The sequence below is a fragment of the Chamaea fasciata genome, unplaced genomic scaffold (assembly GCF_029207755.1).
Source record: "Chamaea fasciata isolate MVZ Bird 193981 ecotype frontalis unplaced genomic scaffold, bChaFas1.0.hap1 SCAF_1, whole genome shotgun sequence".
Classification (NCBI taxonomy): Eukaryota; Metazoa; Chordata; class Aves; order Passeriformes; family Sylviidae; genus Chamaea; species Chamaea fasciata.
In genome coordinates this window covers 35143058-35267965 of record NW_027094086.1, presented here as the reverse complement: position 1 = coordinate 35267965, position 124908 = coordinate 35143058, and the positions used below count along the sequence as shown (strand labels likewise).

Sequence of the window (124908 nt, the reverse complement as noted above, 5' to 3'; positions counted from 1 at the left end):
ATAAAAGTCCTTTCTCCAGAGTCACTAGTTTCTGAGTGAAATGTCAGCTGTCACTCCTGAAGGAGATTGCAACAGGGGAAATCTTGGCTTTTCTCCAGAGAGGTGAAAAAGCAAGACAAGGAGGCTATCAGGTATATCTGGATTAGAGATTTCTGTTTAGTGATATAGTTTGAGATTAGCATACCCTTTGTGAGAAAAGTGTTCATATTTGACTCACTCTGCAAACATCAGGAGCAAACAGAAATTTTAGTGAATCACAAAATAACATTGTCTAGAAATAAAAAGGACTATTGAGGCCCATTTCCTCTCCTCTGACTTGGGTTGAGTGCTCTTTCCCTTTAGCCTTGGTGATCTCAAACTCAGTTACCTACTGAAAAGCAATTACAGCTATTCTGATGTAGCTAAGGGAAAGCAAAAGCATGCCCAGAGCATGATGCACCCCACTGCAATAGAGCACCTTCAGGTTTCTGGAGACATTCACCTTGTTCCCTTGTCTATAAAGGGAGTGCGGGCAACCACCTTTGCCTGGTCACTGAATTCTTAGACAGCAATGTGAGGCGAGAAGAATCCCTCCTCACTGATTGACCATAGCAGAGAGATCACACAGCTCTAAATATGGTCATACAGAGGGGATGATGTTAAACTGAGGGTATGGCTCTTACCCCAGGTATTTTTGAAGATGTCCAACTACAAACATGGAAGGACACACACTAGATGTAGATCAGCTTTCTACCACAGAGCAATATTTCATTACCGCTTTGTCAGAAGGCAGTGAGGGTTTTTTGCATTGCTGAGTTCAGCAAATATTTCCACATCTCACAGTACCCCTTCATGTGATCCCCATCATTCTTGATCCCTGTGATCAGACACATGATCTTGCAGTCTGACTATTTCAGGTGAACTCAGCTCATCGCACCCACTCTGAGATGGCAGCAATCATGTACTGACACATGTGTACCTCACACTTCCATTTCACCTTTTGCTAATCTTGATACAAAGAAATCTATATCTGATAGTTATAAATATTATGGATTCTAGGACAACTGAGAGAAAAAGAAAAGCAAAATTCAGAGTGTCTTACTATGCCTGAAGGTGATAAGTCACTTTAACAACAAAATACATTTGCCTATTATTCCTCAGCAGACTGAATTTGCTAGAATAATCATAGAGAACCTCAATTAAAGTGAGTAATAAAAATCAATCAAAATAAATCAATTAAAAACAAAAAGGTGTGTTGTAGAACAGGATGAAGAATGAAACTGATAAGGATTTCAGCTATCTGCCCTTGCATCTGACCCCAGAAGTCTTCAAAATTCTGTCCTTCACTTTTAATTTCTCTTTCATTTTTCAATCACCTTGCTCCAGGAAGGAAGTCACATGCTCCTGTCACAGAGATTTTCTGTGGTGCACCTCAATCTTACAGCAGACCTCCACCTATAACTTGTATCAGATTTTCCTACAGTCCTGTGAGAGAGAGAGAGGAAAGCATCTTAATTTCCCAAAAATTCCAGTTGGAAAAACAGCATTAGAGGGTGAAGAAATTTATCAGGTATCTGTCCAGAATTTGTGTAAAAAGCAGGAGTGAATCTTGCATTATCTGAGACCAAGTTCATTAGCTCAACCAGAGGACTATTTTCATCCATGAATTCATATTCATACTCTTGATCCTAGATGTCTGGTCACAAGACATAATATTATGGGTTTGGGGATCCCAACAGAAGGAAAAATTCCTCAGGAATATCCTCTTGGTTCCACCATGTCTGGGAGGAGCACAGCCGTTCCCAGCAGCTCACACGCGGGTGGATTTGCAGGGATGGCCTGACCCCCAGTCAAGCAGGGGCAGTGTGCACTGCTCAGGAATCCCAAGCATGGACCTCCTGCCCCAGCCAGAGCCTTCCCTTCACCCAGAGCCCTGCCTGTTCAGGGGGATATTCCCACCAGCGAGGGTAACACAGGGAGGAGCTGCTCTCATACCCTCTTGGACAACACCAGAAAGCACTTCTGGAGGCCTCACAGCATTGCTCTCTTCTTCTGAGCAGGGAAAGGACCTGCAGAAGCTGTGAGAAATGTTCAGGAGGGAAAGTGCTGGGCCTCACTCCTCCTGACAGCCCTCATCCAGGGGTGCATGGGATGCAACAGCTGACCTTTATATTTACCTCACAAGACTTGTCAGCTGCTGTTCTTATTCTCAAACAAGGGCTGGAGAAGGCTTCACGGGCACATGTGTGAGCCCTCTATGCTCTTAATGATAAAGCTGCAGGAACTAATCTCACAGTTCTTGGTAGCAACACGGAAATCCATCAAACAGGCATGACCCAGGAGTGCCAAGCAACTGGTATTCCTGGTTGGTGTCTGGGTACATTTGGCCATGAAAGAAATTTTGCTGGCTAGTTGAATACCTGGGTTTTCTGTCTGTCCTTGCCACAGGCTGAGGCAAGGACAAGGATTTGGGTTTGCATCTGGCATGCATCTGGAACAAGCCACTGTGATAGCCAGGTTCGGTTCAGAGTGGCAGAGATATGGACAGGCACAGACACAATGGACAGCAGTGAGCAAAACAGGGGATGTTGAGCCAGGGGAGGGCACACCACTGGCCACAACCACTGGCCAAAGGGAAGTAGAGGAAACCAGGGTGGACCTTCAGGGAAGGGCAGGGAGGGAATTCCACAGTGCCTCTCCCCAGGATTATCTCTGTCCCAGGAGGTTAGAGCCCAGAATTGACCCTTAACTTGGGGCTGGGAGGGGGGCACAGAGGGGACCCCACAATGCTGTAACCATATTATGGATGGCTGTTGGCAGGCTTGTTCCAGGAAGTTTGTGAAGAACTGTCCACAAAAGGCCAGGTGCAATGAGAGCCTGTCTGCCCAGCCAGGACTTGCCCATGGGAAAGATCACTGGGCCAGCGATGGCTTCAGCCTTCAAACACACCACTGGCACCAGTGACCCTGCCTTGATCTTATCACGTGCAGCACCAGGCCTGTCATCAGCCATCAGTGTCAGCAGGAAGATTTAGTGCATTTTGCTCTGATGTTGTAGCCATGTCACAAGCATGGGGGAACCAGGCAGTCTGGGTAATGGATCTGAGCACTATGAGAAAATTCAAGAGAAATATTTGAGCACAACTGAGCTGTTGTGGCATTTTCCAGAATCCAGGCAGAAGAGATTGGAGCAAACTTCTGGATCTATGTTCTTTTCAATGGCCAACCCACTGTTCTGTTGGAGAAGAAGGTAATGGAATAAATGCTGGAGTTTGAATTTTTAGGAAATGAAACCCTCATTCAATTGCAAAACATCCACCATGTGCGCTTGTTGTGAGCCAGGACTTCCTTCATAATCATAGAATCACAGAATGGATTGGGTTGGAAGGTACCTTTAAAGGTCATCTAGTCCAATCCCCTTGCAATAAGCAGGGACCCCTTCCACTCAATCAGAGCCCCATCCAAACTGATCTTGAAGGTTTCCAGGGAGAGGGCATCTATTGCCTCTCAGGGCAGCCTGTTCCAGTTTTACCAGCTTCATCATAAAAAACTTCGTCCTTGTAACTAAATTAAATCAACCCTCTTTTAATTTAAAACCATTACCCCTCATCCTATTGCAACAGGCCCTGCTAAGAAGTTTTTCCCCATCTTTCTAATCAACCCCCTTTAGGTACTGGAAAGCACCCTGTGGTTTCCCCAGAGCCTTCTCTTCTCCAGGCTGAACATCCCCAACTCTCTCAGCCTTTCCTCATGGGAGGGCTGTTCCAGCTTTTTGATCATCTTAGTGGTCCTCCTCTGGATTCACTCCAACAGGTCCATGTCTTTTCTGTGCTGAGGACCCCAGAGCTGGATGCAGTAATGTAAAACACATGATATATTCACTTGTGAGAGTATATACAACAAGGGAATGAGACTGAAAAATGAAAACTGACCAGAGGGGGAAAGTGATCAGTGAAATTAAAGGACTTCTGTGATAACAAGGGCAACTCCTGCTCCTGGAATCTTGTTATGATTTCAACTTTTGCAAAAAAAAAAAAAAAAAATTAGTTTTCAAGCTTAAAGACATCATCCAGCTATATCATCAGAGTTGAAAATCCCCAAATAAGCACTATAAAAACTGAGAATTAATCTTCTTTAAAAATCTTATGATTTTGAAACAAGTCTCAATATCTGGGGGAAAAGGAGGTGAGGACAGAACAATTTGGAGTACTTGAGATGTTGCAATTGCCTTCTCACTCCTTTCAAGTGAGGAAATATGGGAAGAAATACAAACACACTATCTTGAATGGCTGGGCAACGAGCTATATATAGAACCTGCTCTGTCCTACTTAAGTTATGACTAATGCTAAACAATTAGAAATTCAGATGTCTGAATATTTGAAGTAGCAAACATCTCTAATGCACCATTTGTTGTTCATTAAAAAACAGACGAATCAAAGTCTCTCGAAGCTCCAGCTAGGCTGTACTTAACAGGTGCATGTTGCTGGAAGTGGAGCCCCATGAGATTAATTGCAAGGGATAATGAACAAGATGAGGCATTTCTTGGAAAAAAAGATTGTTGTCTTTGTAATGACCATACTCATGCCAGGGACTGCAAATTCTTTAGGGAAGAAATTTTCCTTTTTGTACCATGCCTGCCTGGTGTCTAGCACAGCAATGTCCTAGTCTGTGACTAGGAATCCTAAGTGCTGCTGCAATTCAAGCAGTACATTATAGTAAATAGTAGTATTAAATTAGCTGGGAACATGAAGTTGGTTTTTGTCAGCATCTCTGGTGTACAAGATCAACAAACAGTTCTCTAAGCCAGAGGCCAATGGTGTTTTATGTGAAAACACATTTTTGTGAGAAGACAATGCTAATACAAAACTACAGTTTACTCATAGGATTTTGGCAGGACTTTTTGTCTGGTCCTCCTAATTCAGGGCTGCAGTGTCTGGAGTAGTTTTGACACAGCCAAGACGAAAGACTGGGTAAAGGAATCAAAGTACAGAATAAAAACGCAAATCTTGCCAGCCAATAAATGAAGAATTTATGAGTCTCCACCAGACAAAATACCGATATTTCTCAGCCATTCCCCACATCACTGTGGGTTGCTGTAATTTCTTAATGAATTGATTCACTGGATGATTTCCTTCTTCTCTCTTCTGCTTTTTCATCATTACAGATGTCATGACAGGGGCTATGGATGGTACTGCCACGCACACATCACCACATATTATTTTGTCAGTTTCATAAGAAAATTTTAGTCTGAAGGTAAATACTGGCTTTATTCGTAACTCCTGATGTTGGAAGAGCAAAGGCATGTAGCAATGAGGTATTTTAGTTGCCTCTTTACTGCTAGGACTTTCCAAGAAGCTTAGAAGCAGGTATATCTTCGGCCTGAGGATGTCATGAAGAACCCTTGTGTTCTATCCTCGTGGATATGAAAATCAAGTAATACAGATTATTAATATTCCTAAGCACTATGTTTTTGACTTCTTCACCAGAATACAGTGGTGCCAGTGGCCTGACATCAGGTCTGATACCAGGCCACTTGATATGAAGCAGATCTCAAACCGCTTTGCAAACACCATCACAGAAGTTAATGAATAGCCATATACGACTGATTTTGTTTAGCACTGAAATGCATTCTGTACTGAGATAGTCCAACACTACCCAAAATCAAGGCCCACAGACTGGGCTAAAACAGCACCAGGACACATTTGAATGCTGGATCCAAGCAAGGCTGCAGGATGGAGGTGTTACAGGCAAGCCTAGCCCAGGTAATGGGCACAGAGATGCTTGGGCTATCCAAGTTTGTTTCACACTGCTCTGACAATTCAGTTACATCTGGAGGCTGGAGGCTGATGGCTCCTCACATTTCTGTGCAAGAGCAAGCACATGGGTTTGGAGCAGCAGAGGCTCAACACTCTGTCACTGTGTGCTGCTGTATGCGCCTTGGGGTCACCAGTAAAACTGAAACTTGGCCAAAACTCTCTGGGTAAATGCCAAGAGCTCTTCAACACCCATCTCTGACATAACCTAGCTCATTGTAAAGGACAGAGAAAGGATGAAGTCTTTGAGTTAGTTACTGAAATGAAGAGTCACAGTTGCCTCTTTACAACAGTTGGCCTCAAGTCTACAGCTCCTCCTAGGATGCTTTCAAACAGGAGAAGATAACTGCTACCAGAGGAGCCAAAGCTTTTTTTAAACTTAAAAAATAACATCGGAACTGTAATCAGTAAATAAAGTCTAATTTTAGGCAATACTTGATTTGATAATGTATCTTTTGAGTCAGCCACATATATGGGCACACAAAGGTTGGGAATGTCCCTATAAGGCTTTTCCAGTTCCTTCAGTGAAAGCTGTGTGAAAAATAATTTTAGAGGAGCCAAATTTGAGGTGTTAACAGTGAGTGCAATTGACCTTTGAGTGTTGCTGTAAAACAGCAGTGTGAATAATAATAATAAACTCCCTCAGGTTGTCTCTCCTCATTTTTCTACGAGTATCTTGTCCCTAGGGAAAACTTAAAAACATTGTGGCTCAACCATACGGCTCATCTGAATCTCCAAGGGATGCCACCTCAGGACAAGGGCTCAGCAATGCCTCTGCCGTGAGATTTGGATTCCAAGGGACCTGGAAACACACCCAGTAAAAGTGTAGTCACAAAAGCACTTGGAGCTTAGTCACAATTGCTCCTAGGCATGAAAGTGAGAAAGGTGTCTCTGCTGCTAGGGGAAGGAATCGGATCCCTGGGTATAGTGTAGGGAGTACATCTCAGTTCCTTGTTTGTCCTATCTGTATTCATGATCCTGAAGGGGAAAAGGAACTGGTTTTGACTCAGGAGGGATGAAATTTTGCATCCTGAGATCTAGGGGTTTGACACTGACTGTAATTAAACTTTTTTTGGCCTCAAAGTGAAAAGCACACACTCTCCTCCTATTTGTCTTGGCAGATCTTTTGGCAGAGCTGTGTGATGGAGGCTGGCTGACTTGTGCAGAATAGCAATGGGAAGGAGATGCCAATAAGAAGAAACTGGTGAACTGGAAAATAAGGACATCAGTAAATGAACTGGCTTCTTCTAAATGGCAACAGGTGATTGAACTGCATCATCATGTCTTTATCATGTCAGCAGGAACAATGCAGTAGGCACATTTCTGTGACTCAAGATAACCCTCCAATTTCACCACTGCAGTGTCTGTGCCTAAAAGGCAAGATTTCTCTCTGGATCCTTTTGCTATTTCTAGTAACAAATAAATCTCGAATTGAAGAAATGATCAAGAAGAAATTGAGAGATTCACAGCCAACAAAACATTTCCAGCAGAGCTCTATTTAGACCCAGGAAACAATCAAGGAGGTTCTCCAGGGAGCAAGGAAAGAAGGTACTTGTCCACTCTGAGACAGTAGGAATTGTGCCACATGGCGGTTTTTTGGTGTTGTAATTGGGTACTGCGTCTCTTGCTGCAGACACATATCCTCCCTCCTTCAGCTGTTTAGTGACATGTGGGGACAAACTTCTAATAAAAGAAGAATAAAAACTTCTAATAATGTCCTACATACCTAGGTAAGGGGTAGGCATCCCAGTTTTGGGCCCTCAAAACAGGTCTTCATTTCAAAAATGAGGTACATGATAATCCCTTAATAAATCCATTAAAGTCAACACCAAGCAGAATCAAATCTGCTGGTGGAAAACAAGGCGTTATCTGACTCTTCTTTTGTAGAGAATGAAAATAAAGTCCAGTTTGGGATCAAGGCCAGATTTTAAATCTTGAACACCATCCTGAAGTGAAACTTTGCCTCTCTACATGACTCTGCTTGAGATAACACACAGAGCTTGAGGCAGAGCTGCCTCATGCTCCAAAGAACGAATGGCATAGCTCAAATATCTTTACACACTATCTGTCAATATGACTGAAGCCACAAGAAATAAGTTTCCCATCTGAATATACTTCCACCACAGCATCCTAGAGGTCCTGTTCAGTTTGATTTCAGTCCTCCAAGGTTTGGACATCAATGATGCCAACTGCAGAGGAGTTGCAGACAACAGTCTCGTGAATCTCTTCATGCCCTTTGACACCTGCTGATAACCTGTCTCTGATCAATAGCAAAAACAAATTTTCTGCTTATCCTTCAGCCTCCAGTTATGGCTAGGGTGTAGTTTGAGACAGACTAAGATGTTTTCAAGAATCTAATCTGAAGCAAATCTTCCAGTGATTTCTCCCTTCTGACAGTAAATGCCGTGGTATCATGATATGTATAACTCCTAGTGGTTTTGGAGAAATAAAGGATTGTTTTGATAGCACAGTTTCAGATAGGGCACATACATATTTTACACTCTAAATAACCTGGCCTTCTCCAATTTAAAAGTACAGCATCAGTATCATGCTCCTCACTACTGAGGACACCAAGCTCAGACTGTCTCTCCCAACTGGATTTTCCCTCAGGAACTAGCAGATGCTTTAGTAACTATATATAAACTATATCCATAAACTAGATGTGCCTTCAATTGTACCATGCTTCTGAGTGCTGAAGAAGTAACAACTTTTACAGTGCTTACCCTATCTCACAAATACAACACGGGTCTGTCATTCACTTGCCAGAGCCTTCCATCAAACATCTCTCTCAGCCTCCTACTCCGTGTCCTAGGGCCTGATCTTGCAGCTCTGGGCTCAGGGGCTCTGATGGCAAGCAGTCTGTGGCTTAGCGACTTGGCAATCCAGAGACAGGTTTTGTGATTAGTACAATAGAATTTTAATAGGATAGTATAGAGTTTTATTTTGTGAACCTGTCTGGACAAAGATTGATTGAGAAGTGCTCTGTCTGTGAGTGACATCTGCATTAAAAATAAACAAGCCCCTTAACGGATCCTAACACGTACATGACTGTGACAGGAAAAAGAGAACTGCAGCTATACAACCCATCTGTAAAACTGGCAGGATCCCTTTTCTCCTATGAAAGATATCTTTGCATCTGACATTGCTGCTCTTACACTGAAAAAGGAAAGAATTGATTTTATCATTGACCGTAGAAGCCCTGATTCTTCCACAACATAAACAATACAGACAGTCGTCCACATCTCAGATTTCCAGTGGAAATATCAGAAATTCCAACAGTGCTTTGTAAGGCTGGCGGGTTATTTGCTTTGGGCCCCTAGCTAAGGAAATAACATCTCTCCAAAAAGAGAAGAATTGAAGGATTTTTATTAAAAAAAAAAAAAAAAAGTCAAGCTTTGTGATTTCCCATTATTCATTTATTTGGCTGGAATCTTCCCATACCTACAAGTGGGAGCCAAGAGGTGGTGCTAGAACTCAGCTGTCTTGTACCCAGCAAACATCTATTCCATCTGGTTTTCAGGTAAAAGATGGCTGCAGTCCTTGTGCTTTACTCTCTCTCAGCTCTCTGATCAAGCCTATTTTCTAGTTTTAAGGGCTAGCTATTCTGGAAAGCAATCATCCTCAATTATTCCTGCTCATTTCTTAAAGTTCTTGAAACTGTACATCCAGAAGCACTCATTATCAATATAATGAGAACAACTACCTCAAATGCAAATATTCATGAGTTAATCTCATCTCATGGTCCCTAAGCTGAGCACTAGAGCCACATACTACCAAATATGCATGAGTCAAATAATGCTTAAAACAAACACCATGTCTTTCATCAGTGACAATGTCCTGCTTCAGGGACGAAGTACCAGAAGCTCTTTCAGTGACAGTGCATTGCACTGTATTTCAGGTTCAGGACCTTGAGTAAGACAGCAAGAACAATGCCAGAGTGAGTTACAGCACCACTGACAGAAGCATCTGCCATAGCTGAGGCTTTTCTTGACCTGCTGGTGAACGGCTGAACTGAGAAATCTCTTGGAATTGTTCCCTCTATTCACCATTCTCAAAGGGAAACTTCCATGCTGCAGTGGAAACTTGAGCAATGATAGGAAAAGCAGGTACATCTTGGCTGAGAGAAACCCAGAATGAGGTTTCAGTGGCAGGTTTGCAGCGCAGACGTCTCCAAAGCAAACAAACAAGAGACCACAAGAGCAGTGAAGAGCCATTTTCATGATCGACTAAGAGGACTTATGACTTGTTACCTGCACCACCCTTTAGCAACTGATTTTAAAAGGCCTCCAAAACAACCCTCCTCTTGCAGATCACAGTGCATTTTCCATATTAAACTCCATTAAAGTCTGGGCAATTGGACCTCCTTAATCAACTTTAATCTATGAAAATAGACCATGAAAGACTATTAATTCTGAATCAACAAGAGGTAGCTAATAAAATGTGGTGTCATAGTCAATGGTTAGGGAATTTCTTCAAGAGCTCCTAAACAATTAGGTGATAGAACACTTGAAGTGAAATTTTCCTGAGTTGGTCATGAATAAGCCTGGTTTCATTTCATCATAAAAAAAGGCATACTGAGATAACAAATTCAAATGCTAGGACATTACATAGTTTGTCATTGTTATAGTCTTATATCATTTGTACAATATTGCATTGTTATGCACTGGACCCATTTCCTTTGGGGCAAATGGCCACCTTCCATTTTGGGATAAATGTAAGCATCAATTGTAGTACTCTAGGGAATCAGACAATAGGCAATACTATTTTCTGTGCCCAAAATGTTCACCAATAATGCCATATACCAGTATAACAAGGGAAGTTTATTGGACATTGGCTTTGGAAGGCTATCATTCTGAAAGAGGCTGAGAAGACTAAAGCTGCTCAGAAAGAAAAGCAGAAAAGCTCATGCCATGATCAGAGCAAGCTCTGGGCACACAGCTCCAAGAACTGCAAATCTGACCTGGCGCCTGCCAGTATTGGATCAAAAGTGCTGCAGCCACCTGGTGCAAAGTGCTGCTGGATCAAAATTCTTCAAAAGCAAGTTAATTTTGTACCAGCGGGGTTTGTGCTGCTCTGGGTATCATCTGTTCCCCCAAAAACTGGCACAGAAGATGGAGGCAGTATAAATACCAAGGCACGTGATGTGAGTAATTTGACAGAAATGGGAGCGTATATTCATGCTCCAGCTGGATCAGTGGGTGATCTGGTGGTGAGTAGTTCTACCAGCAATGAATGTGGCATCACCACCAAAAAAAAAGAGGGGGCTTTCAGACTGAGAACTGCCTGAAAAAGGAGTCCAAAGTACGAACAATTATCCTTTGTCATTTTATTCTTTCACCAAGGTTTTGACAAAGAAACACCATTTTGTCAGCTTTTATCTTTCATTTGCTATGGACACTTGTCCAAACGGGGAACAATAGTACGTTTAGACTACAACGGAATATTTTGCTTAAAATAGCCCCTTTGGCAACATATACCCAAGTTTCATAACAAAACAGCAATAGCATAGTTATTTAGTATTTTTAATTAACTGAGAAGACCAATGCATTTCAAATAAGACACAAAACAACAGATAAAGTGTTTTGAACTCTCATGGTCCCTCTCTCTGCCAAAGAACACATGAATAAAACTAAATTACAAGATTAGGAGATTATTTCTTTCCTTTTTTTTGCCTAAATTAATTCTGCTACTGAGTTATGTCTGAAAAGTCATATATATATAAATATATATATATATGTATGTATGTATGTATTGTTACAGTAGAACGTCCTTCACCATTTAGAATTTGCCCATGACTGAGTGGAGACAACTAGTGGATGTGTTTATTCTCTCAGAAATACCTGAGCTAGCGTTTTCAGGTCAGTCCTTAACTAGCAATTAATGCATGCTTGCTAGCGCAGGATCACAAGAACCACCAGCTCCAGAAATAGTGCTTGGGGTGACCTAGGAAAAATTTTGTAGTTCCTGGGCTTTCTGATCACCATTGTGTTTTTCGAGAAGTTTTATTTCCCACCTTTCTGTGGACAGCCACTTCCACTCTTGTGTAAGGAATAAGAAGTAGATTAAAGCTTAAACTTAGAAGACCCACTCTCATTTCCTTTCTGGTCCTGTTGTCCTCAGTGGCTGTGAGCAAGCCATGTACTGTTTCGGTGCCTGACTTGTTTAAACCTGAAATATTCTTTTTGAAGATGCTTACAGTGAAGAATAGAGGGTAAATAGATGTTCCTGTCCCAGAAACCCTATGACCCTATGTGAGATACACGTGGCACTCTCCCTTCCCAGGCCGTCTCAGCTGTGCCAGTCCCTCAGCACAGTGATCTCTCCTTGCCTTCTACCAGGTTTTTCTGAGCTCACAGATGGATGTCTCAGTAGAATGCCTCTAATCAGGCACAATATTTTGCATGTAGTTAATCATTCATATGGGACTCTACTTTTCAAACAGTTCAGATTTTCCTAATTAATGTTTTGCATCATGATCGTATTTACAGTAATTGGGACTGATATTTGAAGTACAGTAAAAGCTGTCATCTCATTCCTGCCTAAAGAGCCCAATTACCTTCATTTGTTAGCAAATTCATACTAACATTTGGGTTTATTACACTTGACAACATAAAGCCAGCTTCTTCCCTCACACAGCTCAGCAGAGTAACATCAGCCCAGTCATAAAAGATGCTGCAGAGTAACATCAGCCCAGTCATAAAAGATGCTGCAGACCCAATCTTTAAGGGTAGATTTGGGTATGCCTTCCTGACTTAGATCCTGACAGCAAAATCAATCCAAAAGTGTATCTAGAACAAGAATTTCCCATGTGCCCATGCTTGTTGTCAGCCCATCACTACTGAGGAAGATGACAGCTTTTGTAATTAGGTATTTCTTTGACGTTCACATGCTGCAGGAGACAGCCCATGCCCAGGTTCACTCAGCCCAGCTTCCACCTAATTCCTCCTGCCTGGTGTTTTCAATTAGCACCTCTGAAGGCCTACAGCCAGCCAAGAGGAAATATTAGAAACTGGGTCAAAAGTCAGGCCATGTGAACCAAAGCATTAGTCTTTTCGGGTTCTCACATGTCTGGATTATGGTCCTAAAGAACAACTGTGGAGTGGCACTTGTGACTCATGTTACTGAAAGCCATAGCTGCTACTGCATCCCAAAGTCAATTTTGTGATGGGGTATTAAAATGCATCCGTGATTTAATCTGTGCCACTTAGCCATAGACACCTCAGCAAGGTGTTCACAAGAGTGCTGTGTGGGTGCTTCAGAGAGATTCATCCATTCCGCAGATGGGAGAAAAGATGGAAGAGTGCCATGCTTGCTTCTCATTCTGGGAAGTCCTATTTCAGCTACTGATTATTACCTAATAACCTGATCAGCAGTAACAGCAATATTTGGCACTAATAAACACTTAATGTTCAAAAAGCTACAGAAGCAGATTGAGTGGAAAATTAATTCCTAACTAATTAGCAAAGGAAGCAAGAAATAACAATATTTTAGGATCAGAGAACAGAGCTACAGAATCAAGGTCAGATCGCTAGAGCACAGCAATTCATTTGTTTTGATGTTCTGCAGGGAAACAGGTGTTTTTCAGCAGGGAAATAAGGTAAGCTACGATTTCAGCAGATGTTAGTGGGTCAAGGTCAGACCTAGGGAGATGCTTTGAGTTGCATAATTAAAAAACATTTAAACACCAAGGAAAAAATCTGTAGCTCACACTCACCTCAGCTATATCAGAAGTTTAAAAAGGGCTTGTTACAGTGTGTTAGTGAGCATGAAAAACACCTCCTTGCCTGGGATAAACAAGATGTGAATGAGAAACAGAAATCAGAAGGTCTCACCCTTCCCACCTACCTACTAGGAAAACCAAATTTGTCTTTGCACGAAATTTCAGCACAAAGTTTCCCAACTGAAATCACTTCCATGATTCAACAGTTCAATAAGCAGAAACCCCTCTCTCTCCCTTCTTGGTAATTTTCCCAAGAGTTTCCTCCAACTGTTTTAGCTCTTAATTTATCTCTCTCTCTCTTCTCTTCCCTTTTTTTTTCTACAAGCAACTTCTTCCCCAAGCACCTATCTACAATTGAATTCTACTCTAAATTCATGTCAAGATCAGCTTATGTATTCACTGCTGAATGAATTTCAAATATGTGCTCCTTGTGTTCTTTCCCTAACAGGATAGAGAGGCCTCTTGAGTTGCTTTAAATGTCTCATTACAAATGCTTCATTAGAAACTACGTCACAGATTGTGTCAATCTGGTCTACACTTTCATGCCAAAAAGTAAAGACTTTCAAGCTGTGCCTTTCTTACCATTAAGTTTCCAATCTGTTTTTAGAATCTCAATCAGTTCTTTAAGGAATGCAAATGTTATTTCTCCCTTTAGTGCTGAAACTAGCCATTGGGAGATGCACATGCATAATGCTTTCCTGTTCCTGCATGTATTGAAACAATAATCAATGCTGGAAGAACAGGCTACATCTATATGTTTTCTGGAGGACACACAGACCTTCTACACTCATAGGGACAGATCGCCTCCTTCGTATTGCCTGAACAGAAATAATTCAGTTGAAGTCGATATTTCATGTGACAAGAGTTTAATCAATATCAATGTGAGCAGCTGAAGACCATTTGGGCTGAAGTTACGATAATGTAAGATGAGTCAAGTTTCTTTGGGCCTGTTTTTCCCCTCAGCCAGACCTGGCTTACACCATAAATGTCCTTATCTCAAGGGACTACTCTTAACTGCCACTTTCTGCATAGTGCAACTTGACTCCATTATTGATTCCTACACACTCAGCAGCCCTACCTGCTTTACAGGCACTGTGAACCTCAGTTTTGGCAGTAATGCTTACTATGCTCTCTCTTATCTGAATGGTAGAGGCCTTCCCCTTCTGTGTTTTCTAAACCATGTGGTGAAAGATAGAATTTCTTTTCCTTGCTGCTGCTGCTAAGTCAGCCACAGAAACTGAGTTAAAAACTCCTATTTGGTATGAAACCATAAAGAACTTTTACAGAAGAGTGTTCTCAAACAAATTATTAGCAGTCAAAATAGAGGCAAGCAGTGGAAGTGTGAGATGGAAAACTCAGGATCTTGGATATTGGAAGCTCAACCCAAGGGAAAATGGAAGGTAAAATATATGAAATACACCACAAATTATTCCTTGTGGACTGTGGGGGAGCAGAAGGTGGGTAGGACACCTATGCTGCTGGCAGCTGTGCATCCACACAGCCTCACCTGTCTGATGGTCCTGGCTGAGAAACACCACACCATTTTCTTGCATCAAGGAAGGATCAGAAACTCTGCAGCCTCTCACAATAATCTTTCCTAACCATCACCAAGGTTTCCTAAGACCTAACCACAATATCAACACAGCCCATGAGTTTTCATCCTATCAAAACATTACCTGCAGACTGTGGCTGTGTTTCATTCGGTCTTCTTTGTATTAACCCTTCTAGGTTGCTTTCATCTACTCACAGACACTTTGTTTCCTAGGACTACAGCCCCCATACTATTCTCCTCCAGACTCTACATCTCTCTTGCAGGCTGGTGGACACGAAACTGGACACAAGACATATCATGAGTGAGTGAAACACACTGTCACACATCCCAACATGTTATCTGCTTTTTTTTTAATCCAAAAAAAAAATGTCACACAAGTTCTGTAGAGATCTGTTGCAATTCCTAGGCTTCTTTCAGTAGATATATGTCTGCTGAAGACTCTCATTTTAGGTTCGTGTCTTTTTCTTCCTAAAAATAAATTTTTGCTTATTGGGCTGTAGCTTTTTAGCCCAGTGTGGGGCTTTTGTTAAAATTTTGTTAAGAACACTTCAATCCTTTGTTGTTCAAGCTGCCCCTCCCAGATAGGAGTCATATGCAGGTTTAGCAGGTATATTCTCTATTCCATCATCCAAACCACTAATGAAATACTCAATATCAAGCCCAAGTTATAAATCCTTGAATGCATCTCCTCATTTGGAAAGGTAATCATAACATCTCTCTGAACACGATTTTTAAAACCAGATTTGCACTGTGTTGCATTTTCATTTAGAGCAATCTTCTTCCAACTTATTTACCAAGAGCCAGCCAACCCATCTGAAAAATATAATAAAAATCCATGGACCCTCTTGTGCAATGACACCACATGAGATTTAGGTGTGGTGAAAACTAGGTGAAAGCTTTTTGGTCCTCCTTCCTCGTGTTACATTCCCAACGAACAAGGAGTGTGCACACATTTCTTTTTAACTGTTGTTATCATCCATTTTGCAGCTCGCCTCTGGTAGGTTATCAGTACACAGACTACCAGAAAGAAACTTGCACTGGACCAACTTCCCCTAAAATGCTTAAGACAAACACCCTTGACAGCGGTGTCGGAGTCAAGTTTCATCTATTGTTTTTTGATTAACTCCCTCTCTGTGTGCTGGAGAAAAGGGAGGTTTCATACATTTGGCTCCCAACATCCCAGTACTTTGGCTAAGAGGCAGTAGGATTCTGACAGCTATATGTTTTCTTAAGTTTGCATGATTTCAGGGATTGTTAAGAAATAAACCACAATGGCTCAAAGAATGGTGCTATTTGCTAAGTGCTGGAAAGTCTTTGTAAGAAGGTGGTGTTCCCAAAGACAGGCACACTGTCCTGCATCGCTCTCAAGACCAATCTCCAAAGACATCCAAAGCTCAGGCGTGCCTCACATTGCTGTGCCAATGGCTGTCCATGCCCATCTCACTTTCAGAGATTAAGGTTACCACAGATGCTCAGAGCCTCAAGCCTTCATCAGACACAATGCCTTCTTTGGCTGAAAGAGTTAACCCCAATCTTTTGACACAGATTACATATTATGCTATGCACCATTCTGTCACAGATGTTTTAACACTTCTGCGTGCCTGACATGAGTAGGAGGATCCTCAAGGGAAGCTGTAACCACAAATTCATTACATTTAATCTTGAAGGAGAGGCCATGCAATGTCTAATTAGATTTTCCTCATTTCTTCCCCACATTTGGCCAGTTGGAATGTTATGAAGTTTCATAAGATCTTAACTGAAGGGAAGGACTGTTTTCTGTTGGTGTTGTTTGCTTCCCAGCTGACTAAATGTCAATTAAGTAGTGGAAGAAATTTAATTGAGTTGTGCTGAGTTCTCCAGTGACTAACAAGTCTGCTCCTGAGGTCTGGAAGAAAACATTATATCACCTGCAACATGTGTCATCCTGAGGGTAAAGCAGCAGAGCTGAAAGAACACTGGAACGTGTGCAACGGAATTTCTTCTTTTCCAGATGAGGCCCAGGCAGTATAGTCCATGTATGCACTGTCTTAAAGAGAACAGGGTGAACAGGGTAGTAAAGGTCTCCAAATCATCAACCACATCCGTCTCTCATCACAGGGACAACAGACTGCTGACAAGACCGAAAGCTTGAGCACAGGTTTTCCATATCCTGATTTAGACACTTTGCTGAGAGTATGCAGCCCCCTGGGACAGCGTTTACTAAGTGCATTCAGGAACCAGCAGAACTGCACACACCATACCCACATCTGCTCGCCTTGCTGAGAGCTGGCACTGCAGGAAAGCACAGGCCACACAGCTCTCAGTCAGAGCAGAGACACACTCTTTTTATCATGATACCAGGCATCCATTGTCCTAGACTGACTTGTCAAGATAAAGGCACTCCAGTTCTCAAGCGCTTTCAAAACAGGACTCAGTGTATCTCTGGGAGGTCTTTCATTAAACATATTGCTGAACACAACCTAGAGGTGAGGATGATCCGCATGTCCTGCACCTGCATGTGATGACAAAGGGCTTCAGGCTAGATGATCTAAAGATGTTTTCTGGCTTTAAAACTTCAAACCTATTTTCCTATCATCTTTGTTAACCCATTTTCATTCTCCATTTTAACACCCATCTTCATAATTCTTTTGCCCTTGATGGTACCGAGTCAGCTTCACCATAAATGTTTTCAACCAAATGCTCCTAAGTGTGTGCCCACTTAGAGTCTTTTTGAACTTGCTGCCATGGTTAATTCAGAATTTGTTTGTGTTTAAAAAGTAATGTATGGATGCACTGAATTTATGAATGACTCATCTAATTCTTTGAGTAGGTGGATTGTATGCCTTCACACAGTAAAAGTATACTTTAGTCTCAGCCACCCAATTCTTTTAATCTTCAAAGGAAGAACGATAAAATCCAGCAGTGCTGTTGACTGCTGTTTGAATTTATGAAGAAGAGTTCTAGTCCTGCACCCATGTCATAAAACAGACCTTCAATTACCCTAGAGCTTACCAACATGCCTTCACACATATTCAGTTTTCCTCGGTCTACAAGAAACTGGTTTAGACTAGGGCACAATTCAAGCCAGTTTTGAATTCTGCAGGGTTCCATGTGCCTCTAGGGCTGCAGGAGCAGGTAAAGCCAGTGGCTGTAGTATCATTTCTTCACACTCCTCTTTTCCCTGGCTCAGACTCTTGGCTTCCCAGCATCGACTGGTTTGGATCTGACTCCACTTAATAGCACCCACTCTAAAAACAAGCTCAACGTGCATGTACACATGTAGCTGCTCCTGGCTTGGGACCACAAAGCTGGAGGCTGACATGCAGGAAATATTTATGGGCAGTCAAGAGACCTAGAAGAAATCAAATGCAAGGTTTCCTGCTTCCTGTGTATGGCCATCAGATAACCAAAACCTACTGGTAAAGAAAAATTCAATCACGTCTCTTTTTTTAGGAAGGCAAAATATGGAGATGGATGTTTTCTCTTCAGTCCCACCTGGTGCACAAAGGTAGCCTCTGCTGTGTACTACTTAAACCTTTCCACTACAACTGAATAAAATCCAGACTCAGAAAGGGGTCACATTAACTCCTTAACTCCTTAAACCTAACATGTTAGGTTTCATTTGAGCTGCCTTGCCCAGCTGACCCACCCGCTGTTCCATATGTTAACATACACCCTTGATTAAAAAACAAAAGTCTTCCATTAAATTTGCAGACAAAACAGAATAGATGCAGTAGTTCCCAGCCTGTGTTCCCAATTTGGCTGAGTGTCAGGCTGTCTAAGCACATTTCTTAAAGCAAGAATGAAGGTGTTGTCTGGATCAGATTTGCTGGAGAGATTCTTTAATAACTGTCCTTAATCTGGGATAAATTACACAAAACCAGCAACCCCAGCTTCAAAAAATAAATTATAAAGAGCAAGAAAGTGGTATTAAATCAGCTAAATTAATGCAACACAGGTAAATACAAGTCCTACATGCAGCTTTTGACTCATTTATAATTACTTAATTCCCTGAAATTAAAGAAAAATGAACTGCCTGATTGATTTTATAATCCAGGGGCCACAAATCGCCCTTGTTAATAGAAGACCTGCTGGTTTGGATAATAGAGAGAATTGCTAATTTACTTGCTATTCACTATGCTATAATTTTTCCTCTGAACTGAATTGTTAAAAATAAACAATTTTTTTTCCTTCCCAAATAGAAAAAAAAGAGCGAATTTATTACCAAAAGTGTCTTGTGGCTTTAGGGGGAAAGTTAAATTTAGAACTTCGACTAGTTGCACAAAATGCTTTATAAATATTTTAAGGAGCTAGCTTCCCCTTTCTTCTGAATATAGATAGGACTAGGGAACAAACAGAAACAAGGGTTTGGGATGGAGTGTTATTCATGAAGCCTGTTGTGCTTCTGAAAAGGAGTGAATGTATTCTGCTTGGGATTTAACCTTTCTTGACTCTGTAACCTGGCTTTATAAAACTACAAAGCCCATGGCAGCCAGACTGGTCAGACAGGAGCCTGTTGGTGACTCAGTCTGTAGCCCAAGAACTCCCTGCCTCCTGGCCAGATGTGCCTGCACTGGTCCTTCCTCACCTATAAACTGGGGTACAGCTCTGGCTGCTGCTCCTTGGGCACGGGCCCAGGTGGTTTCCCACTGACCTTGTGCTGTATGAACACATCTATTTGCTAACACAAAACCAATTTTAATGCAGCACGCAGTGTTTGCTGTGCACTGCCCAGGAAGCAGAGGAGACCAGCCCCACTCATTCTCAGCCTCACCACCAGCTGTGCCACAGCCTGCTGGTCCCTGTGTCCCTGCAGAGCCTGGCTTTCCCTTTCTGCACCTTTTCTGATTTAGCTTCAGCAAACCTGGATGTCATAAGAGTGAAACAGAATGAGGCCATCTCCTCGTCTCAGCAAGCAGGAGACAGCTGGAAGCCCAGTAAAGCCAGTCACCTCCCATGGGACACACGTGCCTGCCCAAGTTCAGCCTGGGACACACCAGAGGCAGGCTCAGGCTGAGGTGGCTGACAGGCAGACAGGTTCTGCCATGAGCTAGTCCTTCAAGTGGCTCTACTTGAAGGGGTATTAAAGACTCTGGGATACATTTCTATAATTCCTTTGCACCAAACTCTCTGAACTAATGCTCCAGAATAGAAGCAAAGAATGTGCGTGGATTGTGTGCAATAAACCCCAAAAACTTGGCCAGACCAGAGGTTTGGATAAAAGCCGGGATCTGGGCACACTTTGCAGTGTATATACAGTACATGTCAAGAGTGGCATTTTAGAAGAGCTTAGGAGAAGAAGAAGAAATGATGACTTGCATCTCCCTGCACATAGCTCCAATGGCAGTACTAGAAAAGAGCAATCAGCCCTTTTTAACCACACTTGTTCTCACAGAAGAGTCAGGAAATTAAAGATTTTTTTTTTTTAGGCAACAAGATCAAATGAATTTTGGTCTCACACTTCAAAAAACCTGGCAGTTTTACCAAACAATGGAGATTTTCAATAGGAAAGGACAATTAATTACTCCAAAGAGGCCGCTAAATGCTAATAAGCACAGAACTTAGGGATAATAATTTTCATCTGACAACTGTTCCCATTAAGATTTGCTGTGTTAAGGAATATTTAGAAATCCTGAGTGAAATTTTTAAGTATAAAGACAATAATGCTTGCATTGTTGGATAGACTCACGACACAAGCACAGTACATAATTTTGTTGTCACAGTGCAAGTAAAGAGGAAAAAATATTGCAACACAACTGAGAGAAAGAAGAGCTGCAGTGGTTTATCTAGATGAGTAATTAGAAACAGTTAATTACCACATACAGAAACTAATCTATAGCATGCATGGAGCAGGGCAGGCCTGGACTCAAGCAAAGACGAATTTTGTCCAGACTTTTTAGCAGATCTGGTCAAAGATTTGTCAGAATGGGATATTGTAAAATGGATACCTTTCTTTTGTAAGAGACTTTGGGATTTAATATTAACCATAAAGTCTCATTGAGATGATGACAGCGACCACTTGCATTAAGCATATTATGGAGAACTATGTGTTTATGCTTAGGAAAATAAAAGTTATTTTTTAATTAACTCATGAAATGCATGTATATACATGTGCTTATAGTTTCAGAGGGAGAATAATTTAAATATGATTATTGTCAGTATATTTTAACCCAAATCTTTTTCTTGTCACTGGTGCTACTCTGTAGAAAATTAACCTGCAAGAAGTCAAACATATTGCTCAAAGTGCATGGGAAGCCACAGTAATAGGTATTTAATACTAAACCAAGAATTGCACAGGGCTGGTGGTCATCAAAGAGAATCTAAACCTAAAACAAAATTCTAAGTGCCTTTAGTTGTAGATTCAGGATACAATTGTAGCTGTGGATCAATGTACTGCTGCTATTTTCACAGAAGCAGAGAATGAGGCTGGAGGGGACCTCTGGAAGACATCTTGTCCAACCCCTCTGCTCAGGAGGGCCACTTAGAGTCAGTTGCCCAGTAATGTGTCCAGGCAACTTTGGAACTTCTTCAAGGAGAGAGATTCATAGGTGGTACCTTCCTTTTCCTGTTATTACTGAAGCAAAACTCATCATATCAGTACCACATCAAATGATATGGAAACCATAAACATAAGAGTCTCATAAGCTCACAAGTTTTTATGTTTTAGACCGAATCTACATAGGTCACTAAACAGAGATTCAATTTCACTCATTATTTCTACAGGAAAAAAAAAATCCTGTTATACCATGCCTAAACCAGAAAATTATTACTTTGTTCAGAGCTGGTCCCATTTCAGGATTAAAGGTGCTACAGAAAAGCATAAGAATTAGTACTATTAACATCATGTGACAGCTTTGTCTAGCACTTTGCTGCTTGTCCCTAGATTTTAAGTGAATTTGAGAACTATTTCTGTCACATTTCAGGCATGACCCCTCATGTGCTCTGACACATCCCACTGGGCCGCACATGTTACATCATGTTTTCCTTAAAGAAAGGAGTCTGATGTGACCTATACAACTGCACACTGTGAGTCACAGCATGAGGCATTGAGCAGGAAATCTGAAAATAATGCTTCTGCAAAATCCACTATTAAGAGTTAATTTTTCATCTTGGGAAATAAAATGCTAAAAATCAATAATAATTAGCAAAACATTGTAAACATGCCAAATTCTTCTTCATATGTTACATAGGTCTAGATTGGTGTTTGCAATGTATGATTTTCTTTTAAAGACTTAAATTAACACATAGTTAGATAGACGACAATAGAAATGATCTTTTCAAGTTGTTTTTCTTCATGCAAAAGGACATTCTCAGTCTGTTTTTATTTCATAGGCAAGATAAAGGTGAAATTGGGCAAACGGTTAAACATCCAATGAGCCAATGAATGCATCTCCTTATCTTGAAACTGTAAAGAGAACAGGTCTTTGCCAGGTCTCTTAAGCCACATTGTAATCACTTTCACAATGATAGCTGGTTGAATTTCAAACTCACATCACTTACTGAGTTGATACTTTCATAGCAGTATTTTATCTCCTCTCTGAACTCTGTTGGGTCACAGCAGAACCTGAGCAGCATCAAGTACAGAGCTGTTTTTTCTTGCAGCTGGGTGTTGTGGAGAATCTCAGCATCTTTGAATCGAAACTAGCTGGATTTGGGTTCAGCTCAATGTCTGCGGAACTCAGACACATATGAACCGGACATCATACTCTTACAAATAAGGCTCTGAACTCTTCCAGCCTACCATGAAGTACCTTTAGAGAGCTGCAGCCCTTCTCAAACAGAAAGCACAGAGTGTCTGTGTATGTGGGGATGATGAAACCAGAGACACAAAGCTCCTCTCAGCCCATTCCTGTGGGTAGAGCTCAGCATTTTCCATGACTGCCCAGCTTACAGAGACAGGGAGGTCACGGAAACGGCTTCTCTATTGCTGCCCACAGAGCTGCTTGTGTTAGCCAAGTCAGTTAAAAAAAAAAAAAAAAAAAAAAGCATCAGATTGGATTTATTTTGCTCATTTTCCCTGAGGTGGGAGCACTTGCACAGGTAGTTGGATGAGCAGATAGGAGTCATAGCCCCCAAGAGTGGGTAGCACTGAAAACCTGGGGAAATACATCTTCTGCTGGCAGAGTCACACCCAGGACAAATTTCCCACAGACTTTTTTACTGTCAAATTGCTGCACCTAAGCTTTTCTGAGAGTGGAAATGAAATGAGCTTTTCTAGCTCATTCAAAACTTTCTCAGGTCTCTCCAGGTTACATAGCACCATAAAGAGCACACGCCTCCACAAAAATATCCTCCTCAGCATCCAAGAAGGTCATGGCCCTGGATTGCCATTGTCTTTGTCTTCTCAGCTGTGCAAGATGGTTTGATGCCAGAAAAGGAAAGTTAGCACCAATCTGTAGTGCTCATACATCATGATTGAGGATGACTGAGGGCCAAAGAAGCCAGTTGAAAAACCTTGGAGTAAATTCAGGAGTTTGCAGATTGTGCATTGTCAGTGAGGGTCAAGTCCAATAAAAGTCTTTTGGGGTGAGCCTGCATTGAATCACCTTATCAACTTAAGTAGTTAAAAGGTTATCAAAGTAAAATTAAATGCTATGAATACTCACACCATCCTCTGTGTTTCATCCTCCAGGTTTTTGCTGGCTGGATGGAATATTGTCCTGCATATTTATTTCCCTGGATTCCTTCCTCTCCTGCCCTGGTCAGTGATAAACAGGGAAGAGTGTCTCTCCAGCACAAAGCTCTCACCCTGCTCCACCTCCTTGAGAGCTCAGTGGCAGTTAAAGATTATGCTTTGGGTAGAGACTCTCCTCTGATTCCCTGGGGAATCATCACTGCTAATTCACTTTTTCCTTGCTACTGCCTGCAACATTCCTCTCAGATCAGCCTGCTCCAGAAGGAGCATGGTCAAGCGAGCAGAATGTCAGCAGCAATTAAATTTGTGATGATCTCTAAGCAAATATCCTTGCTCAGTAATTTTGGTTTGTTTGTTTTTCTCAGGAAACAGCTGTAGTCAACTTCTGATGAAGTTTTTTGACTCAAGTGAGCCAGAGCTGTGAAAATAATACATTCGCTTAAGCACATTCAAATTCCAGTTATAAAAATACAACTGTTGCTGGGTGGGCAACTAAATTTAATGCATACATATTTGGGAACAATGAAATCAACATATGTATCTGTAGTGCTGCCTCTATCAGCTTTGCACCTTACTTTTACAGTGGCAGTGATTTTCTGAAAAGGAATAAATTTGTCTGCTGATTAAATTTCAGCATAAAAAGGTTTTTAGGCTTACCATTAAAATAAAGTGGTTTGCTCACAGTTCAGTAGATTTTGTTTTGAGTTCAAAGTACGGATTTTTCTTTTACTGCGCAATTGCACATCTTCATGTAGAATAGTGCGCCCTTAATTCAACCACCTCCTAGTATTAGCTGAAGGTTAGCCATATCTTGTCATAAATTGTACCTCTCCATAAGGAATCCATAAATTAGGTAGTAATTGAATGGCATTCCCATTCATATTTACTTATTGTAAATCCGCATGAAGCAAGTATTTCCTTGAATGCTAATTTTAAAATCAATTGGATGTTATGTTTGGAAATTTCATTGCCTAATATAGCTGACTGGAGTCATTAACTTGTGCGTAACATGAATGTAAAATCTATCTGGAATCTTCTGCTTGAGGCAAAGGTGAAAATCAGTTTGTTTACAGCAACAGAGATGGAAGATAGCCTCCAAATGGTCACAGGAGGTGAATATAATTTGAAGAAGGGAATTTGAATTTATCCGAAAGCAGACTGGAAGAGAAAAATTTATGCCAAAATAATTTTTTTTCTGAGGCAACAGTGGACAAAGGAGCCAGCTTCTACACCTCTGCTTTCAGGGATGGATATGTGCCTTCTGTAATGACAGCAGGGAAAGCAACATTCAGGTGACAGCTTAGTGACTTATACCTTGTGGTGTCTAGAAAGACTGATCCAAACCTTTAAGACAAATGGAGTAACCCTCAGCTTTACACTGTAGTAACTAAGAGCAGCATTTGCTTGTGGGTAGTAGAGGAAATACAAGGCTTATAACTATGGCACAAAAATCCTTTGTAAGGTAGACTCAATGTGATTTTTTTCAATAGGTATAGTGTAAGTACTTAGCAGAGTGTCTTTCTCTGGCCCCTTGACATTTAAACAGGAATCTATTAGTCAACTGATGTCATTAGCTAAAGTACATTCTTTCTAAGGATGACACTGATGATCTAATCGATCATCATTATTAAGCTAACATCAATCAACTGCAGGTAGACTACAGAAGCTGCCTGATAGATAAAGTTCCTCTACTAAAGCTGGAAGCAACAGACTTCTTTTCTATTCCTTACTGTTTTTAAAACTCATAAAATGTTGACAGGCCAAATTCTGCCACTGGTTTCAACAGTAGTGTAATTTTAGATTTATGCCAGTATAAGAAAATAAGAGGAATCTGTTTCCTTGTTTCAGCAATGGGAAGACCATAAAAGTGTCATGGTTACGGCATAGCTTAGAGAATAAAGAAGACAGTTGCCTGCTAGGTATCAAAGACAAAATTTATTGACAATTCTTAGCTTTAGACATCAGTCTAATAGAGTGAGGTCAACTCTTAGAAATTCTTAGCCATTTTCACAGCAAATTTTAGCAAAAAAATCAGAGGACATCCTAGAAATAAGATGAATGTTTATTTGATCATTCATTCATCTGCCCACTACTGACTGCATTTACTGTGCTCCCTTGGTTTTTTGAAGTTATTTTAAAGATGATTTTATATGTATATTGAGCAAAGTTAGAAACTCTTATAATGTTATTAATTGTGTTCAGGGAACAGGATACCACCAGCTTCTGGATTGATTCTTTTCTCTGTTTGCTGATCAGAATTGTGTGAATCATGAGAGTGGGTGTGGATGGACAATGACCTCCACCAAGGTGATACTTCAAGCAGTAAACAAGTGTGAGGAAAGAGGTGAGCTTTGCCAGGAAAAGGGCCGGCAGACATAATCCTCTTCAAGGAAGGAAACAAGAAACAGAGTCTAAAGCACTTCTTTAGTCATTTTTCAGCTATTCTTCTCCTACGATAATGTGGGACTGATTTTTTTAGTGCTAACCAGCTCAGAGACTGCATGCTCCTCAGAGCAGAGATAGAGCACCAAGCATGGTCTAAAAGGATTATAGTATTCTTGAGCTGGTAAATACACAAGGTTGAAGCAATGTCCATTCCCAATCCTGTGCTCAGAAAAAAATCCCCTACTGCTGAGTTCTTAAAGGGAAAGCAGAGAAGCCTCTGACCATGAGAATGTGGGCAGAAGTTTCTTACCCCTTTCAAAGACCCGTGCCCTGATGGCTGCCATGAGAAAAGCAGCAAGGCAGTGAAATAACCCTGTAAAGGCACATTTCCCTCCAGTGGAAGTGAGACCTGGGCAAGCAGAGCCTGTGCCATAGGGAGGAGATGCCGTACCAGCCTCTGAAAGACAGGAATGAAAAGAAGAGGAGCAGCAAGCCAAGATGGGGGTGCCTGTCAGGTCTGCCTCATCCCTGTCAGATGTCAGCTGCCTCCACTGCTTCTAACTATAAATGTGACAGATAGGTGCTTCATGCCAATGAGTGCTTATAATCATGCATGATGGAAAGATCTGAGATTATGGTGCTGTCAGTGGATTCTGTGTCAAACTGGAAATTTATATTTAGTATTTACCTCACTTGAAGTTACTTAAGTTATTACCGCAATTCTTAGCCAATTCTGGGCTCCACTCCCTCCACCCTTATATCTGCCTGAGAAATTATGGAAGTGATATTCAAAAGAGCCTGTGGGAGGCAGACGCCCAGCCTCCAAAGAAGTTCTGTAGGATTTGGGTATCTCAAAGCTCCTTCAGATCCCGTGCCCACTGATTGCAAAGTAAATTGATGGGATTAACCCAATCCCTCAGACAAGCTGTAAGTGATGAGAAAAGGTACCAAAGACCTGGGGAGGTGGAAGAGGCCAGCGGCAAATCCTGGGACACCCATTAAGTGATGCAAATGACCAGATACAGGCTGGCCTTATTCAAGTTACCTGTTCCAAGGGCTACCTACTTCTGTTCCAGATTCAGGACCACCTCTCGAGTCACCTGCATGTCTCCACCAGCCTACCTGCAACTATGCCAGGATCATCTTGTCATTGTAACTCTACCACGATGGCTCAAGAACTACAGTTTTCTATGGTGGATGACTTCTCACCAGAAAAAAACTTGCACCAGAACAACTGTCTTTGGGCAGGCTTGGATAGCACCTCTGGACATCATTTATTCAGAGAGTGTGACAAAAGAGAAGTTCGGCTTTACTAAAATCAACTCCACTCAGACAAGAGATTGACCATCAAGCAGACAAATGCGCTTGCATGGATTTCTTGCTCTTCTTCCAGTTAAAAGTCTAGTTCTTAGTTAATTCTGACATAACCTGATCATCAGCAAATCATAGAATCTTTATGGTTCATACTGCCAGAAATGTTGAGTTTGAAAAGCAAACAGAAAGAATGCTGGATTTTCTGTCTCAACAGTCCAGTGATAGCATGTGATTTTACTCCTTAATGGTGAAGAAAAACAGGAGACTATTGGGCCAGAATTTTCTATTTATATTTATAGATACAGATATAAATATTCTGTCTGATGTAAATATCTGTAAAATATAAGTTAGTTGGAATCTATCACCCTCTTCCTGAAATTATTCTTGGGTTTGCAATAGACTCCACTGTTACCCAGCAAATGAAGTCTGATGCACTCAAAACCTACTGGTGTCTGGCTATAAATTATGTCCCTGAAAGATTCTAAATCTGCCTTTGAATATCATTTGTATTTAACATAGAAATCTAATTAACAACAACCAATTCACAATGCTTGGTTCTGTATGTTGTGTACAGTATTTTTAAATCTATATATCAAAAAGCACTTATTGGTTGACAGATACAATTTTCTTGAACTGATTTTTGTACCTCTGAATCATATGCTCATAACTTTTTTACGTGCTTATACCAGATTGTGGGCACATTTCCAGATTACCATTTTATTATCATTCATTACTTTTAATGTTACAAAATGGCAGTAGTGGAATTATGACTTTAAATAAAGAGAATAACCACTGACATAGAAAGTACTCCATACTTAATGAATTGCACTAATAAATATTTAGTCTGCAGCAGGAGTAAAAAAACTCTTCCAGCCACATCAAATTGACAATATTCTGAACTGTTAATTCTTAATTTTCATGGCTCCATCTTAATTTTAAAAATTTTTAAAATGTTTCTCACTCATTTCCTGGTGGAAAAATAAATGTAACTTTAGTAAGTAATACTATTAGCTTCTCATTTTTAAATGGTTTATCTCTGGTTTGTCCTTAGACAGCTCTTGTCTAACAGATTGGTTCCCCATACCTAAGAACATCTGAAAGACTGAGATTTTTCCCTCAAGGAAAACTTCCTGTTTACATCTGAACATACTCTGCTCAAATTCTAGGGAAAACTTTGAAGAACAAGTTTTAATAGAAGCCTATTTCTTTCTTGATACCTTTCAAGAAGAGGAACTGTTGCTTGCTCTGACCTTTCTCAGAATGATGCACTACACCTATACCTGAAAGGCTCAAGCTGACTTTTACAGTACCTACTTCTGAAAGGGAGGGCTCTCAGTCCCCAAAAGAGATAAATCAAATCAGTGACCTTTACTTTAAATATATCTGTCACATCTTCCAGTGGTCTAATGGTTTTCTCTTTCCCATCTAGGGTTAGAGGGGCGAAGAAGTTACCTATCTCTTGCAGTCTGTGCAAATCCTCCCTGTTTTTCTCCCAACCCAAACACAAAGGTTCCCAGATTCCTTGGGTACATTCAGCACTGATCTGCCTTTTAAGATACTGGGAAGACTTTGTTCTCCCTTATACCCACAGAAATCAAGCGGGTGACTCAGCATATCCTGAAGGTAATAAATCCCCTAGGACTGTTCCCTAGCTAACTCCCTATTCAGACCCATTTCTTCTTGACCCATCATCATGATGTTCAGGAAAGCTTCTTGATATTTGAACAAAATATGGTATTAACAGACTTCCAGCACATATCACTTTACAAAAAAAAAATAGGTCTGCAGCTTGTTCAGATTATTTGATGGGTCCCTGACCAGTATTAATATATGCAGTGTTTACAAAAGGCCTCACCAACTTTTTCAAAGTATACAAGGAAAAAAGCAAAGGATTCAAAAAATTTTGCCTTGTTGAACCTCACAGCCAAATACCTTTACTCACAGGGGCTAGTTTCTGTTCATGTGTCAAAGGTTATTAGTATGCTCAATTAAAATTACTCCAAACACCAGGATTTTTCAAAGCTTGCCAAAGAAATGACCAGAAACTGGGTTTTGCAAAGAAGGATGGCACCCAAATTTTCATTGCCGTGTAGAAACTGCAAGTCAATGAATGGTTCTTTAGTTCGTATTTCATGTCTTCTCATCAGGAATCCTAACTTACCTTGTGAGCTTTTCTGGGTCGCACTGAGTTGAAGCTTCCTGAAATCCTCTTGCCCAGATCTTTTAGCATGCCTATTCACTCCTCACTACTCTACTACTCCCCTCCTTGCATTTGTGCTTGCTGACTATTAATGCCTACAAAGTTCAAACTAGGAGCCCCCGTTGCCCTGAGGTCAAGCATACAGAATTCTGCTGGTACTGCCTGTCAGTTCCAAGATACTGAATCTTTAAACATCTTTTGGGAATCTCACTCTAGAACAGTTCATTTGCGGATCACCATGCGGAAAAGAGACCAGATCTTGGGGGGAAAACAGGAGAAGGAAAACAAAGCCAGAGACATTAAGTCATGAAAAGTAAACTTAGAGCAGCAGCATTCATGCTGTTATACAAGCATTTCACTACTATGCCCTTTAAAAAATGGACTTCAACATTTTTGTTTGGCAAGATACTGAAATTTGCTGATAAATATTTATAATTCCTTTTTTATTTGAGCAAATGTAAGTGAAATGTTTTAGTTTATGTCTTGTATCTTCTGATGCTAATGAATATATGGTAAAAAAAATTAAAAAGATAACCTGAAATAAGGTAGTGTATGATGAAAAAGAAAATTAAATGGGTTAATCCTTAAAAGATAACAGCAATTTTTTATTTAAAGAAAATATACTATCACACTCTGTATTAAATGTTAATTGCCAGAAGATATTATATCATCACATGTTTATGCATCTAAGATATACAAACAATAACAGATTTATTCACATTTTCCTCTGGGGCTTCATCTGGTGAATGTTTGAATGCAAGTCACTTATTAATTAAAGATGAGGAGAACTTCTGCATCTGAACTGTTAAAATAAAACATGCCAGTTTTGTCCTCAGCTAATATAAATCAGTCCATAAGTTTCATTCTTCATTCTCCTGCATCAATGAGGTATGAGTATAGTACCAGTGATATCACTAGGCTTATAATCAGCAAGAATTTATGTTAAGAGAGAAGAAAATCAGTGTGGTATACTTTTCATTCTGTGTAACAGCCAGAGTTTAAGCATATTTATTTCAGGTATAAATCACATGGTGGAACATTCATAAATGTGATACGTAAACATCACTTACCATGGAGCTTTGTGCAAAATCCATTGAAACTATGATGAAAATACTTTCTTGATCTCAAGGTCATTGGTTTTCTTCCCTTTCATACAATGGTATGGTGCTCCCTCTCAGCAGAAGTCTGTGAGACCTCTCAGACAGCAGAAAATACAGTAACGACTGGCACTTCTGAGAGGGAAAAGGTCAATCAGGCCAACTATTTTAAATTAAAATTATTAATAGTGCTTGCACACTAGTGTATAATCAATTAGACTGTGATCTCCAAAGATTCTTCTTTGGATATGAAACACCCGAGTTGCAGTTATCTTCTTTGTCTGACAGGAGATGAATCCAAAGACTGTCCTAAATATGAGGCTTCCCTTAAAAGGAATTGAGGATGGAGAGGGCAAGAAAAGTCCTAGTATAACTTAACTGCTTAGTGCTACTTTTTTATTTTCTTTTTTTCTTTTTTTTTCTTTTTTTTTTTTTTTTTTTTGAGGGGGGGCAGAAAATCCTTCCATTTTCACCTTTCTTATGAGCCTAAACATGAGGCACATCAGTCACTTTCTGCATATGTTTGCCCAGTGTCCTGTACAGCTCTCAGCCAGGATTGTACTACCCAAGAGCAGTCCACTGGAGGTAGCTGGAGTGCCCACAAGGGAATAGAGGAGTTTTTCTTGAAATTCTCACCCTTAATAAGGCCACCACCGGACATAGTACATCCTTCAACTGTACTATTCCCAAATGGCCTAAAAAAGTAGGCAAGGGATATCCATGCAGTTTTTTCTTTTCAGGCTGGTCTGTTTTGCAGTTAAGTGATTGGAGAGATAGAGGCTGAAGCCTGATTGGCAAAGTCTTGCATGGTGGGCAGCCAAGTGACAAGTTATCCCAACAGTGTGACAGGGCATCTGGGTTTGTCTCCTGTTTGTGCTGGTATTTCATTATTCGTACACAAGGGGATAACAAGGACAAGAGTGACTGGGAAACTTTTCTCTTCCCACCATCTCCCACCTGCCTCTCCACCTTAAAAAATCCACACATTACAACAATCTCTGAGACACTTAGAAATGTGGATATCAAAACTGCTTTGAAGAGGCTAAAGCTGACCCAGCATCTCCCACCCTGCGGTAGGGAATGCTCTTGCCCTTGAGTTATAGGCCTAAATAGGAGCCACTGCCACCCACATGCTTAGGATTTACAGTTCCATGGAAAGCAAAGGAGGACAATTACACGTGGTTCAACCTGAACACAATTTGTTCCCCATTTTGCCAGCTGTCATGCAGCCCTAATTTTGAACATTAGCAAACGCCTCTATTTTTACAGCATCTTTATTCAAGAACTCTGACTTCACAGAAAATTACAAAGACATTTAGAAGCAAGAAAGGAGGAAAAATATTTATGCAGTGTCACTTTTGATATTACTTTATACAGTGTGCTAGAAGCATTAACTATTACAAAGGTTTGCTTGTTCAAAGTGCTGTGTTTATATTAACTCAATAAAGCCTCTCATGGTTTATAACTACCTAAACAGCAGCAGAATTCTGGTACAGAAAAAAAGTACATAAACTTACCAGTCAATGGATAAACTTTCTGCCTCTGTGGTGCTCCAGAGAGGCCAATCCTAAGAGGTTAAATCCTACAGTCAGAATAAAAGAAGGTAAAATTTACGTATTTGCTGTGACCTTTGACACCTTGCTACTACGAGCTGCTAAACTGAGTAAGAATTGCCAAGAAGGAAAAGGCCATGGTGTCAACATAAGAAGGGCTGAGGAAAAAAGGTAGTGGGCAGAATGATGTAAAGATTGTCCTTTGCCACAGCAGGAAAAACAAAGGAAGGACCCCAGGGAAAGCTCTCCTCCAAAAGCCACGTAATCCCTCTCCGGGGTACACTAAGCTTTGTCAAACACCCACCACAGAGCACCTGGTGGACAGTCTCATTGAAGGCTCTGACCTTTTCCCTCAGTCAGTCAGAACTCCCAGACCAAACATATCTACTAGCAGCTATGTTTACCTTGTTCCTGCAACTTGGCAAAAACTGGCCCGTCCACTGGTGTGGTTGGGGTTTACTTCTGCATCCAGATGCACAGATTGGGGCTGGGTAGCTGATAGGCAGTCAACAGTAGAACTTGGAGCCACTGCTGGTAGAAAGTGCCTCTACTGAAAAGTTTGCCTTACTGTTCTATTTATCTATTTTGATTTGATGTGCAAAAATGCCTGTAAGCCCTCTGACAGTAATTAAATTTACAATCTCCATAGGATTACTCTGTGAACTATGCCAATGTAGGTATTGACAAGGTGCCCATAAAACCATACTGTTCCAGCACACAAAATGAACATATGTGTCATGCTGAGGGAGTAGTGCTGTTGTTGGTGTACGCTCACCTCCCACATGAAATGCCATCATACCTGTTAAATGACACTTGAAAATGTGTTAGCACTTAGCCAGAAATATTTTCAAAATAACACTTGAACATAAGAGTCCTTAACTGCTGGAAACTTTCCCCTAATTTCCTGCTAACATTTACTTTCTGAAGAAGCTCACTTCCCAAACATATTGCAAGAAAAATTAGACCTACTGGCTGAGCTGAATGGCCAGACTATGAATGCTTTTTAATAAGATCTTGACATTTCTCATTCTGACCCCACTTAACACAATGCTTTTCAATTCTGCTTCCTGAAAACATGTTTTATTGAAAAGAAAGAAACGAAAAGTGTAAAAATCTCTTGCAAATATCCAGAGCTCACCCACATCACATTAAATACAAACTGCTGAGAACATTAATGTTGCACAGGCAAGCACTTAAGAAAATGCTTGAATTAAAGTTGCCCATAGTAAAAGCGGTGTATGACTCTGAAACTGAAGATAGTCATAGGGTAAACAAGAAGACTGTGATAATCCTCCATACAGGGATTGTATGGGCAACTTAATCATGTAATTTTTTATCTTTTGATATTTGAGGCTTCTACCAGAGTATTCAGCTCTGCTGTTTTATATGTCATTTTCTAGCTTTGCTAGAAATGCTGGAAATCCTCCAGGGTTGTTTCCCAGTGACGCTCACCATCAGCAGGACCACAGTCACCACAGAGTCACCAGACAAGACAGGAACAAATGTGTTTTCTAGGAAGCTCATATCCAGACCCACCATCACTCCAGCTTCTGGTCAGGCTGTGACTTGGCCCTGCAGGATGAGAACAAGAGAGCTGAAGGCGAACCAGAATCTCAGTCCAGGCATTTCACAAGCAAGTGCTGGTATGAAATTCTGCTGGATTGTATGGGATAGAGTTCGCTTTCTTCATAGCATTTCACATGGTGCTGTGGTTTGAATTTGTAACTAAAGCAATGTTGTTGTAACTAACACCAATCTTTTAGCCATTGCTGAGCAGTGCTTTCTCTGTTCCTGGCTCTGCCTGGGAGCAGGCTGGGGGTGCGCAAGAGGCTTTGGAGTGGAACAGCTGGGACAGCTGGCCTGAATTACCCAAAGGGGTTTTCCACACCATATAACTTCATGCTCAGCAATAAAACCTGGATAGACCAGTTTTCAAATGGCTACTTTCCAAACTAGCCACTGCTCAGAGACTGTTTTGGCACCTTTGGGATGATTATCCTTGACATTATTTTTTTTTCCTCTCTCTATCTCTCTCATCCTTACACTGGCTAAGCTGTATTTATCTCAGCCTAGCAGCTTGTACACTTTTTGTCCTCTCTCCTACCCCACTGAAGGAGGGGAGAGAGTGAATGGCTGGGTGGAGACTTAATTGCTGATCAGGATCAACCAAACACAGAAGGTCCTAAGCTTGGTTTTCCTGTTGTTGTCAGTGGTTAGTCAGTGCAAGAGTTGGATACAAGGTGGTCATTCCTCATTGCACCACACCAACAATAGCATCAAGAAAAATGGCACAGCTGGTGCTGTAAAGCCAGTGGGGAGAATCCATCTTGCAGGCTTTTACTCAAACAAATTGCAAAATCTGATCAGGACGCTTCTTCAACCAATACAGAAGAGCAAACATCCCTATGCTACTCGAATTTAGGAGTGAGTAACCAGCAAATAGGTTGTAGAAGAGATGGTAGTCACCAGCCAAAATAAATCTTGCTCCTCTCTTCAAACCTATAACTTTGATTCAAGGTTTAAATGTCAGTGCTTTTCACATCCATGTTTGCCCACCTCAGGCTAGTCCTACGATAGAAATGTCTCCATATTCTTCTGTGCTTAGAAATGATTTTCAGTGGACCTGACGTTTTCCTGACCATAGACTATGATGACTAATGTCATTTTCTAACTTGCAGTTTGACAACAGTCAAAACATTCAAGAACTGTTGTGCTTCAAAATGCAGGAAGTCCTCAGCCATGATACAAATTCTTAGTCACACCATTACCCTAGGACATGAGTTTCTAACAGAATTACAAGATGATTAGATTATTTTTTTTACTTCTAATAATGTTCTTAAAGCTTCAGAGTTGCTTGAAATAAGTCATCATTTAGTCTTTTTTTGTTTTGCAATTTACTTTAAATTTCAAAAGAGTTAATTAAAGGATTCAGTGAAAAGCTCCCACAGCCAAGTGCAATGGCCTAAGATGACAAAACAACAAAAGAATGTTTGTGATATCTATACCATCACCAGCAAGGAGCGGGCATCACTCTCAGACAGTCTCCTGTATGATGACCTCATGACACAGGGATTGATACAAACCATAACCAACATTGCTAACTACCTACAACAACAAAACCTCTACCTATAGCAAAAAAAAACTGAAGTAGCTGTAGAAGTTTACTGAAGTCGTGCAGAATTATGAATGATCCTAAAGTATGCTACTGGTCCTTCCTTGTTCTTTGTAAGGGTGTCATAGTCTGTCATATTCTGAAGTTGGGTAGATTTTTTTATTAGTATCAATATGCACAAGAATTAGTCCCCTCTTAAATACACACCAAATATCCTTTTTAATATGCTGCCAGGATGTAGCCACCTTTTGAAGGTCTGGGGCATTTTGAATACGATTTAATGGCAAGTGTGAAAAACAAATGAGTGTCATAAGTAGTCCCCAGAGATTTCCAAATGCCATAAGCTGACAGAGAGCTATTGATTGTTGCTTAACATGCCTGTAGAAAATAATGGGGTAACAGCATTTGTGCTGCAGCAAATAAAGTTATTCTGTCTCTTATGCCAGCACCAATATTTGGACATGCCCAGAGCTGAAGACTCATTATTTGTAATGCCAGCTGCACTATAACCAGAAGGGACAGCAACCAGGCTCCCAAGCCCTCTTGCTTTTGCTGTCTCACACCAAAATCATGAGGCAGTTTGAGGAAGAAAAGAGAAATCAATAAGTAATTATTTTACAGCCCTCACCACTCCTTGCCCATGTCAACTAATTGAACTTATAAATAATTCATTAGTTTCTTCGCCACCTTGCTGGAGACAGACAGCAGTTTCCTACAATGTGTCATTGCTGTTGATAAAGATGTGACGGGGATGATCTTTCCCCATCTCCTTTCAGTCACAAGTGGACTCACGAGTTTGACAGTGGTACTTCAGGGTCTCTGCCAAGCTAAGCAGGTCTTGGTGGGGGAAGAGGAAGGTCTAGGGTGCTCAGGCTGCATAATAACCAGTATTATGTACTGTATTCTGTCTGCTCCTACCTATACAGGTGGGCCTGGAAGCTGATGTACATGGTCCCCACTCCTGTCTATCTGCAATGTAACTCATAGAAGAAAACAAGTGGGGACTGCCAGGGCACTAAAACTCTGGGCTCTCCCTGGGTAGCAGTGGGAGTGCCCCAGCACAGCAACACAGACCCTGGCAGCCCATCTTGTCCAACACCAGACAAGATCAGGGCAGTCAGGGGGCACTGTGGTAGCCTCGGCTCCAGGCATCAGGCACCTCCCTGGGGATGGGCCAACGTTAGGACAGGATGTCAGCCCACAGGTGAGGGTCAAGATCAGATCCAGTGAGTGTAAACAGGGTCAAACACGCCCAGAGCAGTTTGGTTCAGTTCTGGCCACATCATCTCCGTGACCACAGGACTAGGGATTGCCCTTGAGTGCACCAGCACTGGATCAGGGAATGTGCTCAGGGCCCTGGCAGGCAGGAAAGATAAAACTCACATGAGATGGGTTTGTGAGAGCTGGAGAAAGCAGGTAAGCTGTTGGGACATCTTCACCTCCCTGTACTTGGCAGTGGCGAGGCCACCTCGAATCCTGTGTTCAGTTTTAGGCCTGTCACTACAGGGAATACATTTGAGATGTTGGAGTGGGTCCAAAGAAGGACAGCAAAGCTGGTGAAGGGTCTGGAACACAAGTCTTATGAGGAGCAGCTGAGGGAGCTGGGGCTGTTTAAGCTCGACCAAAAGAGGTTCAGAAGGGACCCTGCTGCTCTCTACAGCTATCTGAGAGGAGGCTGTAGACAGATAAGGGTCTCCCAGGTAACACATGATAGGAAAAGAGGAAATATTGTCAAGTTGAAACAGGGAAGGTTTAGATTAGACATTAGGGGTTTTTTGGTTGGTTTGGTTTTTTCCCACAGCGAAGGTTGTAAAGCATTGGGACAGAATGTCTGGGGATGTGGTAGAATAAAACATTTTCTTTAGTAGGTGCTGTGAAATTGTTTAGACCTACAGTCAGTGAGTCTCAAATTGGCATGAGGAAGCTACGGGAAGAGAAACTGGAGCCAACTGCATATGGAAGTGGAAATGGAACAAACAACTGGGAGGAGGGCAACAGAACAATGGCTGGCACCATTCAAACTGTAATTCAGTGATTAGGTCATGGGTGAAACCCACAGTGGTTTTGCCATTGACTTCACGCTAGAGCTCCAAACTGCTGTAGGTCCATCAGCAGGAGTAGAGTGGAACTACAGGGCTTTTACAAATGCATTTGAACCTTTAAATAACAAATTGCCTTTGGCTTCCACTAACAACTCACTTCCCACTCTTTTCTCATGCTGTGCCTGTGACTATAGCTGTAAGCTAACCATGGACAGTCACTCAGCAGGAATAAGCTGTCACTGATCTACTGGATTAAATAGCAGTTGCTTAGGTTTATACCTACCTGAGATCCTACTCTGGAAATTTGTCAGTCAGATGAAGAAAGCGTTAATTCCAAAATCTTTTGTATTTTAAAATGAAAGTGTCTGTGTTCTAAATCTAAGCCTGTATCAGCTGTAGTTTACTAGCAAGGTAATGTGAAACATGAAGAACAGGATGCAATTCAGGTAAATCAGAAATTGCTTCAGGTTTGATAATATTGAGGACTTCTACCTCCTGCAGTAATATGTAATAGCAAGTTGGTTAATCAGCAGAGGAAATGCACAGGAGCCCTATAAATTATTTAATTCAAAAGTGACAGGAAAAGATTATTAATGAGTGACACTTTCATATAATGTACTCATGGTGAGACCACCTGTAGTTTAATGAATTAACATTGTTACCGGGATCTTTGCTTAAGACTTATACATTTAATTTGATTGTGTTAAACATGCCACTTATTTATCTTTATTAATGGGATTTCTATTTTTAGATACAGGACTCAACATGAGCAATGGGACAATATAATCAAAAGTGGCTTCCATGATACATAGTCTTTATGGGAAGAGGGCAGTTTTTCTCTGCGCATCCCTTTCATTCTTCAATTTTTCATCTGTTCTTGCTTCAACTGCAAGTATAAGCCATGACAGAATCAGCATCTAAACAGCAGAAGATTATAAAGACTAATTAGGTGATGCACAAGGCTCAATTCTATCAAGCAGCTTTTGCTTTAACTTCGGGTAATAACTTTTATTACAACCAGGGAAGTGTCATATTTAATTCCAAACCCTGCTCTGTGCAGTTATGTCTGTTTTTACCTACAATTCATCCCATGCTTATAGTCACACAGCAATATTGTTCTTTTCATTTCACTAGTCTGATTTATTCCTGGTCTGTTCCTTCTATTTTCAAAAGTTTTGTCCCTCTTTCAAAGAGATGATACACCTGCAAAACATATAGAAACCAAGGTGCGAAGGGGCCTCTGGAGATCCCCTGATCCTACTGCCCATCAAAAGCAAGGCTTCAAATTAGGTTTCCAAAGTTTCCACAAGTCAAGGCTTGAGGAACTCACTTGTAGTGGGGGAGATGCCACCACTTCTCTGCGCACCCTCTTCCAATGTTTAAGTGTTCTCATCATGATTTTTGTTTTTGTGTATTCAAACAGAATTTCCCCTGAAATAACATGTGTCTGTAGTGTCTTGTCCTGTCACAATGCAAGCCTTTTTCCAGTTTATGGCGCACCAGATTATCAAGTACTGTAAATCAGCACAGTTCTGCTAACCCTAACCACCTGCAAAGACAATCCCAAGAATTAGGGACCTGTGCTTTCCCTACCCTGACATGACATCACAACAAGTATTCTTGGGAGTCTCAACTTGAGAGCCCACAATCAGGGACCAGAAGCTACTACAGATATCAAACTGCCCGCCTCATTGACCTTCTGAGCATCCCTGCAGATGATGTATAGCAGGGGCACTTGGCCTAGAATGTTTGAGTTAGAGCCGGGCAGCCTGAAGACTAATCCATCTTCTGCAAAAGACATAGAAATGTTGGCAGGGTCAAATTGGAAGCCAGAGAAACTTTTCTAGCAGTCCATGACCTGCTGCCTCCCTTTCCTGAAGTACTGCAGCCCCTTCCTGCTACAGCCAATCTCATGACCTCTTGCACATGCATGCTCTTGTCAATCTTGTTCATGGGACAAAGCATGCTGGATTATATGACAGAGTAACTGCCACTGCATGAAGCCCACAAGACCTTCCACAGAGCACCTCTGTTCAAAGCCAACATAAATATTTCACCTGGCCCCTACTTTATTCTAACCTTCCCTTAGCTTTTGTGACTGTTTAAATACATTTCCTGCTTTAGGTTTAGGGGGTTTAGAATTTGTGGGGATTTGGGTTTTTCGTTAGTGGTGGGTTTTGATTGGGTTTGTTGGGGTTTTTTTGGAGGGGCAGAGCAGGCAGTTCTTAACTGAATAATTAAAACTTCAGTTAGGAATAAATACCTCTTGGATTATTGTTCAAATTCCAGCCAAACACAGCAAGACAGCTAGAAAGGTCTTTTAGCAAAGGAAAAGAAGGAGTTTTCCACAAGCAAAGAATACAGAGAAGTAACCAGGAGGCAAAGGACCTGTCAGAGTAATGAATGGTCACACTGTCAGCAGTGTCAGCAGTCCATTAAAGGTTGTGCTCGAACTGCAGAAGAAAACTAGAAATCAAGAAATGAAAAGGCTTGGAAAAACTCATTTTGGAGACTCACCCATAAGTAATCCTGTCCTTCCACACCCTCCCTCTTACCCTAGACAAGTAATTACATGTGAGATATAATAGACAACTGGATATAGATTGCTGTTTCAATGAAGAGATGTGGCATGGGTCTGATTCTCTTCACCCAAGAGATGTGGAAACAAATTAGTTCAACCAAGGGAATAGGAAGAGCAAACACATAAAACTATACTTAAGACTAGCCAGAGAAAATTCAATTTGAATTAAACCTAGGCAGCATGACTGAACATGACTGCTACATATGAGTGCCAAGTATGCCATGAAAATTAACTTTTTAAAAATGCAGCCAATACCAACAAAGAGGAAACATCACACTTGGGAAGTGATAAATTCTCACTCAACTGAAACTGCAGGTAGTGCTCTCAGGTCTCTCCAGACTTTCTGGCACTTATTAATCTTCTAATTATTTTAAAAAACTGTGAGTTCTCACTGTCTGTCAGATCTTCCCAAAGTGGGAGATAGAACTGAGGTCACAACATTAGTTAGGGTCACTCCTTGTTCATGGGTTTCCTGGAGGTGCAGGGAAACACTGGCCAGAGGCAAGCTAAGTAACCTATGCTCTGATTTCTTCTACCCTTAGCTCACCCATGTGGCCATCATCCCAAAAGTCCAGGCATCTTCTTTTTTTCCTTGATTCTAACACTTCATCATTTCACTTATTGCCATCTTGCAAATCTTTTCATAAAACTTTGCACAAGACCTAATGGAAAATGTGAACCCAACCAAGTCTAAATGAAGACTTGCACCCAAACTGGAGATGTAACAACTTGAAAAAGTCCTATTTAAACTAGCAATTAAGAACAAAATTACATTAAAAAATAGTGTCTTCCACAACTCCCCAGCAGAAAACATTAATTTAGACCAGTTTTGAAGACTAGTTTTGATGCATTTGGAATCAAAAAAGTTCAAAAGCTACTGCACATTCTTCAATATAAAAAAATTTTGAAAAAACTGCTTAAAAATATGAAAAATCATAACACCATTGAATAATTTACTCCAAACCCATTCACTGGGAAAAGAAAAGTTAGCTCTGAAGGTTTTTATCATTTTTCCTGCTGACCTGAACCCACAAAAATTACCTCACTTGTCTTACAAAAATGGTTGTTACCAAAACTGCCCTATACTGAAAAAGAGCTGAATGTCAGGTCTTTCAGCATCTACATCTGGAAGGAAAAGAGAATGACACTATGTTACAGATACAGACTAAGGCTTCTACACCTACATAAAGTATTGAAATTATCTCCTGTCCAAATACCCAGATATTTTGATTCATTTGTCTTATTTCTTGAATTATGTTGAAGGCTGCCTTTATTTTCCTTTCCAAGGAAGGATAGCAGGATCCTGAGGTAAATGTTTTAATACAAAATTAAAAGCAACATATTCTTCTATACACAAGAATGAGTAAGATGATCCACTCATGGTCAAGCAAGTGCCTTTGGTGGGTGTTCAACCAATTTCTTCAGTACCATTATCTTGTCTATAATACAAGACACACACACACAAAAAAACCCCTAAACATGGAAGATTTATCTTAAACATTTTTTAGTATAGTAGCATTCTTGCAAACAATTAACAAAGTTCACAGTCCACTAATTAGACATTCAAATCCACCTAGTGACTTTGTTGACACCTCCCACACATCCCCTGATGCAGCTGTGGATAAGATGCAGGATCCATATAGTTATTTTAGGAACATCTTCATCAGAGAACTGTTGCAAAATCTCACTAATGATGCAGAAATATACAACTGGAAATTATGCAGACTCATGGCGGGTTTTGCACTCCTTTTGCAAAAATCATCATGCAGCAGAATTCAAATTTTATGCCCTGCTATACACACACAGGGCATCAAATAAGTACATGCCTTTATAACATACTGTCATTTATGTCAGTAACAACAAAGTGTGTCTGAAGCAAGTTTATCATTTGAGAAAGCACATTCTATGATTTTTGCTCTGATCTTCACTGTGTTCAAAAGGAACAGTAGATGCATTTTTGGGGCAGAAATTTGCTGCTCAGATGCTTTAAAGGAGGCAGTAGGCACACATGGATGGTTGCAAAGGGAGCTGTAGAGCTACAGGGAATTGCAGTGACAGCAGCAAGCCCCCCTGAGGCATCCCCTGCTCTGGGTGCTGCCATCAGGGCAGCTCAGTGCCAGCACAGCCAACAGGGGATCTCCCATGTCCATAGGAGAACATGGCCAGAACACAGCCTGGCCATCCTGGGCTGTGTTTACAGTTTCCCCCACTGAGCCTCACATCCTGACCCCACTATGGACTAACACACTGTCCCAGCCTCAAGCTATACCCAGAGATGTGCCTGAAGCCCAGGGCTTCCCCAGTGTCCCCCAGCTGATGGGCTCCTGGCTGGGGCAGTGGGTCCCCAGCTGATTCCTCACTGCGTGGCCCCACACAGCCATTCTGACTTTGACCCACAGCAGCGGGTGTGAGGCATTTTGTGTTCAGTTTGCATAGAAGAACATATGAGTTCAAGGCTAAAGAGCATCAGGCTTTCCATAAGAGATTCACCTCAACTGATTTTAAGGGCAGAAGGCATCATGGTCCCACATGAGATCCCTTAGGCTCTGCCGCCCCTCTGCAGAGCAGCCTCCTGCACTGCTTCAGCAAGACACAGACTCCCCACAGCTCCTGCAGGATACCTCCAGCCCTTCCATGGGATGGGTCATTTCTGACCACCTATGCCAAGGAAGCTACACTGAGCACTGACTGTCTATATGGTAAAAGTGAAATTCATCTTTGGTTTCAGACACTTAAATTTAGCTGTGACAGATGTTGCCATGGGAGACAAGTGTCTGAACCTCCCATCACTGCCAGCAGATCTTTAATCAATACAGTCAGGGGAGGTAAAGATCTGCCCAGACAGAATTTGTTTACATTTTGGTGGGCTAAATCACTACCTTGAGTGTCAGGGAACAGCAAGAGTGGGTCTGCTTTGGAAGAGGAGCTGGGATCCACAGGTAGCAGCAGGATAGGCAGGGTAGAAGCCTTGCTGACACTGGGCACTTTTCTGGAGCATCCAGGAAAGAGGAGCTGAGCAGGCATGGCAATAGAAACCAGCATTAGCCAAGAGCCCTGTGATCCCACAGGATTAACCACATCTAAGCTGGTCCTGAGCCCAGGCTGCCAAACCCCCAGAATTCAGAGGGATTTACACAGATCCCTGATGGTAAGCCACACTGTCTGCTCTGAGTAGGGGCTTGATTCCTCTGTCCAAGGGTGGACATCTTGCTATGCTTTCAGGATGTCCCAGTGTACCCTTCCTGACCAGCTGCTGCTTCAGAAGGGCGTATGTCTCCTGTAGGTCCTATAGCATATCTGCCAGCCCTGGGCAAAGGCATTTCATTCTCTGAGGGATTTCAAGTAGCTATATACAGTTTAGGGACCAGGCAGCACCACAGTGTGTCCTACTTACAAGCACCAGTTGTAATCACACCTAATTCTCACTCCAGGTGACCTGCTCAGCAGATCACCTGCCTGCACTCCCTCTGCCAGTAATGGTGAGAGAGAAGCTCCAGAGGCAGTTCAGCTCATTTTAGGTGAGTTGGACAAATGCCTCTGCAGAGGTGCCTTCCATCTTGTGTAGAGGAACCTAGATAGAATCATAGAATCATTAAGGTTGGAAAAGCCCTCTGAAACCATCGAGTCCAGCAGTTAACCCAGCACTGCCATCCAACCTAAAGCTAAACCACATCTCCATGTGCCATATCTAGACTTCCCCTGGCACAAATCGAGGACATTTCCCCCTTGTCCTGTCACTTGTTATCTGGGGGAAGAGACCAACTCCTGCCTCACTACAAACTTTTTTCAGGTTGCTGAAGAGGGTTATAAGGTTCCCCCAAGCCTTTTTTTAATTCAGGCTAAACAATCCCAGCTCCCTCAGCTGCTCCTCATCAGATGTGCTCCAGACCCTTCACCTGCTCCACTGCCCTTCTCTGGATACACTCTAGCCCCTCAGTGTCCTTCTTGTAGTGAGGTGCCCCAAAACTGAACACAGGATTCAAGATTCAGCCACACCAGTGCTGAGTATGGGGGGACAATTACTGCCCTGGTCCTGCTGGCCACACTCTTCCTGATATAAGCCAAGATGCAGTGGCCTTCTTGGCCACCTGGGCATATGCTGGCTGATGTGGAGCTGCTATTGACCAGCACTTCCAGATCCTTCTCTTCTGGGCAACTTTCCAGCCACTCTGCCCCAAACCTATTGCATTGCATAGCATTGTGATCCATATGCAGGACCTTGCATTTACCTTGTTGAACCTCATACAACTGGTCTCAGTCCCAAGACAGTTATCTAATAACCAGCTAAAGTAGGATGGGATTTGTCCCAACATTTGTTTTCAGAGATGTGACTGTGCCAGAGAGGACTAAAGACCATAGCACATGATCCTAGTGCAAGTTCCTAGTGTAAGGAATAATTAACACTGAGGGCAGCTACACTGAACATACACCTACGGTGTAAAATCTGCATCTGGGTCTTCTCAGAGGTCCCCCAGCCCTGGCAAAATTATTTCCCAGCTCCTTGGCTCCTGTCTGCATCCTCATGAGAACTACAACAGCTCTCTGTTTTGTCACCAGCACTTGAATCATTGAAGAAGAAAATCTCTGTGTGACCTAATACATAAAGGGCCCCACAAAAACAGAAAAGAGGAGGAATTTCCTCATTTTTTTCCCAGTAATTTAGTTGAAGCAACAATCAGTCAGCAGGTGGGAGACTTGGGCTCAGAGACCCACTCTCAGCTCTACACACCATTTCTCCAGAGCCCAGTCCAAAGGCAGAGAGAAGCAAGAGTAGACAGAAAGAATACATGAGAGCATCTAATCAGATGTGTAGAGCACTCACTCAAGAGAGGAGAAATTAGCACTTCAGTTTCTGCATCAGCTATTATTTATTTCATCAAATGGCTGCCTGATATAAACCACAAACATGAATTGGCACAGAGAGTTGTGGTATCAAAGTTCTTTGTTCTTGTTCTTAAACCCCAAGTAACTATGGATTCCAGTGAAAAATTAGTAGAAATTACATCATTCATTTGCCTCTTTATACATCAACTCATCAAAAGCCTATTGAAATATTTCTTCCTGCTCTCTGCATCACACACCCCCACAAATCAGGCCTGGAAGTTTGTTAAGGTGATTAATACAACAACACAATATCTTGGCATGAAGTGATGTAAAGGTGGAGGGTGTGACAAGGACAGAGACAGACTCTTTTAAGTGGTGCCCAGTGCTAGAACCAGAGGCAATGGCACAAACTGAAACACAGGATGCTCCCTCTGAACATCAGGAAAAACCTTTTCACTTTGAAGGAGAGTGACTTACAGCCTGGTACAGGTTGCCTAGGAAGGTTGTGGAGTCTTTATCCTTGGAGATATTCAAAAGCCATCTGGACATGGTCCTGGGAAATGTGGTGACCCTGCTTGAACAAGGGCTTGAACAGGTGTCCTCCAGGACCCTTCCCACCTCAGCCTTTCTGAGAGCCTGAGCTTATTTCATTCTCTGGGTCTGGAGGAGCACCAGTTGCATTGTGTCAGTAGGGTTACTGAAGTGCTTCCAAGGCTGTGATATGAGCTGCGACCAACAGAACTCGGGTGCCAAAGTTTGGAGACTGCTGAAAATCCCCACAGAAGAAAGAACGTTGTAAAAAAAATATATATTACTCAGGCACATGACAAATTCTGCTTTGCCCCTGGGAAAACTACTGGGAAAGGTCACTGATTCAATTTATTTTTGACCCACTTTAAACTTTGTAAAAAGGACATGATTCTGTGAGCTCATTTACACTAGGCTGAAGAGCACAGTTAATATGCCTTGGGTGCTAATCATTTCGATTAACAAAAACTAATAATTTTGACTGAAAAATGTAAGCAGACTCATATTCTTCCTCACAGCCAAATGCACAGGGTCTCTATTAATTTCTGTCAACCCATGAAGTGCAGTTAGGTTTATCTCCTCTCTTTGAGGCCAAACTCAGTATTTGTCTGCAACCTGTCCTCTTCAAAGTCTCACCTGTCACTCAGCAGGAAATCCAAAATCCCAGTAGTTGTTTCAGGACACAGTCCGTCCTTCCAACAAAGGGCATCCTGTTTTGCTTTGTTAGGTGATCTTCCTTTCCTCAACAACAACAACAAAAGCCTTACATAATTAAAACTGTAGCCCTGTTTTAAGGTGGTTTTTAAGACATTCTGAAGGGATGCATTAACAGCAAGGCTCATAGCAATGAGAGTACAGAATTGTACACAGATTCTCCTTTAAACGGGGTGAGAAACAAATTGCTGTGCTATGAAAGCTGACTGAATCAGAAGCAAATTAAAGCAACCATTTTTCTGGAAAAGTAGAAGCAGAATGGCAGAAGTGTTAGAAACAGTTAATAGCAGAACTCTAAAAGGTTTGCATTCTCATATTTCTGTAGCTCCCTCTAGCTTGGTAGCTGGACAAAAATATTTCTAAGTTTAGACCAATGAAGATGAAAACTAAATATAGGATATAAAACAACACTTTATGAAAACAACAATCTAAAATTTTCAGCTGTGGGTGTCTTTGGTAAGATGTTCATTCTTAGGTGACTCGATGCAGATCTTAGTCATTTAAATGGGAGTTGTGGAACTAGGAATTTCTGAGCTCAAGGACACTTTTATCCAGCTGTGCCAGTGTATGTGAAGATGTTCTGAACCTGCTTTTCATTTTCCCAAACCATTTCTCTTAATCTTCCTTCTTTTCTCTGCTTCCCAATGTAAACCTTTTTTCCCCCTGCTCTTACCTAACAAAGGCAGACATGACTTTTGATTTCCACACATCTCCTATCTGGAAATTGTCTCCCCTTGCTACCATCTTCCTATATTTGATGAGACCAGGAGGAATGATATTCTCCCCTAGTAACAGTAGGAAAACACTACAAGGTGTTGCTCAGTGAAGTATTGAGGTTTTTGTTTCGTGTCATCTTACAGCAGCACGTGGAATGTAAATTCACAAGTTGTAACAACAAAACAGGAAGAAACAAGCTCTGCAAACAAACTCCTTCAAAAAGTTGGGGAAGTTATCACACAGCTCTGCCATCACAAGGTCCGTAGGAGGCAGAAGGCCAGCCTAGCTATTACTTAGCTAGGCATGGCCTGCACATTTTTGAAGATTTCTCCCTTCTCCAGCTGCAGTAGTTAAGCACATCTTTCAGAAATTATGTCCTTATTGGGGAGAGTGTGGTGGACATTACGTAGAAAGAAGAAGACTTCGTTATATGCATAAAGAACAAAACTCCTATAAAATTAATTGTGTCATTTTACCATTATGGCCAAAGTCAACCTCAAGTGCAGAAAGTAACAGTAATCACAGAATAAACACCAGCCAACAATACTGTTTCTGTCTCAAATCAAGAAAGTTCATTTCAAAGTTGTTGTCACACTTTTCTATCTAAACTGCAACGCTTTTTCAATGAAACTTGACTCACTGAAAGCAGAGTAAGAGCTATCCCTCTTTAGGAAAACAATTCATGACTACTATTTCCTCCTATCTATGACTAACCCCAATCAGAATTTACTCTTTTTATAAATATTCAGGTATCATTTGGCACAACGTTGAAGGAAGATAAATCTGAAACCATTTCTGGATGAGGAAGAATCACAAAGATCATTCAAAGGAGGCAAATGTGCTCATCTGTTAGAAATGGGAAGTGAAAGCTCTACAAGGATGGAACACTCTCAAACTATTTGAAGCACTTGATGGATCTTTTCCCACCCTCTGTGATTAATAGAATGCATAAGCTATTCAGTCTCCAAGCACTTTGCTTGAGGAAGCTTTGATTTGAAAAATGAGACAAGTGCTTCCAATGCTGTCATTGATAGGAAATTAGGTGATAGAAGAGAGCACATTTAAGCAGCTCTTAAATATTCATAATTAGAGCTGTCAAACTGCTATACAATCCCCTCTTTCTCTTGCATTTACCCAAACGTTCTGTCAGGAGTAATGCAAACAGCAAAGCCAGGGGGATGTGACAATACTAAAGTACTTCAGAAGTAATCGTAGGAGGGCAGAGTTTGAGGTTCATTTTTTTGGTCTAGACCACAGCACAGACATAACCATCAAGTCAGGCAGATGCACATAAATAATTTGCTATGTTGTGAGGTTTTGAGTTGCTTTACCTTTGATGAATGGTGCCATCACGGTCCTGCTACTGCTCCTCTGGTGCAGTAACAGAGCATTTGACTTACCAACTTTGGATTGTTCTCCTAGAAGTACATTCCAGGATGCTTTTTCTTGTGTCTCTGAAGTTAAAAAAATAAAATAAATTTTAAAAAAAATTTAAAGAGAGATAGAATTATCCAATGAAAAATTATAATAATTATTTTTTTAATTCTCCAATGAAAAATTGTAGTTATTATTTTCAAATAGATAATTTATTTGACTATTATGAAAGTAATACACATTTATATAGATGTTTTGCTTCTAAAGCCCCATACCGACAGAAATAGCTCTCAGACCAGGATATCCCAAATGCAAAAGTACATAGACTCAAAAAAATGAGGGATTTAATTTGTTATGAACTTCATTAACTTCTGTTCTATAACACTATTAATTTAGAAGAATTACAACTCAGCTCTGCTTTTTCAGTCACTTCTGTGCACAGTGTGGCAAGAAAATGTAGAACTTCACCAGCAGGCATGAGATGTGCTTGAGCAGGCAGCGACACAAGCAAAGCAGTGTCCTGGAGTTCAGGTTACCCCTGACTGCACCACCTCTCTGCCATGAACAGTCCCAGAAGAGCAGTATCTGCTCAGGGTGCGAAAATCTCACTGTTCGGTTCATCACTACAAAAAACATCTTCTGTGAGCACAGCTGTTTCTACAGAAGACAATCTTTGCTTCATTTATCTTTTTTCATACAGTTTGTAAAAGTATGAGTTCCTCCTGTGCTGGGAGGTCACACAAGCAAGCTACAGCTGCAGGAGCCCCGGTGCAGCCGAGGCCTTAACCTGATGTAAGGCACGCTGCAGTGGCTTCCAGCTGCCTCCATGTCCATTAGGCTGGCCCTTCAGGAGCAGTGAGGACAGATTACCATTTGTCACCTCAAATGTGCAACCACTGCTGGGACCGTTTCTAAATTGAAAGAGAGTTATAAGGTCGACTTGAAACACACCTGAGAGGTAGAGAGCAGTACAAGGCAGTAATTGGTACACAGTAACATTGCCCTCCAGTTCTGGTACAGGAAATGAAGACAAATGGCTTTTGCAGTTGACGCTTCGGGAGGATGTATGTGTGAAGAATGGAATTACTTCCAGAGGCTTTTGGATAAGTCCACATCCCGACACTAAAGAAATGAGACTAGCTCATAAAAATTAAAGGGATTGGCATCTCAGTTCTGAGAGAGATCATACATTTAGGGCTAGGGGAAAATGACTGATTCACAAAACATACTGATATGGAAATTAATTTTGTAACAGGAAGGAATGAAAAATTTCAAATGTATGCAATTCTCCTGAAAGGGAACAGAGTCAAGGACAGACTGTCCAGGTGGTAGATGCTGAATGCCCCAGTGTGTCCAGCTCTGACATCCCCAAAAGGCAGGCTGACTCACAGCTGCACATCAGATGTGTGTAATGAAAGATCTGGCAGAATCAAAGAAAGTGGCCCCTACTGGGGAACCAAGATCCAACCAAGTTGCTGGATCTCTATCCCAAAATATGTGCACCCAGATCATGTCAGAAACTGGGCAGACAGAAGGAGGATTTGCAATGAAAGCAGGATGTGCTGAATGCATAGATAATGTTCATCCACATCTGCAAACAGGTTGATTGAATGTGAGACAAGTTTAATATAATTTTCTGTGTTTGTGATAGTCCTCATCTTCAAAGTTTTTCTGCTCAATCCATCATTCAAAAGTCTTCCTTTGGAGTCAGAGGAAGGAAGAAATACAGTGTGTTCCCTTCAAAGTGGACTGTCTTGTACCACCTTGCATTCTCCTTTACAACACTGGGAAAAACAAGTATTTTGACTTGCAAAACTGTAAAGGACTCAAAGGAGAACTGGACTTTATGGTTTGTAAGGCTGGATCATTATGACAGTCTTTCTGAAACAAGCAAGGCACTATTCCCTATCCTTTTGTTCAGGTGTTGGGTGGATACTGAGACATTTCTGCTTTTAGATTTTGTGTTATGTAGCTTCATGCTGAGCTTTAATTTGCTGGTTTTTATAGCTCAAGTGTAAGGAGTACAGCTGAACAAATGTTACTAACCCAAGCCCCTCCAAAAACAAAACAAAACAAACAACCCAAAAAAAAAAAAAGGCAACCAAAAACCAAACCCCGCTGTGAATATTGATTTGCATTTGTGAACAAATCCACTGGGATTACACTCCTGATTTATCTTTGACAAGTAATTTGCTAATGAGAAGCAACAGCAAATGTGAGCAGGGAGCGTTGTGCTTTGGGCATGGGGCAGGGTCAGGTCTGCTGGGGAGAAGTGAAGAGGTTTTGGCCAAGCACCTTAATACTGGCCACCCTTTCTCATGTAATAGGGCCTGGCTGAAGCTGTGAGGACATAGACACAACCTGGCTTTCCTTTTGCAAAGCCCAGGACAGTAGTTACCCTTTCACATCAGCAGCACAATATTGTTCAGGCAAGTCACACTGAACTTCTGTCTCAAAGGATACAAGAGGAGAAAGTAAAAGTTATTGCAGACCTTTTTTCCCCCAACATTCCCTTCAAGGCTGGATCCAAAGACCCAATCTACAGATGTTTTAGGAATCACTCCTGAATTGCAGCAGTGTCAGCAGGAGCAGAGTGCAGCCTGGTGTTACAACAATACATAAAGCATAGTTGTATAAGTGCTTTAGTGCAGGAACACCCCTGGTTTTAGTGTTGTACTGAAATGTTTTACAGTATCTTGGTCTTTGACCACGCACAGTAAGAAGGAGAATCCTGATGGCACTACAGAGACACAGCAGCAAGGAAACAGCATGAAATCCAGATCCACTGAAGACAACAGGAAATTTCAGAAAGAGCTGACCTGGATCATTGTGTACTACCTCTTCACAGACATTTTCAAGATGTATCTACTGCTTTTACACTGTCTCCCAGAGAACAGCGGTTCTGTACCTGAAAGCCCAAAGCTTCAAAGAGAACAAAGAGCAGAAATCTCCTCTTTCCCTCAAAAGAAAAACTCATTCATTTTTAATGTGATTTTCTGCAGGTCCATCCCCTGAGCTGACTCATTCTGAGGTCAGACAAGTGCCACTGGCACATGGGAAGTGCAGGGTTCCACAGGCAGGGAGACAGGGGCAGAAAGTGTCACCACCACCCTCTTTCAGCAGCACCCAGCCCCTAAACCAGGGGAGGGGTTTAGGTCTATCATCACTACACCCTGAAAGTCCCAGTGCCTGAGTCTCCTGGCAGTGGGTGAAATGCATAAACCTGCCATGAGAAATTCCAGGTAGGACAGAAGATCACTTGGAGGAGCCTCTGTGAGCACAGAGCACACTGGGTAAGACCAGTCTCACAACCTCTTCTCCAGATCATAGGCTGGATGATTGGCTGCATCTGGAACCTTCAGGTCAAGAACTGAAAGTGGATGACACACAGGTGGGACAAGAGGGGAGCAACCAGCAAGGGCAGTCGAATGAGTCTGTCCAGTTTACTGGCCTGCTTTTTGCCTTTGACCCTCAGGAGATATGGAAATATTTTCAAGGAATTCCTTAAGTAACCTCATTGTCAAACCCATTTATATAGACTTATCAGCATCAAAGCACCAAAGTTTAGCAGAAAAATAGACAATGAATAAAAATTTTAAAGCAAGGGATGAAAAAAAAATAGGAAAGGCATGTGGAGGGAAAAAAATAGCTTCTTCAGAAGAAATAAAAAAAAGGAAATGAGAAATAAAGACTATTCATGGATAGGGAATATATACATTGTCCCTTGAATGGTTTCTACCTGTAGAGGTCCCACACAACAAAGATAGGATCATCTCACCTACCTGTGACACCTACTAATGAGGGCTATACTTGGGTTACTCAAATTGTCACTAAGATTGCTGAAGAAAAACAAGCACTTCTAGGACAAGCTTTGTCTTGTCTCAAAGAAGTTATCCAGAGTATCTTGGTATTTCTTGTTTCTCTCCACTGGCTCTACAAGAAGCCTGAACAACCAGCTCTGTGTGGCTCTCAAGAGTGTAGGCACTTAAAGCTAGTTGAGGTTACTGACACAGCAACATACCCCACACTCCTGTATGGTCTCTTCTGCTTCTTGGTGTTCCCAGGGACTCTTGAGCTCCATGTTTCCCATCTCCCAGAGAGAGGTGCCCACCACAGAAAAAGATGTCTTGCTGCCAAGCTGAAGATCAAATGAATGCTTTGGAAACCAGGACCTGACACACCACAAGACATAAGACAGGCAGACTCAGATGTCTCAGGGTACCACTGACACCTGCTACCAGTATCTAACCATAAAGCCTGGCCAAGTAGAAACCAGTGTATTCCCTCCAGCAGGAAAACTTTGAAAAATAATGTAGAAATAGCCACTATGTCCACCTAAATTTTTAAAATACAGCTGCCTGTGGTAAACGGTCCTTCACAGGCTGGGTCCATGTCTTGTGTAAATTCACCAAAGTCAGGGAAATATTGTAACAGGAACAGAGCACAAGCCCTAGCAGAATGACAATAGCAGGCACATTAAGTAGCATACTAATTCAGTCCACTAAGTTGGGCACTATCCCACTTTATTTAAATAATTATAGTGAAAGAGACATTTATAGAATGAAAAGTTTGGAGCAAACTTAGATTTAAACAAAATTGAATGAAATAAAAAGGTGCATTTTCAATTGGCAGAAAGAAATAGGCTATATTTGGATTTTGGTCAGAAATGCAAGGACTGTTTTTATCGCCTCTAAATATGGTAGCAGAATTCTGAGGTCCCCGGTACTGGAAGTGATTCTGGAGGCACATCCTCTTTGGAAGAAGATTAGGGTAATTTTCCACACATTTGTGTTTATTAATAGAGGGGGGGGAGAAAGATTCAAATGTCTCAGAATTGATAGAACCTTGTAAAAGCCTCAGAGACAGGAAAAGCTTCTCTTCAGAGCCTGTAGTATCTCCTCTAGCAGGCATCTCAAATCAAAACATTGCTGCCTTTAGCCGTCCACCTCTTCATCCCAAGAGAAGTTGAAAAATCACCAGGAATCTCTAATCCCTTTGAGAACATACTTCTGAATGTGTTTTCAGGCAGGTGTTCAAGTAAAAACTTTAAAAAAAAAAAAAAAAAAAAAAAAAAAAAAAAAAAAAAGACACTGAGTTCAATTCGCAGCTATCAGTGGGGCAACGAACAGAGATGGTCCCAGTTTCTGTCAATGGTGGCCATCCAAAGGGTGCTAGCATGCTAGCACAACCCAGATACCCTTGCTGAATAATTACATGGCTCAGCCATTTCTGTGGGGTTTTGTTTTGGGGTTTGTGTTTTTTTTTTTGGAGTTGACAGCCTGAGTAATTGCTGGGGTTTGGTATTTTTGGATGGATTTGGGCCAACAGCCAAGCGACCTTGAGCTCACCATGTTCTGCCAGCTGTTCTGTGATGCTGTCTGCCTACTTCTCACCTCCCTCCCCATTCCCACCTGCAGAGTGCAGGGGTGTCAGCTCATCCCAGCAGAAAAACTCCCCTTGCTCCCTTCTACTCTGCAGAAAAAGGTCTTCAGACAGACAAGGCCACAGTTTTCAAGCTTATTGAGTTCAGTGGAATAACTTCAGCTTCTACCTGCACAGCAGACAGAGGGAGGATGTGCAGTGAGCATCACGGACATCCTAGTGAGGAGCTCTGGGGCGACGTAGCTCTTTTAACACTTTTGTGCAATCTTGTACCCTCCACAACATCTGTGACCTGAAGTTTCAGCAGGGTGAGATAATTGCCAGGGCTGAAGAAGCAGTGAAAATGGGAACATTGCTGTGATCCAGAGGTGTGATTGCAGCTCATACTAGAGTCACCTTCAGCTGCCAGCTCTGGTGCTGACAGCAATATCTCTGTACAGACTGTGCAATTCTGCCCAGGACCCTGGGTGAGCACTTGGCTGCACATGTCCTCAGCATCACACCCCTCTTGTTATTTGTACCCCAGCCAGGAAGCTTCTAGTGCACTCAGGATGGAAAGGCAAGCCACAGTCCACCCCCTGAGGTGCACAACAGCAAAAGTGTGAACCAAAATACATGGAACCTCTTGGTACTTTGGAGATCCAAGTGCAGTTGCTGGCTCGCTGGATGGAAGGAATGCAAATGGACTACACAGTCCTCCTGAAAACATCCTGTCTATCTACACATGCACCAACCTCCCTGTGAAACAGCATCAGGTTAACTACATGCATTCACAGAATTATTCAGAGGCTTTTAAACCTTGTGATCCTACTGGAAAAGGAAAGCTGAAAGCAGGGCATTTATTTATAATGAAGGCATTTACAGAAGACTCTTTCCTCTGTTTACTGTGTGGTACCAGATAGAGGATTCTGTGAGCATGTGCATCAGATAACACTGAAAAATGTATCTACATTATTTTTGTTAAATATCTCACTAATGTGAAAGAAAGACTAAAGGTCATCTGTCAAATGTAGTTGTGAGGCAGGAAAAAAATCCTCTCATGTTGCATATCTTGAAATCTTTCAGCTCATGATATTTTTGTTGAACAGAGAAAATGTGATCAATGAATCATTCAGAGTCCTGTGCCTAATAATGGAAATCAAGAGTGCCTTTTAATGATGAGTTTAAGATGCTTTTATTAACCTGTCTCGAGATGTTTGATTGCTTCCTAATGTGATGAGATCCTCTCCAGCACTTGAATTTTAAATATTTAGAGATCTTTATTGTTAAATGCTTCTCAATAACACTTCCCAATAAATGAATTATTGTGCAAATTAAGCTCAAGGTAGTTTCTAATAAAATTTCTGTATTCTGTAAAGACTAATCATGTTTTACAAAGTACTTGCTAAAATAAAGGTAACTAACAAGAAGACATCTGGAAATTAATGAGGGACTAGGTGCATCTCATTTTCTTTTTAGACCAAGTTTCTGAGTATGTAAATACTCTAATTTCTAATTCTAACTGCCTCCAGGCCTCCAGTTAAATTTTGGCTCACCAAAGCAGTGCATATGTGAGTAGAAATTAACTCATCTATGCTCAGGTCCTAAGGAGCAAAGCCATTTTCAGCCTTAATGCTTTCTGATACAAAATCTATTTTGCATCTCATTGATTATATAGATTACATTCACATTTGTTTCACAATTCTGTTACACAGTTAGAGAAGTTCAAAGTGATGTCTTACTAAATGAGAATCAGGCTGTTGCACATAAATTTTCACTCCAGGTTCAGGATGACAATTCCCATTTCATTTACACAAAAGTGAAAAACAAAGAAATCCATTTAAATGCACAGGACTGTACAAATGGAAAGACAGAGTAAGAAAATTTTAAATTAGATGAGATGAGCAGCAGTGTTCCATGTTTAAATGGCTACATGCTTTGTATCGTTAGAATAGATAGTATTTTGTTCATACACACTTTTCAAAACTCTGACAGCTTAGGCCTTTTTCTTGAAAGACAGTTCCAGTACAAATTCTGAATTTATAAAAAGGAACAGAGCACAGTTTTTCATTAGGTCGTGCCAGCCCCAGCTATTCATGGTAATTTCCTGTTCCCTGTTTTCACCTGGTGATATGTTAGAAGACAAATTATTAATCACAAATTAGGTTGCTATCAGGTCAAATTCATATGACTTTGCTTTATTGTACAGCTATATGACATAGTGCTCAATTGTCTCATCTGCCATCTGCTTTGGTGTCAAGATGTGTGCTTTTTCCCAAGTGACATCCTGTTGTCAATTGCAGCATTCTTGACATTTCAAAATGTCTTTGTTGAGAACTTTACGGTCTACTTCAGGTTTCCACAAAAAGCGTTGCTGATCACCACTACAGGACTTGCCGTTTGTGGCAGCCAAAGGAATTGTTCACCCTGCCTTTCTAGGCAGCACCCTATAAAATTCTGAAGCTTTGCAGTCCTTTCTCCCAATTCTCTGCCAGTTTCACAATTCCCTGCCAGTTTCACTTCTGAGTGAAGAATTCAGATGGGTTCACTCGGTCTGTTTGCTATTTTGCTCTTCACTTTGATCTACACGTTCAATATTCTTCTATTCATCTGTACAGTGCAAGTATGATACCAGAAAATCAATGTTGGTCCTGTTCCATGAGGCCTTAGTCATCTCATATGGGTCAGGACTGCAAGAGTTAATATGTTATTGAGATGCTCATCTTACTGTTTCCAATTTCATTTAATATGGACTATATTATACTGTGTATTGTATTATATTCTAGAAGGGGGAACCTCTGACTAGGCAGTTGTGCACAAAATGATGTTATACTGTCTCAAGAGCTGAACATGAATCATGCGTGTGATGCTGGAAAAAAGGAAAAAACCAAACCAGAACCATTCTTACTCCTTGGGGTACTTAGAGGAAGGCAGGACGTCCATTGGCCAGACTTGGGAGTTATGTTACTGATTTTCATTTGGGGCATCAAAGCCTAAGAAAGATGTAGGCACATTTGAGAGCTTTCAGGGGACAGCACAAAAAATAAAAAGTCTGGCAAACCAACCACAAATGAGGATGGCTTAGAGGCACAATTATCATCACTGCAACTTCTGGAAGTCCTTCCCTTGCACAGTGCTGTAAATGTGTGACTTTTGAATTCTTGGCACAATCCTCCTAGCCCACAAGCACCAATGTGTACTCTTGGGAAAACTTTTAAAAGTCTCAGGAAAGTGTAAGGAATAGGTAGGAAAATCTGCTTACCTGAAGTCTCATTCACAGTGCCTGTGTGAGTATGTAATGCAAGTGACAAGGATGTTACTAATTGTGTGGAATATCTGCGTGATTTCTTTTTCCCCTTCCACACCCTTTTCAACATCTTAGCTGAATTGTACTCTCTGAGGGTTCCTACCTGTATCTTGCAGACGCTCAGTACTATCTTTGTACTTAACTGTACCCTCACAAACAAACAAAACAGAGCAACTTTCTGGCCAGATGCTCTAAAGCTAAGGCCTTCTGATTAGTCTCACTCAGAAGCTGTGCACAAAAGCAGGCTCAGGGAGCTGGCAAAGCTGATATAACTCAAGGTAACACCAAGTTACACCTGTCAAGGCTCAGGCCGTAGATCTGTACAGTAACAATGAGAGAATTTGTCTTGTAAAAGCTTTCTGGATTAAAATCCCAAACAGCTTTTATAATGAATTTAAATAACCTCTCAAAAAACAGTTTGTACCATACAGAAAAAGGTCACAAGAGCACTTCTGTTTCCAGAAGTGCTAATTAACATATTATTTGGCCTTGCATTTTTTAGTTCTTATAAAATTACGTACATGGCCAGCAGTTACTCAAGGACTCTGTTGCACTAATGTTAGCAGACAACAATTTTACTGAGAAACTCTACAAGTGCATGAGTGGACTCACACTGAGAACGAATACACAAAGTGTCCATGTGAGGCACTTCCCAAAAGTTGTGTATGTTGAAACACATTATACATCCAACAGTCCATGTTCTATTGGTACCCATGCTCCTTCATGTTGATATCACGGTGAGAATGCAGGGCTTTCTGATTTTGTGCTCAGTGACATACGCTACTGGAGAATTTTGCTTTCAAAACATGCAGTTAAATGCAAACCTCACGTCAAACCCTTAAATCAGTAGGACTCTTCATGTGCCTGAGTACCTTCCTGAATGAGGCTGCAAATAAGAGGAATTTCCCCACCTAGTTTAGCTAAAGATGAAGCTGAGAGATGAAGCAAGGTAGCAGTCAGCGTAGTTTGATTTGTCTGAACAGCTCTCATCTAGCATTAGCTCTCATTATCTTGGCAAGCCCCCACTCGCTGCCCACAACATGTGGGAAACCCAGCTAAATTTTGCTCTTCTCCATCTAACACAAGTGGTAATGTATTAGTGTGCTTTTAGTGCTACTACAGCAAAAGTTTGCTATGCATTTAATGACAAAATGTGTTTTCTGGACCCTGAAAGCTCTATCATCCCCTTCATTTTCAGACAGAAGCATAATGTGATAAAAACTTTTCCTTGAAAATTGCTGTCATGCCACCACCCTAAAAGACAGCAAAAGAAGGGAGTATTTCAAGTCACTTTAGGGGCTTGTTCATCTGGGCTTTTTGCAAAAAGCAAGTTTGCAACAGTCTGCTGAATTTCCCAAATTTGTAATGAAACCAAAACAGAAGCATAGCCTATGTCCTGTTTGATCACATGTCAATTAATCTGCATATAAAAAATGTGGTGAGTTTCTAAAAGGAAGCTCCAGTTCGTAGAGTTCTTAAATTCATGCTTAATATGGTCTGCTTGGGCTAACACGAGTAGCTAACTTGCAAACAAAAGCAGCCAGCTGAAGGGAGGCAGGAAAACAAGTTTGTAAGGATATATCCTTTTTGTATGTATGTAATTTTAAACTAGTGTAATTTACACAAAAATGCAAACTTAAATGTTAAAGCATAAAAGCAAGACCCATTTTTTCCCCCCAGAGGACAGCAATCAATACTGGAAAGTGCATTTTCCCTATATGTAAAACAAAGATTTCATGCCACCTTGAAAACCACTGCTAAATCCACTGAGATGATGATCACAAATCTTTGAATTCCCAATCCAAACCCAGCCTTTCTGTCTAATAAGATGTTTGATAGCATCCATCTACTTTTCTTTTTGTTCAAATTGTTTGAGTTTAGAAGGTTTATTTAAAAGACAGACTTAGTGTCAGATGCTTCCATCATAATAATCCATAGCCTGAAGACAGTCTGTGAATATTCTCCATCCAGTCCTAAATCATCTACTGGGTTGGTTTTTTCTTCCTCTAATCAGCAAAAACATAATGAGAATTTGCTTTACTGAGAGCTGTTTTGCACAGCTTGAGTAAATTGGAATGAAGGAAAAGCTGTGATCATTCAAACCATTTATTTAAAGAGATGTTGCTCACCTCCTTCTTCCCTACTGATCTTCTAAGAGGCATTTATGAAGTATTTTTCCATGTAGCTTTCCTCTTCTTTCATCTACTCTCTCTGATTGTAGATGTCTGTATTTTCATTGGTGTAGGCTACAAAACCCAGGAAAGGTCTTACCAAGTGAGTGAAAAGCAATTGCTTTCCAATACATAACACTGCCCACAGCAAATGGACAGCTGGGATTTTCCATGATCCTGTAATTGACCAGTAACATCAATTAAGGGTTGACTCACAAGTTTAATTCACAACTCAACTATGTCTCAAACTTACCATCAGTTCTTTCTCAAACTTACCAACACGTGTTTCTCATACTTACCACACCATTCACACTTATCACGCATTTATATCAGTGCATTATAGGAAAGTTCAGACTGCCTTACTCACACAATTTAGTAGGTACACTGGCCAGGTCCCCAGAAGTGCTCTATAGACCTGCACCAGAAACTCATGCTCTGACACACCTAGACACTGAAAGTGGCTGCTCTGCCCACCAACAAAACTGTCCAGAGACAGGCTGCAGCAAGATTTCCTCACAGATCATGGGAATTCAAGCTTGGTGCATCACAGAAGTAATTAGAAACACTAATGGACATGATCAGGGTAGAGCACAGGCTATGAAGAGCAGCTTCAAATACAGGGGCAAGTAAGTAAATACTTAGTAAATAAGTAAGTAGGATTAATGGGCTTTGTAGATCCAAAGGAAGATGTCCCTACTCATTGCAGGCAGGAAGCATTAGGCTCTAAAGGTCCCTTCCAGCCCAAACTATCCTATGGCCCTGCATATGCTTTAATGCAGTGAAGGAGAAGGAACTACAGAAGGGAATGGAAGTGACAAGAGGAAAATGAAGATCCAGCTGATTGTTTTTGTAGACAATCTCCGAGGCACTCCAGATAACATAATCTGGATGGAGCAGAGCAAGTATTTGGCAGCCCAAAGAGGAGGCCAGTGTAGCATCACCTTCAAGAGAAAAGGAAGGTGGTCCTTTGTCAGAGCCAGGGATATTTGGGCAGCTAGAGAATGTACATGCTTGGCTCTGTAAATACTATAGAGAAAAGGGCAAAAAGGAGCAAGAATGCAGCCCAGGGAACACTTGTATTTCCACAGAGTACCTCATACTGACAGGTAGTCCTAGAAGCAAAGACTGAACACAAGTTGTATGAGAAATCTACAGGTTTTAAACCAACAATTAACAGTGCTGTGGATGCAGTCATTCATGCACCCTTGGCTAAAGAAGCAAACTATCTATTTTGTCCCTTTCACTTTTTGTGTGAATATATTTATTTATTTTCATTTTATTGCTCCTAACTACTGCTACACACAAAATTGCCTTGCCCTGCATTAAAATTTCCTCCGCAACTCAGAAAAATTACAGATTGAGCAGTTCCCACAGTGCCTGTAGGATTCTGGAAACTGAGAATCTATCCTGCTTTGTCCTTTATCATGCAGTGCAGTTGCTGAGGAACAGAGGCACATTGCACAAAACAAAAAGAATAAAGATGCACTGTGCAGAACAGCTGATTTGGGTTTGTGGCAGCACGAGGGAGGCTCTGAGCCGCTCGGAGAGTCTCATCCCCTCCAAGGACCCAAGAGCCCTGATTGCAGATTAGGACAGGGATTTCCTGCCCCAGCTCTGAGGGTTCTGATTCAGCAGCAGCAGCAGTAGCAGAAGGGAGGTTACTTTGTGACGGCCAACGTCATTCCTGCATCCAGTTATTCCCACTCCACCCATCCAAGATGTTCCCAAACCTTTTGCAGGAATGACTGATCAGTCCATGTAGCAACTTGTTTAGTTTATAGTATATTATAATAAGGTAACAGCAAATTGCTGCCATTTTCCCTTAACACAGCAAGCTCTGATTGCTACAGGAAGAGGTACAGAAGATCTCTGCAGTTACATGAGCAGTTAAGCCACCTTTACAAGGCAGACTTCTTCAAGAGGAGCTTTGGTAGGCTGTAGAGGTACAAATCATGATTGCTTCTCCAAGGAAAGCTATCCCTGATGTGAGTCAAGCTGTGGCTAATTCCCTCAGGAAAAAAAACAGTTTGAGAGATTGCTGTTCCCTCTCAAATGCCTAGCCATGAATTCACACTCCCACCCCACCCCAGAAGCTCTGCTGATTCAGCTACCCTGTGAGCATGGCCTAAAATGTGTGAATTGACTATGTTAATCTCTAGGACTTCTTTTTCAGCATTAAAACTATTTTAACCAAATCTGTCGTCACTTGGTAATGATGTAGAGCCACAGCCCTAGGCTGTATGACATTCAAAATGAGTAATATCCATTTAACAGAATTTCTCCTAATTTACTCTGAGCCACAACATACATCATAGGTAGAAGCTCACGGAAGTATACAGATGATTCCTGTCTTACAAAAGTCACCTGTGGTTACATGTGGTTGAAATGCTCCTTAATATCTTGGACTGGACTTTCAAAGTTCCCTATTTATGTGTACAAAAAGATCTAAAGCAAAACCATTTTCCTATTTCATTATTAACTATCAACTGGAAATGTATTGGCAAGACCTTGAAGTCTTTAATGTAGCTTTAAGAACAAAATGGTCTAAAAACACACTGAGGACAAAATTCTGTTCTGACAGATCAGCTTTGCTGATGAATGGAAAACTGGAGGATAAAAGGTTACAAACCTGGTTTGGGAAGCCTTTTTCTTGCTGCCAAGTAGTGCTGAGGTTTTAAAGACGCCTTTGGCAAGCAGGACTTCAGCAGGCATCGCCATGTCATCCAGCAAGGGTTGGGGGAAGGGTCAGGCAGTTGAGCTGTGTGTAACGGTTGCGGTGTGTGTATGAAATGATGCTTGGATCTATGTCTAGTCTCAGGTTCACATTTCCCCAAAGGGTTCCTGAAGAATCACAGTCCTGAGTGCACTGCATTGTCTTGCTTTGAGATCAGGTCTCATATTTTTTCCTTTACCAAAATCAAGATTTATAGCCCTTGCATATGTGAATGCTGTTATCTGCATAGGTTTAATCACGTGCATGGAATATCTGCACATGCACATAAAAGGATGAGAATTTCTACTGAAAACATGTCCCAAGAGGGCCACTGCTGGGACATGGATTATTTCTGACTCACGAAAGCAAGAGAATGTAGGAACTGGCATGGTCATTGCCAGCAGACATACATTTAACCTTCTCTCAGATTCATAGTATTGAATCTCTTGCTCTATTTAATTTGTCTTGTGTCCTTCTGCCAACAAAAATCAGAAATGACTGTGGCACATCTTTTATGTCATGGATGAAGACCTACATGCTTCATCTCACTTCCAACGTCGGAGATAATTCCAACCATGAACCCAACCCAAGAACAGAGAAACTTGTTTTGTTCTTCTGTTTACAAGTGCGGATTTAATCAAGGACAAATCTCTGAGCATGACAGATTTGTTCTAAAAGAAGGAAATGTGTTCATTGGCTTTTTTTAACTTGTAGAAGCAATCTTATGCCAAAAAGTAGGTCTACTCTAGACAGATGATAAGAAGGACTGACCCTGGAACAGGAATGTGTTACTATGTTGCCATTCTTTCCATCACTGCCTGATAAAGTTCTCATTCTGTTCTTTAAATTATCCTAAAAAACACCCAACAAAACCAAGCCACACCATTGCTGGTATTTCTAATATTAAGGCTGTGCTACAAGAAAACTTTCTCAAACAAAAATCAGGTCACAGTTAAGCTCATAAAAAAAGCAAACCACATCACAATCTGTTCTCAGTCTGATTCCCTAATGTATAGCAAGATAGGCATCAAGCACTTGGGAAGGCCTCAAATTAGCTTAGCTTTGTTTTGTTTACCCAAAATCAGTTCAGTGAAACCACCCAGTCACAACCAGTCAAATGATGAAAATAGATTCTGGTCTACCCATCACTTTCCACAGTGACTGCACTCATCCAAGTCTCCCTGCTATCTGTGTTCTGGCTTTTTGCACAAAAATCAGGCTCTGCTTAATTATCCACTTGTAACTGCATTCCAAAGTACCTAGTCTTGGGTTTTGGAACTAGAGATACAGCCCCCTGAGTTTCATCTGCACCTTTTTTTTTTTTTTTAAATAAATACAGCATTCTGCTATAATCACAAGAAATCTTGGGACAGAAAATTTAAACCTGCTCATTTACAAACCAACCAGAAATGTTTTGAAGTGTGTGAGCACAGATAATATCATCACCATCAACACAACTTGCTTAGAATTAAGCATGTCCCCACTGAGCTTCCTAGTTAGGCTTTACAGAGGTGAAACCATGAAAAGGAATGCCCCATTATCTGTAATGAGTAATTTAATTCTTGTAATAGGAAAAGCTCTGACTACCAGACCTATTTTTGTAATACTGCTGAAGTCAACTCACACATTTTATAAAAGATGGTGCCTTAAATATTTTTAGTTTTTTTATTCCTTACAGACAGTTTTTTCACATTATATGGACTAATGACTAGGAATGAGTCTTGGTTTAGCCAAATTTGCATTCTTCTGTTTTGTTATTTGGACTGAAAAAGCACTTATATGTCCCTGAAAAAAAATGATACATACTGAAATACATGAAATGTATCTTACAGGGGTAAAAAAAAATGTATCAGGAAGCAGAATCGTGTCCATAAATTGTTGTGCTTAATATAGCTTCAGAGAGCAAACAACTTCTCCCTTATACAAAAGAATCCTACAGCACAGATTTCTACTTCAAAATGTACTGAACAAAGTCAGTGGAAGGGAATGATTCGGAGATAGTGTGGATATTTTAAGGGCACTTTCTACTATTTTCCAAAATTATCAGCACTTTGAGTTTGCCTGATAAAAGTGTTCTTCATAACAATCCTCACAGCAGGCTTATGAATTGATTGAATCATCTTGTAACTACATCTACTGCCATCCAGAGGTAATTGGCAAAAGTTTGAAGAGTAAATCTAAGTTAATGGTATCACTAACAGTGAGACATGAATCCCGTACATTAGAGCAGCTCCTATCAAACACAAACTTCAAGTTACAGCCCAACTGAACAGAAACTACAAAAATAAAAGTTAAGTAGGATAATTCTTTATTCTTTCTCACAAGAAAAACAAACCTGACAGCATATCATGTTGATGTTGTAGTTCTTTTGGTGCATCACGTACATCCTGCATTACGCTTTCAAATAATCTTTTGGACAAGTGTTTCTGCAAATTATATTCTGCCATCTTATGTTTCCCATGCAGCTAAATTTTTCATGTGGTTAAAAAAAAAAAAAAAAAGACCCAAAACTCTACAGCCTTCTTCACCCCAAAGGAAAACTGCACTTTGCAAGAGCATCCAAACTCTGTCTGGTCACCTCCTAGTGAAGAAAGCAAGCAAAGAGTACATCATTAAGCATATATATGCACATACTGTGAAATGTATTGCTATTGCTCATACTGAAGAGATCAAGTACCTCAGGGAAAGGGAGAGCAGTGATGAAATTGTTTCATTATCTATGGATTGTAAGTGCCCACAGTTGGCTGTTGTTGAGCCCTTTGCTGAGCACAACCCACGGGCAGTCTGTGAAATTTGTGATATTTGATGTGCCAAAAGGAACACAGGAGCCCCAGAATAGAGATGATCAAAATGAATAAACACTTCTAAAAATTCATTCTTTTAAAAATTGCTGGAAAAAAGTCTTTCTAAAAAGCTGAATTATACATGAGATAATAAAAACATTCATTTCCCAAAAGCTGTTTCTATAACTGAACATTACCCTTTCATCTGTTGGGCAGCCCAGATTTGCAGAAGTACACACACATCTATTCCTTTAACAGAAGCCATGTACCTGGTTGTAATCCCCAGGTCTAAGCTGGGAGTACAAACTCAAAGCATGGCTATGATTACTACAGTAAACTCAGAAGCCCCTCCTCAGAATGGGACAGTTTCCCAAAATATCCATGATTATTTACAAATCTCTGTTTACAAATCTTTTACAATATTCTTCCAACTACCACCTTCCCAACACTGTGAAAGCACAAACTGCAAATGCCAAAAGCAGGGTCACACTCTGAGGTGCAGATTCCTGGAATACATAAAAAGGCTGGAATTCAGATCAACACAGCAATTTCCAGAATATTTTTTACCTTCTGAGATTTGTCTACATGTTTTCAGGTAAAACAAGAAGATAAATTCCTGGCATGCACTCCTTCTGTTATTCCAGTGGTAATCATTAACAGTTCAAGCAACTTTGGAAGTGCAATAGATATTACCAATTATGTCCTCTTAGCCCAAGGCATCAACCTGAAGCATTCTGGATTTTGTACAAATACAGACCAAAAGAACTCTAAGAGTTAGCTGCATGAGGATAAAACAGGAGAGTACCTGGATCAGTGTAATGGTATTAACCAGACTGCCAAAATAGCGGACCTTGCAGTTCAAAAGTTTAAATTTATGCCTAAATCTAGATAGTGCCTATGCACCTCTTCAAGGAACTGTCTTTAAAATTAATTTTATCTGCAATTCCAGGTGAAAGTATGAGCTGCCTAAAACAGGCTACAAAATACTATCCATTGCCATCTTGTGGTAAACAAGAAAATAGTCCATGCCAACCAGCTTGGATTTAAATACTTAGGGATTCTGTTGGTCCATAATATACAAATCATGCTCAAAACGGCTTACTTGGAGAAAAAAAAATCCTGGTTAGATTTTGGGTAAGTTGTGTTATGCTAGCCATTAGAATTTGAGAATCAGCTATTTGTCCTCACCTTACAAACATGGCATTTTGTCTCATTTCAACAATACTGCTGTGGCATTACACTCAGAACCATTTCCATCACTCCCAAACTAATGCAAAGGCGAAGACGGGATAATAACTTAGAAGAGAACGGTACCTTGTAAAAAAACATCCATCATTACCCTCCACTACAGCTAAGTGCTATCATGAGCTTGTCTTTAGGGCACCAGAGATCAGCTCAAAATATCATGGCCACACAAGCCAAATCGCTGTACGGCTATAAAAGGATTCTTCTGTAGCCTATTTGTTTAAAAATAGCATGAAGGTATCTTTGACCCAGCTGACCTTTAGAAGCACACCATATCAGCCCGATCACCTCACTTATAATTATGTCTGTTGAGACATCTGCCAGATGATACTGCTGCCCAAACACTATTCCTCCCCTCCCTTCTCTGTGGGGAGATTTACCCACACCACCTGTGTCAGTCTCAGTGGAGTTGCAATACAGCACTTGAATTTTGATCCTGCTAGGAGCACTTAGTGGGACTGTTCTACAGCAAGGAGCATCAGAAAGAATCATATGCTTTAAAAAATTAATAAAAAAAAAAAAAAAGAGAGAGATTTAAAAAAATGGGAAAAGTATGGTCGTGTGTCACAGTCTCAGTGTCTGGATGCCATGGCATGTCCCTAGTGCAGGCAAAGGCAAGGGAAGATGCAGGGCCCCACTGATTCTACAGTGGTCCTACCTCTCTACTTTAGGCATTTGCCTCCCCTCATGTGCTGACTCTTCCCCCCTGTTTTCCACCTCAGCACCACTCATGGTGGCAGCAGGAGATTTGGGGCCACCCTGAACCCCACACAACCCCAGCCTGGGAGTCACTGGGGATTTCATCAGTAGCAGTGGTGATCATCAGTATTTTACGTCAAGGGCCCAGAAGGTGAAGTCCCATGAAGAACGGCCAAGGGAGCCGGGGTTGTTTTGCCCAGAGAAGAAGAGGCTCAGGGGTGATCTTACCCTTCTCTACAACTAGGTGAAAAGAGGCTGTAGCCAGGTGGGGTTTGGCCTCCTTTGCTAGGCAACTATAGTGACAAGACAAGAGGATATAATCTTAAACCTCACCAGGGGAGGTTCAGGTAGAGTATCGGAAAGAATTTCTTCACAGAAAGGGTGATTAAACACTGGAATGGGCTGCCCAGGGAGGTGGTGGAATCAGTGTCCCGAAAGGTTTCTAATGAAAAGACTGGACATGGCACTCAGTGCCCTAGTCTAGTTCACATGGTGATGTTTGGTCACAGCTTACACTTGATGTCCTCAGACGGTTTTTCGAGCCTAATTGATTCTTTGATTCTGTGACTGGAAGTGCCTGCCCATAAGCCAGGGCGGCGGTCCCCTGGCAGAGGTGCCGAGGGGCGCTGACACCGCAGCGGCGGCGCTGACCCGGGACGGTCTGTGGGGAGCCACGGCTCCCTCTGGCGGGCCGGCGCGACGGGACTACATCTCCCGGCGGGCATTGCGCCCGTCCCGCCCCCAAGGGCACGGCGGTCCCGGGCACGGCGGTTCCGGCGCGCTGACCCGGCGGAGCTTTGCCGCACTCCCGGGGCAGCGGCGGCGCCGCTCGCACGTGGAGCCGCTGCCATGGCGGCCGTGCGGGTGGAGGCGGTGCTGGCGGCCGCCGAGGAGCAGGAGGCGGAGAAGCGGCGGAGCATCACGGTGGAAAAGGAGTTGGAGCTGGAGTACGACCTGGGCAATTTGCTGGCGGTGGACCGCAACCCCCCGCCGGCGGCAGCGCTGCGCGGGGCCGGCCCGCGGCGGGAGGCGCTGCTGCGGGCGCTGGCCCGCGACAACACGCAGCTGCTCGTGTCCCAGCTCTGGGGGCTGCCGGCCGAGCGCGCCGGCGGCGCCGGGGGCCCGCTGGTGGCGCAGCTGCCCGAGCCCACCTTCGGCCTGCCGCGGGAGAAGCCGCCGCCGAAGCCGCGGCCGCCGACGCGCTGGGAGCAGTTCGCGCGGCTGAAGGGCATCCGGCGCAAGAAGAAAACCTCGTTGGTGTGGGACGAGCAGGCCAAGGAGTGGCGGCGGCGCTGGGGCTACCGGCGGGCGGGCGGAGACCCGTCCCGCGCCTGGCTGGCGGAGGTGCCGGCGGGCGCCGACCCCGAGGAGGACCAGTTCGCCCGGCTGCGGCGGGAGAAGCGGGAGCGGGTGGCGCGCAACGAGCTGAACCGGCTGCGCAACCTGGCCCGAGCCCACCGCGCCGGGACGGCCGTGCCCGCCGCGCCCCTGCACCCCACCGGCCACCAGGACCGCGACGAGCTGCGCCGGGTCGCCCGCGTCGCCCGCGTCTCCACCGCCTCGCTCGGCCGCTTCCAGCCGCGCCTGCCGAAGGAGCCGGCGGAGCCGCCCTCCCGCAGCGGCGGCAAGAAGCGCCGCTTCGAGCCGCTGCTGGGCAACCTGGCGGCCGAGCGCAGCCGGCAGCTGGAGCTGCTGCGGGACATGGGCAGCAAGAAGCCGGTGCTCGACATCACCCGCGCCGTCAACAAGCAGATGCGGCAGGAGGAAGCCGAGGCGGCCGCTGCCAACAAGGGCAAGAAGCAGTCGAAGCGGGGCAAGCGCGGCCGCCGGCAGCAGCGGCCTGGGCGCAGCGGCAAGAAGAGCGGAGCCCGGCGGCAGGCACAGAAGCAGAAGCCCGCGGGCGGTGGCACCGGCGGGGGCAGGAGAAAGAAGGCGTGAGGGACAGTGTGCAGCACGGGGTGGGGTTGCCCACCGAGGCGTGGGAAGGGACTGTCGCTGCCAGCCTCCTGCCCCTTGCTGTATTCACACACGTATCCGTCAATAAATGCGTTCTGACCTTTCTAAAACATCCTGCGTTTGGCTCTAGCTGGTAGACAAGGAGGGCTGTGTTCTCCATCCAAGGGAAATCGGTGTCCTGTGAGGGGGGTCAGGAGCCCTGGTACCCCCAGATTAGGAGTTTCACCGTGACTTGTTTCACAGATAATGTTGCTTCACAGTTGGCCTGCAGCATTTCTACCAGGACAAAAGCTGAGCAAAGCTGTTTTCAGATAGCTGGGACTTGGAGTGGACCGCAGACATGACCTGGAGTTTTGGTGGAGTAGCAGCCGCAGGTCCGGTTAAAGGATGGGGCTGCTGCTCTCTGCCTTGGGCAAGTGGCCTGACGGTGGAGCTCTTGCTCTGTAAGTCAGCTTCTGCCGCTCAGCTCTGGGGTATTCAGGTTCTGTCACAAAGCAAGCATGGAAACTTACCGTAAGATTTATTGCAGGGCCTAAGAAATTGTACAGATTTTCCAGAGCACTTTGTTGATGAAAAAAGGAAGTCAAAGTTGCTGATCAGCCATTGAGTTCAGCAGAAGAATATTTGTATTGTATAGGTTAAAACCTAAGTTTCTCCCTGTAGCAACAGTACTCCATCATTTTGTAGAAATTATCTTACAGTGTTTACCTAGCAGTTTGAGAGCAGGTAGTAGTAATTCTCCCAGACTTCTTCCCATTACTCTTTTGAACTTTGTAGTGTCACATGTACACTTGAAATAGAAAAAAAATCTGCTGTCTCAATGTGTGGCTTAGCAACAGGAAAGATGCTGTTCCCTGGTGAGAAAATTAGTAAAACAAGTTTCAGTAATTGCAGTTAAATTAGATTTTCAAATTTGAGGTTTTAGAGTGGTTAGTGATACTGTAATGCCTCACTGCAAGTGAGTTTTTGAAAAAGCTGAGTGACTTTATCAGTTCTCTTGTCTCTTTCTGTAGCACTTCAGTTAGGATGGCAGCTTCAGTAAAAAGCATCAGAAAGCAAAACCTTTTTGTAGGGGAGCTGCTGAGGGCAGAAGGGTTATGTGCACCGTGGAGCTTGGATGGCATTGATAGATTGACCAGTGCCCAACCTATGGGCCTTGCGTAAGGTGTGTTCTTTGCCTCTCTAATGCTGCTTGGCCGTGTGCTGAGCCATCTGCAGCACTGCAGGCTGCTTTGGACTTGGCAATGGCTGGAATTGTCTTGTGGGCACAGCCCTCTGTTATCAACCCTTCAGTGTAAGTATCAAAGCCAAGCGGGGGCAACAAACGCTTGGACAGGTGGAAAAGGTTGTTACAGAGAGACACTCCAGATCTCTGATCTTCCAGGCATTTCCATAGGGCATGTCTTGTACATGCTCAGCTGGAGAGAAGGGCACTTTTCCCATACATGTACACACCTGATGAGAACTCTGTGCTCTTCACAAGGCTACTGGTCAGTTTTCTCCACCAAAATCCTATGAAGTGTGTTCATCTCCAGCAGCAAGGTGGTCACCTGAGCAGAGGTGCAGGTGCTCCTGTGGTGTTGCTACTTTCTGGCTCTCACAAGTGGACAAAGGTTTTCCAGCTTCGTGTGGGGGCCTGAGCAAGCCACTAACCTGCTTTCCCAAGCTCAGCACCTTGCAAAATTGTGAGTTTTAGGTTCATCTTATCTGCTCATAAAATCATTGAATGGTATGGGTTGGAAGGCACCTTAAAGATCATCTAGTAACACATAAAGAGTATGCAAAGGCAAAATACTTCTATCTGTTACAGTAGAAAAATGATGGGTTTTTTGTCAGAATCCAATGTTTCCTTTGCTTAGTACTGGTATACTACTCTGCTGGCAGCTAAGCAGCATAGCTTACAGCTTAAAAATTTAGCTGTAAAATTTTGATCCATCCTGCACTGTAATTTACCGTGATTTCATAGAAGTACAGAATTGTTATGCTTGGGAGGGACCTCTGGAGATCATTTTGTCCAAGGCCCCTACCAAGGCAGGGTCACCTAGAGGTGGTGACACAGGAACGTGTCCAGCTGGGTTTTGAATGTCTCCAGAGAGGAAGACTCCATGACTTCCCCAGGCAGCCTATTCCAGTGCTCTGCCACCCTCCATGTGAAGAAATTCCTCATGCTGAGGTGAAGCTTCTTGAGTTTTAGTTTATGACCATTCCTCCTTGTCCTGTCACTGGGCACAACTGAAGAGGCAGAAAAGTATTTCACCTAATTTCAGGACCATGAGGTCTTTTTATTATTTTCACTTTGCAATTCCATTGCTTTCAATATTTTTCTGTGACAACTCCACGACACGCACTCGGTCCTAACTGGATTTAATCGCTCTTCATTGGCATTCTGTGCTGTATACTTTAGCAACCAGATTTCTCTTGCCTTATAACAGGCGTGAGTTGGGTTTTGACGACGCTGACCTTAGCACCGTGGGCTGGGGGTGCTGAAGGCGGACACTTCTCGCCTTACCCGTGCGAATCCCTGTGTCGGGTGTCCCGGGAGGAGGCGCTGCCGCCCGCCCGGCCCCGGCCCCGTCCCGAGCCCCGTCCCGGCCGTCCCCAGATCCGGGCGATGGCGGCGGGGCGGGCGCGGGTGTCCCGCCTGCTGCGGCAGCTGGAGCGGGCAGCGTGAGTGCGGCGGCACGGGGCGCGGGCGTCCCTTCCGGTGTCCCTCTCGGTGTCCCTCCCGGTGTCCCTCTCGGTGTCCCTCCCGGGGTCCTTCCCGGGGTCGCGGCTGGAAAGCGAAGAGCGGCGGCCGCTCCCCCTCCCTCCGTGCCCGCTCCCGCTGCACACCGCCAGGCTCAGCTGCAGGCCCTTGGAATGGGTGCTTACAGGAGATTTTTAGGATGTAAAGCTTTAGTTTTCTGCTTTAGTTTTCCCCTTTTAACCATACCCTTTTTTTTTTTTTTAACATTTTGACTAGTTGTCGGTGCCCGAGCCATGGCCACACTTATTCCCAAGGTAAGACTTAATTTGCGTCTAACAGAATAATTCTGTAGGAGACCATGGCCCTGCAGAGGGCTGTATGTATCCATGTAACCTGGGCGAAGGGTGCAGGTAACAGGTGGGAAGGAACAATCCAAAGGGGAAGGTAAACAGCCTGTTATTTTGCAGCTGTACAATGGTGGTGGTTATTACTGCAGAGAGTCACCGTTCCCACATTAACCACAGTTACTGGCTCCCGTCCCCTCCCTCCCCATACCGTGGGCCAGTTGAGCTGGACTTTGCTCTGGCTGTTATCGCCTGAACCATCTCAACTTTAGATCTGCTTTTGGATATACACATGTTACATCCGAAAAGAAACAGGAAGCGATATGGATAAAAAGTAGCTTTTCCAAAGGTGTGTGTTGGCCTGGGGAATAAAATCTCCAGTGGCTTTTAATACAGTCAGTCCCAGGATGCAGCTCACTTAGGCCAGGATTGTGGACTGTGAGCAGGGAAGCTGTGCTGAGTAACCCAAGTCACCCAGGGAGGAGTTTCTGTTTGCATGGACTGTAGGGACACTAGAAGAATAACTGTCTGTCAGCCTCCACATGGTTAGTAAGTCTCCAGATCCACTAAAAATCAGTGTTTTGGGCCATAATTTCAGTAATGTGTAACTGAGTAGCATGGTTTCACATGCTTAGAACACTTCCTAAAGAATGGGCATTGTCATTTTACATATGGAAAAGCTATTTATGTGTTCATATACTTGATTTGCCCAAGACTATCATACCGCAAGACAATAGTGCAGCTGAGAAACAGAATTTCATTCTTTTACTTGTCTACTTGATGACCTATTCAGTCAATTCAAACTAAGCTCTTGCTAAACTGAAGCCTGAGTTAAGAACCCTCTCTGAAAGTCTGAGGCAGCAGTAGAGTCTATAGTGTTGCAAGATGATATCAGTTCAGTAAATCTCTAAATGGTGGGAATTGACTGAACAGTGACTACAGCTGGGAAAAAAAAATCTTTGTGTTTCTTGGGCGTGTTCAAGTAAATAGTGCAATTTTTGAACTCAGTAAAATTTGCCCTGAAAGTTAAGTTTGGTTCAAGAATGTAACAGCAGGGCATCTATTGTACTGTCAGAAAGCAAGAGAGTAAATGGTTTGGACATGTCCTTAGCCTGTCAAATTAGTGTCTGAAAGTACAGCAGACTCCAGCTCCAGGAGAGGTCAAACATGTAAAGCCTGGCAAGAGGTGGCAATGAAAGAGCTGATAGCAGCTGGTCTGTGCTTGAATAGAAAGTACATAATGGGTTTTAATACATCTATCTGTTACTGTTGTGGGTCAGTGCTTCAGTGCACCCCAGCGTGTCTGTAAGACTCATTATCATGGCTTCACTCATTGGATCGGAATCCAAATTGAAAATTTTCAATTAATATAGCAGACGTAAGGCATGACTTCAGCAGGAAGAGCAGAATGCTTCGCCTGATCTTTTCTTGGAGAAGAATGGGCAATTTCAGTTGATGTAGTTTGCTTCACTCTGTGGCAAAATCAGAATATGCCAGAAACTGAGTTTTGTGATAATTCGCGCAAAAATGGCCTGGCAGAGAGAAGCTGTGACTGAAATACTGTCCTTATAAAGATCTTCTAATTAAGGTTAATAGTAACACACTGATTCTCATTTATTATTAGCAGTGCATGCCGTAATTTTCTAGCAAATAATTCCGTTTCCCCTGCAAGTCCAGGACTAGGCAGAAGTAAAGAGAACTGTAAACACCTGTTAGTATTGCTCCCATGCATGCATAAGTTGTTCGCTATCCAGGTGCACAAAGATGATGTCTCATGAATTTGTCTAAATGTTGTTCTCAAGGTTATCATGTAGCCCCTACACATTTCTAGCAGCTCTCAACTTGTATGTAGTGCCTGAGTGCTCTACACATACTCAGTTCTACTTCTTATGTGCTGTTCTGGCCTTTGTAGACTGCAAACAAACTCTCATGCAACCTTCCTGCTAATTTGTCCAGGTTTTAAAATAAATACTGAATTCTTGAAAGAACTTGAAAAAAACTCACTTGTTTTGTTGCATTATATGAGCCAGATCAAGTTCTTGGATCATTTAATCTCATAAACAGCAAGGGATGAAGTGGGTAACTTATCCAGACAAGCTGAGATGACCTGAGGAAATATATTAGTGATTCTAGAAGCAAAGGAATCTGTCAAATCTAGAGCTGAGAAACAGATTGAAATAACTTATTGTTCCCTAATTCTACTGTTTTATTTCCATTCCAGTCCCTGAACGGCCCACCCTGGGGAATACAGACTATGCATTTGAGGTAGATTTAATAATAAAATATATTTCATTTTAAAGTCATACAAACAATACTTCTTGACAAATATGGCATTTAAAAATATTTACATTATTAAATATTTATGTTTCATTTTGAATGAGTAGGACCATTTTGGTCTAGAAAAAGAAATGTCTTTTTTTTTTTTTTTTTTTTTTTAATAGATGGCCATTTCAAACATCCGATATGGAGAAGGAGTTACAAAAGAGATTGGCATGGTAAGCTGCAATGGTGTAAGTCCATCACTGGTGAAAAGTTATTTTCTAAAGGGCTGCCAGTGCTATCAATCCACTTAATAAAGGAAAGCTTATATATGGTCTGGTCCTATGTATCAGTGTAAAAAGGTTTGAGCATACTGTTGCTTAAAGGACAGAAGCATGTTGCATCACTGCTGCAGTGGTATATGAATTATCCCCTTGCAGTTCGGGGGATAATTGGGTCATTGATAATTTGCTAGAAGTACATAACAATGTTTTTCTCTGACAGGAAATTTAATTCAGGAAGTTTTGAATCCTGGTGACTCACCAGGATTTTCTCAAGATTGCTTTCATCTTTCTAGCACTCATTAAAATTAATCAGAGACTTTCTATTAAATTAGCTAGATATTCATTCAGCTCTCAACTTACCCTGTGTAAGTGTAGAATTTTTTTGTTTCAGCAGTGTGAGATGGTTCACCTGAGTAAATGAAATTAGGCAGAACCAGTCTTTAAACAGCACTAGAATAATTTATACGTATTGTATAGCTGTTGTGACAATTAACTTAGCAAAGGTTAGGATGTAGCATTATCTTTCTTCCTTTCACCACCTCATTTTGATTTTTCATCAGTAAATTAATATTCAGTATTACGTTTTCAAGATTTTAATGCTGTGCTTTCTTAGGCAGTTAGTGGACATAACCTGTGAAAAGGCCCTTTTTATTCTCCCAGAAACCGAGGAAGAAATATTTTTAAAATTTTTTTATATTTTACTATTGTTTAAAGTCATTCCACGTGGTTCAACAACTTTCGTTTTCTTCTATCGTAATACTTCAGCCATATAAATTTGGCAGCTTTAAACTTTGTTCTGCTTTCTCTATTCGACATGTGTGTGGTTAATGCTCTTTTTCTTCAGCTGATATGTTTTTAAAAATTTTACAATAACCAACTATTTTTAAGTCAAGGTTTTATTATTATCAAATGGTTCAGTTGATTTGGATTTGTGCTTAAATAGTGAAGTGTATGATTTTATACCAGTTGTTTGGTTTTTCGATTCATTATTGTAGGACCTGCAGAATCTTGGTGCTAGAAGAATTTGTTTGATGACAGATAAAAACCTCTCCAAACTCCCTCCTGTAAATGCAGTGTTGAATTCCTTGGCAAAATACGGTATAAACTTTCAAGTGTATGATAATGTCCGTGTGGAGCCAACAGACCAAAGGTACAGTTTACTTCTGACAGTGCACTTCTCCAAGTAATGCCTAGGCCTTTACAGGACTCCATATGGCTTTTTAAACATCTCCTTGTCGCCTGCATGCTGGACTTAATAGTTAGTTTCCCTGTGTACTGGTTTTATCCTGACTAATTGGAAATTTTTTCTTGTTCTCTAAGTTTTATAGATGCTATTCAATTTGCTAAAAAGGGAGAGTTTGATGCCTATGTTGCTGTTGGAGGTGGGTCTGTAATAGACACCTGTAAAGCTGCCAACCTGTATGCAGCCAGCCCTTCATCAGAATTCCTGGATCACGTCAATGCTCCTATTGGGAAAGGGAAGCCTGTCACTGTGCCCCTCAAGCCACTTATTGCAGGTAGAGCATTAGGAGAGTGTGTGGGGACTTGGGGCAAGGGGAAGGTGAGTCATTCTACACTCTCTGATATTTCTACTGAAATCAGTTTACTGTGACTGTTTCAGCTTCCTTTGGACTTACTTCTCCTCTAGTTGTATTCAGCAGTCGTTTTGCTATTTGATTCAGCGGGGATAAAATCAGAGGTTTTATCATTACTTTGTCTTGTTTAACACAGTTAGACTCCTTTACTGAGAAAAGGGATCAAAGGAGCAGTTTCCCTTTGACCTGCTGGCTTTGGGTCAGGGATACCTCCAAGATTTCCTGGGTTCTCTATTTTGGGTGGTGTTACCATTGTGGTTTTATTATTTATTTTGCAGTATTATATATTTCTTCTTTTATGTTGTTATCTCCATTCTTCCTTTTAAGTTCCTACGACATCTGGCACTGGAAGTGAAACCACTGGTGTTGCCATTTTTGACTTCAAAGAATTAAAAGTTAAAACCGGTGAGGTTATGGTGCTTTGTTTTGGGTTTATTTTGTGGATTTTCTTGTGGGTTTTTTGTGTGTTATTCAAGACAATTGCTTTTCCAATGTCTTCGTTATTTCCCTGCCTTGAAAGAAAAGGATGCTGTATGTCATTTCAGGTGTCATTTTGTTTGATTCAACTGCCACAGGCAAATTCTAAAAGCTTAAAGGTTTCCTCCTTGAATTAAATTTATAGCATATTAACATAATGAAATACCTATGTAATACAGTGGATTGTAGTTTGAAGGCAGAACAGGAGACTAAAATCTTTCAAGTCCTTAAATGGCAGAAAATGTTAATTGCAAAGGAAATTTCTACTTATATTGAGGGTCAACCAACTGTTCCTTATTTCCTCTGTATTTTTCTTTCTACTTTTAAGATTTGTGTTTCTTTGTTGTGTAATTGCAACCAAATGTTCCTTTTCCTGACTTTGGAAACCTCAGGCCTGGGATGCTGTGTGAGTGAGGGACACTGTCTTCCCTTGGCCTTTTCATCCCTGGCAAATAAAGATTAAGGCTAAAACGTCATCTTGAGCTTCATAACTGTTTTAGGTTATGCTTCTGAACATGTGGATTTTATATGCCACACAGTCTGCAGAACCTGGGACCCAGATGGGTGTGCTACGATGGTTTGACAATAGCTCAAGAGTTTTCTAGTCTATATGTAGTCAGTCTGTCTTTCTGTCTGTCTGTCTGAAAGCTACAACTTTGCACCCTTTACTGAAATACAAGGACATCTGGTTATTACAGGTGCTGAAGACTGCAACTGGCAATAGCAATTGATTGTAGATACAAACCAGTTTTTCCCTCTTGACTGTCCACAGAAGATACAAATCTAAGAATACTGCAGGTGCCACAGACATTTTGCAAGGCCGCTTAGGGAGAGTGACAAACAGAGAGAGAACATTGTCTGGTATAACCCACTTCACGAAAAAGTGTCAAATCATATAACTCTTTTAGAGAGACTTCATCTCATCAGTCTTACATTTCATAAATACTCTCTACCCTCTCTTCTCTCTCTTTGCTTTCATGTTTTTAGTTTCAAGTATTTTTTCCCTCCTCGTTGTCATGTTTTGAACATTAACCTTATCTTTTGTTGCAAAACATCTTTAACTGATTTTCCTCCCTTTACACATTGCAGGTATTGCTTCAAGAGCCATTAAGCCAACATTAGGCATCATTGATCCTTTACACACACTGTCTATGCCTGAACGAATAGTCGCCAACAGTGGCTTTGATGTGCTTTGGTGAGTTTTCTGCATTGGCTGCTTCTTGAATTTATTTAAATTTTGTATTTTTACTATGATGATTGTAGAAAAAATTTTGAGAGCACAAGAGGGTGATCTTTTTTTCTGTTTTCTGTTCTTGTTAAGGTGAGCTCTGTCAGAATTTTCATCTTCCTTAGCTTCACTGCCTCCCTCAGAATGTACAGAAACAAATCCTGCATTTGTAAAAATGTTTTTGCAGTGCACTGGAGAAACTGTTTGCTTCCAGATTAGCTGTTGTCAGGAAGAGAGTCCAGGTATCCCTTTTTAAGGGATCATGGAGATATACGATTAATCACAATTGTAATAGCATTTGTCAGGAATCACAGACGTGGCAGGGAATAGAGAACAAGAATTTTCTAACAAAAGGCAAGATGTGTCAATAAAAATTTGTAAAAGCTTGCGAGATAATAGTAGGTCTTCACCCAGCTATGGCTATCTTTGGAACCAATCTCATAGCTTGCTTTTCACTTGGCACAAAATGTTATTCATCTTAAACCAACAGCTTAACTGCACAAAATGCATTGACATTACCATTTGGCGAGCCAGAGCTTACTTTGCTTTTGGCTGCTATGTATATTAAAGTAATAGACATGTAATGAAACTGTGACTTCTCAAGCGTGATGAGGGACCCTGGCCTGCAATGTCTGTAATGGAAAAAGGCGTTTGTTCATCAGTGAAAACGGTTTGTCTGTAGTTTTGTTCATCTTAATGGAGCCATGTAGGCAGTGCCCCTTCTTGCTCCAATTCCTGCTATCTGGGAGATGGGACTATTGGCAGTTCCACTTAGCTTGAATATCATACCCATAATTTTTTCAGTACTTCTAAAAGAAAAGTACCTTATGAAGTTTCCAGTGCTAAAGCCTCTTATGGTTCCTGTCCTACAGAAAGGAAATGCACTCATTGCACATGTACAGCCCTCTTCAGTGGAAAACACTACAGTGCTGGTGCATCCAATCAGACTAATTTAGCATGGTGTGAGCTGATAGAAAGGGACTGTGTTTAGATTGTTTTCTGTGTGTTTGTTGGAGAGGCAGTGCTCTGGAGGTGCTGGCCCAGCATTCTTCCAGCTGTCTGTGAGACTGTATTTCTTGTTTCAGCAACTCTTGGGCACCAGAAACAAATAAGAACCTGTGTTCAAAGGACATCAGGGCAGTAAAATGGAGCTCTCCCCCTCAAATAATTAATTTCTAAATCTTTCTGTTAGCCATGCCCTGGAATCGTACACTGCTCTCCCTTACAACAAGCGCAGTCCCTGCCCTTCCAACCCCATCGACCGCCCAGCCTACCAAGGCAGCAACCCCATCAGCGATGTCTGGGCTCTGCAGGCTCTGCGGATTGTGGCTAAGTATCTGAAAAGGTAACACATTTACCAGCCGTCCCCCCTGCAGTGTGCTCAGCCGCCGGCGCCCTAAAACGGGATGCTTGCAAGAATGTAAATTTTGGGCTAGAATGAGGCAAGCTGCAACGTTAAGCTTTTGTTTTCTATCCCGGATTTTTCTTAAATAAAGCAAAATATTTTTCAAATTAAATTCAAAGTAAAATTTGGGTTATTAGTTTGTCTTGAGGATGTAGCCTCTGTGAAATCAAGTCCTCAGTTAAAGGTATTTCAACCTGTTCGGTTAATATGGGAGCAGCATTTACATCTCTTTTTCAAGAATCTCCTTTCTATGACAGTATAAGGGGAATATGTAACAAACTGAATAAACAAACTGAATAAAATACTGCTGATGTTATTTCTGTGGCCTTCAGCGTAAATTAAGATACTTGTGCTTCCATCAAGAAGGTAATGATATGCACTTGTGAAAGTGCAATATTAGGCATTTATTGCAAACCTGCTCATTCTTAGGAGACCTTCAGTTTAGAATAGGGACTGACTTAGCTGGGAGTTGGTTTTGATCCCTATGAATAAAGTTTTAGCCTCTTTACAGCTTTTGCATACCTGTGCACTTCTATTAAAGGTCAATGTGGGATTTTTTTGTAAGCAAACTTTTTACAGTACCTAGTGAGTCAAAATAGTTGGGTTTTGTTCCTTGGGAATCTATTCATGAGACGTTTGCTCCTGAGTGTCAAACTACACAAGGATCCTGAGGCATAGGAAGGCAGGGAATCCTGTCTTCTTCCCACACAGGTGGTGGGGTCTAGAGCACCACCTAATGAGATGGTGACAAAGCTGGAGTGATCCTGGAGCCATACATAGAATTACCAAAGATTCTAAGTAGAATTTTGTAATTCACCACTGAATTGAATCTGGTTAAATTCACTCTATTTTTTTGGAAAAGTGAGAGGAAGCTTGCCCTTCACTGAACCAGTATGATCTGCCTAAGTGATCCAGATGCAGGATTGTTCTTTTAACGAAGCGTGACTTGATTCCATTTCCACCATTTTTATCTCAGCTTATCTTTTAGATTTTTTGTGTATCTCTCCATAAAGAAGCCCTCTCTCCCTTTTCTCTCCCGAATCACCAATCTGTTTGTGAATTCATTGTTACCATTTGCCTCCATGGTGCACAGAGCCATCAGGAACCCTGAAGACCGTGAAGCAAGAGCCAACATGCATCTGGCAAGTGCCTTTGCTGGTATTGGCTTTGGCAATGCTGGTGTTCATCTCTGGTGAGTACAGAGAAATAGTAACCCCATCTGCGGTCAACTTATAGCTGGTGTTTGTTTCAGATTGTCGAAGATGTTGCTGGCCTTGTTGCTGAGTGTAGAGTAAGTGATTGTATCCTGGCCTGTGCTGCAGAGGAACCTGTGTGTTGTGACAAACTGATGGCCTCTTGCCATTTATGAGTATAAGGATTGTGTATTCTGGGTTGTGATACTCAAAACCAATCACATGAAAATTACAAAACACAGCCTTCTTTACCTTCCTCGGTAGTAAAAACAAGAGTAAAAATGTCAATGACCTTTAAAATGTTAGATTTCATGCCAGCTGTTCCGCAGTGAGACAACAATGATGTAATCTTGAGTTTTTCCTGAACTGATGCAATAATCTGTCAGTTTGTCTGTGGGATAGGCGATCAGCAGTCTGAAATGAGCTGTAATTAATATTGCAAGGCAATATAGTTTCATTTGGATGAAAATCTCAAAGAAGCAAAGCCTAAAAGTGAATTGTGTGCAGAAGTTATTAGCAGTCATTCTCTTCAGTGACTTTCCTTTCATTCCTTTTCTTTGAGCAAGTCTACTCTTTTAGTATCTTTAAATTAAAGTTTCTTTTTCTCAGACAGTGTGAACACATAGGTATGCAGACTATGATATTTTTGGCATACTGCATTACTTTAGGAACTGAACATCTTTCAGTCCAGTCAGTGAGGCAACATAACTTCACACTCACAAAGTGAGGAGGTACTGTGTTTTACAGCTAGGTCCCTGAGGTGCAGAGGGATGAGGGTTGTCTGTACCTAATATCTGCACCATACCTGTCAGTGCCTTCTGAGTATCTGTACTGAAGAGACTTGCATACTGGAAACCGAACACAAATTTTCCAAATACCGGAAGAGCTGCCCTAACCACTCTCTCTTTGCTCTCTGTTTCAGCCATGGAATGTCTTACCCTATTTCTGGTTTGGTGAAAACTTATAAACCAAAGGATTATAATGTGGATCACTCTTTAGTGGTAAGACTTGTTTATTTGGGGGTTTTTATTATACAGTTCAAATATCTGTTATCTGTCATTAATGAGCACTAAAATCCATTGAAGTTAAAAGTAAATGTCCCGTTGATGTGTTTTATTCTTTTTCTCTTTTCTTTTTCCCCAGCCACATGGCCTTTCTGTGGTGCTGACATCCCCAGCAGTGTTTGCTTTCACAGCACAGATACATCCTGAGCGGCATTTAGAAGCTGCAGAGATTCTAGGTAGGAACCTCTGTGGGTACAGCTCTCTTGTACAAATGGAATTCTTTCCAAAATGGCATTTTGGGATTGCAAAAAATTGTGTGCAAGCAATTGTCATTGGTTGTTGGGAGGGGTTTAAGTTTAAAAAACAAGATTCTGGAATTAGATGTAATGCAAATTAGATAGAATAGTGCTGAATTTTGATATTGAATTATATGATTAGAGGAGGAAGCTGGAGAAATCTGATTCTTGGCCAGAAAAGTGGACAACTGAAATTAACTGGAGGTCTGTTGCAAATCAAACAGGAGTAGCTGTGATTGGCACAACCTCTTGGTGCTTTATGAAGAGTAGTTACCATAACGTGAACAAGTACTCAGGTATTTGTTACCTAGAAGGACGGATTTTGCCTAACAAATTCCCTGCTGTGGCAGTGAATTAGAACAGCGATATTCAGAATCACTCCTGTTCTTTTTCCATGGCACACAGCTGTGGATTTTGGTCCTTCTAATGTAGGCCTAAGCTTGTTTGTAGGTGTTGGAATTTCTCAGTGGCTAATGTCAAGGGAAAGCATTTCCTGGAGTAGCTCTTCTGTGGCCACATATGTAATGGCTAAGAAGAGATTAATGAACAAAATGGCCTTTTCTGCTTTCTAGCAGAATAAAAATGAATGCTGCAAGCTGACAGATCATTTAAAGGTTATTTTCTCAAACAGTGCCTTGTTCTGTGTGCAGCCCATCACCAAGGGTGTCCTAAGAGAAAGGATAGCTCTTTATTATACCTCTGGCATGACTGTGTGTAATAAACCAGCTTCCAGTGATGTAATCTCAGAGCTGTTAGCAGTCTAGCTGTGACAGCATGGCTCTGCACTGAGCTAATTTATTTATGTCTAAGGTCAGAGTTTTTTGCCTGCACTAGGTTTTGTGTCGTGGCTACACTGCTGCTAATACCCAGGCTGGCTAAGGAGCAGTCACAGCCACACGCACAGCAGTGCAGGGAGTGGAGGAAGAGTGGTTAGGCCAACTCTCCTGGTATTTGGAAAATTTGTGTTCAGTCCCTTGTGTGGTCAGCCTTCTGTATGCAAGTCACAGCAGTCCAGTCACTTGTATGACTTGCTTGTGTAAGTAATATCAAAGCATTGGGGACCTCAAGAAAGAATGGGACTTTTATAAAGACAATGAAAATATCACAGTATTTTATAGAGAGTGTAAAACAACGTGGTCAGAAAAACTACATTGGGTGAAAGTTCTGTTTATTTCATAAACAGTCTGTGAGGTTGTTCAGGCTTCCTCTAAAGTGTGTTGTCCTGCCTATGGTCAAAACCAAAACACAAACCTAGCTGGAATCATATACTAAGCTAATAAGTATCTGTGTTCCTATAGCAATAACGCACAACTAGAATTAGATGAAGAAAATGTGTCTGGATAACTGGTCAGCACAGCATATCCAAAAATTTCAGCTCTGGCTCTTGATTTTAAAACAAGTGACTGAAAAGGAGTTCCTTTAGGTTTTGTGGTATTAACTTCTGCCATAAATTCTGTCTCTAAAAGTTCTGTTTATTTTCTCAGTAGAAATTTTAATTACGTCATTGTGTGCCTTGTTGGAAAGGGATTCTGCTAAAAACATGTCACGTGGAATTGAATTTATTATTTCCCATCTGGATGTTTACTTCTGAGTCCACTCCAGAGTCCAACTGACTACAGTAGCTGATTCAAATCTGTCATGCTGCCAAATGCAGTGACTAAGAAAGTATTTTATGACATGAAGCAGATTACTAAATAGTTATGTTGTGTGTATGTACAGCTGTGAATTTGGGTACAGCCAGAAAAAGTTCAATACCTTCCTGGGTGGATTCCTAAACAGTTGAAATAGGTGTGCATGTGGCTAGAGATTTTCTAAGTGGAGTCAAAGACTGATGTATCTTTTAGGTTGAGCAGAAGGAAATTACTAGAACTGTAGCAATATTTTAAAACTGCTAATCACCTTTACTCTCATGTTTTATCCTCCTCCCTTTCCCTTTTACTTTACTATCTGAAGATAGTGGGTTTCTGTCCTAGTTACCCCTCCACAGCAAAACCCAGGATAAACTCAGACTTCATGGCATAGCCCCAATAGCATAAGGCTTCATACAAGACTCTGTCATATCTTATTTATCAGTTTTTCCCAGACATTATTTGCTACATTACTGCCAGTCTTACTAGCTGAATGTCTGAGCTCTTCAAGTGAGCTTGTGGGTCTCCTGTTCACTTAAATCCTTTGAATGTTGCACTGAGCTGTGTGAGGATCACAGAAGATATTTTCCCTGTAGCTATGTATTGCTCTTACTCATCTTTCAGTATGGCACTTGGACCTAACATAGTTCTGTTGTAACATCATTGAGGTTACACAGAGAACCAGCTTAGCTCGGGTTACTTTAAAAGAAATCATATGGAGGAGCTTGGGACTCCTGTCTGAATATACTTTTAAGTAAGTCCTGAACATTCATTGAAGAAGGGAACACGAGCTATTCTGTAAGAGATATTTGTAATCTTTCATTTTATGTTAGTGTTTTCATTACTGCTCAGTAGATGTTTCAAGGAGAGCAGATCCTCCTCTTCAGTTCTACAGTACACTACACAAGTCAGCACATACTCAAACAGCAGTAAATTTAGAATTTACTCAACCTACTGAACACTGCCCTGCTGTCTCCTGCCTTTTTCAGCCTACATGCTGTAGTCCTCTGTGTGAACGTGTAATGGAACAGAACAGTCCTCTAGATGTCAGCAAACTCAAGGCCTTAAACTGAAGTTAGCACTTGGCACACTGTCCATACAAATAAATACCACTGACGTTCATGTGTTAGCTTCTTTCCTCCCAGCAGTTAGTCAGACTGAAAAGTGCTTCTCCTTGTAAGCGCAGAGGGAAAGGAAGTTAACCTCATGTGGCAGTTAGTCTTTTTGGCAGCAGTTAACCTGCTTCTGGTCTTGTTTTATTTCACCTTTCACTAACTATTCCTACTCTAAAATGAGAACTGATTCCTCTTTTTACTTCATGCTGCTTTTAGGGCACTGGCTGTTATGTATGGATATGTATTCAGCTGATATTATGATTAAATTAAGTCCAGGACAGGCTTCCTCTGCTCTTTCCACCCTACAGTCAAGGCATTATGTCTTATTTTAGGAGCTGACATCCGCACTGCCAGAATCAAAGATGCAGGGCTTATTTTGGCAGACACACTCCGGAAATTCCTATTTGATCTGAATGTTGATGATGGCTTAGCTGCAATTGGTTATTCCAAAGCAGACATCCCTGCGTTAGTCAAAGGCACTCTGCCTCAGGTAAGACAGAGAGCAAAACAGTTTTTCTTGTCAAATAAAATAGAACAGATTTTGGCAAAAGCAGAAGTGCTTCTTTTCCAGCAAGTTTTATTTCTATTCCTACATGAAAACTATTTAAATGGAGGAAATTATGGATAGTCAACTGTATTTTGTTTCACTCCACAGCTTAGGTTTTTCTTTTCAGTGGGATGGAGTGCATGCTGCAGTTTTCACATGGATTCAGAAAAAAAAAGGGCTAAGAGTTTGGTTTGGGGGTTTTTTAATGTTACAGTTTTTTAACAGAGGATGTTTTTCATAGGCCTCTGATCTTTGTAGTAGATACTGCTTTTTCATAACTGCCTCTCTTAATTGTGTGTGCAGGTGGTCTATAGATAAAGCCTTAATACCAAGTGCTATCTGGTAAGAATGACCAAATTTCACTTTGCATTAAACTTTCCATATTGAGAAGTTGCATTTTTCTTCGCAGATGGCTTTTTTGTTCCATTGACCCCCATCAGAATTTGAAATAAGGTCCCCTGGGATGATATAGATTAAACTTGTAATACCCTTTATTGTTTCAGTGCCCACAAAGACAATGCAGAAAGCAACGCATCACTCTTAAAGCAAAATCCAGAGTCTTCCTGGTAAAAAGACAGTTTGATTCATATGTTATGGACCTAGTATGTGTTTCCACCAAGTTGCAAGGGAAATATATACAATGGAGAAAATGAAAATTTTTTAGGCCGAAAGGTTATTCAGTTTTTATAGCAGATCCTGTATAGTTCTTCTCACTCATAAATCTCAGAGCACCTTAGAACAGTTACATTAACAGTTATATTAACAGTAAATATTAATATTCCTATTCTATACCTGAGAAAGTGACAACAAAGGTGCACACACAACAGAGCAGTGGCAAGCCAGGGAGAAAACTAAGGTCTCTGAGCACCCATTGAGTAGATTATGCATGTACACTGTTATGGGGCATTTGGAGGGTTTGTTTTGATAAACGTGTTTCTTTAAAACAATCATTGAAAGAAAGTTTTGCATAGCTGGGGGAGGATTCTTCACCAAAAGATGTTGAAAGGTTTTTCTATCTTCTTATGGCATTGGTGATTAATTGTACTCTGTAAAATGAGATGACCTAATTGTTTCTCAGGCCTTATTTTTTTGTATGAGTGTAACATGATGCAAATGTATCAGTATTCCTTAACAATCTGTTAGTAACCATGGGTTAATCCATGCAGTTAATTTTTGGTAAAAATATTTTTCTTTTCAGCTTGCAGTAGGTTTGCTTTGTAACACAGCAATAGGCCATTCACATCAGGAAAGCGATGTGGTGCAGTGGTGATACCACTAAAAAGTTTGTCAAGTATATTCCATGCCCTGAAGTGCAGGCTGCAGGGAAAAATGTAATCTGACTGTTGGGATTTGGGGTGGGAATTCTGTTGGGACAGACATCTATGCTTGAAGTTGAAACAGAATTTTATTTCCCTTCCTGAGTGAGTCTGTTGAAGTTGATCTTATTTACAGGCAGCAGTCATTCTAGCAAAGAGGATGCTGTCTCGAAGTTCAAGATGGCTGGGTGGCAGTGTTTGAGAGGAGATGGGGGCACTGAAAGTAAGAGATTGCGGAAGGGCTGTTCTCTGTCCACCCACCCCCTGCTGACATCCCAGGGGCAGCTACCATGGGGCTGAGCCAGTGATGAGTCCGGAGCTGCTTGGTTTGGCACGAGACCAGAATTCACTGAGTCAGCCTGAGGGAGCCAGGGCCTGCTGTCTGGGCACCAGCAAATATCAGCAAGCTTGTACAGAGGTAGGGATGGTGCCTCTGTGTCGAGGCATAGGGGAAGAGCACCATTTGCAGCCTTCTGTCAATAGAGCTGGGAAATGCTCCAGTCTGTCAGGCTGTCAGGCTGGCTGTCTCCTGTCACCCGGTGTGATTTTACAGATAACTCTGGACATCTCAGTGCACAGAGCTGCCAAACTGGCCTTGGCCCAGATGGTCCTAGTATGATGAATTTATGAATACTTGAGCACTGTGTTGTTACATTTTGCATATTATGAGTCTGAAAAAACCCGACACGCTATTGCCCTGGTGCTGTTTGAATTTTCCATTTGGTTTCAAAACTGCATAGAAGAATGTTAGTCTGCTCTTTGGCTGGATCTCCGCGTAGCAGCACTGGTGTCAGGAGTGGAGAAAGAGGTACCATTTGATTGCTGCTTAGGCACCAGTAAAGCTTCTTCTGCAGGTATAATTTTGCACACAGAGCTGCACTTTTCAGACTCCTCACAAGCCGTGCTAACCATTATTATGAGCTGTGAATACCTCACAGCTGCCTTCTCACCGTGCTGGACCGCTGTTCCGCGCTGATTTTGCAGCGCGGTGGCCTCGCTCGCTGTGTAACCACACCCGGCGTGCCCACAAGCCGCATCCCGCGGGCTGGGGGAAGGGCAGCGGCTGCAGCGCCGAGCTGGGGCATCACCCCGGGCAGAGCGGTGTGCTCTGCTCCCGCGGGCTCAGCTGAGCCTCCTGCCCAGGCAGGGCACTGCGGGAGCCCTTTCCCTGCATCCCGCTCCGTGCCTGAGGCAAGGACGTCAGCAAATGATTCTGTGGAACTTTAAAGCTTGTGGGCAGCATCTTCCACAAGGGACATGTTGAAACAGGTTGCAGCAGAAGAAACTCCCTCTTGCTGAAGCACACCTCATCTAAAGATAACGTGTTCCTAGTGCTGGCCTGGACTCTGTCTTTGCAGACATCTCTAACTCTCCCCAGTATTTCAGTAATGTTAAAATCAGTGGTTGTTGAAAACATGAAAGTTCTAATCATGACCGGTATGAGTACACTGATGTCAGGCCCTTTCAGTTGAATGTTTCTGCAGTAACTGGGTATGGACACTGATGCAGCTCCTCATCCTCAATAGCAGAGGGCTTTTCTGAATTGCAGCCCCTGCCTTTGGGGTTGTTTTGTCAGGCAGAGCACTAAGGCACATACCTGAGTTTCAGTTCAGTCAGTGGGGCTTTAGCATCTGAACAAATCTGTTGAATCGGTGTACAAATGAAGACCAACCACAACTCCTTTGTGTTCTGACTCTGAGGTGTGGGACTGTTTATTAAGAACTTTCATACTGTCCCTTGCTGTGTCTCGTTTTCAGAGTCGGGCTTACAGGTGCTGTTTATTCTCCCCATTTACAGCTGCTCCTGGGCCTTGTGAGAAGCAGTATTTTGAAAGTCTTGGTCCCTTAAACCCTAACTCCTAGTTCAGTGCTGGCAGGTTAATTTTGACATGGACTGTATTCTCAGGATAATGTCCTCCAGTGTACTGACATGTTTGCTGTGCTTGACTCTGACACTGAGCAGCATTCTGATCTTGCTTCTGTGTATTTAATTACTGGGAATTTTAGCTTATATATTCTTGAAAGTACTGTACAGTTGATGATGCTTCAACTTTAATTACTTGATTACTTATTTTGCAAAACCTTGTTATTCTCTGTGAAGGATGTTAGTACAGAGACACATAGTTCACCTGCTGTTTGATTAATTTTATTGGTATCCATTTACAATCCAGTTTTTCTTTCATCTTGCAGGAGAGAGTGACTAAACTATCACCACGTCCCCAAACAGAAGAAGACTTATCTGCTCTCTTTGAGGCTTCCATGAAACTTTATTAGCTTAAGCATGTTACTCTGGAAAGTGTGGTCTATTCTAACACAGAGGTAGTTTCTCATAGATACGGGACTGAACTTGTTTAGAGCATGGAAGAATTGGGGTACCTTTGACTTCTGTTCCATTGTACACTGCCAAAAGGTCACGTAATTCATCTTTAACTAAACAGTGCTTTGAAGTGCGGACTTGACTGTGGTTTCTTTCTTGCTCAGTAGTCAGTGGCATTGACTTGCATAAAAGTTGGAGCAGATTTCTTGCATTACTGAAGGCTTTTTTATGCTTAAGAGGTGGTCAAAGGTGGAAAAATGTTCTAAGGGGTATTTCAAACCACTTTGCAAATTATGCTTCTATTTAAATTATCCATCATTTTGTTTTAAAAAGTCATACTAGTTAAGAAATAATGAAGATCATTTTTAATTAGGGAGGGGAAATCCCCAGCAGAAAATGTCAGCTTACTGTATTCTGTTCTGCTTTATCATCTTTTTACCATCTGGCTTTGCTAAGAAGGCTATTGAACTGGGGTGCTTTTTCATATTTTGGTTAAGAAAACTCTACGCCCTTCATAGCTGTTTGGAAAAGGCTGCTTGAAAATTTGGTTTGAGTTAAAATTCGGATATCTATTGTCATATATTTCTCTTTCCTCTTATGATCTCTTTAATTTTCATATATTTATCTTTCCTTTTATGCTCTATATGAGGTGTTCATCAGAGCAACAAAACCAGAGTAAAGCATGGTCACATGCTCAACAGGAACCATGTAACAGCAAGACAGCATCCATCATGGTCATTCTGTCTCTCTGGAGGCAACATCTCCCTTTTCCTGCTGTGTTCTGTGGAAGGAGCCTCTCAACTGTATCTTGCTTTGCTGTGAATCAATTGCTTCTGCTGAGCTCCTGCAGGTGCTGCCCCTCAGAGCGCAGTCACCAGCTTGAGGAAGTGGCTGTGTGCTGTGGTTCAATATTAAAAAGTGGTGGTGAAGCTTTTGGCTGCACAGTGCCCCACGGGGAGCACTGGTTAAATGTGGGAATGAGCGTGCACCTTCCGAGCAGTTAACCAGCTGATTGACTGTCAACTGAGAAAGGGAAGTAGGGAAGGGAGAAAGGAAACTAAAATTTTAATATTATTTTCCTTTATTTAAAACGTTCACGTGGTTGTGTATACAGTTTGTTTAAATCACATCCTGCTTCATGTGGGACTCTTTCAGCATCTGATTCATGCTGCTACCACAGCACAAGAAAAATGAGAGAAGAACCCCGTGACTTCTGGTGTGCATCTTTCTTTCTGCTGGGTAGGGAGCACTTTTCAGTCACCCTGCGGGAGTGTTGAAGGCTCTATGCTTACACCTTTGCATTTGTGTATTTGTCTGATCAAACTAGTGCTGTCCTACAATCTGAGGATAGATGTGTGCTGGGTATTGACACTGGATCCCTTTCAGTGCTGCTAGAACAGGTGAATGGATACTGGCTGAAGACTGGTTTTTAGCATCAGAACAGGTTTGGCAGCCATAGGACTGCACTGCCACTGTGTGATACACATGTGATTTCCATGTCCTTCTGAACCTTCCCCTCTGCTGAAGTTGCCCACAAGCACCTCTCTCATGAAGGCTGATGTTGTAGTAGCAAGGGATGCACTTTATTATATTGTGCAAAGCTGGCATGTTTGGAAAAAACCCCAACTTTTTGTCAAAACCTTTTGTCCAACCCTGTTGTTCAAAGTCAGGCTGGATGAGGCTCTGAACCCAGTCTAGTGAAAGGTGTTCCTGCCCATGGCAGGGAGTTTAGAACTAGATCCTTAAGGTCCCTTCCAGCCCAAACCATTCTGTGGTTCAGTATAAACTTTTGGCCTGTTTTGTCTTTCCCATCCTTTCTCCAGTCTGTGGTAGCAGTACAGATTCATGAAGAGACAATCTTTTTGTCCAGGCGCCTAATTCATGGCAATCATACTGTGTTTTGGGTGAATAATACTCTCTGGGGAACGAGCAGCGTGTGATTTCATCACTGCAGCAGAGCACTCTGATGGGCTGCTTAGGGAGGTAGGATAACTTCTTCCAGCACACTTTTTATCTGCCTTTTATGCCAGTAGGACAATTATTGGCAGGCTGCATTTTCAACTGACAGAACCTCACACTTAACTTCCTATACCAGGTAACCTGCAGCTCCTGATGGTTTGTAAAATAAACCTCATACTCCCTTTGATACCCATATTTTACACATGTGACAAAGAGGTTTATGTAATACCTAATCTAACATAAGCAGATGGTGCTGTAAGAAGGGACATTTCTGTTTTCCACACCTCTTTGGCTGCATCAGGATCTTCAACTGGATTAAACTGATTGTGAAATCTCTCCCACAGATGTTCAGCTACATTTGAAAATTTCTTTCATGGACATCAGTCTCCACTGCCAGTTTTTAGTTACTAGTAGAGGTTTTCTGAGGAAAAATCAAGTGAGCTCCAGTTACCCCAGAATGCTGTCTTTCCAATAGTGATAATGTGACAGGGTGTCACATCCTGGCTCCTGGGCAGTGGCAGTTTCATTCACAGCTGAAGAGCTACATAGGGTTTTTCATGTATTATCTCACTAAATTACTCTGTACTGCTATTTCTGTGAGGAACTGGGGTAACACTGTAGTTGCAAGTGCCCAGTGGTGGTTGGCATGTGTGTGAAGTCTGGGAGGGTGGTTCTTGTAACTCCTGTTACTGCTGTGTTACTCAAACCCTCTGTGATGGATCTGTTATTTTAGATTATGCCGAAATGCAAATAACAAAAATAAACTTAAGCTTGTTTGAGAGAAGCATTTAACTCTGTGTTCTCTGTGCTCTGTGCCGGTAAACACAACCCAAAACCTGGCTATGTGATCACTCAGTCCGTTTACGTTGATTAGATTACCTTTGGGGAGAAAGTACGAACACGTGCATATGTAGTGCTGGTGGAAATAGTTTGCCAGCAGGTATAGTTTGATCTGGAGTACCAAATGAAAAACTTACTTCACAAGGTACAGCCTGCAGGATTGCTGCTTGGGATTTATAGAAATGAGAGCAGCTGGTACAGTAGTTGGTCCATCCCCTCATTTCCCTTGCCTCTTTCCATACCAGTGCTGATTTTCTCAGCAGTTGAGAATGAAGCAAAAAAATATGTACCTAACATGCCTAAATCATCAAAAACTCTCACCATCATCCTGTGTGAATAAACTTGAAAGAAACTACACATAGGTTAGTGTGTATGCTTATTCCTGTGGAACTGTCTTGTGCTGTGGCTGTCATCTTCTGTCTTGTGTTTGGCTTTCCATCTCCCTGAGACCTGAAAAAATGGATGAGAAAGAGCAAAGGTTAAGGGACACAGCCAAGCTCTGTCTAGGCCCCTTTCCATAACCCCTGAGTAAATCTGCTTAAGCATCACTGTGCTCCAGGACACGTGCAGTGTGCCTTGGATTCAACAGCTCCAACCAAATAAATCCATCACTGCATTAAACGTGTCTGTGCAGAGGTGACAAGGGCAGCCTGATGCAAGGCAGCAGAAGGCCCAAAGGTAGGGTCTCCATTTTTCCTCTGATCATCCCTTTGTGCTCCCTAAATAAAAATGAACTTAATTTAAATCCAAGCACCAGCTAGTGAATGCAGAAAGTGATGCCACCATTTTCTTGATGTCTCCAGCAGCTGTAGCACACACAGTGTTGCACAAGCTGCTTGTCTGCTGCGGTGTCAGTCCTGAGCAGACTGACACTGAGTGAGAAGAGGGTCTTCCACCTAGCCATCTCTGCTAATCCTGCCTCAAGATCTGATTTAATCTTTGACATACCACCCTGTAGAAGAAGAGATTCCTCTGAGCAACTTTGCCAGTTCTAGTCTTCCATTAACCCACTGAAATGCCATTCTGTGTTTTTCCTCATAGTACTGAAACAGCTGCCATGAGTGAGTTGGTAGAAAATGTTGTCCGGCCAAAAAATAAGGGGAAGAACCATTTGACACAGCTCAATGGAGTGCTTAATCAAGTTCTTAAGTTAACTGCTTTCCTAGTAATAGGAGAGGAGGATGAAAAAAATACTTTCAGTCTTTAGTTTCTCTTGAAAAATTACATGTACCCCATATTCAGAGAACTCTTAAGTACAACAAATGACCGCAGATATTTTCCTTATTTCTCTGAACATGGGAATGAAAGGGGAAAATTAATACACATCCACGTGGTGGCATAGTTAAGTGAAGGCAAAGGAAATGTGACTTATATCCTTTGGAGATAATTCACGTGTTAATTTGTGTCACCCTGTAGAGCCACACAGCTTGGTTCCTCGGCCACAAACACTGGCAGCACATACACCACCAAAGTCAACTGAGCAGCAAAGGAGTATTGACTGTGCTGTCACTGTAGTCTGAGCTCCCATTAAATGTTTCATTTAATCTAGTATTACTTTATCATATAAAGTAATCATACATATCATATATATCTCACAGTCCAAAAGGGTTTATTGATGGGGAACTTTTCCTCTGTGTTCCCTGACTTGCAGTGACTTTGACCTACTTTAACAGTGCACTTGTGCTTTTTCTGGGTGTTTGACCATACAGCCTTAAATTAACAAGTTGACATTGAAATGCTGATTTACACCTGCAGTCAAATGGATAACACATGTTAAAGACTGATTGTCAGCAGCTCCAATACGTTATCGCTTCATTCTCTGGCATTGTTTCTTGCCTTTATGGGATTTAAGGACAACATTGTGTGGCATTGTTGTTACGGCTATGGACACAGCTGTGGGGGGTGTATGGTCTTTGTCATTTATCTAAAAGCTGACATCACTTTCAAAAAATGACTGTGAAAGTTCGAATGTTTAAGTACTGCTGTATGTTTTAAGACTGCACTGGGAATAAAAAAGCTTTTTTGCTGGCATAAAAAAACGAAACAGTTAACACTGAATAACTTGCTCTTCTGACCTTTTCACCTTAAGGAAGATTAATGGTGGTTTAGATCAGAACATCGCCCCCGATCAGGGTCTGAATGCTTCAGGGATTCAGACAGACAAAAGAAATCATTTCACCTCTAGGTCACCAGCACAGACCTATGGTGTCTCACTAGTGACCACTGGATGATTGCTCAGTAGTTCATGTGCGAGAGTTGGTGGTCATAATCCATTTTCCAATGGACAGGTCCCTGCCTCATGAAAGCTGTCACCATGTGCTTATCCATCCAGCGAAAAATGGGAATTAACATGAACAGCCTGCATTGCATTTGCCTTGCACTATTAAAATCTCAGAGCCTCTGTGTTTTAGTGGATCAGTCTCTCTCCAGGAAGGGTTGAAGCCGTGCTGGTGCTGTTCTGTGAGTGGTGGCACTTCGGTGTTCCCTTCTGGAGGGCTGCAGCCTCTGCTCCCGCCTCTGCAGCGCACAGATCTCATTCAGGCACACTCACGGTGTCACCACGTGCATTTCGGACATCCTGGAATGTCACGTCCCACAGCTTTTGTGTAGCCATCTCCCAGGTTTAGTTCTTGGTGTGGTCAAGCTGGTGTACTTCATACCTACTGTACTTGCATTTTAAATGGAAGACCTAGAGTTAGGACTCCTCAGTTAGTAAAAGTGAGCAGAGAGCTGGCGGGCAGGTTTTGACTGTAAAGTAACAGTGACTTCTCCTATCAGAAATTACAATGTCACCAACCATAAAGCCCAAGTCGGGGGCCTACCCAGCAGAGCTGAGCTAAAAACACCCAGGTGCCCAACAAAGGCAGCACAGGTTGGCTGACAGGCACTAAAGGTCTGTGTCCTTTGCCAGGGATGTCTGCATGCACGCAGCAAGCCAGGCTTTGGGAAAAACTGGCAGACATATGAGTACAGTTGTTCACAGCCGAGATGTTGAGCCTAAGTATATTACATGGTTACATGTTACACAGAGAAAAAATTGAAGTGCTAGGATCTAGGAGTCTAGGCGTTGAGAGGATCAGACTTCAGGGGGACATCTAAAATAAGAATATGCATTCTAAAAATATTTTTAAAACCTGAAGGATGAGGAATCTAGACTTATGTAGTTATTAGGTGCAATGTTCATAGCAAGGCCCACAAAAACTCTTTCCTCTTCCCTTTTGGGGTTTTTTTTTTCTCCCAGGGTTAGCATTGTACAGTACTTTTCTAGTAGTGGACAGAGCAACTAAAAAGATTACAGGTAGAACTGAAGTAATAAAGGCAAATGCTTAAGTGTAAAGGCTAACAAGATAAAGGAAAAGGACAAGTAACGATCATGAGTTCTGCGAAAATCAGAGATCTCAGAGGCTGCTACGTGACTTTAAAAGTACTGACCTCTATGTAGCTTGTAAGCTTGAAAATCCTCTCCTATGTATTTGCAGCATTAATTCCTCTTGTTATCTGAGGTGATCTACTTTAATCAGATTCCTACAAACAAGTCAAGTGCTTACAGCAGAAGATCTTTGACACCCCTACCTGCAGCGTCAGTGGAGAGGACAAAGACCAAACCAGCAGGAAGATCAGATAAATCGCCTCATCTCAGCAAAAACTGTTTTAGGGTAATTGACATCGGTTTCCCCCCTCCAGGCTCTTACCTGTATGCTCTATGGGTATTTGATGTGCTGGCTGCACAAGAGATACCTCAAAATAATCACATTTCGAAGAGACAGCAATTCTGAAGCCTCCTCTGTCACACTGCCAACTCCTGTGCTCCCTTGCTTCTTCACACAGGCCTCATAACTTGAGTCTGGATCAAAAGGGGTCTTATAAATTTGATCCTGCTTTTGTGCCTTTAGTGCAGCTTCTACTTCTTATTTTCTAAGTTGCTAGTCCCATGGTCTCTGAGTCCAAATAATGATGGTCCTTGTTTTAAATTTAATCTCATTTTCACACAGAGCTTAAGCCAGAGGAGGCAATGCCATCTGATACCCTCCAAAGACCTTTCATCCCCACTGGAGCACATGTATTGCATGTGGCAAAAGGAGCTTGATGGCTGTGTGAGGACACACGAGATATGTAAGGTGACAGTTCAGGTTGCCTTACTCTTTAGACTTATCCATTGGAGAAATCCTAAGTATTTTGTGCCTAGTTACCCAAGAGTAGATTTCACTGCATATAGTACAAGACTCAGGATGCAGTTGCAGCAAGAGGACTACCACTGCCTAAATCCAGAAACCATAGGAAAAGCTTTGATTAATGTGTTTGTTTGCCCAAAAATTGCTATGTTTATAGCAGGAGCCCATAGTTGAAATAATCTTAAAATGTTTTGAAGGAAAAAATTGCGAGTGAAAAAACCCTATCTAAAAATCATTGTGGTTTATCAGGGGAATAAAGACCTCACTGATCAATTAGCTTGAAAAATTAATAAATCTGGGACAAATGTAGTTAAAGATTAGCATCTTAATGAACTATTGTTGTCACAGCCCTGTTTGGACATATCGCTCCTTTGTTGACATTTTTAATGCTTTCTGTGGATTACCAGTACATGACCAGTATATGAAAGCTTGTTAAGCCTCCACGTGCTCAGCCTGGCCCTAGCTTCAATACTGGCTTAGTGCAATCCCTGCTGTTGGCACAAGCTCTGTGGGACTGGAACCTTGTGGTGCTGGGCATTGTATTTCTACCTAATCATCATATGGACTTACTCAAGTGTGTTTTACAAGCTTAGGGCAAATTTGTGAATGCCCAATTACCTATATGTAACTTTTTTAAGATAAGCCAACCAGGGGTGGTTTTTTTCCTTTTTTTCTTTTTCTTCTTTTTTTCAGAATTCTGCAATATCTTTCTGTAACTTGAGGGGGGAGGATGCTTTCAGCCTGACTTCCAGGTCTGGCTGGTATCTCCTTTTCCGTTTTGCAGAGAAACCTGTGCACTCATCTTTTCAAATTGCACAGCTCTTGCGTCCCTCTCTCCTGGTTCCCTGCAGAGAATTAAAAGTTCAGAATGTTTTTTGAATGCCTCAATCTTATTCCCATCCAGGAAAAATCTGTTACAGCAGCTTCTAGACAGATGCAAATTCACATGATACTTTTGAAAATTCTTCACTTATTCACAGACCTTCAAGCCGTGCGGTGCCACTTCAATTTTGAAATAGTTTTGTTGTCTGCTGCAAGTGTGAGGTGAAATTACTGATAGTGTATCTGTCTCCCTATTCCTTTCATTCAGAGAAAAACAGAAGATTATGTATGAGAAACTCACTTTATAGTTTGCTTTTTTGGTTGGTTTTCCTTTTCAGTTATTTGCAGTTGTATTTCTGTGGCCCTAAACTGAAACAAAGCGAGTTTCCTTCCACAAAAAAAATGCTGCTGGCATTGCATCATGTAGAGTAGATGCCTGCAGTATGCATGTGCAGTTTCATCCCATCTTATTTTTAAATGGTTATCTACGCATCCCCCTGGTTCACAATCCTATTCCAAAAATACCTGGGGTTTATCCTTATCATATTGCCCAGCTAACAGTAAGAAATAGGCTCAAGTGGCTCAGTACAGATTAGATTTGCCTCTTATGCAACAAGGTACAAGATCCAGGGAGAAGCCAGAGACCTGCCTTGGGAAGAGCTTTGTCCTTCGTGGGCCAGGGAATCCCTTGGCAATACCCTTTGCACATGTCGAGAGTATCAGGTTGCGTCCCAACAATTTCACTGGAAGAATACTGCACTGAAAAGGGATTCATTTGTTCAGAGAGGCCAGGATAAATAAGGTCTAGAGGTTTCTGATTCTTACCTTAAATAAATCAAAGTTTTAATTACAGTTTTTGTAACCATATTTTTTAAATTTGATTCCTTTCAAGTTGACCATCTCTGGCATACTTGGCAAACAGGACAATCATCTACATGTTTCTTCAAAATATATCCGAACAGATTCAGGCTTTGGAAAAAGCACTCTTGCCAACTCCCCAGAGGGACATTTCACCAGTTTATGGGATTTTTCTGCCATTTTTACAAGGTTTGCTGAGCCTTCTGCTGTTTTCAAGTTGGTTTTTTTTTTCCTTTCAGCCTCAGAAAACATTTCTTCTTCACTTTTCCCTCCTTTCTAGCCACATTCCCAAGAACCAAACACTTGCCCTGTCCCTGCAGGTAGGGTTAGATGTGTGTTTTGTCAGACATGTTAGCATGTGTGTGTTCTCATGTCCGGAGTTCTCCTCCTCCCTCCCCACCTCCTCCTCCTTCTCAGTTGCCCCCACTCACCTTTGGTAACCTTGTTCTGGCACCAGGAAATGTTTTGATCCCATCAAAACATCAACACAGAGAGTGGTTATTTGGTAAACTGCTATATCATAGCCCACAGAGAGGAATTTGGATTCAAATTGTTCACTTAGGAGTCTTAGGTCAAAGATATACCCCAGGGCAAAAACTCCTTAGGGTCTTGCATGGCTGCAGTGACTGAATTAAGTCAATAGCTTATTCCTCACTTTAGCAGAGAAGAAAAGAGAAAAGATTTGAGCCTGGTTTCTAGACATTTTATGTAGTTTCAGGAAAAAGAAAAAAATAAAATATTAGTAGAGTCAAAACCTGTTTGGTTTTCTCCTCCCACCACAGACTGGACTCTCGCTAGGTGAGTAGGGAGCTGGAAGGAGATACCATGAGAGATTGTCTGATGTGGCTCTGCAGTTCCTAGGTTGGACATCGTGGAGAGTTTCTCCTCCAAGTCTAAAATTACTGCCTACACTTCTTTATCAGGTAGCGTGCAGTAGAGCTTTTGCAGTACACTTCCTGGAGATATAATTACACCTATTTCATAGATAAAACCAACACTAGGCATTTGCCCAAAATATATCTTACACAGGTAGAAAAAAGTAGCCCAATATGTGCAGTTCTTCTCTTGAAGCCACATTAAGATTTCATGGAAAACCCTAAGCATTCGTAGTGCTCAACTACTGTGCAAGATCTGGACAAAACTGAGAAGAAAACTCCTTTTCATTGACAGGGGAGAATTCAGTCCCAGATGAGTATCCATGATGTGGCATATTATATCTGTCTTCCTGAGCCCTATTTTTCAGTCCGAAAGCGATGTGAGTGCCTTTCATCAGCACTCTGTACAGTGATTTGTCCCCAGAGCATCCTGTGCCTTATAAAGATGTACCCAAAGCCTACCTGCCTTGTAACAGTGAATGCCAGCTGGTGACCAGCTCTAGAGTCTCACTTCAGTTTCCATATCCCACCAACCCTCAAAGGATGAAGAACCCAAGACTTGTTCTAATGTTAAACCCCATCTATGATTTGAAAATATCTGTAGATCATACCTAGAATTAGTAAAACAATGACTTAGGTCCAAAAGTGCCCCTCTTGTCCTAGGACTCTGAATATCTGAAGGTGAATTAAAGGGTGGGTTAGATTTGTTATAGCTTCTTTTTATTTTTTTCCTTTTTTTTTTTCTTTTTTTTTTTTTATCGACTATTCAGTGTTGGTCTTCATTATTTTTTTTTTTTTATCCTTTTGAAAGCTTTTAGAGCCTCCTGCATAACCGCCTCCGCCCCATTCAGCCCTGAATGGACAGTGCGCTGATCTTTTTCTCGGTGGGTAATGGATTTGGGTTGATTGCTTGACACAGGGACAATAGGGGGGTAAACAATTGCCTTCGCACCCGTGCAGCTCCCCATCTGTTGAGTGCGTGCGCCTTCAGAGGCAGCCGGGCAGGGACAGATGAATGCGCCAGCCGAGCCTGATGTTAATGACATCAGTCATACAAGCAGAACATGTGGCGCAATAAATCAAAAACTAATTGAACTTTTGGTTGATTATATTGCCGTCCCACTGCCTGCTTCGAGCACGGCACAGTTTCCTGGGACAATGCCCCCAGCCCAGCAAAGGCTTTGCTGCCCCTGGACAGCAGGAGCTTCCCTGGGAGATGAGAAGTGACAACAGCTTCTCTTCGCTCGCTGCTTTCTTGAAACACCTTCCACTCTACCAAAATGCTTCCAGGCTCAGGATGTCTATTTGACCAATATTTATTATTTCAAATAAGAAATGTTCATCAATATGACAGCCACAGCCCATGTTCCCTGGCACTTTCCATCTGGGACGGTTGGTGGCAGACATCTATAGGAGAAGACAGCGCTTGTTTTTGTGTTAATTAGGCACACACGTGGTAGTAATGAAGGCTATTCATTAGACTGATATAATTTAATATCATTATTCACACTTGAAAGTGCTCCAACTACATCAGTTGTTGGAAGCCTGCAAGCCAAAATTTTCTGTCTTGGGTGTCCATGGCAGCATTAAGTCACCAAAAGCTGAGGGGGCTGATATTCATAGAGCTGGAAAGGAACAATTTCTGGTGGGACTATTAAGAAATGAAAAGCTTAGGGAAGAAGAACCTTTATTGAAGTGCATAAATATGGGATTAGGCCCCAGAGACATCAAGTCAGGAACCCATCTATGACTGAGCCACCTTTCTTCCCCTTGCAACCACAGACGTGTAGGGGGCATGGAGATCTATGCACATCTGACATTTTTAGACATCTGCTTTTGAAATTTTATTTTGAAAAACCCAGGATTCCAGTATTTGTTTATGAAATGAAAAGGTAAAGCACAAAATGTTTTTCTTAATATGCCTAGAATCATGTCCTCAAAATATGTAAGGAGCAATTTTTTCTGGCAAATGTGTTACAGTACGCACTTAACCCAATAATGTAAACTTATTTCAAATATCTTTGCAGAACTCCTGTAAACACTTGCCAGTAGATTAGACTTTAATAATTAGCTATTTATTGCAGAGGATTTTCCACACTGGTAAAAGGAAATGTAAAATAAAATGCTCCTATCTGAGTAGAGGCTTAAGTAAGAGCTAAATTAAATCTTTGTGTTAATATTATTCATAGAAAGGCAGATGGGAGCATAAAATGTTGCAATGAAGAATATGGAATGAGATGAGATCACAGCATCAGTCTGTCCTTTGTAGATCTGGACAATGATCACAGAGCCAGATTGGATTAGTGAAACCTATTTACCAGAAGTTCAGAGCGGTTGCATGAAGCTGAAAGGCAGTCAGTAGGGAGAGGTGGAAAATGCACCAGATTTACAGCTGCAGCGATGAAAATTTAGAAGTTTTCACCACTGTGATTTCTTCCAAATGTGAGTACATCAAAATCTAACAACAGCTACGGTGTTGTCTTTTAGAGGGATGGGATGTTTAGCAGAGGGGAAATATGTGAAGAGAGCAGCTCATCTGTTCTGCTGTGCCGTGCTCTGCCTGCAGCCCAGCACTTGCTGCTGCTTTCTCAATCTAATCCGTGCAGGTGCTTCAATATTGTGGCTTTGTAAAATCTTTGCTCTGGCAAAATTGGGAGATCTGGAATCGGTGTTGCTATACCTATGAGGTAACTGCTAAAGTGACAGCTTGCAACTGTGTGGCTTTTCTGTGTAATAGAAAAGAGAATGAAGTTCTGCGAGCAGTTAGAATTGGGTGAAGTGCATGAATGTTGAATTTAAGTCTGCTGGCTCAATAAGTGGAACATTTCCAAAGCCATGCCCTGGAAATGAATGCATGATTAACATTAATTGCTTCTAATGAAGAGTAAGAACCGGACAAAGCCCAGCCTGCATTTGATTGAACAAATTAGTTTAAACTCAATGGCTGCATATTTCAGCAACAAGAAAGCAGGGAAAAGCAGGGAAAACAAATTGTGGGGCCAGATCAGATCTTTGCTTGCAAGCTGCGAGCATGAGCTCTCAGCTGCTTAATTTTCGAATATAAGTGGAAATGACGAAGTGAACCATCACTGTAATTGTATTTGTTGCCCCAAATCTGGGCTGTACATAGAAACATCCTTTGCAAATCCACATACATCATCTGCAAGGATTCATTCTTCTCTCCCTTCTCCAACTCTCTGCAGAAATTCGTGTTTGCAGGGACAGCCTCGCAGCCCCACTGTTTGCATTGCTGCCATTGTATTCCCACGCAAGTGGGTCACTTCTGGCTACCTCTGTGATTCACCCTGCTTTCAATGCCTATTCAAGTAATTGCATGTTTGCTGGTGCTGTGACTTCCCTTTCATGCCTTGCCTTTCTTCAGCCCCTGTAAGGCTTATTCCACTCGTTCTGGCAGGCAACAGCGGATGAGGGACTGTGGATCATATGTACTCTGAAAGTAGACACATTTATTACTGTTAGGCACATTTATGTGTTGTGTCTTTTGCACTAGGCTGGGTAGCAGCTTTAACAGCACAAGAGCACTTGCTTCTGGTAGGAATCTCTAAAAAACTGTACTCCTTACACTGTGTGGTAAAAATACCTAAAATACCAGAGAGACAAGAAGATAATTTCTTGCATCACTAAACTTTTCTGCACTTGAGTGTTTTGCTTATGAGCAATTAGTTTAGTCCTCACACAGTGAAATTCCAGAAGTAAAGGTGATGGAAGCTGCCTCAAAAACAACTTACAGCATATTCCTAAGTTTTAAAAAAAACCAAGCCGCCTTCATTGTGGTTGTCTGGCTTTCATCCCACACTCACCATGGTTTAAAATATAAAATGTGTCCTGCAGGAGAAGACAGTAAGGACGCCTGAGGATAGCACACCGTGCAGAACAGACTGTAATCATACTGACAGCTTAGCACAGTCTGGGCAGGCAGATAACTTACTTGTGACGAGCTCAGTGTAGAAGTGCCCTGTGCTGCAACGGGGTGCTCACAGGGACCCTCCCATTTTCCTGTCCTGTTTCACTACAGCCACAGCACAGGCCAGAATTTCCTCTCCAGTGGGCTCCTAATGCTCAGTACTTATATCCTCACTGGGGTGTGGAGGGATAGCTGTTAGACACCCACAGGCTGTCTAGGAAGAGTGACTTTGGTCTCCCTGCCAGCTCTGCTTGTAGCAGAGCCCTGGAAAGCCCAGTCGCTTGTTATTCCTGCCATCTGAGGAGAGGAGTTTGGCTGCAGTAAGGAGCAGCCTTGGATGACCTCCAGCTGCTTCCACAGCTCCAAAACTCTGCAAACAGTAATACTCAGCAACGATAAGCGCCGCAAGTTAAATGTGTGCCAACAAGGTAAAGGAAAGCTCACCTGGGGAGTAGGAGTCACCCATCATCGTGTAACAAACCTTCCTGGCTCTTCAAAGCCTTTGGATTATATACGGAGCCTGAATAGGAAACCCCCATTCATGTGCCTTGCCCCCAGGGTCAGCCTTTAGAATTGGAGTTAATTCCCCACATTTGGCAGCTTTCTGCAAGCCTGTTTCTGTCACTGGTGGCTAAATCCTGTTGCTCCGGTGGCCTGAACACAAGGCCAGGGTAAGATATGGTGAGAGGGAGAGTTGAGAGTATCACAGTCTTTCAGGCCAGTTTCATGTCTAACTCAAACAACAAGAGTTTAAAAGAGCCTTCACTTAGTCCACTAAAACCATCACCCAACCCAATCACTTCAGTCCAGACAAAAGCTTGGCTTATGGGCCTGGCATCCTGTGTGTCTGTTGTCTAGTGTTTCTATGATTTTGGTGTCTTCATGGGTCTAAGAAATGAAAGTGAGGAACAGACTTTAAGCAAAATGTCCCAAGCAAAACAGCTGAATAGGTCATTTTGAGGATTGAAAAGGAAAAGATTAGGCTTAGTGCAAATGTTGTGTTTCGCACATCATGCAGTAAAAGTGAAATAATGTCATGAGAGAGTTTGAGCTTATTGATAAAGTCTCTAACCAGATAAAATCATAATAGTCTCCAATTTAATGTATACCCTACTCATTTCCTACTGAAATACTGGCAGGTGGGTGGCCAGTTCAAAACTGAGAAAGGAGAAGGGTTGTTCTTCCTGGAAGCCTATGGGAGTGGTGCAGAAACTCGGGATAGGCTGTGGCCCTGTGACCACAGATTTCTGTATTGTATTGCTAGAGGATGGCCTCTGAGATCACATCAAAAGGGGCTTGCTTTTGGATTGTTTCAGCTGGAATCTTCCTTAAACTCTTTTTTCTCCCCCCTCTTCCCATCATGCCCCCAGTGAATTCTTACAAAGGACTTTTGTAGGCACGTGTTCACTTCCACAGCATCCTGACCATGTTCCTGTCCTTCTTTTTGCAGCATGTAGCCCTGCCCGAAGACGAGCTAAAGCTACACCTCACATCCTAACAAAGAGTGTAAGAAAAATCTCTTTTCTTCTCCCTATTTTTTTTTTTTACGTTCTAGTTATGAACACCCTCAAAAGAGCTGTGGGTAAATGGGAAGCAGATTTTCCAGGGTAAAAGAATGTATCAGTGTCTGATGCAGGGAGTGGGGTGGGAAACAGAAGGGGGAGTTTCAGTAAAGCTGCAGTTTATTTACAGAAGTGCTTTGAAGCTAAAAACAAAATATGGTCTTGCCATGCAGAGCCAGTCCAAATGAACATAGTGCCTTACTAACACCGGCCATCTGAGGGAATCATAGACTAAATTATTGTCCATAGAGCCTTCACAATAAGTCCAGAGAGACACACAGGGATGAAAAGTAAGCAAATCATACCAAATCATATCAGTGTTAATCAAATAATAGTAATAATCATGTTAATCAAGTAAGCGGTATCCTAGGGAATTTGGGAGAAAAACACCAAGCAATGGACTGTAACTTTGACCCTAAAAGTTGGCACTGAGAGACCCAGGGAGGATGTTTGTCCCCTGGTCCCAGCAGTGCTTGCTTGTCCTTACCTCAGCCTCGGTGCAGAGGGCACAGAGGAAGCTTTACCCACTCCCTGCAGAGGAGGTACCCCCAAAATTAAAATAACTGAACGTTTTTCATGCTCTGAGTAAATGTCTTGCAAGTTAATGTCAAGGACTTGCAAGGTGCTTTCACACATGGGTGTGAGGTTTCTTGTCTTCAGAGACAGTTTTCTCTCCTTAAATCCACTTGACCCATTCACAACCCCTTCCACAATCCTTCTAGCTGATTTGCAGGAATGACAGTCTCTTCTGCATTCACAGCACTTCTTACACATTTGAGACCCTTCTGCCAAGGCATTCCTTCTTACCACAGACCTGTCTCTTCTCTAGCACTTTGCTGAAGTATTTTGCTCCATGGCCTTCCCTTTATCCATGCCCTTTCCTACTTCCCAAATCCACCCTCATTTTCAGGGAGCCTTTTCTTTGTATTCCTGATACCCTGATCTCCCCGCAGAACCGTAGGTCCTCCTGCTTACCACACTTACCTGTGCACTGGAAAAAAACCTTATCACATTCTTTCCAACCCTCTCTTTTGGTTATTAAAGCAGATCACAGGATCCCAATACGGCACACAACACCTGAAGTGGTCCCCAGGAAGAGTCAGTAACATCTCTCATTTTTTGGGTAGAAACTATGCATGTGTCTATTTTCCCAAATTGTGACAGTTTTGGTTTGGTTGGTTTTGTCCCATAGCTCAGGCTGAGATTTCAGATTTACTCCTCATTCCAAAGGAAGATGAGTCAGACTGCTGGAGTATTACTCACAATAAGCCATTTTGAGATACCCTACTTTTATTTGTCAAACTTCTGGTATATTTTGTTTGCCATGCAATATAAAACAGCAAAAAAGTCCAAACCAAAAGTGAACTATCCTGACATGCTGAAACAAAATGCTCAGGTTTTTTGGGGTTTTTTTTGGACAATATTTCTCATAGAACTATTCAGCAGAAAAATTTCAGCTGGCTTACATCAAAATCAAGGGTAATTCTATGGCTGTTATCTTGTTCTAAATCTCAGGAGATAGTTGTTTCTACTAAATGGAATCATCTAATATTTAATTTGGATTGGATCAGCTGCTGTGGCAGCGCTGTACTCATAAAGGCCTAAGAAAATGAGATAAGAAAGTCCCTGTTTTGTGGCTGTATTTTAAGAGGATTGGGGTTTTTTTTCCTTTGGGGCTTTCCTGACCCCAGTTAAGGATGTCCTCTGATTGGCTCTTAGTCATGATGCAGGCAGCATCATATTAGCAGTGGGAACACCAAGCCTGAGGAATGGTCTGCAGCTCCAGCTACAAAAACAAGGATGGCTCTCAAACCAAAGTGACTGGCACAGTCAACTCTTAGACATTCCCCTTCCTCAGTGGGATGCAGCTGCTTACAGTTCATAAGCAAGCATTGAAGTAAATTGCACATACTGGAATAGACGTGCCTGTGAGGAAGCTGTGATTGCCAATTTCTAGACCCACAGAAAAGTTGCAGAATGATTGTTTATTTTTCACTTTTACATTTGCACCTGCAGTCAGAGCTGTAAAAATGCCTCAGCTAACATAAAATCTTCTGCTGTGGTGGTTGCAGTGGGTGCACAACTTTAATCCTCAGCAAGGACAAAAATAGCAACCAACGTGGACATCTGCCAGACCTTTTTTTTTTTTTTTTTTTGCAGCAGAAATACTCAAGCAGTGTAGCATTAAGTGATTTAACATTCAAATTACTGACAGTGGGGGGTAACTTCCATCACATACAAGAACTCATCCCAAAAGCATGATAATGACTGTGGAAGGGTAACAGAAAGGAGAAAGCACCTTTTTTTTTTTTTTAGCTGAGTGTTTTACCAATATGTATACTTGCAGTTCCTATTGCCCTATTAAGAGTTAAGATCCTTCCCTTCTCTTCTTCTATCCCCAAAATGCCTTGGGTAGAACTGCCTGGACACCAGGACCTGTCTATTTTGCAAGAAAGTAGAAAATACCCCTGTGCATGCCTGAGCTGCCACATTAAAAATTAGCTCAGCATTAGGCCATCAAAATAACTCTACAAATCTGGAATTTTCTCACTAACAGGCACTTTCAAAGTTTTATCCAAAGCCAGATATTGAATTGTCACCTTTTCTGGATGGTTGTTAGTCGGCAGTGAGATTTTACGTCCAGGATCAGGATGTTTGAAACAGCCTCTCTGTGACTGTCCTGTGTCCTCCGTACCCCTTCCCTCTTAACACAGCTAATTCCAGCAGTGGGTATGCCAGACCTCAGTGCTCTCATGTGCATGGCAAAGTCCATAAAAAGAGAGTTTGTTGAGCTCTAATTTCAGAGTCACTGTCCTGCAAACAGACTGGGCCAGTCAAAGGACTTACAGGTTCTAAAAACAGTAGGGGTTTTTTTAGTAGTTTGCTAATTCTGCATAGTTTGGCTGACTCTGCCATTTGTGCAGATTTAAATTGCCTGGTATGTCTAGAAAAGAAAAGTGACTCCCAGTTGATCCTTCTGCCTTACCCCAGGTACCCTAGAGAAATGTCAGCTCCACTTTAAATCAAAACCAAGCTACAGCAGGTTTAGTTTCCTGACCTAGATAAGTCTTTACATATTACAGTAATGGGTGAGGTAGCCAAAGTCACTGTGAAATCTTGAATTAGGAGATAAGGAACTCCAAAAATGTGCTACAACCAAATGCTGCAAAGATGTTCACTGGAAATATATTATGGAGGTTGCACCGTTGTCTCCAGCTGTAATGGAAAATGGCACTGTAACTTATTTATACAGATTCTGCTGCCTGAAGGCATTTTGGCATTACTGATATCATTTGTAACAATAAATCTCGAAAACACAGACAATGTACCTAAATAATCCTTGCTATTAATCAAGATAAAAATCCTTTTCTTTTCCCCAAACTGTATTTCATCCTGTGCAACATGTAGGCAGAATGTTAAGTTCCAAGTCCATGGTGGTTTACACTGATCAAATAAGCCACTTTCAGGATTAGAGGTGACTGCAGCCATCATCCTGCTTACCAAAAATGCGCTTTCCATGACAATGCAAAATAAGTGACCTCAGGTGTCTCAGTAGCAGAGGGTTGATGACACTTTTTGTCACACACCAGCAAAGACTGAGTGTGACCAAGAGCACTGGACGTTTTTCCAGAGATGGTGGGAAAAGCTGAGCTTTGTGCCCTTGAAAACTGGAAGAGCTCGGTTCACAAAGGCAGACTCCGAGGGCTGTCATTAGAGACCCCTGCCAGCCACAGTCTCATCACATTAGTCCTGAAGACAGGTGTCTCCACTGGTGTCACTGTGGTGAAGGGGGTGATGCTCTGGTGAGCAGCTTGTAAGGTTTGTGTGGTCAGGGCGTGTGTGGATGCAGAGCCTGAAGCCTGCAAGGAGCTGCTGCAGAGGGATGGTGAGGTGCTGGAACTGCTCCAGGGGCAGCAGGGAGGAAGCAAATGCCAACAGCTTAAGTAGCAACAGGAGGCCTCTCACAAGCAGCATCACCCTCGTTCTGAAACATCAGAGCAATGCTGAGGCTCGGCTCTGTTGGCAGCTCCAAATTTGTGATCAGTAGAGCTGGGAGCCAGTTGCAGCCTCCTTTAGCATGTGCTTGTCTCCAAAGACACCAGTAGTCCCTTTAACTTTTAACTGAACACTTGGTATGTCTTTAGTAGTTTACAGCATATGGAACATGTTAGGCTGTGTGTCAAAATCCACAGAAATAGGGAAAAACCCCTATTCAGCCTTGGATTAGGCTTTGGTTGCCTTAGCTGCCTTTTCCAGAAGTATTTTTGCCTGTTGTTGGATAGTTTCTGCTCCTCATCCCACTAGGCAGTAGTATGTAGGTAATGTAGCCTTGTCCAGACTCCTGAGGGTGCATGAAGACAAAAGAATTACAAGTGGTTAGGTCGGAATTTTTCTTCTTTCCTGTTTTGGAAAACATGGGTTTGCATGTGTTGTTATGTCTGTGTAAAAAATCGTATACACAGAATATTGTGGATTAATGGCAAATTGAATTAAAACTTAATTAGAGGGAATGAACACTTTGGTGCGAGGGGACATGCTTGAATAGGGTCTTGTTTTTATCTTGACTGTGTGTTAAAAGGCAGAGCAATAGAAGGAATTAAGGCTTTTTCCATGCCAGTAGTGGTCTGACCAGTTGTTGGTCTCAGTCTTGAGACAAAATAACTATATTTATATCTAAAGCATGTAGACAGCAACTAGTAGTCATCAGTTAGATGCAACTAACTGCTTTTCTCATGATCTTCCAACATAAGTAAGTCTAATAGGAAATAGTCTGAATAGTTGCCACATGTCTTGTTTCCTTGCTGGTTTGGCTCTTCACCCTGTTTAAGTGGTTCTCTGTATGACAGCAGCAAGTCTTTGGGGAAGAATAAAAATAAAATTTAAAAAAAAAACACCAACAAAGTACAAAACACTCTGTCCCTGCTGTTGGAACTTTGATCTTCTTGAGAAAACTCTTTCCAGACCATCCTGGATAACAGTCCTGATGAATCCACTTCTTTGAGGTGTATCCCTGTTTTTTCAAACTCACATTAGCTCTGGCCTTCCCAGTTGCCTGTGGCAGTACAGTGAATGCCATGGCCTGGTCATAATTGATTAGAAAAGAACTTGATTTCGTTCATGCTTGTTTTCAAGGGCTGTTGGAGATACCAAGGGGAGCTGATGCTCAAAGTTGCAGCTGTCAGTGAGTTTTGTCTGTGTGAGCTAAAAATTGTGAAAATTAATCTCTAGGAGAGCAAGTCCTCTCTGCCTCGTATTCTCTGTAGTCATTTATTGGGTGCAATATGTAAGTAAGTTCAAAAGACAGAAGAGAGCATAAGGAAACAGCACTTGTAATTCGCATTGCGTAAGTTTGACTGGTTGCCCAAGATATGATGCAACAAGAAAATAAATCTGAGCTGTCTCAGAGGCATATATTATGCAGTAGAGTTTGGAAAGGGGCACATTTCAGTCTCCTGAGGAGAATACAGAAAGGTGCAACTGAGTAGCTGGGTCCCAGAAAGACCCAGCAGGATTTTCCCATACTTCTCTACACAGCCCAGAAGCTGGAGCCAAAAACAAAATCCCACAAATCCCACAGTCCCCACCTGACAAAATCCCCTCTGGACTACAGCAAAGCAGTGCGAAGAACAAGCAGCCTTTCAGCTCCCCCATGACCTCGACAACCCACTTAATCCCCGGGGCCGATGTAACGGGGCGCTTTTCGTCTCCCCTGCAGGTGGTGGCCGTGTCGGAGCGCCGGCCGCGCCAGGGCGAGCTCCTGCATGTGCTGTACGAGGCCAGGGGTGAGCAGGAGGCGCGGGGCCAGGGCTGCCTGCAGGGATCCTGCCCTGCCAAGGGCGCTGCCCAGCACGGTAAGTGCACAGCCACAGCCCCAGAGATGTGGCTGCAGAACGTTTTTAGATATTGCAGTCTTCCAGGCTTTGCAGCGAAGAAGGCGCTTTATTGTGTACCTGGAGGATAATTCCATGCTTAAAATATCCAGTGGAATTAATGAGATAATGACCGTGGCATTGCTCAATTTATTCAGAGTCATAAACTCGCTTTATTCAGAGCCATGAACACTCCCTGACAATATTTTAGAGATGATAAATAGTAAATTACTGAGTTTGCCTGAGTCATCCTATTATATAAGATCCCTGGTCAGTTGCTTAGAATTAGCCAGAATATAATCATTTGGGATGAATTTTCAGATTCTGGATATCAGCCACAGACCTGATTTTTTGGCAACCAAAGCTTGTTCAGCATATTTGTGAGAAACCGTGAAGGAAAAATAGAGCTTGCCAATACGAAACCAAGGAGATGGGTAAACATAAACAGAGTGGCTATTCAGCTCCTCCAACACTGGTGTGTTATGTTTGGAAGACTGAAGCTGGACCAAGGCTGTGCAGTTTCACATGGGATGGCCTTTTAATCAAAAACACATCTTTTGCTCTCCTCTGAAAAATCACCCAGATGCAGTCAAGTCATATGCCTCTAAAGAAATCCCACATGGCATGTTTTTCCAAGAGAAATTGGATATTTGGATGTTAAAAGGTGCAAAATCTCTCGAGCAGGTCTGTGAAAGTGCATGTTCCTCACATCACTGGTCTGCAACCACTCTGCATATAACCCGTCCCATTAAGAACACCAACCAGAGAAGAGCGGGGCCTGGGAAACTGGAAAGGAAGAAACTGAGCCTGGGACCATAGGAAAGGATCTCAAACCAAGATGTGGCCGGAAAAAGAACTGGAGCTTCAGGACTGGAGTGGGGACAGGAGTGGCTGGGACTGGCTACAGGGTAAAGGATGGCAGAGAGCCAGAGAGGCAGAAAGGAGGGACTGCTGGTCTCTGCTGTTAGGGGAGATGAGAGGTAAAGGACAGCAGATAGGTGCGAACAAGAGAAAAGCTGCAGGAATCTAAAAAGAAGAGCAGAAAAGGGGGAAACAGGTCTCCTAGAGGGAGAAAGGGAAATGAGTAGGCAGAACCTGGAAATTAAGTTTAAATTAGAACAAACAAAAAAACAAACGAAAGAACACAGATGAGGCCATTAGCATGTCTATTGCTACCATCAAAAATCCTGCACAAATAGCAATGCAGGACAGTCCATGCCAGCATGTGAGAAGGTACTTCTGGAAGTGGAATTCGCACTGCATCCAACCACCACTGCCCTGAGGGGAGCAACTACAAACCTGAAGCCATGAGAGCTTTCTTTTGCTTAGATATTTTGCTAAAAGTTTGCAAGAACATTTTCTGTATCTAATAAGAGGGACGGGCTGAAGGGAAGAATCAGATAAAGTAAAAGAAAACAAAACCAAATAAAAGGAAAGGAGATGGGCATTAGCTGAAGCACTGATGATCCACTTGCTGAATACTGTTAGTACCTAATATGCAAGATGAGAGGAGGTAATTGCATTAACTTTGACGTGAGGGATACAGTAAGGTACCTAATGGAATTACTGGAGAGGGGTGGAGCGGGAAGCGGGAAGCTGGTTAGGATATTTATCATAGTCAAATATTGCCCCCAGAAGGAGGAGACAGTTCCGATTGCTGTCATGCTGCAGGCAGCACTATAAGCAGAACCCTGGCTATTTCCATATTTGCTGTCATTATTTATACTCCATTGGTCACAGCAGTAGAGAGGTCCACATTCCCACAGCCAAATAGGAGGATTTAGCCTCATGAAAAAAATCTGGCATCCCTCACTCATTTATTTCCTTGGCACAATGAGCAGGAATGTCAGTGAGCATTTATCCATGGATAAGTTATCAGATGAGCGATTACTTGAAACTGAAGGGTAGACTTCAGAGTTGAGGACAGCAGAAAGAGAAATGTCACTCAGCCACACGAAATCCCTCCCTGTGATGGGGTAGACATAGCACACATCTCTGCCTAGATTATAATAACTCTCCAGAGCAATACAGAAAAGAGAGAATGATCTCCTAGGCAGGACAAACCTGCAGTGGGGGCTGAAGAGCAGCATTTGGGCTCTTTCTCTTTAGAGATACATGAGTGCTTACAGAGTGGGAAAGGGCTCTCGCTTTAGCTTGGTCTACTAAGGGCAGCTCATCATCTCATTTGAAAAGTCCAGGAGCAAACTGAGAGACTTTCCAGAATGGCTTAAGCAGTTCCACAATCACTTATTTTGACATCACAGTAGATGATCATTTTGCTCCCTTGGCTATAATCAAATCTGGTGGGACTATAACCTGTGTCTGGGTTCTGTCCATATCTGGGTTTTACTGTACAGAAGGAGGTTTATCATACAAGCTGTGCCAAAGGGATAATTGCACCTAATATCATGTTTCTTATGCTTTGCAGCAGGAATTACTGAACAAGAGTCATCCAAGTCCTATAATCATCTGTTGGATGGAAAATCTTTGGTAAGCAAATAGAGCAAGACCAACTACCAATGCAGCTTAAAGCCTTGTACCCATCAGCATGTCCCACAGTAACAGCATGTCAGTCTGTTGCAGCACCTGCAGATTTCCCAGCTTTTGTTAAAGCTTGAAATGTCATTTATGCCAGAGGATCCCTTATCTGGGAGCAGAGACTGACATAGGATGGGGAACTGCCCCTCAGGAACCAAGAAGAGTGGTGGGACAAAACAGGCAGGCTCCTGTTCTGGATGCTCAGCCACCTGCAAGAGCTGGGAAAAATTAACCTCTTGTCTCTCAGGCAATTTCGCATTTTTGGGAAAAAAAAAAATTCTCAAGTGGAACAAGCGTCAAATAATTTGTTTTCTCCAGAATGCCAACCTGACACAATAATCTCCAAAGTCAGAAACATCAATAAATAGTTGATGGGAAAATTATCATACAAACCCCCAAAATGTGTTCTTGAATAGACAGAAAAAATATTTTTGTTAAAATTTACTCACCTTTACTAAAATGTTCTCCCTCCCTTCTTTGTCTTACAATCCCCCTGCTAATTTTCACAGTCCCTACATTAAATAAAAACTAACTTTTTCAATGAGAAAAAATTATTTTGAATAGTGTCTGGCCAACACCAGACCATGTCATCAAAACTCTGTGGTTTCAAAGGCTCTTTTGGATGGCTGAAGCATACTTGTTAGCTGATAGCTGGGCTACACTTAAGGAAAATGACAGTACAATACTTAAGGATAGTTAAAATTAGTGTTATTCAGTGTAATGAATCTAATTAAACCTACCAATTATTAACATAGTTAATTTTCAAAGGATACTTGCAAAAGTGATTTCAAACGTCTCTAAGTTTTAGGATACTTGAAAAACACACCTAAATGTAGCCAGTCTCAGATTAATCCTAGGAGAAATAGCCCTAGAAATCTTAAAACCAATTATGGTAGTGACAATATTATGAACATTTTTTTCAGGATTGCCAGTAAAATCAATAAGTGTGCTTATTGCCTGAAATAATGAGATTACCTCACAATTTTTGACTTTTTTTTTTCTGTTTCTGGGCAACTCACACTTTAACTTACCATCTTAGAAGATATGCTGTTCTCAGAGACCTGTTTATGGGAAAACGTGACTCAGTGCTGGCAGGCAATTTTTGATCAAATAAGACAAGGAGGAATGGATGATCAGGCTTTTGTGGGTCCATGGCAGAACTGGAGCATAACCAGGGTGTCCCCACACCACAGAGCAGCACACAACAAAACAGGGAAACATCTCTAAATGCTCAAGGAGCTGTGATGGCTGAGACGTCTGCTCCCCAGGCAGCTGTAAAGGTGGGGAGCTGCAAGAGGCAGGCTTCCCACTCTGCACAAAACCTCACTGCCTCAGGAAGCTAAACACAAAAACTAGGGAATAAAAAGCTCTGCAAGTGTTCCTTCTTTGATGGGGGATGTAACTCTCGCTCATGCTGAGCTCAGTGAGAACATTCACGTGAGCAACTGCTAATTGTGTGGGTGAGAGTTGGGCAGTCAAATCCTTAACCTGCTTTCTCTTGTTAAGAGATTTACAGCATTTATTGGTTTTCTCAAAACAGCCTCTTTCCTCAGATGAACCGGTGTCCCCACTCATCAGTGGCATTTCCTAATGATGTGCTTTATCCTCCCACAGATTCCTCCATCTCCAGTTGCCCATATCACAGTGAAAGCTGTGGCTGTCACGGGCTCGCCCACACGCAACCGCACTTCTACAGAAGAGTAAGTCCCTTCCCACCCTCCAGCCATGCCTCTTGTTTCCCACAGGCAGGGAGAGATTGCTAAAGGTGATGCTGAATTTATTATCAGCCATGCCCATTTATACAGCTGTCTCAGTGCCCATTACAGCTCCACTTTATCACTAGAAAAAAAATCATCCTAACTCAAAATGAAAGTATTTTCCTCCTAAGAAGTCTGTAATATTTGCCTTAAAATGTAATTAGAAAATTTAGTTAATTGAAGAAAAAAAAATTGTCTTAAAGTCTAGTTAAGGAACAGCTTGACCATAGCACAAGTGCACTCATCACCAGGCAGTTAACCCAGACGTGGATCTGGGTGGGATTTGAGATGCCACCTGAGGGACGGTAACTAGCTCTTTGTCACAGTGTCCTTGCATTCCATACACAGAGATGTAAATTCCCCTCAGCCAGTGGAGCTCATCACTGCTGCATGGTCCCTGGCACTTTGGTGGAAGGGCCCAGCTCTCTCCTTGGGCAATCCCCCTCTCCTTGTTGGGTGGCAGTTTCTAGAGAGGATGCATGTAGGGTGGTCCCACTTGCAGCCCATACCCTTGTGAGGGAGCAAAGGCACCAAGCTGAGAGGTGGCGGCCACAGCATCCCAGTCCCCTGACCCACAGAGCCCCTGCTCATTCCAGACTTGCTGATCCCAGGGCTGGGCCAGGCATGGACACACATTTGCAGCCAGGCAGCTCTTGGTTCTGAGTGGCTGGTTGCCATAAGCAGGGGAGAAGGGCCAGGGAGAAGCACTCTGTGCACACCTTGTGTTTTATTTGCTAGCCACAGGCAGCACTGGAGGAAGACAACAGAGTATGACCTGGCCCTACCACCGGGAGCAGAAGCTTCCCTACCACTGACAGGAGGCAACCTGTGTGGGACACCCAGCCTCCTGAGGAAGATGTGGATGAAGCACAAGAAGAAGTCAGAGTACCTGGGGGCAACAAACAGTGCCTTTGAGGCGGACTGATTAGACTCAGCATCCCTTGGAAAGGCAGAAGGTCCTTTAGCAGGACAAGGTGCTTTAGGTTCAACGAGGGAACAGACACAGCACAGCTCATCCAGGAAAATGATACCCTTTTTATTACTTGATGCCATTGCCTCAGAACAGTGGGAGAAAGGCTAACAAAGGCAAAAATGGTGAATATGATGCAACTCAATGGCCTTTCCTTGTTGCATTACACTAAAATCCCAACTATCCCACTAGATTTACATGTTGACTCAATGCTGAGACTACTGCTGACCCATTCACCATTTTCTATGTCCTGTCTGAATGAGCTCGGACTTGCAACAAGAGAAGCCCACGAAGAGGTTTGTGTATTCCAGCAAGGCAACAGATTGATTACAGAGTGCCATTAAATCCCAGGGATCTACTTGTTGTGCACCACTGCTTGTCGTCTTTCCCCTCTCATATCATGAGATAAAAACTTCATCTTGCGATATGCTTGGCTGAATGACACATGCTAAACATCTCTTTTCCTTCAGTTTTGATGTTTCAAGGCAGGAGTAAAAGATGCAAAAATTCTAAAACAATGGGCCAGAACTGAGCAAGTTTGTGAACATATCTACCAAACTTTGCTATGTGACAAGTGATTTGTGTTTTAAGGTGTCCTGCCAGATCAAACTATGAACAACAGGATAACCTCAAGGGACACTTTCTACCATAGAACCTGCTCATGAGTGAAATGGTAGTCAGCAATTTACCCTCTAGCCATGTGGTAAAGGGTATTACATTAAGTGCACAAAATACTAGGGGGAAGGAAAGTATGTAAATGGTGCAACTAGGTGACTAAGTGTAAGATATTTGCATGTAAGAGACCTGTGCTTATGAATACGTGGACTTAATGCAATTTTCTTTTTTAAAAAAAATCTCATTTTTTTTCAATTTAGAAATTGCTGGTCAGGTCCTCTTCAGTTTTTCTCTCAAAAAAAGAACAAAATAGTTTCACAAAAAAAGTTGTCACTGTTATGGACAATATTATATTAGTCATGAGTAGTATTTGCCTTCAGTGAGTGCTCTCCTAGTTACTATTAAAACCACTGATTTCCCTAAATACAGAATTTTATATTTAAATTGGGAGGAGGCGTATCTCCTGTTGTTTATAGTAATGATGACCTCTAACCTAACCGCCAATGCAGCAAAGCATAAATTAAAAATAAACATCTGACTCTGTGACAGCAGCAGAAGGAGGGAGCTCCCATCTGAAACTTGCTTGCCTGCAGCCAGTGCAGTGAAATGCACTGAGATGCCACCACAGACAATGCCATGGTAGTGAGGGGCAGCTGGCACCGGTCAGGGGTCACCTGGTCAGGAGTACTAAGGAGTACCTGGATGGGAGAGAAAGACAGCCAGGACTTCTGGCTTTGGGTTGAGCAGCACACAGGAGAGGTTTGCAGCTTGACAGCCTGAGCAACCAAAATTTGTGGGATAGGAAAACAAATGGAACAGGCCAGTAGCTTTACAGAGCACATGGTCCTGATGGCTGCAAGGAGGGCAACAGGGAAAACCTATTTAGGGCTGGACATGGTGGAAATGGTAGAAGGATGGGGATCACAGAATCACAGAATCACACATCGTGTAGGTTGGAAAAGACCTTCAAGATCATCGAGTCCAACCCAGCCCTAACACCTCAACTAGATCATGGAGTGCCACATCTAGTCCTTTTTTAAACACATCTAGAGATGGTGACTCCACCACCTCCCCGGGCAGACTATTCCAGTATTTAATCACTCTTTCTGTGAAAAACTTCTTCCTAATATCCAACCTATATTTCCCTTGACACAGCTTAAGACTGTGTCCTCTCGGTCTGTCAGTTGCTGCCTGGAGAAAGAGACCAACCCTCACCTGACTACAGCCACCTTTCAGGAAGTTGTAGAGAGTGATAAAGTCACCTCTGAGTCTCCTTGGATGGAAGTTCTTACTTGAAAATGTACTATGGATTTTAATGCTCCTAGAGGCAAGTCAGTCCAGAGTCTGCCAAGGGGAGAGAGTGGCACTACACCTTCATGAAATACCTCTGTCAGCCCTCCCGTTCAGCTGCCCATCACTGCTTCAGTCACAGGCTCCTCCTTCAGAAGGGCTCAACTGGTCAGAGGAAAACTTTGCACCTCGAAACAACACAGACTCTCCCTCCTCATTACCAAAGGGAAAAGTCCTTCTCTGGCCCAGCAGCCCAAGACAGGGATGATCTGCTCTCTAGCTTTTAGTTCGTGTTCCTGGGAAAGAAGGAGAACACGGTTCCTTGTGAACCACGTGCTAGCACTGGTGACCCAGTATTGACCATGTGTTCTCTGCCCTGGCATAAGAGAGCAATGCTGACACCCACTGAAGGCTGCACACCTGAACAGCTCCCTGTGAGAGGTTTCTCACAGGGGTCCACCCCATCTTTAAATTAGAGCCTGGCACACTGGTCCTGTGCAACAGTCTGAGCACCCTGACCCTGCCAACATCAGGTTCTCTACAACTGAACCAAGCTGGAGCCATGCTCAAGACTTTCTGAAACACTTTTCACAAATACCACTAACCACACTTCAGTCCCCTCCTCAGCCCATAGAACTCCTGCCAGAAACCCATATATGTATGTTTACACAGATATAGGTAAACCTAGTAAATTCAGTGGGACTGCTCCCTTGCATAGCTGTACATACATTCAAAGAGTAGGGAGAAAACCAATCACTGCTTCCCCTTTGTCCTCTCCTAAACAAAGGAAAAATAAGGATGATGGACAGACACTGGGGAAAGGCCATTTACTGCATTAGGTGTAATGGAGGGAGTGAACATTTGTGGTACCTGCCCTTGTAGTTAACATGGCCCATAAAGTACCCAAACACACTCCAGGGCAGCAAGAGTTTTGCTTGTTGAGGAAGTTGCATTGTAGTAGTATTTAATTTGTTAATAGCTTTGAGCAGTATGAGGATGGAGGTGGAGATGATTAATATTTCTTCTTAATAATTGCTGTATCTTGACATGTGTATTTATGCTTTTCTTATTTATTTATTTATAATTTGGATCTACAAGAGAAGGAGCTATTTACAAGAAGCGTATTTAATTTCCTTGTATTCCAGGAACTGCTGTGGAGATTTTTTGTATTGTAGTAGATATTTATTTTATTGATTTAAAAGTATGTTCTATTCTTTAAAAAAAAACAAACAACAAAATAAACAAATAGCACGTGGTTACATACGGGGGTCTCAGAGACTTAAGAGTTTTTGGGAAGCATTTAGTGGCAAGTAAAGGAAGGTGTATGGTACTGAAAAAAGGTGAGCCCCTGATAGCAAAGAACATGAACTTCTCCACAGCCTGAAGGTGTATTTGTGAGTAGCTCCAGTATCGTACAGGTAATAGAACCATTTTGTTATCAGACGTTCAGAGAGAAGCCCTGGCACTGTCAGCACTTAGAAATCAGATACACCTTTGCACACCTGACCTCAAGCACATCCCAGACACGACATTTGCATCACCTTCCTCCCATCAAATAAGAGTGCCAAGACAGAGACTCCTGAAAGGGACTTAAGGCTCTGGTAGAGAAAAAAAGCCAGTTGAGCTGTCAACAAAGTCACTGAACTTACCTCAAAGACAGCCCTGACTTTGGAGAGCCCCTGCTGACCCACGGCCCAACCTGAGGTGGATGGCACAGGACCAAAAGAGCCCAGCCTAGGGAAGGTGACTCAGGACTGCAAGGGGAAAAATTCAGGATACAAGGAATAAAGCATATGGTGTGGCCATGGTCCACCAAACCCAGACTTCACAGCTCTCCATTAGAGGATGACTTATTTCCTGCCTGCTGCACTGCCCATAGTCACACAGCTCTGGTGAAAAGTTGTCACATCTCTGGCTCTTCCATTACAGACACCATCTACATTTAGTATGAGCAGCCAAGGAGTGTTCTCTCAGTGACTGTCCACACCACAGGAGCTGGCACAGATTTTTTCCAGGTCCTGGCCTCTGCTTGGAACTCATTTGTGAATACCTGACCTTCAGCTGTGCATTAAAAATACCAGCATGAATAGAGAAGAGGATGTGGATGTGCAATATATTTTCCAGATGAAGTTGTACAGAAAGCTGCATTAGGTTGACTCCAGCACACCATCAGAAAAATGTGAAATAGTGATTACAGAAATAAGTGGACTTTACCATTTTTCTGCCAAAGAGAGAAGTTGTTAACTGTGCAGCCAAAAACATCTCTGGCACTACCAGACACAAGCCTGTTGTCACAATTTATAACATCTGTGAGAAGATGCATTTTTCAGACCTGTTTCATGTCAACTTATAATTTGGTGTTCCCCAGAACTAGAGACTGACTAGGGCACTGACCTGACAGAAAGAGACTGCATGATGACCGTCCATCTCACTTAGTCATTTGTAATTAATTTCCCCCCAAAAAAAGTTTTCCAATTTCTCCCCACTGTCTCAAAACCATCTTTGTGATAGAGCTACTCACTGAAATATGTATAATTACTTTGCATACCGCTTTATTTAAATAAACTGCAGTGAATTTAGGCTAGGCTAATATATAAAATCATTCCTACTGATGCATGAAGAAAAAACCACCTCAGATATGCCTTGCCCACCTTTCTTCCCCTTTTACTCTCACTTTACAGGTCCTGTAGCAAACAGGGTTGCCAGAAGAGTCAATCGCAGACACATGACTATGTGAGGGAATACCACACACTTTATACAGAAAATATTTAAACTCAAACATTGACATCAGCAGAATAATTTTATTTCTGTAAGTTACCCAGTCAGAAAAGTTGCAATATCAGAACCTGCACACACAAAAATTGCAAGAAGTCAGATTTCTCAGATGAGACCCCGATAAGAAACTCGACAAACAATACAGATGTCAGACACAATTATCTGTGTGAACTTTTTAGAATCTCAGCATTAACTCTAGAGATGATTCACAAGGGAGCAGCTAAACCTTAAACCTTCGAGGTGAGTAATGATGTTATTGTGGGTAGTCCCAATCTCCTCCTTATGATTACCTCCTGTGAGTATACCATCAATGTACTGGTAAACTTTCACTCCCTCTTACACTGGTATCTTTTCCAATTCTTTTGCCAGCACGTGGTGAGCTAAGGTGGGTGAATGCTTGTACCCCCAAGGATGCCCTGTAAAGGTACACGGTTGCCCCATGCACAAAGGCAAACTGATGTTGATCCCCTCACTGCAATGGCACCATACAAAACATGTCTTTAATATCAGTAGTGGTCATGACCCTGTGTGCCTGTTCCTGGATGGCGGCTGTGAGCCCAGTGATGTTTGGTATGGCTGCTGTTGAGGGGTCTGTGTCAGCACTGAAGCAACAGTAGTCTACAGTTAATCTCCACTTACCATTTGGTTTTCACACTGGCCATTCTGGGAAAATGGAAGCTGAGTGAGTGGGGATAACAATTTCCCATTTTTTCAAGTCCTCTAGTACTGGGGCAATTCCCTCCCAGGCCCCCAAGGGCAGTGGATAGGGTTTGACATTTGTTAGTTTCGAAGGGGGAAGATTTGGGGCCATCTGCAACAATCTAACTTAGTGGTTGGTGGTTCCAAAGGACCATTGGCACCACAGATTGTTATGCCAAGTTCTCTCTTTCAAAACATCCAGTCCCAGTAAACTTGACGGGAAGTCCCCCTGTTGCCATGGTAACAGTTATGGTAACTTCTTCTCCCAACTGGGTAAGACTAACTGCAGTGGTAGTTACTGGCTGTGACACCCCTAACATGTTCACCACAAGCAAGGGCCATTTGGATGGGACAGCTCCTCAAGTGGTGGCATCTTGTTTAGTCAGGGCTGATATCTGAGCTCCAGTGTCCACTAAAAATGTTAGTAATTTGTTTTTGGGTCCAGGACCTACCATCGGTAGATGTCTCCATTTCCATTATCAGTGAGCTGTCCAACATAAATCAAGCTGCTTCTCCCCTGCACACCTTAAGGGAGCAGGGCTTTCAGCTTCCCTATTTTGTTTAGCACATTTTCTTCCCCATCTATGTTGATTAAAGAGGGTGTGTTGAGGCTCATATTACACCTCTCTGCCCTTGGTTTCTCAGATAATTTGTCCGGTCATTGTAATACTACCTCTTCTAACTTGTCTAGGGGAAAGCCATCCATTAGTTTTTAGAGATTCTCTTCTGCCAACCTTGTGACAACCAATATTGTCTCTCAGGAGTGGGTGCTCCCACCAAACCTGATTGACATGGGGAAGAATCCTGTGTGAAATCCTCAGAATAAATCAGGTGGTCCAGATTAGAAAGACATATGAGCAGCAATTTTGAGGTACTGCTGTGATCACCTTGGCATGCCTTTTCCAGCTCCAGTGCTCCTGGAGCTGTAAGCTCTTTGACTGTCTCAACTTTAACCCTAAGCCTAACCCTAATGGCAGCTTGACGCTGGGCCAGAGGTCCTCATTGCCATAGGTGGCACAGATTAAAGAGTGTGGAGCTGGCAATGGTGGCACCATCAGCTGCCCTGATGCCCTTGTAATGCCTTTTCAGTGCCAGTGTCCCTGGAGCTGTAGGCTCTGTAGGTCTCTAAAGCCTAAACCTAACCCTCAGGGCATCTTGTCACTGGGGTTGAGGTCCCCATGCCCATGGGTGGGCCAGATTAGAAAAATGTAGGAGCAGCAATATTGGGGCCCTGCTGGGATCACTCTGACGTACCTTTTGCAGCCCCAGTGTTCCTGGAGCTGTAGCTTCTTTGACTCTCTCAACTCTAACCCTAAGCTACATGGTATTCAGCACTTTTCTAAAGTGGCAGAACTCTTATTTAAATATACGGGCACAAAAATCACTAATATAAACCCTGAAGTATTTAGAAGGAAAAAAAAGGAGTTGAATCTTTAATTCAGTGAGATAGAGGCCCAGAAAACCGCAGGAGCTTAGATCAAAGGGGGACAATTCAGGATGAATTGGAAGCGGTGTGAATGATGCACCTCTTCCTAGCCATCAGGTTGGGGTCCCTACTAAAAGAGACATCATATTTAACAGCCTTTAATTAATAAGCCCTGTGGAGTAGTACAGGGCCTCAGAGCTGGCCCAAAGGTGGCAGATCAATGGAGACACTTGCTGGCAGCCCCCGGTCCCGGCCAGGTGTTTCACCACATCACACCTCCTCTCCTGCAGTTTCACCTGCCTAACATTTACTCTGCTTTATTTTAGACTGATATTTCCCTACTGAGCCGTCACGTTTTGCATAGCAGTGAAACAGCAAGAGGTAGCACACAATCTATTTGTCTGGGGCTCCCTTTTTGCGAGAGGATGGGGGTTCACTGGACCATAAAGCAGAAGAGACATGCAAACGCCCCTGCAGCATGCAGGGTTCTTCACCCCTGTGTCTGACGAGGCACTTTTGGGTGAAGTGAGCCCTGGGTGCAGGGGTGTCGGGAATGATGCTGTGAAACCAGACACTCTGCCTGTGATGTGCCAGCACAAGCAGAGGTAAGGTTCAAGAAACAACAGTCTCCTCATCAAAGGTGTTGCCTTAGTAACAAGGACAAGAGCACAGATAGAAAAAACTTCAGAAATTACAGCCCACTTTGACAGCGACCTTAAAGATCATCTAGTTGCAAGCCCCTGTCATGGCCAGGGATACCTTCCACTAGACTAGCTTGCTAAAAACCAGCCTGGCTTTGAACTCTTCCAGGAATGGTGCATCCACAACCTCTCTGGGCAACCTGTTCAGTGCCTCACTAGCCCCACAGTAAAGATTTTCTTCCTAATATCTAATGTAAACCTCTGCTATTTCAGTTTAAAGTCATTCCCCATTGTCCTATTTGTACATACCCTTGTCAAAAGTCCCTCTCCAGCTCTCTTGTAGCTCCCCTTAGGTACTGAAATTCTGCTCTAAGGTTTCCCAGGAGCCTTTGCTTCTGCAGGCTGAGCTGCTCCAACTCTCTCAGCTTCTTTCCATAGGAGAGGTGCTCCAGCCCTCTGAGCATCTTCATGACCCTCCTCTGGACTTGCTCCAGCACATCCAAATCTTTCTTATGTTGCAGGGCCCCAGAACTGGACACCATAGTCCAGACTGGGTTTCACGTTATTCATCCATAATGAACTCTTATAAGTGGTGTCCATCAACGTTCAGACTCTTACAATGTCTATTCATTTAGTCTCAATTGCAATATATAAAAATCCAAACCTGACTAACATTTTTTTAAAATAATTTACAACTATAAATACCAAGTTATTTAGCTGACAACTCCTCACTGGAAGTGGGTCATCCCATTAGCTGAAGAAACACAAATATTCTAGGGGGAAAAAAAAAAAAGAATAAGAAATAAGCCTCAAATAATTTTCCTCCATGGACAAACCCTCTGGCATGGACACTCCCAGCAGCTGACACGCTGGGCTTCTGTGCCTCAGTGCACCAGCCACATGCAGCAAAGACAAAGCTCTGTGCAAAGCTGATGTAGGGCAGGCAAGGCTGTGAATGAAGGTTGCTGTCATCAGTCCTCCGGGATTGCAAGGGGACCTTTTTTTTGTGACTTGCACGCACCTCAGCTGACACCTGAGCAATGCACTCTGGCTGTGAGGCTGCTTCACAGCCAGGCACAAGGCTCTCACCAGACACAGGGTTTCCACAGGGAAAGCAGAGAGGCTCAGTGACTGTGCAGTGCCTCAGTTAATGCCCCTCCTTCCCCGATCGTCACCACCTAAACAAATGAGACAGTGTGACAGAGGAGTCACCCCAGCTGTGCAGAACGGCCACGGTCTGGTTGCCACCACTCCAGCACCCGTCCTGCCCACGTCAATCTTCCCTGTGGGTAAGGAGGGGGAAACAGCCATGCAGTCCCTCCCCAGGGACCCCCTGGAACAGCAGGACTCAGCCCATTCTGCCTTCCTCTGTGGCTCATGACATTCTCAGCCATGCCACAGCCAGCCCCCCATATCTCCTGTGGAACAGGGTCTAGCCCCATTTGCACACCAGCCACAGCAGCTGGACACATCAAGACCCTCTCTGCAGCCCTCAGCTTAAGCTCCCAGGGTTAAAAATACCTTTCTACTGCTGGGCTGGAGACGCTCATGTAATGAAAGCTCAACCAGCGTGAGCAGTAAAAGTGGAAACACTCTGAATCCAAGCATTGTGGGGGTCAGAAGCCTCAGGCCTATCAATAAAGGGTCAGAAAAACCATTCCTCACCCAGTCCAGTCACTAAAGCTGGCACCAGAAGCTCTGTACAGATAGCAGGGTAAAGAGGAAGACTGCACATTCCAGCTGGTAACAAACTATGCAAAAGCAAGAGAAATGGCTTATTGACACAACTCTTGTTTGTAGCCATGAACAGCTGGCTTACAGCAGTCTTGCCACCACACAGCAGTCCCCAGCAGGTATCTGGAGCTTGTATAAATTGCCAGTGCAAACATCACACACCAGCACTGTCCTGACACAGAGCACGGCCCTGAGGCCAAGTCAGCTTCACAGATTTTCTCAGCCTTCAGGTCACCCCACTGGGTTGTCCAGGTCCATAACCAGGTTTTGGGGGTGCATTACCCTTCAGAAACCCTGCAGAGATGTGGGAAGATGTGGATGCTCTTCCCAGAGGGTGGGAAATCCCTGCCCTTCCTTTCTGGGTATCCTCTAACGGAGAAGAGAGGCAGGCAACCACCAAGGCGTGCAGAGGTAAATGCTGCTTTACTCAGACACAAGCTCCATCTTCACATCTCTCCCTGTGTCACCAGCTGACCTGGCTGGCACCATTATCTTCTGACTCATAGGTGCCTGCATTTCTCTCAGGAGAGTGTTGGTATTAACAAGCTTACAAATTGCTGTTCTGCAAGATATTGGATAGGCTCGGTAAAAGCAGACATCAACAAAATAAAAATCTACTCCAGCTAATCCAAGTGCCTAAAAATAGGGTACAAAACCGCTTTGCTCTAATAAACCTACGTGTATTTATAAAGTCACAGAACTGCATCACAGCCACTGAGCTGAAAACTTCAACAATGACTGTTAATATAAGATGGGGAAAAGTAAGTTTCAAAACTCTGACAGAAAAGACATAAAGTTAACACACAGCTCCTGATGGCTCATGAACTGCTCAGTTTTCAGCAGTTCACCTGAAACACAAAGCCAGCACACGATGCAGTCATCAAAATGCTGAAGGAGGCTCTGACCAGTCCTAACCTCTGGGACTGTACCCTGCTGCCATGGAAGCCTTCTCCACAGGCCCCAGAGGAGGGGGCTCACTTCACGCCAGAGGAGAACACTTGCCTTCACAAAAGGGACCCCGCAGTGCAAACTTCATCACAGACTGTGTTTAGTTGCTCACAGTTTTGGACCTGATACTTTCCATGAGGAGCAATATTTTTGGAAAGAACTCAAGGCAACTTGAACATTACTTTTTTCCAGGATCTGACAAATGCTAAAAAACCCTCTGCCCTCTAATCTCTTTTTTGATGCACTATAATAGACTATTTAACAGATGTTTGGGGTGAAGTTAGACATAAATGAGATTATGGAGCCTGTTTCATGCAATAGGCAGTTCACCCAGTTACAGCAATCACTCTTGTCCCTAAAAATCATCAGGTCAGCACCAGGTAGTTCTGCCGCAGAACCCACAACAGAAGGAAAACTCCTAAGTCACCTCCCCAGCATCTAGTTGTGTTCCCAGCTGGAGGGCTGTTAGTTTAAGCAGATTATTTCAGAGAGAAAATAGCATGTGCATGAGCCCTGCAACAACCCTCTGCAACAGAGGACGCAACAGCTGCCTTACAGAGAAACACTTCACATGATCAAGGAGATC

At 42.4% G+C, this 124908-nt stretch overlaps 3 protein-coding genes across 4 annotated transcripts; all 3 read left to right on the top strand.

Annotated features, from left to right (window-relative positions):
* Window positions 1-67149: 67149 nt before the first annotated feature.
* On the top strand, window positions 67150-69467 carry RRS1 (ribosome biogenesis regulator 1 homolog). The gene has a single exon (XM_066205107.1). The coding sequence runs from the start codon at window positions 67247-67249 to the stop codon at window positions 68333-68335; it is 1089 nt and encodes a 362-aa protein (XP_066061204.1). The 5' UTR covers window positions 67150-67246; the 3' UTR covers window positions 68336-69467.
* Window positions 69468-70939: 1472 nt separating this feature from the next.
* ADHFE1 (alcohol dehydrogenase iron containing 1) lies at window positions 70940-90797 on the top strand. 2 transcript variants are annotated; one of them, XM_066180509.1, is made up of 14 exons: window positions 70940-71020; window positions 71316-71353; window positions 73605-73648; window positions 73825-73878; window positions 74922-75076; window positions 75247-75443; window positions 75849-75926; window positions 77088-77193; window positions 78419-78571; window positions 79725-79823; window positions 80747-80825; window positions 80968-81064; window positions 84200-84357; window positions 87920-90797. In XM_066180509.1, exons 1-14 carry the CDS (start codon window positions 70965-70967, stop codon window positions 88001-88003), a joined length of 1398 nt encoding a protein of 465 aa, XP_066036606.1. In that variant the 5' UTR covers window positions 70940-70964; the 3' UTR covers window positions 88004-90797. The 2 variants fall into 2 exon arrangements, with proteins under 2 accessions (XP_066036606.1, XP_066036612.1); XM_066180515.1 differs by lacking the exon at window positions 84200-84357.
* A 5905-nt stretch (window positions 90798-96702) lies between these two features.
* Window positions 96703-115145, top strand: VXN (vexin). Its single transcript, XM_066205094.1, has 8 exons — window positions 96703-96886; window positions 98384-98456; window positions 99842-100014; window positions 102948-103003; window positions 108776-108911; window positions 111358-111419; window positions 113082-113167; window positions 113963-115145. Exons 3-8 carry the CDS (start codon window positions 99948-99950, stop codon window positions 114147-114149), a joined length of 594 nt encoding a protein of 197 aa, XP_066061191.1. The 5' UTR covers window positions 96703-96886; window positions 98384-98456; window positions 99842-99947; the 3' UTR covers window positions 114150-115145.
* Window positions 115146-124908: the final 9763 nt, after the last annotated feature.

Excerpts from the sequence above, each read along its gene's own strand:
- VXN (XM_066205094.1), top strand. The coding sequence starts at position 99,948 with ATGCACCAGATTTACAGCTGCAGCGATGAAAATTTAGAAGTTTTCACC. Across the intron at positions 100,015-102,947 it reads CACTGTGATTTCTTCCAAAT|CATGTAGCCCTGCCCGAAGA; the intron begins GTGAGTACATCA and ends TTCTTTTTGCAG. Across the intron at positions 111,420-113,081 it reads TGTTGGATGGAAAATCTTTG|ATTCCTCCATCTCCAGTTGC; the intron begins GTAAGCAAATAG and ends ATCCTCCCACAG.
- RRS1 (XM_066205107.1), top strand. The coding sequence starts at position 67,247 with ATGGCGGCCGTGCGGGTGGAGGCGGTGCTGGCGGCCGCCGAGGAGCAG.
- ADHFE1 (XM_066180509.1), top strand. The coding sequence starts at position 70,965 with ATGGCGGCGGGGCGGGCGCGGGTGTCCCGCCTGCTGCGGCAGCTGGAG. Across the intron at positions 71,021-71,315 it reads CGGCAGCTGGAGCGGGCAGC|TTGTCGGTGCCCGAGCCATG; the intron begins GTGAGTGCGGCG and ends CATTTTGACTAG. Across the intron at positions 71,354-73,604 it reads TGGCCACACTTATTCCCAAG|TCCCTGAACGGCCCACCCTG; the intron begins GTAAGACTTAAT and ends TTTCCATTCCAG.